General features: G+C 41.4%; 1 protein-coding gene across 2 annotated transcripts; it reads right to left on the bottom strand.

Annotated features, from left to right (window-relative positions):
* Nucleotides 1–11,210: 11,210 nt before the first annotated feature.
* Nucleotides 11,211–68,873, bottom strand: LOC124135298 (atrial natriuretic peptide receptor 2-like). 2 transcript variants are annotated; one of them, XM_046500567.2, is made up of 4 exons: nt 68,723–68,873; nt 18,398–19,209; nt 14,565–17,154; nt 11,211–13,264 (listed from the first exon to the last, which is right to left on the bottom strand). In XM_046500567.2, the coding sequence occupies exons 2-4, from the start codon at nt 18,718–18,720 to the stop codon at nt 12,947–12,949; spliced, it is 3,231 nt and encodes a 1,076-aa protein (XP_046356523.2). In that variant the 5' UTR covers nt 18,721–19,209; nt 68,723–68,873; the 3' UTR covers nt 11,211–12,946. The 2 variants fall into 2 exon arrangements, with proteins under 2 accessions (XP_046356523.2, XP_048254954.1); XM_048398997.1 differs by lacking the exon at nt 68,723–68,873 and adding an exon at nt 50,968–51,088.
* Nucleotides 68,874–133,291: the final 64,418 nt, after the last annotated feature.

Consider the following 133,291-nt stretch of genomic DNA (forward strand, 5'->3'; position numbering starts at 1 on the left):
GATTACTTACAGACCGATGTCATATAGCTGAATATTGCTGAGTGCGGCGTTAAACAACAAATAAACAAACAAATCAGTCGGGTCAGCTTCTGATTTGGAATCAACATTCTGGATTGTGACCTGCTAGCGCCTGGCTAGGCAGCTTGGGTTGTAAACTCCCCAGGGAGCTGAGAAAGACAATCGAGTGCACATTGATCCATTGACCGGGGTGGTAATGTTAGCGCTTTGTGTATGGAGCCTAGTGCAATGTGAGTACACACAATATTATCATTACAGTCAAACATATATTATTATTATTACAAGGAAAATTTCATATGGATCACAATTATTAGTAGTATTTTTAGTCGTATATGTGTTTTGTTTGTGTTTCTGAATCATGTTATTCTTCCTCTATGGTTCATTGATTTGTTCTGTCACAGCTGTGTCATGTGTGGTTTAATATTTTGACTTTGAAACAAAAATTTGGCCTCCGCTGGACAAGTAAACGAGATCTCGTAGTTTTGGCGTGATCTGCACATCAGTCCGATCTTAACGAGTATTGACGGAGATGATTCTGTGAGAAATTGGTCATGTACATCCCGTACACCACACATGACACAGCTGTGACAGAACAAATCAATGAACCATAGAGGAAGAATAACATGATTCAGAGGTGGCCCAGTCGTCTAAGGCGCCGCGATTGATTCGATGTGCAGAGTTGCGTCCCTTGGGCACGCCAGAAACCTATTATTGTGGGTTCGAATCCCGGTTCGCCCCGATTATGTTTCTAGGTTTGTCAGCACCATACCCGTGCTCGTGGGTTTCACCGAAGTGGTAAACGTCTGAGACCTGTATCACTTCGGGCTTTCCTCCCACATTAAGCTGACACGCCGCAATATAACTGGAATAATGTTAAAAGCGGCGTTAAACACAACTCACTCACTTGGAATACCCCTTTTTAACATTTTCGAGGTTGAATGATTTATTACCATATTCCGACTGTCACGTTCCCAAAGTATGTGACGTTTTTATTGGAAGGATGAAAGATCGTTTTGACGCGACCTGAAATGGGATGTCCTCAGATCTTTGTTTAACGGTAGTTACATTTAAGATCTGATTTGAATGAGATTAGACCCGTGAAGATCCGGGTTAGAATAGGTCTTCAGCAACCCGTGCTTGCTGCATAAGGCGACTATGCAAGCAGAGTCGTCTTCACAGGTCGTTGAGCACGATGACGACATCAGGAGTTTATATGATTGTAACATTTACGACATCAGGTGTTAACGTGTTTGTTACATTGACGACATCAGGTGTTTATGTGTTGGTTACATCGACCACATCGAGATTTTATATGTTGGTTACATTGACACCACCGACGCCATTAGGATTTTATATGTTGGTCACATTGACGACATCAGGGATTTATGTCTTGGTTACACTGACAACATCAGTTGTTTATGTGTTGGTTACACAGACGACATCCAGATTTTATATGTTGGTTACATTGACAAAATCAGGAGTTTATATGTTGGTTACATTGACGACATCAGGGATTTATGTCTTGGTTACACTGACGACATCAGATGTTTATGTGTTGGTAACACTAATGACATCCGGATTTTATATGTTGGTTACATTGACAACATCAGGAGTTTATATGTTGGTTACATTGACGACATCAGGGATTTATGTGTTGGTTACTCTGACGCCATCCGGATTTTATATGTTGATTACATTGACAACATCAGGAGTTTATATGTTGGTTACATTGACGGCATCAGGGATTTTTGTGTTGGTTACTCTGACGCCATCCGGATTTTATATGTTGATTACATTGACAACTTCAGGAGTTTATATGTTGGTTACATTGACGACATCAGGGATTTTTGTGTTGGTTACTCTGACGCCATCCGGATTTTATATGTTGGTTACATTGACAACATCAGGAGTTTATATGTTGGTTACATTGACGACATCAGGGATTTATGTGTTGGTTACTCTGACGCCATCCGGATTTTATATGTTGGTTTCATTGACAACATCAGGAGTTTATATGTTGGTTACATTGACGACATCAGGAATTTATGTGTTGGTTACATTGAAGACATCAGATGTTTATGTGTTGGTTACATTAAAGACATCAGGTGTTTATGTGTTGGTTACATTGACGACATCAGATGTTTATGTGTTGGTAACACTAATGACATCCGGATTTTATATGTTGGTTACATTGACGACATCAGGAGTTTATATGTTGGTTACATTGACGACATCAGGGATTTATGTGTTGGTTACTCTGACGCCATCCGGATTTTATATGTTGATTACATTGACAACATCAGGAGTTTATATGTTGGTTACATTGACGACATCAGGAATTTATGTGTTGGTTACATTGAAGACATCAGATGTTTATGTGTTGGTTACATTAAAGACATCAGGTGTTTATGTGTTGGTTACATTGACGACATCAGGGATTTATGTGTTGGTTACATTGACGACATCAGGTGTTTATGTATTGGTTACATTGACAAGATCAGGTGTTTATGTGTTGGTTACATTGAAGACATCAGGTGTGTAACGAAGACACTACTGTTTTTATGTTCTCGACCTGGCATCCTTATTCAAAGGTCATATTCGATTAGAATACGTTTGGTGGTAAGTTATGAAGAAGGAGAAAGGTATGTAGATTTAAAAAAGATGGTTGTGATTTGTATCCAATCTGACATGTAAGACAGACTTTTCCCAGCTTCTCCCGATCTGCAGCCTCCAATAGACACAAAAATAAATAAAACGATAAACAGATGAAAGGATGTGGTAACCGCAGCTAAAGGCCAATTTGCGGTGGTGTAGTCACGCTTGTCTTTTTGAAGTCAAGGAATGATTGGAGACCGTGTACAACTGACGGAAGTCACATGACCTTTACTCCGTGCATAGAGTTTGTGCGAACCCTACCCTTGCCTGACATTGATGCAATGTGCAGAGTAGATGACCGCACGTCCGTAGATTATATGACATAAGAAATATTGCCGATGTAATCTGAACGCTCATTGGCCAAAGCGACCACTGGTTTGCCTCTCGCCGGAAACAGGCCGTGGTTTGATTCGTTGGTTACAAATAGCAGTTACGGACAGACAGACAGAACAAATACAGAAGTGTTTATTTATGTCTCACTTGTAGACACATTTAAAATACAAAGTTTTAACAAAAACAGAGATATATACATGTATGATCACATTGTTTACGACCAATCGCACAGCGATTTATGAGGCAATGAAACAAGTTGATAAATACGTAAAATGATATAATTACATATGGAGACTCAAATAGCTAAATATACACAATATACTTAAAATCCTCTGATATGCTGGCACATACATTATCTACATAAAATCTGTCGGCGCTTACTTAAAATATCATGGCAGGTTTTGGCAACGCAAAAGATGAGATCTGGGTTACATGTGCACTGCACGGTGGTCGTATATAGTCACGGTTGATGGGGTAACATCGAGTACACATGAAGTATTCACGATGCTGGGCCGAGGGATATTCTCAATAGGAAGTTCGGAGGGTGCAGTGACGAGCAGACGCTCCTGGTGCGTGCTACGTCAATCACATTGTCCCTTTTGTCTTGTTGGGGGCAAAATGTCGCTTGACGTACAGCCTGACTCTTCAGTGATTGAAGTGGGTTTAACTTAATTTCATTAAATTTGTTGGTTTGTTGTTTAACGCCGCACTCAGCAATATTCCAGCTATATGACGTCGGTCAAATAATCGAGTCTGGACAAGACAGTCCACTGATTGACATCATGAGCATCGATCCACGCAATTGGGATACGATGACATGCATCAACGGGATTGGGTGGTCAGGCTCGCTGACTTGGTTGATGCATGTCATCATATCTCAGTTGCGTGGATCAATGCTCATGATGTCAATCACTGGATTGTCTGGTCCAGACTCGATTATTTACAGACTGTCGTCATACAGCTGGAATATTGCTGTGTGGGGCGTTAAATATCAAACACATTTAATTCGCTCACTACTGAAGGAAGTGTTTCAGCGACTGAGTGGCTGTGACGCCACTGACATCCCCCAGAGACACACGCTTCAACATACTCTTGTTATGATAAACTACCAGAACATAAAGGGAACCGAAGAACATTGTACAATGCTCAAAAGGAAAGCTGGCGTTGACTACTTTAATATTAAATTTATATGACATCCGTGAAAAAAAGAACAAGAGGAAAAAAAGAATGGGTAACTTTTGCATATTCATGCTACAAGTAAGCTAAGAATCTGAACAATAACAGCGTCGATTTCACATACATAATGTAAGGGTCAATCACCTGGGGTGCCGTTTGTATTACCATTACACTGAAAACCACTTGCTGACTTCTAATACCCCGTTCACATGCGTCTCTATCCATCTGTGTGTATATGTGCATACATGTGTAGAAATACATACGTGAGTATACTTGTCATGTGAACGCGTTTACTCGTGTGTATATTTACACCAGGAGCAAATTTGCATCATGTCTTGAGCAGGTGCAAATGTAAATGTAAATTTGCAATGTGTGTATATGTATATGTGAACGTTTATGTCAACGTAAGAGGATGATCTAATTAATATCTGTTCTTTTGCCAACACCAAATAAATTGTCAGCAGTTGCCATCTTTTATGCGTATATACAGAGTTGAGCGGTCGGTGTTTTCATTTGGTTTCAAGGAGTTAAAATTGTGTGTACAAATTAAATCAAACACATGTTGCTTCACGCTAATATTTTCGGTGAAGAAACTCTCTTCTCATTCAGCTTTGAATGGAAAACAACCTGTTTCGTGTTGAAAGTCGTGAACAGACTGACGAATATGTGTGCCTTACACAATCTACATACTTTATTTACACACGAAAAATGATTTTCACGTGAACGCATAGTAAATTCACGTATTCGCACGTATGTATAGTTACACATATGTAAAATTACTTACGTTAGTAAATGTTGTGCATGTGAACGGGGTATAATTAGAGTGGTTTGTTTCCTGTCGCTGGCTAATGTATAATTAATGGATATTATGAAGGAAAATTTTGTTGTTGTTCTAAACATTAGCAAATAGTGATTTTTCACATACCCACAATATTTATTAACGGGGGTAATTGTGGTCTATTCAGAATGCAAGCGCCTCGGACTCTAAACGTTTCAACGAATTAACACTAGGAAATTGTGTCCTTACCTCATACTTATACATAATGTGACTGACGTAGTAACGGAGGTGAGGTGAGGTGAAATGTGGTTTAACGTCGCGTCCAAGATTATTGCACTTATATAGCGACGTGCATGTACACTGAGATACCATGCCGCCGTTTAACATGAATACCCCACTCAGACACAGTATACTGACTCCGAGCCGACCAGTCCTTGTTTTAGCCCCTATAACGAACTACGGTTATAACGAACTAAAATTAGTAGTCCCCTTGAGTTCGTTATAACCGTACTTAACTGTATGTTAATGTGATTTCTTTACGAGTGGTGTTATTTCTGTAATAAACAATGATAAATATGTAAAGTAAACAGGTTATTTATATACATGTATAATGAAAGATTGTTTGTAATTACAGTAAACTACGGTTATAACAAACTGACGGATATAACGAACTTACTTTTGGGTCCCGACTATTTGCTGTTGTTATACTGTATATATGCTTATAACGAACTACGGTTATAACGAACTAAAATTAGTAGTCCCTTTGAGTTCGTTATAACCGTACTTTACTGTACTTAAAAGAACACATACATATTAACGTGATCTTTACGCATGGTTTCATTTCTGTAGTAAACAAAGCAAACACGTTATTGACATATGATGACGTTTTGTTTGTGATTACTTACAAGAACATATACATATACAAAACGATCAAACAAACAATGGGTACCTGCAATTCGATACCTGTTTTTTTTCAAAATCGAAACCTCACGCACAGTACGTTTTACTACACGTGTTTTGATGGTCCCTTGATCTTAAAGTGGTTTGATGAAGCTGCATACAGAAACTTTTAATGATATTAGAAAACCACCGCGACAGTAGGCCATGTGAACCAGAGAAAGCTTAAACAAATGTCAAATGTCCATCGATGGACAAGTTTCTCGTTGTCAATGGAGGAAACACATTTGATCATGCAAGTCTTTATTTAAACTCGCTTGGATGAAAGTTTAATTTTCTGTAAACATTAAACTTCTGTTAAGGTTTCTTTGTCATGGCGGTGATTGTACCGCACCTGCATCAACGTATTGTCACCAGTTGATATATGAGAGTTCCTGATCAAAGGGTTGCCACTGTAGTCATCCGATACTGTCATTACAATGATAATGGCGCTAACATCGCTATATGGAACAAGATCCAGGAATAATACAGTGTATCAAACAGGGACTTTGAGACCTCACGCAAAACACCCGATGGTTGTTGACAAATGAAATCAATGGGTTTCAACACGTTTGGTGTTAGTCTTGCTGTGTGTACAGACTGTCTGCAAATACACTGACTGTCGCAATTTAGCACAGACAGAACTAATATTATTACAAATAACAAACGGTCTGATATTCTTCTGACAGTATCCTGTAAGTAATTTATCCCAAACAAAGTCCATGTATTGCCTTTCCAATATTAAACTGCTCAACCACCTTTGAAACAAGACGTTTGATTGTTTTAATGTTTTAATATTGATTATCAAAGTATTCACGTGCTCAATATGTTTATCCCTACGGGTTTGGCATTTACGAGATGTTGGTAAAACCTGAAATTTATATATTGAAAGGTTACATAAGACATGTTTATGACGAGGAAAAACACCCGTTTGCACGTGCACACGTCATTCTAGTACTACGTGCTAGCGCACCGCCGTGACTTGTTTGAATGACAAGATATTTTCTCAGGGAGCTAATGCATATTTGGTATTAAATGTTATTGTAACACAATGTGTTGTTACGAACATATTGTGATAAGGCGAGTGTTTCATCGTTAATACTTCACAGGCGTTGTGTAAACTACGATCCTCCATCAACCGTGAATAGATACGGTCGCTTTGTTGTGAAGTCGCTATTTATAACCAACGAATCAGTCAAGGGCCTGGTCCTAGCGGGAGGGAAACCAAAGCGTGGCGTGACCAATGAGCGATCAGATTACATCGGGAATATTTCTCATGCACCAGGGGGCACAGGTGGCCCAGTCGTCTAAGGCGCCGCGATTCCCTGTGCAGAGTTGCGTCCCTTGGGTGCGCCAGAAACCTATGATTGTGGGTTCGAATCCCAGTTCGCCCCGATTATGTTTCTAGGTTTGTCAGCACCATACCCGTGCTCGTGGGTTTCACCGAAGTGGTAAACGTCTGAGACCTGCATCACTTCGGGCTTTCCTCCCACATTAAGCTGACACACCGCGATATAACTGGAATACTGTTAAAAGCGGCATTAAACCCAACTCACTCATTCACTCACTCTCATGCACCATGTGTCATAGCCTTGCGGTCGTCTATTACGACTGTGCTGTTTGACTTGGGTGTTTGCGCTTTATCATAACGAGGCGAGGGACGCTCATAATATTGATCACTGGTTTGTCTGGTCCCAACTCGTTTATATAGCTGTAATATACCTGGAATATTGCTGACAGCAGCGTGAAACAATAAACAAAACAATAAGATATTATGGAGACTGATAAAAGAAACGACTATATTATATATAACTTTCATATTGGATTGAACTGCACTCCCCCCAACCCCCCAACCCCCCAACCCCTACCCCCAGCCCCCACCCTCTATCACTGTGAGGTTCCTGACATACTGCAAAAATGGTCACAATTCAATTTTTGTACATACATACGCGCGCGCACGCACGCACACGCACACACACACATCCGTTTAAATTTCATTCGTAAAATAGGTATTGTAATATTTCTTCAACGACGAGAAACAACGTTCTCTCACTCAAACCATTTTAGAATAAATACATATGACTAAACCAAGGTTGAGCGCATGAAATATCAAAAGAAAAACTGGTCTAACACCGCATATTTAACAAATTCACATCTAGGATCAATGAAAGACAAGGGCTCGAAGATGGTAGTGTCATTTTCTGTTGCATTCGTGACCAACTCGTGTTATTCCGGGACAAGCCGAATAGCGACTCGTGCCCCTCTCGTGGCCATTTTTGCGACCGGGATCCGTCTTAGCGCAAACGGGCATACCTAAAACAATTGTCAACTCGTTGTGTAAGGGTTTACATATATTTCCCCATATATAATATATATTTAAGATGCAATTTAAAGCACATCGGGACGTGCGGAATTATACAGTATGATTGAACACATTTAAATGTGTCTTGGGTATAATTTTAGATGCAAGACACATGTCAAATCAAAAATTATTTCTGAGGGATTATTTGACAAAGAACTCGAAATCATACGCGCATTCTGACTGGTTTGTCGTATTTTCGCACACAACATTCATCGATAGGGGGACGAGTCTTCTTGCAGGTTACGGAAAGGGGCGAGTGGTGACGAATGTTTCTGTTGCTATTGGGAAGCCAGCACTCGTGTCTTTCCGTGAAAAGACGAATGGTTACGGAAAGGGGCGAGTGGTGACGATTAAAATGACGTCGATTATTTCTCCCTTCTTTCCGAATCACCCAAGAAGCTTTCGCGAATGTGGCACAACGATTAATTATTTTCTTCTCTTTGGCCGCTTACAGCTGATAATTTGCAACGAACAAGGCACACGCCGGCTTTTCCCGGAATGACACGAATGGCCACGAATGTTACAAACGATATAAAAAAATATCTACTCTATCTACTCTATCAGGTGCATCAAACTTTTAATAAATTTACAAAATCAGATTTCCTGGTGAATAATTACCAATCCAAAGGCTGGTGTTTGTATACCGTCCACGAAATTGTTTGTTTGTTTATTGGTTAGCGCCGCACACAGCAATATTACAGATATATGACGGCGGTCTGTAAATAATCGAGTCTGGACCAGCCAATCAAGTGATTAACATCATGAGCATCGATCCACGCAATTGGTATACGATGACATGCATCAACCAAGTCAGCAAGCCTGACTACCCGATCCCGTTAGTCGCCTCTTACGACAAGCTTAGTCGCCTTTTACGACAAGCGTGGGTTGCTGAAGACCTACTCCATCCCGGATCTTCAAGGGTCAGTCTAATGGTATTCACAAACGCTAATGTACAATCACCTTAACATTGTCTATGCCACCTGGGGGCACGTTAAACAAACAAACAATTAGAGTGATGAAGTTCCGGTCCATCAGTTGTCTTGTTTGTTTACAGGCCGCCGTCGCATGGCAGGAGTACCTGTGTGCGGCGTAATCAACAAACAACACTTACTTTGTTATGCAAATTGTGTGAGTGGCGGGTGCTACCGGTAGGGCAGGACGGCAACGTGCTTACCCTTTTCGGTTTTGACCACTGGCCCATTCATGTAATTTTTACCGCCATTTTGCCTTTTCCGCTGAGACCCGTGAAGATTCCGGGGTAGAATATAGCCTAATAGGTCTTCAGCAACCCATGCTTGCCGTAAAAGGTGACTATGCTTGTCGTAAGAGGCGACTAACGGGATCGGGTGGTCAGGCTCGCTGACTTGGTTGATACATGTCATCGACCCCAATTGCGTGGATCGATGCTCATGATATCAATCACTGGATTGTCTGGTCCAGACTCGATTATTTACAGACCGCCGTCATATATCTGGAATATTGCTGAGTGCGGCGTTAAACAACAAACAAACAAACCTTTTCCGCTGAAAGGACTCTGTTTCGGTTGATAGTCAAGAGGGGCGGTGGGGTAGCCTGGCGGGTAAAGCGTTCGCCCGCCACACCATAGACCCGGGTTCGATTCCCCACATGGTATAATGTGTGAAGCTCATTTTCCGGTGTCCCCCGCCGTGATACTGCTGGAATATTGCTAAAAGCGGCGTAAAACCATACTCACTCACTGATAGTCAAGACGGTTCTTCTCCGACGCATTCGTGACCAACTCGTGTTATTCCGGGACAAGCCGAATAGCTTTACGGAAAGGGGCGAGTGGTGACGAATGTCTCCGACGTTGACGCGTTACAGTTACATGGTACTGACTGTAAAAGTTTCATTAATGTAATGAAAAAGGAATAATGCATTATTGGAAAAAAGATTTATGAACAAAATTTACCCATGTGAATGAATTTTGAGTCATCGCATATATAAATGCCGCAACGACCGTATAAAGCACATCACCTTCAGGAGGAGGTTGGCTGTGAGTGAGTGAGTGAGTTTGGTTTTACGCCGCTTTTAGCAATATTCCAGCAATATCACGGCAGGGGACTCCAGAAATGGGCTTCACACATAGTACCCATGTCGGGAATCGAACCCGGGTCTTCGGCGTGACGAGCGAACGCTTTAACCACTAGGCTACCCGACCGCCCAGGTTGGCTGTGAAGTACGAAGTTCAATGTCATGTTATCGAACAATTTGTTTATACATACTTAAATATACAGATGTCGGAACATCATGACATTCCCGTGGCTGCGTGAATATATGTAATCGACCTTACAGCTGTTGTCTTATCTTGTACTTGAAATGACCACCCCTGATGATCCGGGTTACAATTGGTCTTCAGCAACCCATGCTAAGAGGCGACAACGGGATCGGGTGGTCAGGCCGACTTGGTTGATGCTTGTCATCGTATCCCAATTGCGTAGATCGATGCTACGATATCAAACACTGGATTGTCTTGTCCAGACTCGATTATTTACAGACCGTCGTCATATAGCTGGAATATTGCTGAGTGCGGCGTAAAACAACAAACAAACAAACACGATACGATTTCTGTTTGTTCTCACTGTTGGTTAAGCAATAATGTGTTCTAAGACATACAGGATACCTAAACATATCTTTACATTCTGCCAAATACCCTTCCACATCTGAGGTGAGGTGAGGTGAAATGGGGTTTAACGTCGCGTCCAAGATTATTGCACTTATATAGCGACGTGCATGCACGTGTGTGTGTGTGTGGCTGCTTGTACTAGTCCGGACTGATGCCGATTTATAGTGCTAGCTCACTGAGATACCATGCCGCAGTTTAACATGAATACCCCACTCAGACACAGTATACTGACTCCGAGCCGACCAGTCCTTGTTTCAGCCCCTTAATGCCGAGCGCCAGACAGGGTAACAACAAGTACCATCTTTTAACGTCTTTTGGTATGACGCGGTCGGGGATCGAACCCCGGACCTTCCGCTCTCCGGGCGGACGCTCTACCACTAGACCACGGAGGCGGTCCCACATCTGAGCGTAGATACAACCATGAATGTTAACTACTGTGGTCACATTAGGCACGCAATCGAATCCAAAACTACCCCTCTGATTTCTCACGTTTACCGATAATTTGTACTTACGTTATATCAAGACAAAAGTTTAAGACACGATTTTCAGCATCTGTTTATTGTATTGTTTAACAAAGCAAATGTGTAACCATGACTTTCAAGAGGCGTTTGGTGAGCCTAGTGTTTAAAACGTTCGGTTGTCGCACCGAAGGCCCAAGTTTGATTACCCTCATGGGCGTTCTCTGTTAAGCCAATGTCCAGTGTTTACTGCCGCGATATTGCTGAAATATTGGTAAAAATCGGCTTAAAAACCCAACTCACTCACTCACTCACAATCATGACTTACAAAGCCATGGGATGACCATTTAAGTTTCTTCAAGTAACTGAACAATACCTGCAGGTATGTATACTACTCAAAAGAAGTAAAGGGCCACTCGATTCTTTCATATTACTATAGTTATACTGTCGTGCCCTACCAACCAATTCTTTCAGATTACTATAGTTAAACTGAGATCACAGATTAACTATAGTAATATGAAAGAATCGGGTGGTTCTTAAATTATTTTGAGTAGTATATGAAAAACACATAACTCTCAAAGGTCACGAACAAGCATTTCAGTCATACATGTATAAGAAGAATCAAAATTGAAAAAAATATCTTGGTATGATATTGGTATACTGATCATATGTGAAGACACATAAGCTCCATGGAAGCTATATATAATAAGAGGTGCAGAATTGTGATTGACTAGACTTGGACATTCTTAGTGAGCGATAAGTGTGTTATTTCAAATATTCCAAAACACCGGGATAAATGAGACTGGATGAGCACCGGCCATGATACATCAGAGTTGATTAAGTCTGGCCACGATACATCAAACTGGATGAGGACCGGCCATGATACATCAAACTGGATGAGGACCGGCCATGATACATCAAACTGGATGAGGACTGGCCATGATACATCAGAGTTGATTAAGTCTGGCCACGATACATCAGAGTTGATTAAGTCTGGCCACGATACATCAAACTGGATGAGGACCGGCCATGATACATCAAACTGGATGAGGACCGGCCATGATACATCAAACTGGATGAGGACCGGCCATGATACATCAAACTGGACGAGGACCGGCCATGATACATCAGAGTTGATTAAGTCTGGCCACAATACATCAAACTGGATGAGGACCGGCCATGATACATCAAACTGGATGAGGATCGGCCATGATACATCAGAGTTGATTAAGTCTGGCCATGATACATCAGAGTTGATTAAGTCTGGCCACGATACATCAAACTTGATGAAGACCAGGATAAATCGACCTGGATGAGGTATGGCCAGGATGCATCAGATTGGATGAAGTCTGGCCACGATGCAACAGATTGGATGACGCCTGGCTGGGATACATGGTAGGGGGAGGGGGGTGGTACAGTGAGAAGGATTAACTATCTTACAATAACATAAAGATTATGTGAACACAATCCATTTGTTATATGTTGCTTGTCCATTTTCTTGGAATGTCCTCTTTGCTGCTTGCGAGATGCCAGATCCGAATCTCTTGGACAAATCAAGGTAGTACCTTCCTTCAAACAACAAGGTACTATACTTGTTCTATAGGATGGATTTTGTTTTTGGATTGTTTACCTTTAGGAGGTTTCACAGTCACCAGTGGGTTCAACCCCCAAGATGAAATGCTTTCAGAAGGAATGATGTGTATATTTGCCCCCTTGTCATCTTCAGTGCCACTGGCCGAACCGTTATTTGACTTAATAGAACCACGTGACTTGTCCGATGATTTCGAGGCACGTGACTCACACCGAGATTTCTCGGTATCTACACCAGAATCCACTGATATATCAGATGGAATGTCTACGAGGCAGTCTCGTCCCTTCAACCAGTAGGAGTCCATCTTGATTCCCTGTAACAATAGATGGCAATATAGACACATTTCATCATCATACTCATCGTCTTGATAATAATTAAAGAAAAGGATTAATTATGCTGATGAAGATGATGCTCGCAATGTAACACGTTCAAAAATATGTGTGAGTTATATTAAGAATGGCCCAAGACTTTGATTTCGCGTCAGTAATCGCGTAACAAGAAAATAGTAAATGTTACCATGTAATTACTTGGTATGTGCAAAGTTTCACTAATACATTCTGATACAGCATGAACTTCTTTGAGAGGCATTTAGAAGTTTCACTTGCACTTGCTTGATAGCTTGATAACGGTGTTAAAACCTACACCGAAACGTCGCTCCTAATTCTAATAAAGAAGTTGTTCATCCATATATCTTATCCTTGCTTACATCATGCAAAGGTAATTCTGATTTCAGTGTTTCTGGAGTAGGCATTGACTATTTCATGAATAAAAGTTATTTTGGAGTGACAAATGTAAAATACCAGTCATCAAAACGACAGTATTTGCTATAATTGGATTTCTATATTGTTAAAGTTAATTCAAACATATTGAACAAATCGTGGTATCATTACTTCTAAAACTCTCTGCTGCGAAGAGTTTCGTCCCATAACCATACTAGGATCAACTGGTCAAATCAAAAGGACGATGTATGATAATTATTCTTTTGAGCCCACTGGAAATGTGGAAAACTTTAAATATTGGTATGAAAAGAATCAGACATGTACAAATAGACCTAGCCATGTTTCTTCCTTACACTTTTCAAGTTTTGGATTACTGGCGTGACCAAATACATAAATATGGCTAAACTTCAAATGAAAATTGAAATATGGTTGATTTATGCATGTAGTTTTTATGTACATCTTCTTGGGTCAAAGACTTGTTCATATTCAAATATCAGAAAACGCTTCATGAATACCTCTAAGTTCACACCTTTTGACACTTTGTATCCTTATCTTACATTTTGTGTCATCATTCCCGAACGTGCAACTGTTCAAATAAACAGTCTTGTTCTTTTTCGTATGAAAACACCTCAAAACTTTTTTACCAATTTCTAGTTTTGCTCAATTCTTAAATTATGCAGACACTGTTGGTCAAAATGAGACCTTTTTGTACCTGGTCCTTTCAAACTGATTATTATCCTTGGTTATGTTAGCACCACAACTGTGCGTCGAGCTATGTACTTTGAACTTTTCTCCCACATTAAGCTAACATGCTGTGATATATCCAAAATACTTCTGAAGGCGGCTGAAAACCTATCTCACTCATTCATTCTGAAAATATGTCACATGTCTTACCTTGTGTTCAATTGGCTCCGCTGGCTCCACAAAGAAGTACGTTTTTTTACAGATATGCTTGTACATGATTGTGGAGATTCGAACATTGGAGGAAGTCGACTGTGAAAGAAGACTCTTCGTGACGTCAATGGGTTCTCCCATGATGACAAACTTGGGCGCAGCTTGACCGACAATGCCAGTAGCAACACTGCCAATGTGTGCCCCAAGGCGGAACTCAAATGGTTTAGATATGGAAGAAGGGCAGGTTGCTTTATTAGCATGGGAGATAATGTCCAGAGCAATGTTCGCTACAGTCTCAACACACTTCTCCGTAGTAGACTTAGCTTCCTGTAATCCGACAACAACCGCAAATGAATCGCCCTGAAGGTTCGTACGGTACGTGTCCTTCTTTTGCAAAGCTGTTTCAATTTCAGAATGTATGTCATTCAAGTATTGAACAATATCTTTAGCAGATGCATTCTCAGTGACATATTTAATGTTAATAATATCTGCCATGATTATCCCTAAGGACAAATACACTTTCGTCTCAACCGATTGCCCATTAGTGATCCTCTTTACCAAATGATTTGGGATGATATCATTCATCATTGTTTCCATGTTCCGTTTGGCAACGGTAAGCTCAGAAGTCCTCTCCTCAACCCGTTCCTCCAGATGGGCCGTATACTCCTCCATAGCTTCCATCATGGAATCGAGGACGGACTTTCGGCTGGATCGTGACTGTCTCAGCATCTTCAATATCTGTTCAAATGTTGGCCTAGTGGCAGCATTATCCGACCAAGCAATCTCCATAATCTGCCTCACGTTCAAAGGTGTGTCATCATTGGGTTGAGGGCGGAGATTATTGTTAACCACCGCCTTCAGGACTTCATCAGGACTCAGAGCATCAGCATGTTCTGAATAAGGATCCTCACGCGTAAAAATCTCTTGTATAATTATCGAGAAACTGTACACATCCGTCTGTGTAGATGGAGACAGCTCAAAGTCGGTTCTAAGAATCTCCGGAGCAACCCAGAAGTCTCGGAACGCAGCAGCATATTTACTAAGGTAGTGTGGATCCTTGCGAATATAGTGAAGAGGGTTCTTTTTCTTGTATAACTGCTTAAACAATTTACAATACTCCCAGTCCCCAACTTTAACCGTCCACCTCGAGTCAATGAGACAGCATGAAGAGTTGAGGCTGCCGTGTATTATGCCATGATTGTGGAGGAAATTCATACCACTAGCGATGTCCGAAGATAAGGAAAACTTAAAGTCATTCGTGAGGTTGTACTTTTCATCCTGGAGAATATCAGTCATTGGTCCTTTTCCACAATATTCACCAATGACATATTTTTCATCATCTAAGTTGGTGAGACCAAAGAACCTCACCACATTTGAATGGACTATTGAATCTCTAATCCACAACAGAAGTCTCTTCATCTCTCTATTGATGTTTGCCATTTCTTTTATCTCCAAGAGTCGGATGCCGATAACATGTCCTTTCCATTTTCCCGGCCACTGTAGGATTTGGTCAAGAAGCTCGGATCCTTCAGGAATATCCTCAATGTTTTGTAAGGACTTTATCGACTTCATAGTTCCCAATTTGGACCTGCCTCCGGACAGAACCTTATCATCCAGATAGAAGATTATGTCCTCAATTGGGATATCCCACTCATCATTTTCTATCATTTTGTTCAGTTTCCATCTCTGGAATGCTATGTAGCCCAGGAGTACTGAGACCAGCAAGAGCACAAGAGGCACTGATACAGCAACAGGTACAATCCAGGTTTGTTCAACACGATTCTCCTCCGCTATGTCTGCTTGAACCATATCCCACACCGACTGTCCTTTGCATGTTATTATCTTCAAGATTCTGGCCACATTCTTTTCAACGAGAACTTGCGACAAAGGCACAAGGTGCACTGATGTACATGCATCCTTAGCTTTCTGATCGTGCATAAACCAGTTTACATAACGCACCAACTCTTTGGCCGAATCACAATCACTCATTTCCGTTGCAAACACAATCATATACGTGAAACCTGCTATAGGATAGGCATCCTCGTGGTCCTGGTCAGATAGTGTTCCGGTTAGATCATCCCCAGCATTCTGTGACCATCTATCCATGGCCCCCTGTATTGCTGTGGTGGTTGATCTCACATAATGGCCTTTCTTATTCTGTAACGTAGCATACGTAATGCCATGCTCACTAGCTCCAGCGACAGAGACGTAGCCTATGGTGTGCTTTATCGACAGGAGCAGCCCGGATACTCCAACGCTTTTCTCCCCAAAGGTCGTGATGACGCTGTTGTTCCATTTGTCGGGTTGGTTTGTCTCTTTATTGAATCCTAGGTCAAAGACCCCAAAGGTGTTATTCCATTCCTTGCTGAATCCGCTTAAAGCTGCGGTGAACATACTTGTTGTTCCTGATTTATCTGCCCTCACCACCACTCGGATCTTTTCACTGGGCAAATTACAAAAAGGATTCTTTTCAGCAATACTCGAGTCATTCCAAGAGCTGAATGTCCCGTTGAAGATGCCAACTAAGTGTTCGCGAGTGAGGTTTAGAGTTGACGTACACTCGGGTAGATTGTAGCCCACTACTGTTCCCCTGAGAAGAGATGGTGATAGTCATTGTTACTACTAATCATCACAAAAGACATTTCGGAGTACATTATATCAGAATAGGTCTTCAGCAGCCAATGCTTGTCGTACAAGGTGACTATGCTTGTCGTAAGAGGCAACCAACGGGATCGGGTGGTCAGGTTCGCTGACTTGGTTTTTGCATGTCATCGTATGCCATTTGCGTCAATCACTGGATTGACCAGACTCGATTACTTACAGACCGACGTTATATAGCTGAAATATTGTTTAGTGTGGCGTCAAAATACAAACAAGCAAAAGATTTCATTGTCAGCTGTATCGTTTTTTTCTTGATGTCATGCTCGACATGGGTACAGTGTGCGAAAACCATACTCACTAACTCTTGCTGTTATGTTATACATTGAAAAATACTAATTTTGTAACCGTGTATATAGGCCAAGGACCTTTCGTGCAACAACCATTATTTTATCCCAGTTGTGTCATCTATCTTAGGCTTAACAATTGGTTGATGGCATGAACAACAATTCACGAAGTTGGGGCACGATGGCCCAATCAGCCAGCTCGCACATCATAGTCAGCCTATGTATAGCATCTTTGACAAGGTCGAGTTCTGGGGACCTGCTCCACCCGGAATGTCTATGAGAATCTTGTTCACAACTTTAGCGGAATGCCGGCACTTGCTTTGTCTCGAACTAAGTCAGTGAGAGAATGAATATGGTTTTACACCGCTTTAAGCAATATTCCAGAGGAATCGAACCCGGGTCTTCGGTGTGGCGGGCGAACGCTTTACCCACCAGGCAACCCCACCGCCCCTCTTGACTATCATCACACATCATACCAACCCGGGTCCTCGCCGTGACAAGCTAACACTTTAGCCACTAGGCTACCGAACCTTTTCAACTTTTATCAAACTGACCCTTTCGTGAACTCCAAGAGCACGGGTATGGTGCTGACAAATCTAGACACATAATTAGGGTCAATCGGGGATTCGAACCCACAATCTTAGATTTCTTGCACGCTTCTGGTACGCAACTCAGCACAGTGAGTCGCATGTGCACCTGTTAGTCAACGACATTACCGCAGTTGACACATTAGGCAGCTTTGGCCAGTGTAAACTGTTCGTTGGTAAACGTCTGAGACATGCATCACTTTGGGCTTCCCACATGAAGCTGACACGCTGTGATTAAACTGAAATACTGTTCAAAACGGCATTAAACCCAACTCACTCACTCACTCACTCTTAGACTCACCCTGCGAGCGTCGGGAACATCACCAGATCGGGAGCCTGTTTCCTTTCTGTTTCCGACATAATTGAGTCCGACCCGGCGAATTCTAAAGTCCCATCGTTTTTTATGATACGTCTACGCCCGCTTCCACTTCCGATCGACAGGTAGGTGGCGTTGATGTCTCTGGATTGCTGCTGCCGGAAGACTTTGTACGATTGTGTCCAGCTCTTGTACACCTGTTCAGGAAAACTAGCGCCCGCCCCACGAAGTTGAACCACCCCTTCACAGAACGGGGACAATGTGAGAATGAAGAGATGCAAAATGGCGCCGTTGAGTCGTCTGCTCATTGTCGTCGATTGGACTGGAACCGGATGTCACATTCAGATGTTGTTTTGTTACAGACCGTACATCCACACACAACACAGAACAATCCCACTTATGTTTTCATCGTTTTTTTCATCTCGTTTCCATAGTTTCATTGTCGTAAGAGTTTTAACATACTGAATTTCCCCTTTGACATTCACATTTGAATCCAAATTCAGCATGTCACCATGGTGACAGGCACGTCTCTCAAGACATTTACTTCTCGCCTTAGGAAGTATCCCACATGATGCAGACGTCCAACTATTGCATAAAATATCAATTTGTTCGTTATGGCGTCATTTGCACACACATCTTCAATTACGCCTGGTGTTATTATAATTCAGAGCCATACAACCATATCGTTCTTGATGGCTTTCATGGTTTCCGTGATCTTTCTTTACCTCGGGGCGACACAATTGAAGATCAGTCCTAGCTCTCAACTTTCGTCTAGACATGCGTTTGTCGTCTGAAAACTGCAAAAGAAATTGACATTTTCAGAAATCGAAGACAATCATCACCAAGCAAAAGTTACCCGCACGCAGAAAGTACACATTATGGTGTCATAAAACAAGCCTTGATAGACTTGTGTTTCGATTTTATACCTGCGCCTTTGCTCGGAGTAAGAACTGGTTGGGTAGACTGTTATTCGATTTGCTTGGTGTCAAACGACGCATTTAGCAATGTCACAATGTCACATGTAAATGACGGTGGCCTTAAACATAGTAGTGATTGCAGTTGTGATCCATACCATTGGGGTTAGATGAGCTAGCGAGATTAATGTTTCAGCTTTCCAAACTGATTTTGATTGTTTTTGATGAGAAGTCATTGGTAGATACGTTCATGCCATAATATTAACATGATGATTGCAACAGAATTTGGAAATATTGTTTAAAATTTATTCAGGTTTGGATAGGTCCCAAAAAGTTAAAACAGAATTCAACCCACAATCATAGGTGCCTGCCGTACCTAAGGTGCGCAACTCTGCACATCAAATTGCAGCGCCTTAGACTATTTGGCCACCCGTGCCCTCGGTAAGGTACATATTTCTCTGCATCTGCGTACGGGCCAAGTCAATTATGATGGCTGGTCAAAAAGTTCTAAGCCTAACTAACAAAACCATCAGTTGTGAAAGTTATATTTTTCAGCATAGTCTCCCTGTTTTTCAATACCATCCTTATATCGATAGTGAAGTTTTTGCATTCCAGTCAGGAAGAAGGTTTCTGAAGCCACACTGAAAAACCCATTCACGGCAGCTTTGAGGCCATCGTTGTTGTCATTGCGCTTTCCACGATGGTGGTTTTCTTTTCAGTTTAGGAAACAGGTGAAAATCACTTGATGCCAGGTCTTGCGAGGAGTATGGAGGTTGAGGTCTTCGAACCCACATTGTCACACAGCAGCCTTCGCAAGTCGAGGTGTGTGAGAAGAGGCATTGCCATGAAGTAGTAGAACTAAAGCAGTGAGCATTCCTCGTCGCTTTTCTTTGATAGAATCTCTAAGGCGATGAAGCAAATCAGCATAGAAGGCACCGGTAACCGACTTTGGGCTTTAGTTATCAACAAGGATCACACCCTTTGCATTCCAGAATACAGTAGCCGTAACTTTCTTCACTGATCTTAAAAACTGGAATTTCTTTTGTACCGGAGAAGTGCCATTCCATGGAATAACGTTTTGACTCGGGATCCTAGTGTTAGACCCTTGTTTCATCACCCATTACTAATCTCATTTTGAATTTGTCGAAATCCTCCAAAATTAGCTCTGGATTTTCTCTGGCAATGTCAGTTATTTTTTCCTTAAGATCAGAATTTAGACACTTTGGCAGATGTTGTATTCACCTGTAAATGTTCATGAATAACAGTTTCAGTGGATCCTTGGCTTAGACCCGAGTCGTCCTCAAGTTCAGCAATAGTAATACGTCCATCTGACAGTATAGGTCTTTCAATCTCCTTGATTGAATCTTCATTGATGGAAGTTGAAGGACGTCAAGACCTAATATAAGGTCATCACCAAGGCTATGCCTTAAACATAGCTTGCCAACGTTAAACAGTGGAATAGCTTGGGCACTTAACCCCATAAACTTGTGACATGCGTTCACGAATTTCTTAGGGAGTAATTTTCTCTGAAGTAAAAAAGCATGACTGCTCGGTACTTGTTCTTTTTAATTTCTGTGTCCATTTGGACCACTATCATGTTTAACTGTCTGTCGCTAATATACAAACGGCCTAAACAAACCAAATACACTTGCAATGAACTACTCAAACAATGTACTACATTGAATAGTTCACTTTGTTATGGCCCATAGTTGAAAGTTAGTCAGGATGAGAACTGTTCGACCAACCCTCGTACACAAGAATGTATTATGCACTTGAGATTGCCCTTTGACAAGTGAATCATGTCCAATAGGCCACGCACTCACGATCACAAGAACACGATATTAAGTGCAGAACCCTTGTAAAGAGGTGAGGTGAAATGGGGTTTAACGTCGCGTCCAACATCATTGCACTTATATAGCGACGTGCATGCACGTGTGTGTGTGTGGCTGTTTGTACTAGTCCGGACTGATGCCGATTTATAGTGCTAGCTCACTGAGATACCATGCCGCAGTTTAACATGAATACCCCACTCAGACACAGTGTACTGACTCCGAGCCGACCAGTCCTTGTGTTAGCCCCTTAATGCCGAGCGCCAGACAGTGTAACAACAAGTACCATCTTTTAACGTCTTTTGGTATGACGCGGCCGGGGATCGAACCCCGGACCTTCCGCTCTCCGGGCGGACCTGGTAAAGAAGAAAGACGTTAATATCAATGTAACACTGTAAAACCGTGTAAATAAACTGCTGTTAAAAAAAGGAATACATCCATGTATGATGGTGGATGAAATGAAATAAGCAAAAAATGTTTTTTTAAGGGTGCTAGTAGCTTTTTGATGACGTTTATAATCTTTTGGGCAAATCCAATATTCAATATGGTTTTTTTCTTTTTCTCGGCAGTTTATATACGTAACAAACAGTGTGTGTGGCGGATATAAATCTCCTAAAACGCAAAAAGCACATTGAGGTCAATTCTTATCAATAGATAAGTCAACAATAATAACTGCCTATTCCTTATTTATTCCTCAAGAGAAATACTGTAGACAACAACATGAAATGAGTGACGTCGTACAGCGCAATAATACACACCATGCCCCGCCCAGCCAATCAGGAAATAGTAGTCCGTTATAGGGCAAGGTTAAATTGCTTGGTTAGACAATCAAATGTCATGAACACTTGAAATTTATCTATTTTAACTCACAACGGAATCGATGACTTAAGTAAGATTTCTTCTACGATTTCACACGAAGGCCATACAGGACTGGTTAACTCTCCGTGTGTGTGTGTGTGTGTGTGTGTGTGTGTGTGCGTGCGTGCGTGCGTGCGTGCGTGCGTGCGTGCGTGCGTGCGTGCGTGTGTGTGTATGTGTGTGTGCGTGTGTGTGTTTGTGGTGTGATTGTCATTGTATATGTGCGTGTGTTCAGACAATAATAATAAAACTTTATATAAATCAACGTTCTAAGAAGCTAGCTTGTAAACCGAAGCTATCCCGCCTCCACCGTCTATAAACATTATGCACGGCTGTAACACTACAATAACAGCCCAGTCACACATGTTACTCACATTCTCAAACCCTCATCAATGCCGTTCAAATTCTTTCCATATTCTGAGACAATAATCCTAAACGTGCATAATTTTCTACATAATAATTGATGCTGTTTATAATCTCGTCACTCAAGAAACAGCACGGACAACACCAATTAATCGATGAATGTTTATCCCTTAAATCCTGTTATAATGCGTTCTGAAACAAAAGTCTGCATGGTCCCCGCATAAAAATGAAGTTAAATGTCAATTTCAGAAGTGCATAATTTTTACTCAATATGACAAAGATCGTAGATGTAGGCATGTTTATTTATGATCGCTTGTCAGAAGGTTGATAAGTATTTGTGTAAAACAAAACAAAAAATGACGAACGATGAATTCGTACTTCGGTGACACCAGAACATTGATTAAGTAAAAAAAGAACTCATTCCTGACAGACAAAGTCGTGTTAATGACATGCAAAAAACGTACGTGCCCTTGATATGAAACACATGTCACCAGGCTTACTGGAAAACTTAACATCGACACGTCACGTTTAGATGTGGGGTTGTACTAATAAACTAGAAACTGGGGGTATGGAGACTTACCACTTAAAAAAACGCACATGTTCTTTATGTTTTAACCATTGCATTGAGGATGAAATCGGTGTTTTAAGGAAATGTCTAAAGTACGATGATCAACGTTTAAATTCAGAATACAGTGCCTGTTATTTTAATGTTGGTTTTGGGGATCTGTCTTGTATTTAGAAGTTCTGTTTTTGCATGTTGACTAAAGTGACTTCTGTGTAACTGAGGCTATGTCCGGTTTATACAGAGATCCGGATTAGTGAGGTTATAGCGGGATCTAAAGAAATGGGAAACAATTACGTTGACAGAATTTTTATTGTTTATGATAAAATATACGGGACCGTAAACGTGGTCCGCTATATACAAAAATCCGGATTTTTCTGAGTTCGGTATTGATAGATTCCATCGTATATAATTTAAGTAACAGCGACAAAACAATTTCCATAATCGTAAGAAATCGATGCTAAAGTTGAGTCCGTTGTGCGACTCCGACTATATTATAAGCATTCGTATATGATTCACTATAAAATAGTGATGACTCGTACTAGGTGTTCGCGAAAAGATGAGTGTATCCTACCCCACCGTTGGGACCCGTCACAAACACATGCAAAGGCAAGTCAACTGGTCACATGAAAAAACACGGGAACATGTGGTACACCTCCTTCTAGAGAACTGCATCGGACATCGTTGTTGTCCTGTCACGTTAAATTTGAAAATGTCTTCCGTGATATATCTACCACAAAGCTTTACCAATTTCATAACCTTGACCAAACAACGTTTGAGCAAGAGTCATATGACGTTCGTTGTCGCAAACATTCAAAGTTTTAATTATCCAGATCTTTTACCAATATAGAATGTACACAACGCGACAATTATTACCTACATATGTTATGAGTTTAGTGTAATGTCTTTATCATAATTATCAAAGTCATAAATAAAAAATTAAGAATGTAAATATCAACTGATAAGACCGAAGGAAGATGAGGTGATGTGAAAAGGGGTTTAACGTCGTTCAAGATTATCAACACATATAGCGACTTGCATGCACGCGCGCGCGCGTGCGTGCGTGCGTGCGTGCGTGCGTGCGTGCGTGCGTGCGTGCGTGTGTGTGTGTGTGCTTGTACTAGTCTGGACTAATGACGATTTTATAGTGCCATCCACTGAGATACCATGCTGCATTTTAACATGAATATCCATTCAGACACCGTATACTCACTCGATCCGACCAGTCCTTGTTTAGGCCCTTACTACAGAGCGCCAGACAGGGTAACAACAAATACCGCTTTCCGAGCGGCGCTCAACCACAAAACCACGGAGGCGGCCCATCCCGGAATAGATTTCAAATCTTCTATCATGAAGCTGAAAAAAAGAGGACTTCACCAGTCTTGTCCTTTACTGATCTTACTGTGTTGGTACACTTCTGAGGACAGACACACATTGTGTGAACACACCAGGCTATTTACGACATCGCGTTTCATCTTAAAAAGTCAATATATTAACCAATAAAGTATGGAAGGCTGAAAGGCAAAAAAAGGCACCATTGTCCAGTTTATGACTCTTCCGCAACTGTTGTTGACTGTACACAACATCCTTACAGGCCACTCGTTTACGTCAATACAACCATGAGTGTGAGCATAAACAACTCCAGATGGCGAGGATCTTCAAGTCTCATTACAAGGCACTGGGGAGTATGTCATGTTACCTTAATGGTAGTTGTTGTTGATTGTGCTGACGAGTCAAGAGGCACATCCCGGTTCCAGCAAACTGTTCGTGAGATGGTTGGCGTCAGTATAAATATTAATAAAATAAATAGATAAATTATTTGATAAAAAATAATAATTAAAAAATAAAAAATAAAATAAATAAATTCACGTGTACGTTTATATTCAAAATTGAATGAATGAGGCACGAGTAGATATTGAAATTAGCACCTAAGTGTACATGACGATGAATGCAAACCCGAGGTTTCAGCAATAAAACCAATTCTATACGCATTCACCAACTCCGTGTAGATTCCGGGTTAGACTTGATCTTCATTACCCAATGCTTGTTATTAGAGGGTCGGACCCGTGAAGATCCGGGGTAGAATAGGTCTTCAGCAACCCATGCTTGCCGTAAAAGGCGACTATACTTGTCGTAAAAGGCGACTAACGGGATCGGGTGGTCAGGCTCGCTGACTTGGTTGATGCATGTCATCGATCCCAATAGCGTGGATCGATGCTCATGATATTAATCACTAGATTGTCTGGTCCAGACTCGATTATTTACAGACCGCCGTCATATAGCTGGAATATCGCTGAGTGCGGCGTTAAACAACAAACCAACCAACCATTAGAGGGTCGGATGGTCAGCCCGATGACCTGCTTGATTGGGGGTAATCAAACTCCTGTGGATGTTGCTCATACTATCAATCATCGGTTTGTCTGGCCTAGATTCGTAATTGACAATGTTTAACAAAATGAACACCAAAGATCCTAAAATATATTCTAAAATATACTGAGCGAAGACTTTGTTTAGGGGTGGTTCAAAGTTTTCAATCAACTCGCCCAAGTACTTTTTTTTATATATTTGAGGGCAAACTTCATTATTATTCTTAACGGGAACGACTGAACGCTTAGCATAGTGACGGAGATGCAGTGCTATTTTTAGACGACCACTGCTGAGCGTTTCATGTTACTGCGATGTGCAGCGTTACTCGATACTATGTAGGCCGGCATGCCTTTATTATAGAAAGAGCGAAATGCGTCATTAATCGTGATCGACCCAGGTCGTCTGATGTCGCAGTCATCATTATGAAGCCATTCGAAATAAGAACAACAATCTGATTGGATATCGTGTTTTCACCACGAGAGACACAACTCGCCTTTTATTATAGAATTCGGGACGGTCGGGGTAGCCTAGTGGTTAAAGCGTTCGCGCGTCACGCCTAAGACCCGGGTTCGATTCCCGACATGGGTACAATGTGTGAAGCCCATTTCTGGTGTCCCCCGCCGTGATATTGCTGGAATATTGCTAAAATACCATACTCACTCACTCACTCACTATTATAGAATTCAGTGTGAAAGACTGAGTTTTCGGAAGTTGAGAAAACTGATATTTTCATTGCAGTGATGAACATAACATTTTGACGGAACTATTGTCATACAAGAGTTACCTCCCTTTAAATTGCCTCCCTTTATCGTGTCCAGCCCGTACACAAACTGATCACGTCCTGTTTACGTTGCACATTGACAAGGCAAAATAATGACAGATGGTCATTTATTGAGTTTCATGGAGCCTAGGGTCTTATTGATTTAATAAATCAGTGTAAGACAGACAGTTTGTTTGTTTATTTGTTGTTTAACGCCGCACTCAGCAATATTACAGCCATATGACGGCGGTCTGTAAATAATCACGTCTGGACCAGACAATCTCGTGATTGACATCATGAGCATCGATCCACGCAATTGGGATATGATGACATGCATCAACCAAGTCAGCGAGCCTGACCACCCGATCCCGTTAGTCGTCTTTTACGACAAGCTTGGGTTGCTGAAGACCTCCACTATTCTACCTATTCTACACTGGACCCTCACGGGCCATCCATAGACAGACAGACAGATTGTTTATGTCTACATGTATTTGTCGCATTATCTCCATATCGAGTCCAACTGATCCAGTTAACTTCCATTTGTCAATTGCTAATTACCCATCAGTTCTGATACTCCCCCGCCTGACATTTGACCACTGAGTTTTATCAATCACCAAGCGCTGATTAAATGTTTTCTTGCATTTGTTAAGTTTCCACCTTTGTTATCTTATTACTTTTATTGTGTTTACATGTACATATATGCTCTCTGCCTCTTAGCATTCATCCACCCGGTGAAGGAGTAAGCATATAAATTTATGTAATCTGAAACGTTGTGTTCTTTATAATAGAGCTGACATCAATAAATTCCATCTTTTATTTTAATGTAGCTTTGCGGCAGTGGTGCATCTGAGATCGCTGGGTAGAACAGGGCACGGTTCCACAAAGCCATCTTAGCGCTACGGTCAGCTTAAATCTGTATGGGAGTTATGATCGCCTTATGGCTATGCTCGCTTTGTTGAACGAGGCCCTGGTGACAGAACGCGTAGCCTTGCCGCAGCGGTGCAACTAAAATGGCTGGGTAGAACAGAGCACAGTTCTACAAAGCCATCTTAGCGCTACGGTCAGCTTAAATCTGTATGGGAGTTGTGATCGTCTTACCGCTATGCTCGCTTTGTTGAACGAAGCCCTGGTGACAGAACGCGTAGCCTTGCCGCAGTGGTGCAACTAAAATGGCTGGGTAGAACAGAGCACAGTTCTCCAAAGCCATCTTAGCGCTACGGTCAGCTTAAATCTGTATGGGAGTTATGGTCGCCTTATGGCTATGATCGCTTTGTTGAACGAAGCCCTGGTGACAGAACACGTAGCCTTGCCGCACGGATCGATGCAACTGAGATCGTAGATCTGGCGACATTCTGGTAGCGTAACTATGACATTGATAACATAACATGCGTAATCTGCAGTGAACAAACAAGGCTTGTCTCCCTCTCTCTATAACATCAGTGTGTTTATCACAGCCGTTCTGAGGGACAAATATTTACACCCCAACCCTGCCGTGAGTGTCCGACTTCTCACAGGGATAGAAGATCGATGTCTGTGACTTAAAAGCAAAACTGTTGAAGGCGCGGAATGAGCACCATGACAAACATAGCGATTTTCTTACAGAAAAGACCGTTGCCTGAGACAACACGGTTACAAACAGCAGATATCAATTTAGACAGTATTGACCAGCTGGTGTCGTCAAAACAAAACAGAACTTGAGTCGCTATCCTGATCAAAATTAATAATTCATCTGCTTCATAACTTTTCCAATTATCTAAAGAATACTCATGACAAGTTTCTTGAAATACAAGAACTACTGAGGATCGAAGCCTATGGTAGCCATTTAAGAATTTGTGCAATATTCGTACGCGAATTTACTTTAACTGTGAACGCAGAGTTATCCGTTTATAACTCCATAAAGACACAAACATATTGAAGTAAATTCTTATATATGAGTAAATATGCCGACAATAATGTTGAGTGAGTGAGTTGGGTTTAACGCCGCTTTTAAAAGTATTCCAGTTGTGTCAAGGCGTCTCAGCTTAGTGTGGGAGAAAAGCACGAAGTGATGCAGGTCTCAGACGTTTATCATTTCAGTGAAACCCACGAGCACGAGTATGGTGCTGCCAAACCTAGGAACATAATCGGGGCGAACCGGGATTCGCACTCTCAATCATAGGTTTCTGGCGTGCCCAAGGGACGCAACTCTGCACAGCGGCGCCTTAGACGACTGGGCTATCCGTTCCCCCTCGACAATATCTTCACAGACAGCTTATTTAATCACAAAACGTAAAGATGTAAAAAAGACTATGAATTAGCGACATTGTTCATATCTTCCATACTATTATCAGCCAATTGGGGCAGTGGGGTAGCCTAGTGGTTAAATCGTTCGCTCGATACGCCGAAGACCCGGGTTCGATTACCGACATGGGTACAATGTGAGAAGCCCATTTGAGTCCTCCGCCGTCATATTGCTGGAATATTGCTAAAAGCGGCGTAAAACCACACTCAGTCAGTCAGCATCAGCCGATTAGGAAACGGTTGTCCGTTATGGTCGTCGCCTAATTCTCTTTCTGTTTATGGAAATATAAAACTCAAAATTGCTTGGTTCGCCAATCAAATGCCATGGAATCACTTGCAATGTAATTTTGGACACTGAACATAACAACAGAATCGATGTCCAAGTATACGGATTCGATTATCCAATGTTTCTACGCTTTCAGACACATGCCTTATAGGACTTGATTACGACACCATGTCACCTTAAGGTACACAATGTCACCTTTAGGTACACAATGTCACCTTTAGGTACATTCAAATCAAAGTAGTGAGACGGGTGGCCCAGTCTCCTCTCCTAAGGCGCTGCGATTCTCTGTGCAGAGTTGCGTCCCTTCGGCACGCCAGAAATCTATGATTGTGGGTTCGAATCCCGGTTCGCCCCGATTATGTTTCTAGGTTTGTCAGCACCATACCCGTGCTCGTGGGTTTCACCGAAGTGGTAAACGTCTGAGAACTGCATCACTTCGGGCTTTCCTCCCACATTAAGCTGACACGCCTTGATAATAACTGGAAAACTGTTAAAAACGGCGTTAAACCCAAAATACTGCGTAAATGAATGTAGGTCTCACGCCTCTTTGATCAGTATTTCAGTTATGTCACGGAGTGTCAACTTGAGGCGAGGAGGAAAGCCCGAAGTCATGCAGGGTTTAGAGGTTTACTACACAGCGCGAAAAGCGGTGGTTTTCCGTCCGCCGGATACCATAGGATACTTACTCAAAATGCATCGGGTATCCACGAACGGATACCCTATCCGTGGTATCCATCACTTAGCATATATGCGGATACCAAGCATTTTAGCATCCAGATACCCGGATAGATTCCGGGTAAGTGTCCGGTGGTATCCTGTAGACAGGAATCACCCCTTTTCGTGCTGTGTCACTTGTTGGTCGATGGATTTAGTGTCGCTTTCAAAAGTATTTCAATTATATCATGGCGAGTCAGCTTCATGTGGAAGGAAAGTCCAAAGTGATGCAAGTCCTAGCCGTTTCCACTTTGGCGAAACCCTCTGTCAATAATATCACCTTTGCAAACCGAGAAACTAGGGCACATCTAGGATTATAGTGTCCAAACTAGATAATGATGCGGATCGATATATCTCGAGGCACACTGTCCTAACTACCGGGTACAGTCTTTGTGTGCAGCGCCCCCTATATCCGCTAAACTGTAGTTACAGAACGAAGTAACCTTTAACACAGTTTCAGAAGAAGAGTGAGTGAGTGAGTGAGTATGGTTTTACGCCGCTTTTAGCAATATTCCAGCAATATCACGGCGGGGGACACCAGAAATGGGCTTCACACATTGTACCCATGTCGGGAATCGAACCCGGGTCTTCGGCGTGACGAGCGAACGCTTTAACCACTAGGCTACCCGACCGCCCCTCAGAAGAAGAGTGATAGCACAAGCAGTGAGTGAATATTATAACAGCGTACTAAAAAGACACTCATGATATTGACAACTTCAAAAGCTGACCTCGAGATTAAGAAATACGAGAGAAAAATCCATATTCATAATAATAAGAACCTCTAGTGATTGCCATTTGTCTCTGTGTAGTTAAATATAGATTTTAGTAGGAACTATATTGACTATTCACCCATCCGACTGACCATTCACAGTATCACGTGACGTACTATATTAATGCGCACATTCCAGGAAAACTTGCAATGTTTAGGTAATGTTTGTGCTCATTTGTTAGACATAAGAGAATTAAAAAATGTCCATAGGCTCGCTAAATACAATGGCCTTATACAGGATATTTCCCATCCATAAACAAACGCTATGAAGACCTCTATTTATTAAAGTATATTCCGGATCGTAAAAGTGGTCCGCTATTGACAGAAATCCGGATTATTCACATTTCGGTTTCAACAGATTCCCCTGTTTACCATATATATACGATACAAAACAATTTCCATAATCGTTAGAAAGGTCGGCTGTGTTTATGAACTTCTATCAAATAGTGAGGATACTAGGTGTTCGCGAAAAGGTGGCACCCGTCACAAACTGTGAGTGAGTGAGTGAGTATGGTTTTACGCCGCTTTTAGCAATATTCCAGCAATATCACGACGGGGGACACCAGAAATGGGCTTCACACATTGTACCCATGTCGGGAATCGAACCCGGGTCTTCGGCGTGACGAGCGAACGCTTTAACCACTAGGCTACCCGGCCGCCCCGTCACAAACTGTGAGTGAGTGTGTATAGTTTTACGCCTCTTTTAGCAATATTCCAGGAATATCACGGCGGGGCTTCACACATCATACCAGGGGGCACGGGTGGCCCAGTCGTCTAAGGCGCCGCGATTCGCTGTGCAGAGTTGCGTCCCTTGGGCACGCCAGAAACCTATGAATGTGGGTTCAAATCCCGGTTCGCCCCGATTATGTTTCTAGGTTTGTCAGCACCATACCTGTGCTCGTGGGTTTCACCGAAGTGGTAAACGTCTGAGACCTGCATCACTTCGGGCTTTCCTCCCAAATTAAGCTGACACGCCGTGATAGAACTGGAATAATGTTAAAAGCGGCGTTAAACCGAACTCACTCACTCACTCACTCACTCACTCACACATCATACCATGTTGGCGATCCAACCCGGGTCTTCAGCGTGACAAGCTAAGCTATGGCGGGAAAAAAACAGAAAACGGCTTCACGCATTGTGCCCATGTGGGGAACCGAACCCGGTTCTTTGGCGTGGCGAGTGAACGTTTAAACCACTTGGCTACCCCACTGCCCCCTCATAAAAGGCAAGCCAATTTTTTACCTGAAAAATACATTTGTACAAGTCAAAATAGGTACTTATATCAGACATCATCAGATTTGGAAATATCCTACATACGTATGGCCTAAAACTTTTTGAAATTCTTTACAAAGGCCATGACAGTACAAATCCAGTGACCCAACAACCAGAGGAGCACGTCTCTGGGAGGAGGTTGGTAAATTTATCTGTGAATTAAACATACCCTGCGACAAACCCTATTCTCTGGAGGGTCCTGTTTCGCGACAATTGAAGTAAAGCTATTTAATGAGGCGGGCGTTCTTGGCAACAATCATTGATTGTTTTTGGGAATCAGAGTGAGTCAATGAGCTTGGTAGCCGCGTTGAACAGTATTTCAGTCACGTGACGGCTTGTTGAAGGGGGGCCCGAAGTGATGCAGCTCTTAGACATTACGACTTTGCTGAACCCATGATCACGGGCATAGTACTACTGAAAAGCCTAGGAACACACTCAGGGTGAATAGCGACTATACTTCTGTTCACCCAGCAGTGAATGGGTACCCGGTAGGATGAGGATGGTAAACGTTTTAGCGCCTAACAGGAAGCTTGGGTTGTATACTCCCCAGGAAGCTGAAAATGATTGTTGAGTGCACACTGTTCCAGTCACCGGGGTAATAATAACGCTTTGAGCATGCCCGTGTGGTATGGTAATATCCGCAATGTAAATGGCCTATGCTTATTATGATCATTATGATTATTATGATTATTGTGATTATTATAATTATTGTGATGATGATGATGATGATGATGATGATGATGATTGTTGTTGTTGTTGATGTTTTTGTTGTTGTTAACCATAACTCGCATCTAAGGATATTTTCATAATGCTTCAATAATGATGATAAATAACGTGGATCACTTTGTTGACGCTGTCGGTAAAATATGTTTTTTTAATAATAAATCTGAACAAATACCCTTTAGAAGTAAACGTTGCATTGACTAAATAGCATCCACAATGATTACAGTATTGTCAGTTGAAAGGGTCAGTCCTGATGCATTGTTACTGTATCAATAATATCTGAAACAGCTGGCCTATAAATATCATCAAACTAATGGAGAAACATCAATAGCCGTCATCAAGCATCCCTTTAAACGAGTCCACACATCACACGTCTACCCCAGGGCACATCAATAGTTGATAATATTTTTAGAATCTATTATTACGTATATGAAAATGCATAAACTAACGAACGATTATGATTGTTTCAGAATTTAGTATATTAACTGAGAGTGAAAATATACACATTTCACGATAATCATACTATGGAATGTGAATGAGTGAGTGGAAAGGCTTTGAACCGTATTTTAGTTACATCACAACGGATCCCTTCGGCACGCCAGAAACCTATGATTGTGGGTTCGAATCCCGGTTCGCCCCGATTATGTTTCTAGGTTTGTCAGCACCATACCCGTGCTCGTGGGTTTCACCGAAGTGGTAATCGTCTGAGACCTGCATCACTTCGGGCTTTCCTCCCACATTAAGCTGACACGTCTTGATATAACTGGAATACTGTTAAAAGCGGCGTAAAACCAAACTCACTCACTCACTCGCTTTATTTGATGGTGGCTAGAACGAAACAAACAAGAAATGGCCTTTCGGAGGTGATGTACATGTAATTGACACGGGTATCATAGTTATATTTCGAACCTTAAGTTGGCAGTGTTTTGGCGAGTCCTGGGTCGCACTGTTCTCAGCTTAGTAACGCTTTGATAACGTTTGTAATATTTTGGTCGAATCCAATTTTCAAGTGTTTTGTTTGGTACCGCGCCATCATGTTGAGCTTCAGTGTGATTTCGTCAATCATACCTATCACTTCATAATCATAGATTCCACAAGCAATTGAAAGGTGGTGGGAAAGCTTACTGGTTAAAGTGTTCGTTCGTAGTCACGCCAAGTTTCGGGTTCGATTCCCATCATGGCCAACAAGTTCATTTCATTTGTCCCCAGTAGTGATATTGCTAAAAGTGGAAAACACGCCCTTTCTCATTGACTACATGCCGTTGAATATTCTTTACCAACCAGTTCCCTGAATATCGCAAAGGAATACTGTTTCTATGAATGTTTTAGCAACATTATCAATTAGAAATAAATCTGAACAATCGTCCATTAACCAATTTTGCAGTTGGTTTCAAAATGGGAAATAAAGAAATAGGGCGTACAATAACGGATGCATTACATTATTATTTACATTACGAACTGACACCATGCGGATCGATTCTGATTTGTTGTGAAACTCTAGAAACGTCTAATCATATTGATTTTCATTATGGTTCAACTCCCGTGAATCATTTCAACCGAGATTTGATAGAAATAACAGTACGGTGATGACAATTGTGGAAACTCTATCAAAGAAAACAAATCATTGTGTCATGATGCAGCGACTGGATAGTGAAGACTCTGGAGAAGACAATGCTATGACAGCCTATCAGTGCTTAACAATGTGGAGCTAGATGGGTGCTAGGTCGGGACCAATTGAACGCACTGAATAACCTACCGGAATTGCGGATTATCTGTGCTGAGTGAACTATGTTTATAAGCCCCGCCATTGATCAATGCTAGTCTCCCGGTATTAAAAAAGACAGGTAGGATGTCCCAAAAAAATGTTTGGCTCCTTCTTTAAGGAAGAAAGGGTATCAGTGATCTTAACATTCTGCCGCTAGCAAATACTACAGGTGTCAAGCTGTTTTTGTTTATTGATATGATGTGATGTTTATTGTTTTTTATATGGTGTTTATTTATATGTTGTTTATTGAAAAGCTGTTATTGGTATGCAATGTAGTATTAATTGATATTCTGTGTTTGTTTGTTTGTTGTTTAACGCAGCTCTCAGCAATATTCAAGCTTTATGACGGCGGTCTGTAAATAATCGAGTCTGGACCAGATAATTCAGTGGATGACATCATGAGCATCAATCCACGCCCTGATACGATGACATGCATCAACCAAGTCAGCGAGCCTGACCACCCGATCCCGTTAGTCGCCTCTTACAAGCATCGTCGCCTTTTACTGAAAGCAAGGGTTGCTGAAGACCTATTCTAACCTGGATATTCACGGGTCCCGTGTTTGTTAATGTGACATGTCTATTGAAAAGGCTCACTAAATACAATGTTTAGTTCCAATACAGGATATTTACCATCTCAGAACACATCCGCGTGATGACCTCTATTTATTGTTTGTTGATATTGCTGTTTATTGATATTGTCGTTTATTGTTATTGCTGTTACTTACTGATTGATATGCTCTATGTTTGTTTATGTTGCTTATTGCTCAGCTGGTATTGCTGTTTATTGTTCATTTATATTGTGTAATGAATATTGTTTATTCATATGCTCTTTATTCTTTATTAATATTGCTGTTTATTATTTATTGATATTGCTGTTTATTGTTTATTGATATTGCTGTTATTTTTTTATTGATATCCTTTTTATTGTTTATTTATGTTGTTTATTTTATTGCTTTGCTATTTTTGTTTATTAATATGGTGTCATGCATATTGTTTATTCATATTCTCCTTATTATTTATTGCTATGGCTGTTTATTATTCATTGTGATGCTTTGTATTTATTGTTCATTGACATAACTGTCTATCGTTTATTGACATAAAAGTTATTGTTTTTTAATATTGCTGTTTATTGTTTCTTGAAATAAAGTAGATTGTTTATTGATTATTTATTTGATATTGTGTTTATTGTTGATTGATATTGCTGTATATTAACAATGAAATTCTTCCTGTAAACAGATCAGCCTATGGCAGTAGCACGTTGAGGATAGAGAAATGTTAATAAACGTCAATAAAATACAAAGGTGAACCTTCATGTCAAAAGCGCCCATTTCTAGTGTCCCCCGCCGTGATATTGCTGGAATATTGCTAAAAGCGGCGTAAAACCAAACTCACTCACTCACTCACTTTATTTGATGGTGGCTAGAACGAAACAAACAAGAAATGGCCTTTCGGAGGTGATGTACATGTAATTGAGACGGGTATCATAGTTATATTTCGAACCTTAAGTTGGCAGTGTTTTGGCGAGTCCTGGGTCGCACTGTTCTCAGCTTAGTAACGCTTTGATAACGTTTGTAATATTTTGGTCGAATCCAATTTTCAAGTGTTTTGTTTGGTACCGCGCCATCATGTTGAGCTTCAGTGTGATTTCGTCAATCATACCTATCACTTCATAATCATAGATTCCACAAGCAATTGAAAGGTGGTGGGAAAGCTTACTGGTTAAAGTGTTCGTTCGTAGTCACGCCAAGTTTCGGGTTCGATTCCCATCATGGCCAACAAGTTCATTTCATTTGTCCCCAGTAGTGATATTGCTAAAAGTGGAAAACACGCCCTTTCTCATTGACTACATGCCGTTGAATATTCTTTACCAACCAGTTCCCTGAATATCGCAAAGGAATACTGTTTCTATGAATGTTTTAGCAACATTATCAATTAGAAATAAATCTGAACAATCGTCCATTAACCAATTTTGCAGTTGGTTTCAAAATGGGAAATAAAGAAATAGGGCGTACAATAACGGATGCATTACATTATTATTTACATTACGAACTGACACCATGCGGATCGATTCTGATTTGTTGTGAAACTCTAGAAACGTCCAATCATATTGATTTTCATTATGGTTCAACTCCCGTGAATCATTTCAACCGAGATTTGATAGAAATAACAGTACGGTGATGACAATTGTGGAAACTCTATCAAAGAAAACAAATCATTGTGTCATGATGCAGCGACTGGATAGTGAAGACTCTGGAGAAGACAATGCTATGACAGCCTATCAGTGCTTAACAATGTGGAGCTAGATGGGTGCTAGGTCGGGACCAATTGAACGCACTAAATAACCTACCGGAATTGCGGATTATCTGTGCTGAGTGAACTATGTTTATAAGCCCCGCCATTGATCAATGCTAGTCTCCCGGTATTAAAAAAAGACAGGTAGGATGTCCCAAAAAAATGTTTGGCTCCTTCTTTAAGAAAGAAAGGGTATCAGTGATCTTAACATTCTGCCGCTAGCAAATACTACAGGTGTCAAGCTGTTTTTTGTTTATTGATATGATGTGATGTTTATTGTTTATTATATGGTGTTTATTTATATGTTGTTTATTGAAAAGCTGTTATTGGTATGCAATGTAGTATTAATTGATATTCTGTGTTTGTTTGTTTGTTGTTAAACGCAGCTCTCAGCAATATTCAAGCTTTATGACGGCGGTCTGTAAATAATCGAGTCTGGACCAGATAATTCAGTGGATGACATCATGAGCATCGATCCACGCCCTGATACGATGACATGCATCAACCAAGTCAGCGAGCCTGACCACCCGATCCCGTTAGTCGCCTCTTACGACAAGCAACGTCGCCTTTTACTGCAAGCAAGGGTTGCTGAAGACCTATTCTAACCTGGATATTCACGGGTCCCGTGTTTGTTAATGTGACATGTCTATTGAAAAGGCTCACTAAATACAATGTTTAGTTCCAATACAGGATATTTACCATCTAAGAACACAAACGCGTGATGACCTCTATTTATTGTTTGTTGATATTGCTGTTTATTGATATTGTCGTTTATTGTTATTGCTGTTACTTACTGATTGATATGCTTTATGTTTGTTTATGTTGTTTAGTTGCTCAGCTGATATTGCTGTTTATTGTTCATTGATATGGTGTAATGAATATTGTTTATTCATATGCTCTTTATTCTTTATTAATATTGCTGTTTATTGTTTATTGATATTATTTTTTTATTGATATCCTTTTTATTGTTTATTTATGTTGTTTATTTTATTGCTTTGCTATTTTTGTTTATTAATATGGTGTCATGCATATTGTTTATTCATATTCTCCTTATTATTTATTGCTATGGCTGTTTATTATTCATTGTGATGCTTTGTATTTATTGTTCATTGACATAACTGTCTATCGTTTATTGACATAAAAGTTATTGTTTTTTAATATTGCTGTTTATTGTTTCTTGAAATAAAGTAGATTGTTTATTGATTATTTATTTGATATGGTGTTATTGTTGATTGATATTGCTGTATATTAACAATGAAATTCTTCCTGTAAACAGATCAGCCTATGGCAGTAGCACGTTGAGGATAGAGAAATGTTAATAAACGTCAATAAAATACAAAGGTGAGCCTTCATGTCAAAAGCGCCCCTTTCTAGTGTCCCCCGCCGTGATATTGCTGGAATATTGCTAAAAGCGGCGTAAAACCAAACTCACTCACTCACTCACTCACTCACTCACTCACTCATGTCAAATGCCCTATCGGTCGCCCATGGCCCTAAGTGGTGCGTTGTCTACAGTACATGGTCACGTATTTAAATAATAATAGATACGGTGGTTAAGTCTAGAGGTTAAAGTGTTTGCTCAAGACCCTGGTTTGATTCCCTACATGTGTACAATATGCAATCTCATTAAAATCATATCTTAGTTCTTGCAACCGCTAAACAAAGATCTGAGGACATCCCATTAGGGGTCACGTCAGAACGACCTTTCATCCAACCAATCAGAGCGTCCGACGTTTACCAGATCATGGAATCGACATTCGGAATGTGATTCCTAATCATGCAACCTCGGAAATGTTAACACGGGGTATTTCGAACGATAGTTACGGGATTTACGACTGAATCCATACAATTTATACCATCTATAAGCCATTCCAGAATGTTCTTTTGTTCAGGTTTCAAATTTTTAATCGAGAATTTGTCAAAATATCTTTCGAAGCGTTGTCGCCAATTTGACATTAGTGCCGTGAAGCACGAGAAAGCTGCCTTCTAATTGGCTAATGTCGACTTCTTGTCAGTCATTCCATTGGTCGGTCAAAGTTCGCGAAAGGTCGGTCTGACGTGACCTGTATTAGGGTATCCTCAGATCTTTGTTTAGCAGCAGCGAGAACTACGATCTGATTTTAATGAGATTGGTACAATATGTGAAGTCCATGTCTTGCGTCCTGTTCTGAAATATTGCTAAAAGCGTCGTAAAAGCTAACTCACTCACTCACTTTCATATAATATAATATAATATAATATAATATAATATAATATAATATAATATAATATAATATAATATAATATAATATAATATAATATAATAAATGATAATAAATGATATGATATGATATGATATGATATGATATGATATGATATGATATGATATCATGCCAGCCTTTCAAATATCAGATAGGTCCAGGATGGTCCAATGATATGTACCGTGTCTAGGCTGACAGTGACCGTCGCCAGCAATCTATGAATTTACCTTAGTGTCTGTTTCACACATCTTTCATCACCTTTCAATAATTGGCCAGTTGATCAATGATGACTAACACATGTAACCGCCACAGGTTCATTAACAACTTCGGAAATCTCTCCCGTCACGTTTATCGTGTCGGCCATTTTGACGTCTTGTACTTGATGTAAATGTATTACGACGCGCTGCCATTGTGACTGACTTACTGAGGTAGTTCTTTACAGACGTTTCTCATCTAATGGTAATATTTTTTGAACACATGTGTTGTGTAAGATGTTTCTGAAGAGCAAGTTATGCATCCATACGCTCATGTCAACTCTCTTTTTGAGGAACTATTTTATTCGAAGATATAGCTGGTTGTTGTATGGCTGTCAGTGTAAACATGAAGTCACACGTACTAAATAAAATTGTGTTTAGATCTTGGCCTTCATCCTTTGAGGTAAGAAATTGTGAAAATTTATTTTTATAAGAATTGACTTTCACTTTGTGTGAGTTCATTGGAGTATGAACCTTCATAGAGTGAGGGCCAAACATTGTATGAACGTCGTCGCAAGCTTGAACGTTCATACAGTTTGGCCCTCACTCTATGAAGGTTCACACTTCAATGAACTCACACAAAGTGAAGGTCAGTTTTTAAATAATAGCACCCCTTAGGCAGAACTTGAGATTTCAACATCATATACAGCAGAAGTCTCGCTAAATCATGTTTTTCTTTCACAGGATCGGAAGTTCAGTCCCATTAAAACATATCAATTTTTTTTTATTAACACACGTGCAGATACTGGAGCGACTCCACGTCGACCATGACACCACGAGCACCTAGCTCATGTCGACTATCACACCACAAGCACCGAGTCCACGTGTACTATCACACCACAAGCACCGAGTCCATGTGGACTATCACACCACAAGCACCGAGTCCATGTGTACTATCACACCACAAGCACCGAGTCCATGTGGACTATCACACCACAAGCACCGAGTCCATGTGTACTATCACACCACAAGCACCGAGTCCATGTGTACTATCACACCACAAGCACCGAGTCCATGTGTACTATCACACCACAAGCACCGAGTCCATGTGTACTATCACACCACAAGCACCGAGTCCATGTGGACTATCACACCACAAGCACCGAGTCCATGTGTACTATCACACCACAAGCACCGAGTCCATGTGGACTATCACACCACAAGCACCGAGTCCATGTGTACTATCACACCACAAGCACCGAGTCCATGTCAACTATCACACCACAAGCACCGAGTCCATGTGTACTATCACACCACAAGCACCGAGTCCATGTGGACTATCACACCACAAGCACCGAGTTCATGTCAACTATCACACCACAAGCGCGAGTCCATGTGGACTATCACACCACAAGCGCGAGACCATGTGGACTATCACACCACAAGCACCGAGTCCATGTGTACTATCACACCACAAGCACCGAGTTCATGTCAACTATCACACCACAAGCGCGAGTCCATGTGGACTATCACACCACAAGCGCGAGGCCATGTGGACTATCAAACCACAAGCACCGAGTCCATGTGGACTATCACACCACAAGCACCGAGTTCATGTCAACTATCACACCACAAGCACCGAGTTCATGTCAACTATCACACCACAAGCGCGAGTCCATGTGGACTATCACACCACAAGCGCGAGACCATGTGGACTATCACACCACAAGCACCGAGTCCATGTGTACTATCACACCACAAGCACCGAGTTCATGTCAACTATCACACCACAAGCGCGAGTCCATGTGGACTATCACACCACAAGCGCGAGACCATGTGGACTATCACACAACGAACACTAGAACCATGCACGATGTGACAATGACATGATTAAGTTTGAAGAGATATCCTCTAAGAAAATAGAATTTGACATTTGGCGTATCGTTTTACCAATCATCGTGTTTTTCACAGCTTCAGTCCCGACTTAATTAGAAACGTCTGCATCTTAGCGACCCACAGCCTCATGACACAACAGTTGCCATGGTTACAACATATTGCATTGCTTCTGAATGAAAAAGAAGCACAAGCAGAGCTTCCATAATCTCCTGCAGAAAAATAGCATTTAATCTCACAAACAATTAGAACAATCAAGGGAACGGCTATGGAACAGGAATAAATTTTATTTGTATAGGTAGAATGCATGCGTTTACAATGCGAGTTATACGAGCTAACGATAGAATACAATGTATATCCAGGTATAATAGCTATACACGGGTCTTATGCTATTGTTTTGTATAAAGCGGTATATCCAGGTATAATAGATATACCGCTCTATACAAAACAATAACATAAGACCCGTATCCCAATTGCTTAAAGGGGCGGCCGGGTAGCCTAGTGGTTAAAGCGTTCGCTCGTCATGCCGAAGACCCGGGTTCGATTCCCGACATGGGTACGATGTGTGAAGCTCATGTCTGGTGTCCCCCGCCGTGATATTGCTGGAATATTGCTAAAAGCGGCTCAAAACCATACTCACTCACTCACTCACTCACCCATTGCTTAAAAAAGCAACGCCCTGCTTCTCACTCGGTCGCTGGTCAACTCGCCGTGCATCCCTTCAGGTCGCTGATCAACTCACCGTAAACCTCACTAGGTCGCTGATCAACTTGGCGTGCATCCCACTTGCTTACTGATCAACTAGCTGTACATCTCATTGGATCGCTGATCAGCTCGCCCTACATCTCACTAGGTCGCTGATCAGCTCGCCCTGCATCTCACTAGGTCGCTGATCAACTCGCCCTACATCTCACTAGGTCGCTGATCAACTCGCCCTACATCTCACTAGGTCGCTGATCAGCTCGCCCTACATCTCACTAGGTCGCTAATCCACTCGCCCTACATCTCACTAGGTCGCTGATCAGCTCGCCCTACATCTCACTAGGTCGCTAATCCACTCGCCCTATATCTCACTAGGTCGCTGATCAGCTCGCCCTACATCTCTCTAGGACGCTGATCAACTCGCCCTGCATCTCACTAGGTCGCTAATCCACTCGCCGTGAATCTCACTATCAATTGTATTTGTATAGGTTGAATGCCAGCGTTTCGCATGCGAGTTATACGGGCTTACGAAAGAAATACAAGGTATATACAGGTATAATAGATATACCGTTCTGTACATAAAAATAACATAAGACCCGTGTCCCCATTGCTTAAAACAGCAACGCCCTGCATCTCACTAGATCTCTGATCAACTCGCTGTGCATCTGACTAGGTCGCTGATCAACCATCTTCCCGAGGCAAGAGAGTTAACGGACTTTAAAAGTCCAGTTTCCACCCTTGCCGAACTAGCCTGGATTTCCTGCGATCGATCGTAGCGCCACCTATGGCTATTACGAGTTATGTCCCTTCCATGCCTCTCCTTCCACCTCTCGTATCACTTGCATTTGCTTCAAACAAAATGGCGGCGCCCAGTCAATACGATCTGTTCGATAATCAAGATCTATATTGTGATCAAAGGAGTCTTACATCGCGAAGTGCATCAAATCACGTGAGCGACTTGATTAAAAACATGAATAGATTTAGAAAATATCTGTTGACAACGACCGGGCGGTGCAGATGCTTTGCAAACCCTGGAATCGCCCGATATCTTCATGACAGTTTACGAACCGGATTTCGATTTCGTTGCGCGATTTTGAATGGACTATGCATAGGTGAGGTGAGGTGAAATGGGGTTTAACGTCGCGTCCAAGATTATTGCACTTATATAACGACGTGCATGTACGTGTGCGTGTTTGTGTGGCTGCTTGTACGGACTGATGCCGATTTATAGTGCTAGCTCACTGAGATACCATGCCGCAGTTTAACATGAATACTCCACTCAGACACAGTATACTCCGAGCCGACCAGTCCTTGTTTTAGCACCTTAATGCCGAGCGCCAGACAGGGTAACAACAAGTACCATCTTTTAACGTCTTTTGGTATGACGCGGCCGGGGATCGAACCCCGGACCTTCCGCTCTCCGGGCGGACGCTCTACCACTAGACCACGGAGGCGGTCGGACTATGCATAGACTCGTTAGTCCAGCCAAAATGTAACTCCATAGTACCAGCCTAGTTCGGCAAGGGTGGAAACTGGACTTATGGTCAGTTAACTCCCTTGCCTCATGAAGATGCTGATCAACTCGCCGTACATCTGACTAGGTCGATGATAAAAGAATGCCGATTTCATAGTGCTAACCCACTGATGAGATCCCATGCCGCAGTTTAATATGGATACCCCGATCATACACAGTATGCTCCGTGCCTATCAGTCCTCAGCCCTTTAATGCCGAACACCAGGCAGGGTAACACAAAGTGCAATATTTTAACTTCTTTTGGTATGGCGCGAGGGGGAATCGAACCATCGACCTTTCGCTCACCTGGCAGACGATCGCGATCTATCTACTACACCACTAGTCTCCCAATATGTGTGGGCCCCGGTTCATGGAGTGTTCCAAGCAAATGAGGTGAGGTGAGGTGAGGTGAGGTGAGGTGAGAAGATTATTGCACTTACATGTCGACATGCATGCACGTGTGTGTGTGTGTGTGTGTGTGTGTGTGTGTGTGTGTGTGTGTGTGTGTGTGTGTGTGTGTGTGTGTGTGTGTGTGTGTGTATGTGTGAGTTTAACATGAATACCCTACTCAGACACAGTATACTGACTCCTAGCTGACCAGTCCATTCTTAGCCCCTTGATGCCGAGCACCAGGCAGAGTTCCATCTCTAAACGTATTTTGCTCTACAACTAGACCGCGGAGGCGGTCTTCAAGCATTTACGACAATACTTGTCAAATGGGAAACACGAAAGAAATTACATTACACTTTGACGTAAAGAGGCACAACTTGGCACTTGGGATGCAAGCGTGACATTTCGAAAGCGAGGTCTGCATATTCGCCATGTTTTTCCTCAATCTTGTCAGTCACATTAGTGTCAAAAGGGACAGAAAATTCAATAATATAAATGATTTCATTGGATTATCTAAACGGAGAAGATCAGGTTTGTTCGCCTGGATAGGTCTGAGGCTGTATACGGGCTTATTCCTAAGAATTTTGTATTCATCATTTTCCATGACGCCCTCTGCATATTCTGGGTCGTACCATGGATGGACCTCTGTGTCAAAACCACAAGCATGGCGAAGACGTTAATAAAATGATTGAGCCACTCCACCAAGTCGCTTAAGATACTGTGTTTGGCATCCACTGACAATGTGTTGGACAGTCTCACTTAATTCATTACATTATCTACATTTCATATTTATATTTTGATGCAAAAACACACATTGACGATTTCGAGTGGGAAGTGACTAGTCCTGAGCAGCAAACAGAAAGCCTTCTGTTTCACTTTTCAGGCCAGCCGACCTCATCCAAACGAAGGAATCTGCAGGGTTGCTGACTTTCTCAACACACTGCACATAAGCTCGATGCAGTGGTCGTTCAGATAGCCTTTCCTTGAAAAACTGAGTCTGGGCTGATTTGATATGGCACTTTACTTGGTTGACACTCATTTCTGTACCGTCCAGCAGGACAGAACCATCAACAAAATCAACACTGACATTGAGATTATGTCCCACATCCTTGGCTCGTTTACGGAAACTGTGGAATACCTTGTTTTCATTATTATCATCATCATCATCATCATCATCATCATCATCATCATCATTATTATTATTATTATTATTATTATTATTATTATTATCATTATCATTATTATCTAGTACCATACTTATCCAGACACTGGTATCTGCTCAGTGGATCCGTAAAGTCGATCCTTCTCAACTTCCTTGGGAGTATACAACCCAAGCAGCCTATATTCTAGGTACATTCGTTTTTGGAATTATGTTTGCAAGGGTTGCTTCATTTTCTTCAGACATGTCCACGTAAATGTTTTTACAAGCTATACTCAGCTCTCTGATACACTCTTTCAGTGACTGTGATGTATTATTTTGAGTAAAAGCGATTTACAGAAATATATATTTGTTATAACGAATATTCCTTATTCAAATTAGCAGACCCGTGAAGATCCGGGGTAGAACAAATCTTCAGCAACCCATACTTGCTCTGAAAGGCGACTTTGCTTGTCGTAAAAGGCGACTAACGGGATCGGGTGGTCAGGCTCGCTGACCATGTCATCGACCCCAATTGCGTGGATCGATGCTCATGATATTAATCACCGGATGTCCAGACTCGATTTTTTACAGACCGCCGTCATATAGCTGGAATATTGCTGAGAGCGGCGTTAAACAAGAAACCAACCAACCAAATCAAGTTAGCACCTTACCCAAACCATTGGCTAGAACTCATGTGACAATAATGTTTACACGTAACATCAAAGAGTTTGCTGTTAGTTCGCCATGAGGGAATGGAGGCAAACACAATTTTCAAGGTAGAGCTGCAGGTTTCAAATCAGGCAACCGCCCTTATTCAACCCATTACTGGACCCGCGAAGATCCGGGGTAGAATAGGTCTTCAGCAAACCATGCTTGCCGTCACGCATAACTAATTACATCATCTCGAGAAAACATAACTCTTCCCGTAACTGTTACAAATATTGGGACCAAACAATAACGAAATATATTAGGGTGTGCTTAACTGTTTTCTTTGTGTGTATTATATGTCTATAAGATATCAGGCCCTGTGAAGAACAGGGTAGAGAATAGATCTTCAGCGTGCCATGCTTGTCGTAATAGGCGACTAACGGGATCGGGAGGTCAGGCTCGCTGACTTGGTTGATGTATGTCATCGTATCCCAATTGCGTGGATCGATGCATATGATGTCAATCACTGTATTGTTTGGTCCAGACTCGATTATTTATAGACCGCCGTCATAAAGCTGGAATAAACGGCGTTAAACAACAAACAAACAAACAAACAAACCATTACGGACGCAATAGACTGGACATGATGTGTAACAACTGTTAACAACGTTCTGTAAATAATTTGTAATGCGCCATTGTTTTTATCATTAATGGCGCTTTAAACTTGGAAATGGAAGAGTTTTTAGTTAAATATATTACCTACGTGTATAAATACATTGTATATTCTGAACGACTTATCGCCAATGAATTTATTGAAGCTGCACCCCACATATACCAGGAGCAAATCATATGTTGCGAAGAGTTATTGTTCTGGTAGACATGTGGGGGACATTTCTAAATGTGACGCATCAGTGACCTAAATTAAGCCTGTACATGCAAGTCTCTAGTTGTGTTTTTCAGGTGAACAATTGACTTGCCTTTGAATGCATTTGTGACGAGTGCTACCGGTGGGACAGGATACGCACACCTTTTTGGCAAACACATGCTATTTGACAGTAGAACATAAACACATGCTCATGATGTAATCGGAATAGAACAATGGACTCGGCTTTTAGAAGATATTTCTGACGATTCTGGAAATGGTCTTGTAACGTAATGTGCAATAACTGTCGACATTGCCTGTAAATAATTTATAATGTGTTATTGTTGTTATTCTTAATGGCGCTATAACATTGGAAGTGTAAGTGATTTTTGTAGTTAATTACACTTGCAGCATCTCACATCCTAATGTTTTGTTCTGTTTTTGAAAAAAGATAATTGAATTGATAAGTCTTGCACGGATTGAACAGACACGAACTTCTGGGGTTCAGACAGGTTAATTAGTAATAGTTTGTTTGTTTGTTTGTTGCTTAACGCCGCACTCAGCAATATTAATTGCTAATAAGTTGTTTTTCGTTATCTTCATTTTGGGAGTCATTAACGAGATGCATCGAGCAAGAATATCAATTTCTGTTACATCATATCCATGTCGCTTAACGTTAAGCATCACTTGGCGTCATTATGAACTAGACAATAGCCCACTGAACAGCATTGATTTTACCAAGTCTCTGTTGATGTTTGTGCGAGGGACAACTCATGCCCCTCGGCGTGTTTCATTTTAAAGTCCAATTCATCTTTTTAACAAACCTTGGTAGATAACGATTGAACAAGAACATGGTGTATTCTACGTGAAGTACATGTCAGTCGTACTGTATCTAATTAGATGTACTAAGTCACTCTGCTTCTTTATGTTCATTGAGTACAATATACACTATGTCACATATTTAACCACCCTCGGCCAAGTTCTAAATGGAATTAATACATCTGATTTTCACCATAGATGGGTTTTTTTGTCTTATAAGTTCAACAAAAACTTGGAATACTTTATGGAGGAACACAACGTTCCCGAGTGTATGCTTACTCCTTCATCGGGTGAATGCATGCCTCTTACTTACTTACTTACTTTGGAGATTTAACGTGCGCTTTCCGACTGATGCGTATTTCGCACACGGGCCCGGTCAGGCCATTTAATGTGTTTCGGAAAGGGGCGAAAGTGGTCTGTGCAACCCAAGAGGAGGCTTTAGGGGTTGCTTATATAGAATTTGGGAATTCTGAGATTTGGAATAGATGCCGATGGGGTTGGGGGGGAACTAAGGGAGCTGGGTGTGGTGGATGTTTGTTTGTTTATGTGATTTTGATTTGGTAGATTATTGTGTTTTTAGATGCGTTTTATTAGTTCCGTTCCGAATGAATGCCATGAGGCAGAGAGCATATATATGTACATGTAAGGACCACAAAATCAATAAGATAACAAAAGGTGGAAAATAACAAAGGGTAGACACTGACAAGGGAAGCCAACAGGTGATTGGCGCTGATAGGTGATTAGCAATAGGTAATGGAAGCCAACACTTTACAGTCATTAGCGCTGATAGGGTGAAAGCCGGTACTTTGGTCATGGACACTGGGCAAACGGGAGGCCGGATGTAATTAGCACTGATAGGTAAAGGAATGGACAAGCAAAGGGCAAATTGAAGCCAGTTTAAGTTATCATAGATAAGTAACAGGTAATGGACACAGTGCAAACACAGGCAAAGATGGACAATCCTTCATCAGCGACTCCTCTTTCGTCAACCAGCTGAAAGAAGCTAACCTCATCGACCTCTTCACCAACATCCCTCTACAAGAAGCGATTGCCATCCAGTGCTAATAACACCCGGCCTCCAGTTTGCCCAGTTTCCATTACCTATTACTTATTGCTGTGTTCCTCTTGATAAGAAGTTGACATCCATATTTTCTCTTCTTTATATGTATCACTTCTCTAGGACCTGACTTTGTTTAGATACAGTAAGTGATTTGGTACCATGGGTTCCCATGGGTAAACAGTGCACACAAATATATGTCAACATTTGATTCTGACACGCTATTTCAAATGTACTTACAGTAAAGCTAATCTACCTATATATTTAGACCGCCTCCGTGGTCTAGTGGTAGAGCGTCCGCCGGGAGCGCGGAAGGTCCGGGGTTTGATCCCCGCCGCGTCATACCAAAAGACGTTAAAAGATGGTACTTGTTGTTACCCTGTCTGGCGCTCGGCATTAAGGGGCTAAAACAAGGACTGGTCGGCTCGGAGTCAGTATACTGTGTCTGAGTTGGGTATTCATGTTAAATGCGGCATGGTATCTCAGTGGGCTAGCACTATAAATCGGCATCAGTCCGGACTAGTACAAGCAGCCACACAAACACACACACGTACATGCACGTCGCTTTATAAGTGCAATAATCTTGGACGCGACGTTAAACCCCACTTCACCTCACCTCACCTATATATTTAATTTTTTCCCTTTACGTTTTCATCAGTATACATACACCGTTTGCATATACTCATTGAGTTCCATCAACGGATTTTGCATGGGAAAATGACCGGTGATTATGCCGAGCATTTGTAAGTCTGTTGTTTAGAGCAGAAGTCTGAAATATTCCAGTTATATGGCGACAAGCTGTAAATAATGAGTCCAGACAATCCTGTGATTGATATCATGAGCAACGTTACATACCGTTGGGTACGATCAGACGCTTTCAACCAAGTCACCGAGCTGACCCCCTGATCCCCTCGGGCGCCTCTAACGACAAGCAAATACACCTTTTATGGCAAGCGTGGCTGGTTGGTTGGTTGTTAAACGCCGCACTCGGCAATATTCCAGCTATATGACGACGGTCTGTATAAATAATCGAGTCTGTACCAGACAACCCAGTTATTAATATCATGAGCATCGATCCACGCAATTGGGATAGATGACATGCATCAACCAAGTCAGCGAGCCTGACCACCCGATTCCGTTAGACAAACGTAGTCGCCTTTTAAAGCAAGCATGGGTTGCTGAAGACCTACTCTACCCCTGATCTTCACGGGTACGACAAGCATACATTGTTGTAGGTTGCTGAAGACCTATTCAATCCCTGATCTTCACGGGTACGACAAACATGGGTTGCTGAAGACCTATTCTGCCCATGATCTTCACGGGTACGACAAACATGGGTTGCTGAAGACCTATTCTGCTCATGATCTTCACGGGTACGACAAGCATGGGTTGCTGAAGACCTATTCTTCTCCTAATCTTCACAGGTACGACAAGCATAGGTTGCTGAAGACCTATTCTACCCCTGATCTTCACGGGTCCTATATCTCTTGCATGCTGGATATAGAGCATCAACGCCAGAGATAACCAGTTTCGATTATCCGCAGAAAAAGGTTCATAGGGCGTAAAAGGCAAAATAGCCGTCGAAATTATATGAATGGATCACTGAAATTAAATCAGTGATGACACCAGGTGTTCGCCTCACACAATTAGCTTGAAAACGTAAGGGTTTTTATGTTGCCTGACGCCCTGCACCTGCTTGGCAACCAATCCTGGTCGCAAGAAGCAACTCATTGGAGTGGGTGGTCAGGCTCGCTGGCTTGGCTGATGCATCTCACGTATCCCTGTTACGTGGATCGATGCTCATGGTGCTCATCACTGGATTGTCTGGTCCAGATTCGATTATTTACAGACCGCCGTCATATAACTAGATTATTGAGTGCGGCGTTAAACTACAAACAAACATGAGATGTAGGCTTTCACATAGAATTGTGTTTGGAGGGTTAAAACCATAAACGCTTAGGCATTGCATGATAATAATATAAGTATAATAAGAAAAAGACACGATAAAGATGTTATTCAATATATTAATACATATTTGAGGTCATCTTCCCGAGGCAAGGATGGAAACTGGACTTTTATAGATGATTTGAGGTATATTGTTTGGAAGGAATCACATTCGGGACTGATGGTAGTGTTGGTTAAATCTCCTTATAATTGTCAACCGCGTTCTATAGTTTAGTACCTGTGAAATAATATGAAAACTAGAAATCCTGCGGTTCATGTATTTTTTTACCGTCGCAATACAATTAATGTTTGTTTGTTACTTATTAGTTATCAATACTATTTCGACAAATTTATCTAAATATTTATCCTTTACCAAATTAATGAAACTTAATAAAAAATACCTTTATAGAATAACTTGAACCCTGCTAACTTACAAAGAGATAATAAACACCAACAATTAGAATTACATATGAATAATTATCATTTACATATTATAAATTCACATTGCATAATTAACTAAAAATGCATGGTTATTATAAATACACATCATATTTGACAGAAGGATATTCTTACGGCCTCTTTTGCTGAGAGCACATTTGGGAGGTATACAACACGCAGTGTTCGTGAGTGAGTATAATTTTACGACGCTTGTACCAATATTCAAGCAACTCCTTTATCCTTAGCAAATAGTAGCATAACGCATCCATGTTGAAATCGAACCCATGCAAGATGGGGGAACATTTAAAGATTTAAGGGAGCATCCATGTGATTTTCAGAGGGGTGGGCCGGCATATTTTCCAAAACAATAACCAATCACCTGTTATATTAAAATAAATGACATATGAGCTCGCGTTGTAGAAACAAATAAGTCCTTTCCTTGCAGACCAAGTTAAAGTACCCATGAATACACTTCTATATATTTATTTATTAAAAAGATGAAGAACCTGTTTACGTTGGTAATAATAATTGAGCCCTAAACATTAAAATAAAAGAATAATGCGGAAATCTCATATCCAAATATCTCCTTCAAACATAAATCTTCATGAATCTCGAATCACTGTGAATTAGCCGGTGGATTGGGTCTCCAGCAAGCAATCTTATCCTGATAGCAACGTTGCTTCGCCAAAAGAGTTACACACGCCTCTCCCCTTTCCTGTTAAAGGGGAAGAGACACGTTTGTGAATACTTAAGAGCAAATGAAGGACAATACGCCTTTCATGACATATATAACCTTGACAGTGAGAAGGTATCAAAGACTAACTAGACACAAACAATATGAACAGGTATGCGTCAATTCTGATACATCCCCACATCAAAGATACAACTGCAGCGAGCAGGTAATTCGTTGTCGCCTATTGCTCTTAAGGAATATCTAGCGCAGTAAATAATTCTACTCACGATGTGCGAACAGGTATCCATGAAACATCATTCGTATATAATTCGTTCCAGAACGCCATCCTAAATTTGGTTATAAAATTGCACATATGGCGTCATGCGTGGAGGAACGTCAGCATAGGTTGGAAGAATTTATTGATTATTCTGCAAACATCTGTTGACTGACTGTCTGCTGCATAGAATAATACCACTAGGATAGAGGCCACCTTCAAACAATCCAGGTACATTGGCCCCAGGGGTGGGCTTGTTTGTTTTGTTTGTTTGTTGTTTTACGCCGCACTTAGCAATATGTCATCTTTATGACGGCGGTCTGTAAATCATCGGGTCTGGACCAGACAATCCAGTGATTGACACCATGAACATCGATCCACGCATCAACCAAGTCAAGTCTGACCACCCGATCCCTTAAATCGCCTTTTACGTGAGTGAGTATTGTTTTACGCCGCTTTTAGCAATATTCCAACAATATCATGGCGGGGGACACCAGAAATGGGCTTCACACATTGTACCCATGTCGGGAATCGAACCCGGGTCTTCGTCGTGACTAGGGAACGCTTTAACCACTAGACTACCCGACCAACCCTCGCCTTTAACGACAAGCACGGGTTGCTGGAGACCTATTCTACCCCGGATCTTCACCAGCACCAGGGATGGTGTGGTAGTCTTGTGGTTAAAGCGCTCGCTCGTCACGCTGAATGCCCGGGTTCGACTCCGCTTATGGGTACTATGTGTGAAGCACTTTTCTGGTGTCCCATGCCGTAGTATTACTGGAATATTGCTAACAGCGGCATAAAATTTCACTCACTCGTGAAGCACACGTCATTGAGTAAAAAGAACCATTCCTCAGTGTAATAACCCCAAAAGGTAAGATATCGCATTTTCGATTAAACAATTAAAAAAAATGTACTTGAATCAGAATCAACCCAACGATTCCATAAAATCAACCGAACAATTCAAAAGAATCAACTCAACGATTCAATAAAATCTACCCAACAATTCAACAGAACCACCTGTACAATTCCATAAAATCAATTAAAAAATTCAATAGAATCAACACATCAATTCACTGGAATCAACTTAACAATTTAACAGAATCAACCCAAACATTGCAATAGAATTAACTTAACAATTCAATAGCCTGTAAATAATCAAAAAATGTTAACGTGCATTGATAATGAAGGTTATCAATGCGTCATACAAAGCAACCCGTTACACAAACTTCTACTCTTAAATCCCCGTCTAGACAAATATATACACTCGTCCAATCAGCTATAGTTATTTAATCACGTGGACTAAATTATGTCCTGACAAAGGTACGAGAGACAGCGTGGGGCACATGCGATCCATGCAAAACGAGACATTTGCTTGTGCAATTTCAGCATTTCAACTTGCTTTGCTATTGTCAGTGACATAACATCCCGATTGTGTCCCCTCTGTTGTCAAGTAAATATTACTGGGTTGTTTCTTGTTAATTTTCGCTGTCATCAATGTTCCATCTATATGGCTGTGGCCTGTATATATATACATGAGCATGGACCAGACAATCAAGTAATTTATACATTAGCATAATGGGGACCTATTCTAACCCGGAAACCCAACGGGGTGTACGTATTACTGAGGCGCTGTATTTGTTTTGTTTGATTCGTCTGTCAGCAACATTCTGACAATATCACGGCGTCGGGTAAGCGCATCTTGACCAGACAAACAATGATCCAGCTATATGACGGCGGTCTGTAAGTAATCGACTCTGGACCAGACAATCCAGTGATGAGCACCATGAGCATCGATCCACATAACAGTCATACGATGACATGCATTCCGGGTAGAATAGGTCTTCAGCAACATGCTTGCCGTAAAAGGCGACTATGCTTGTCGTCAAAGGCGACCAACGGGATCGAGTAGTCAGGCTCGCTGTCTTGGTTGATGCATGTCATCGATCCCAATTGGGTGGATCGATGCTCGTGATGTCAATCACTGGATTGTCTGGTCCAGCCTCGATTATTTACGGACCGCCGTCATATAGCTGGAATATTGCTGAGTGCGGCGTTAAACAACAAACAAACAAACATGCATTAGCCAAGTCAGCGAGCCTGACCACCCACTCCTATGAGGTGAGTTGCTTCTTTCGACCAGGATTGGTTGCCAAGCAGGTGCAGGGCGTCAGGCAACATAAAACCCCTTACCTTTTCAAGCTAATTGTGTGAGGCCCATGCTACCAACAGTGCAGGACATGTTTACCCTATTCGCGAACACCTGGTGTCATCACTGATTCTATATCAGTGATCCATTCAAATGATCTTTTCCTTTGACGCCCAAATATTATGAGCCACGCCTCACGTCGTCAGGGTACATTGACACGCTATCAGGCACGTCATCGAGCCTATCAGTGTGGGGTGATCTGCATGACTATGTGGATGCACGGGTAGCCCAACTGTACGGAGTAGCGTCCCCTGGCAACGCCAGGATCTTATGGTCGTTGGTTCGAATCGATTACGTTTCTAGCTTTGTCAGCACACCGGCTCGTGGGTTTCACCAAAGTGGTAAACGTCTGAGACGGACTTCGGGATTCTCACATTAGGCTGACACGCTGTGATATAACTGGAATACTGTTAAAAGCAGCGTTAAACCCAACTCACTCACTCACTCGCTCATGCAGCTGTAAAATATGTGTCTTAGTTTGGGGATTCCCCATCGATAACAAACAGAACAAACGACGTGGTGTATGTAAATATACACAAAGAAAAAAGTTAAGCACACCCCTATTTCTGAACCATGACAAATGGCAAAAATCATTGCATGGGGTGACTGACCACAGGAGATGGGCGATACCACTGTTATCGGATAGAACAAACATTTGACAACAAATAAAGAAGATATTGGTGAGTTGTGATTGAGGTACTGTTTTTGACCTCAGACAATACCTCAAAAAAGAATGGAGCGGCAGGCTTAAGTAAACGAGTTACAATGTACGTTTGATGTTTCATGTGAAAATTTTCCTTAAAGTCTCTACTTGACATGACACGCGAAACAGATAAGTAGCGGGTATAACCTCCACATGCCCGGATGACGCATTGGCGTAAACCTTGTACATGAGGATCTCGTGCCTGAATGCGTTGGCCCGGAATATCCCAAACATGTTCAAGGGGGTTCAAATCTGGGCTCATTGCTGGCCAAGGCAGTGTCGTTATTCTTCCCAGCCCTTAAGGCGGGGAAGTATACGGGAAACGTTAAATTTGTGGCATGTATATCGACATGTTGGTTTATTTGAAATTTCAAGCCACGCATTTACGGAAACAAAACATACAAATCATGTGCGTCGAATGTTGATGCTATTCTTTTCCAGCAATAAGAGATACTTCAAAATCGTCTTTATGTAGTTAATTGATGCATCTGACCGTTTCTGGTCATTAGCTGACATTATTAAACCATTCATGTGTAATCCGATGTCCTTTTTTCCTCAAGGACTAATTTTCTGATTTTCACGGTGCATACAAAAGAAGAACTGTGCACCGGAGATCGTAAATAACAGCATAATAAAAATTATGTTCTGAATATGCTTATTCATGAACAACGACGACATCTCAATTTAAATGTAATATGTCTGAATTCCATAATCTACATACCACACTTTTGATTGTTTGGATGCTCATGTTCACTGGAAATATTTGGAATAGTTATATTCCGTATTTTGAATTAACCCAGTGCCCCTTGTGTTTTGTTTAATCAGTGCACCGCACATAACCACATGTGAAACGTTTGGTAGCAAAGTCAAAGCAAAATCGGGGGAGTGTGTCAGCGAATTTGCATCAAGGCTGTAGTATTTTTCAACCGTTTAATGGAATTCAATGTACAGCCGTAGCTCTGGTCACTCATATATTTTGTGTCCCATAGCTCAAATCTATTTGCATCTGTACCGTGTTCCACTGACCTCGATAATCTGTTGGATGAAGGCACAGCTCTCTACAGCCACAAAGTTAACACCGAAGGCTATGAGGAGTATTTAGGTCATAATCAGTTCCCAGCAGCCACTGCCTCAAGCGATATTGTCTACATAACAGATCAGTTTTATGGCTTCGTCACAGGTGCTCCAAATATTGAAGCAGGGGAAACAAATTTCAAAGAATCATTTCAAAAAGCAATATTGATATCCCCGTCACTTTTGGTAACTTTTAATGATGTCTCCATTGCAGTTTTTACGGATTTCGATTCGTATGCATTATTTGACTGTCATCAGCGGAATGGTCTTGGTCAGATTGATCCGAATGGACAATCGCTTTTACTTCTGTTTAGTAGTATGGATGAATTGTCATGTTACATCTTAACAGTATATATATCAGGCGACTATGCTTGTCTTAAGAGGCGTCGATCCCAATTGCGTGGATCGATGCTCATGATATTACAGGCACTGGATTGTCTGGTCCAGACTCGATTATTTACAGAACGCCGTCATATAGCTGGGATATTACTGAGTGCGGCGTTAAACGACAAACCAATCAATCATCATCATATGAACTCAAACCAGTCATTGTTACAAGTAAACCACATTCCACAACAGTTACTGACACTGGATAAAAAACAGTATATAGAAAAAAAACAAGTAACTCAACTCATCATGATCACAATTACTATTCTTTGAAAGAAAGAAATACACACAAAAACTGACCAAAAAACGTAAAACAAGAGACGAGGAATCTCCGTTATTGATTAGTCCCGGTATTGAAATGTTCTCCAACTACGTGATAATATTTTGAGTATGTGCATCTGTGGTTGTGACAAAAAGACCTTATCTAGTATGACTTTTTTTGCCATATGGAGCCCTTAGTATTTTCATTTACATTATTATAACCAAATGCTAAGTGTAAAGAGAATGTGATCTATTTTTTGAGTATGTGCATCTGCCAATGTTGTTGGCAGTTTTGATACTATTTCCACATGTTTACATTTGTGCCAGAAATTGCTTCGATTTCCTTCGATCTACTTTTTAAATAAAGACCCAGGTAAGAATAGGTCTTCAGCAACCTATGCTTGCCGTAAGAGGCGACGAACAGGATTGGGTAGTCAGGCTCGCCGATTTGGTCGATGCATAACATCATATTCCAATTGCGTATTTCGATGCTCTTGGTGTCAATCACTGGATGATCTGGTCCAGACTGGATTATTTACAGACCTCCGTCATATGGCTGGAATAATGCTGAGTGCGGCTTTAAACAAGAAACTATTTTTAAATAGACCTACCCTATGCAAATGTATCAACTGTATTGCCCAATACTCAAAATAAATAATATTTTTTTCCACAACAGCGTTGTGTTATTTGTGGTTAATATAATTATGCTCCATCATGCCTTTCAGTAACATCATAATTATGCGTTTGTGAGGCATCACATATGGCGGGAAACTTTGATGCTCTGCATCAATGTTTTCTTGTTGCATTTGGCCCTCGTGTAATCCACGACTGCATGCGAAGGATGAGGCCTGGCATTGTCATCCATGTACTGAGGTCGAGTAGCAAGAGGGTGGTTGTCAAAATGAGGAACGACGGCTGGCCTCAAAACGTCCCGGATGTACTGAGCCCCTGTTAAGTTGCCCCTTATGGTGACCACATTCAACTTGCAATCATGACAGATACACCCCAAACCAATACCGAGCCCCCGCCGTATGCAACAGTCGGTTTAATGTTCCTGGGGGTGAAGGCCGTGTCCCGGTGCCCCCAAACTCTCGTTCTTCCATCAGTGACGTGGAGCAGAAAGCGACTTTCGTCTGACCAATGGATCCGTCTCCAAGTTCTCAGATTCAAATTCTGTCGCGCAATTCACCCGTTAAACAAGCAGCTTTGTGGTGATCTCTCAACAAGGGACGCTTTATGACTCGTCTAGCACTCAGTTCTGCTGCTTTCAGCCGCCCTGACGGTTCTGGTGCTGAAACGACGATTGGGCAACCACAGCTGTTTCAGACGAGTACTTGTTAAAAAGAGTTCTCGGCGCATGAGACGAAGAAGGTCCCTGTCTTCGTGATGTGTCGGCACAGGAGGTCTTCCGGATCTGGGACGGTCCTGTGCGTCAGCGGTCTGAGCATGTTTCCCGACTAAACGGCTGACGATAGTGTGCTGTTACCCCAAATTCCGACCAGTTATCCTGCGTTATGCATGCCGATTATTTGCCATCTTGTGGCGTTTGATAATCGCCTTCGTGCCATGGTCACACAATGTCATGGAATAACTGTTTAAAACCGTGATTAAGAAAGCAATTTTAACGTTTGGATATACTGCTTTTAGAGATACTCGAGGGTAACATGCTGCACGGGCATACCATGCATGGCACGCGAGCTTTTGTCACGCATGACTAATTACATCATCTCGAGAAAACATAACTCTTCCCGTAACTGTTTCAAATATTGGGACCAAACAATAATGAAATATATGAGGGTGTGCTTAACTTTTTTCTTTGTGTATATTATATGTCCACAAGATATTAGGCCCCGTGAAGAACAGGGTAGAGATGCTTGTCGTAAGAGGGGACTAACGGGTCGGGTGGTCAGGCTCGCTGACTTGGTTGATGCGTGTCATCGTATCATTGCGTGGATCGATACTTATGATGTAAATCACTGGATTATCCGGTCCAGGCTCGATTATTTACAGACCGCCGTAATATAGCTGGACTATTGCTGAGCGCGGCCTTAAACAACAAACAAACGAAACAAATTATCAGGGACATACTGTGTAGTGAGTGAGTGAGTATGGTTTTACGCCGCTTTTAGCAATATTCCAGCAATATCACAGCGGGGGACACCAGAAATGGGCTTCACACATTGTACCCATGTCGGGAATCGAACCCGGGTCTTCGGCGTGACGAGCGAACGCTTCAACCACTAGGCTACCCGACCGCCCCCATACTGTATGGGTACTACATTACAATAAAACACTTGAATAAAGCACCGGGGAAGACTACGGGACAGAACAGATCCTCACTGCCTTATGTCGATTAAAATCGACTAAATAGGGTTGTCAGACTCTGTGACTGATTGAGTGTCACCATGCCCCCAAAGGCGTGGACCTCGATTTTTACAGGACCCCGTGACAAAGCTGAAATGTTCCTGCCAACTCTCACCCTTCCGTAACTGTGTTTTCATGTCGTCAGTTAAAGGTTTAATTACAATTTATGATAATGAAGTGTTGTCAAGTTAACCATATGATACACCGTGTACGGCGCCATATGTCGCTAACCTCCCTTAAGCAACGATAATGCATAGTTCTATATGCACAAGATAGTGACAGCCGAGTACCGGTGTAATATTGTATAGGTATATTGAGGATATATTGCGTCCAGGATGTTCGTGTTTCGTGTTGTCAAATTTACTGTTCATATAAAATTGTTCATATATATCACAATAATGCCGTATTGATAAAGCCCACCTGTACATATCTACTGCATTATTCATATTGTTACAATCGAAAGTGGCTTTGTTGTGAATTTGTCCTTTCCCGACAAGACGTAAAAAGATGGTACTTGTTGTTACCCTGTCTGGCGCACGGCATTAAGGGGCTAAAACAAGGACTGGTCGGCTCGGAGTCAGTATACTGTGTCTGAGTGGGGTATTCATGTTAAACTGCGGCATGGTATCTCAGTGGGCTAGCACTATAAATCGGCATCAGTCCGGACTAGTACAAGCAGCCACACACACGTACATGCACGTCGCTATATAAGTGCAACAATCGTGGACGCGACGTTAAACCCAATTTCACCTCACCTCACCTTTCCCGACAATATTGCTACCTTGTACAAAACGTCATGTCACGTTAATCCGAATGATTTCACCTGGTAGGGTTCGGATTTCCTCTTGTGGGTTTCATGGAACAGTTTTATTTGTTTATTTGTTTGTCTGTTTGTTTGTTGTTTGTTGATTGACAACATGAGCATCGATATACGCAAATGGGATACGATGACATGCATCAACCAAATCAGCAAGCCAACTGACCGCCTCTTACGACAAGCATAGTCGCCTTTTAGGCAAGCATGGGTTGCTGAAGACCTATTCTAACCCGGATGTTCACGGAATAGTGGATCATTCTTGCCGTACGAGGCTAAACGTGTGTGTCATCGTTTCCCTGGGATGTTGATGATGCTATCAACCACTGGTTTGTCTGGATCCGACCAGATTATTAACAGTCCACCGTGATGTGGTGCCCGGAGAGCGGAAGATCGCGGGTTCGATCCCCGGTCGCGTCATACCAAAAGACGTTTAAAGATGGTATTTGTTGTTACCCTGCCTGGCGCTCGGCTTGAAGGCGTCCAAACAAGAACTGGTCGGTTGACAGTATACTGTGACGGAGTGGGGTATTCAGGTTAAACTGTGGCAAGGTATCTCAGGGGACCAGCACTATTCAGGACATAATTAATGTTTCCCGGACTACATTAATTATTGCCCTTGACGAGATAGGATTTCGATGCACTGCACGATGCGATGACCGAGTGGGTTTCAAGGGAAAATATTTCATCCTGTCTATGAGGTCACATTATCGCCATACCATTCGTAACTATCGCAGTCAAGGCTTCCTGGTAATTTACCTCGATGAAACCGGGGTGAATAAGAATCATTCCATTGACAACATGAGGCTACCGTCAGACGGACAGAAATGCACCATGGTACCATCAGGTGAAGGTAATCATGAAACCGTCTCCGGGGCATTTTGATTGATGTGAGCTGGTTTTCGAGGCAAAAACGAACACTGGTGATAAGGAAACGAATGGTGATATTTACATGCACTGGTTGGAACTACAGCTACTGTTGTTGTGAAACAGTTACCGAAAAAGTTCCGTTTTGAACAACCCCACCCTCAAGATATTAAATTCTTATTTGTCTGTAGTTCGATCCCCTGGTTTCGTCATACTAAAGAGGCTAAAGGGGCATTCACACGGTATACCTAGTTGTATACAACTTGTTGTACCGTGTGAATGCCCCTTTAAAGATGCCTTGCACTCGGCATAAAGGGGCTAAAACAAGGACTGGTCGGCTCGGAGTCAGTATACTGTGTCTGCGTGGGGTATTCATGTTAAACTGCGGCGTGGTATCTCAGTGAGCTAGCACTATAAATCTGCATCAGTCCGGACTGGTACAAGCACACACACACACACACACACACACACACACACACACACACACACACACACACACACACACACACACACACACACACACACCACACCTAATTTCTCTGAAGATTGTCAGAACACACAGAGACTGGACCGGAATACCGAGGTTCCGTTTTATGCAGTTATTTCATTACGCAGGTGTGCTGCCACATAACTAGAAGCGTGAATATGTATGCAGTAACAGCTGGTACCTGTACTGTCATTATTCCTGGCTTAGTCTCCCGGAAAACTCTACCGGGACGTTCCTGCACAGCCATGTAAAGTGCCGGGCAAAAGAAAGTTCACGCCCATGTTTGATGGTGGGTAAAAATTAAACAAACAAGAAACCGTTATTTGATGCTGATGTATTTTATACGAGATCATTGTTGTGTTTTGGACCTTAAGTTTGCAATGTTTTCAGACTATATACGTTTTGTTATGTTATAATTATCAAAGCCAATTTCAGGTGTACGCTTTCTTTTGCCCGGCAGTGCATTTTGAAGATAGGCTGCAGTCACCACCAGAAACTAAACTAGGATATCAAAATACAGTTACTGTACTGTTTTAACCCAGGCTATGTGGTTAAGCTCAACATCAGCCCCGGGCCCGTCCCCAGACAGCGAATGGGACTTCTCCCAATGTCAGCCAACAGATTGATTACCATACCTAAGACACCGAGAACGATGGGTAGTCTAACAACTTTGTACTTGGGATGCAAGCTTGGCATTTCGTAAGTGAGGTCTGCATATTTGCCATGTTTTTCCTGAATCTTTTCGATCACATTAGTGTCAAAAGGAACAGAGAATTCGATGACATAAATTATTTCATTGGATTCATAAAAAATGGAGGTCAACTTTGTTGGCCTCGGTACGTCTGATATTGTACATGTATACGGGCCTATTCCAAAGATTTTTTTAATTATACCCATGACGCCCTCTACATATGCTTGGTCGTATCATGAATGAGCAAAAAACCACAAGCATGGCGTAGACGGTAAAAAGGATAAAGTTTGTGACAGAGGTGGACATCCACTGACAATGTGTTGGACTAGTCTCATTAAATTCATTGCATAATCTACATTTCCCTTATACATTTTGTTTGTGACATTTACGGGGTATTATTATGATGATGATGATGATGATGATGATGATGATGATGATTATTATTATTATTATTATTATTATCAATAATACATTCATCATACGTATATGTAGGTTATGCCGATAGCACTGCATCAAACTACACTTGGAAAAAGAACGGACGCGATATGCAAAGTTAGTTTTTTATAACTACTAAAAATTGTCAGCAATATCCTCGGTAACAGCTGCGCTTCTTTTTTAAACGCATCACTAAAGAATAATGAATTTCAGTAACATATTCTCCTGTTAATGTGAAACACGCTGGTACGAAACACATTTTATGTACATGTAGTCATCTTGCAAAAATGGGTCAACATAAATATTGTTTTTTTCTCAAACAATTAAACGTTTAAAATATTGACATAGTTTGTATAAATGGAAAACTAATTGTTCTAACGAATGATAATCCTCTTGGAAACAGGTATACTGGATATTAAATGTCCTGAAAAGGCCGTTACGATAGTGTGCTCATGACATCAACCACTGGTTTGTCAGATGAAGAAAGGATAACTTGGACAGACGTGTAATATCGGTGCATTTGCTCCGTGTGAGATAAATACAGAATACTAAACGAGCTCCGTGTAATACCAATTTTATGAAGTGAGTGTGTGAGTGAGTATGGTTTTACGCCGCTTTTAGCAATATTCCAGCAATATCACTGCGGGGGACACCAGAAATGGGCATCACACATTGTACCCATGTCGGGAGTCGAACCCGGGTCTTCGGCGTGACGAGCGAACGCTTCAACCACTAGGCTACCCGACCGCCCACTTAACTGTATGGGTACTACATTACAATATAACACTTAAATAAAGCACCACGGAAGAATATGGGACAGAACAGATCCTCACTGCCTTATGTCGATTAAAATCGACTAAATAGGGTTGTCAGACTCTGTGACTGATTGAGTGTCACCATGCCCCAATGGCGTGAACCTTGATTTTTACAGGACCTCGTGACAAAGCTGAAATGTTCCTGCAAACGCCCACCCTTCCATAACTAACTGTGTTTTCATGTCGTCAGTTAAAGGTTTAATTACAATTTATGATAATGAAGTGTTGTCAAGTTAACCATATGATACACTGTGTACGGCGCCATATGTCGCTAACCTCCCTTAAGCAACGATAATGCATAGTTCCATATGCACAAGATAGTGACAGCCGAGTACCGGTGTAATATTGTATAGGTATATTGAGGATATATTGCGTCCAGGATGTTCGTGTTTCGTGTTGTCAAATTTACTGTTCATATAAAATTGTTCATATATATCACAATAATGCCGTATTGATAAAGCCCACCTGTACATATCTACTGCATTATTCATATTGTTACAATCGAAAGTGGCTTTGTTGTGAAAGTTTAAATGAATAATATGTTCGTACAAGACATTCGTTATCAGTGACAACCCAGCTCTTCTTGAATATGTCCTTTCCCGACAAGACGTTAAAAGATGGTACTTGTTGTTACCCTGTCTGGCGCTCGGCATTAAGGGGCTAAAACAAGGACTGGTCGGCTCGGAGTCAGTATACTGTGTCTGAGTGGGGTATTCATGTTAAACTGCGGCATGGTATCTCAATGTGCTAGCACTATAAATCGGCATCAGTCCGGACTAGTACAAGCAGCCACACACACGTGCATGCACGTCGCTATATAAGTGCAATTATCTTGGACGCGACGTTAAACCCAATTTCACCTCACCTTTCCCGACAATATTGCTACCTTGTACAAAACGTCATGTCACGTTCCGGATGATTTCACATGGTAGGGTTCGGATTTCCTCTTGTGGGTTTCATGGGTTTTTATTTATTTGTTTATTTGTTTGTTTGTTTGTTGTTTAACGCCGCAGTCAACATCATTCAAGCTTTATGACGGCGGTCTGAAAATAATCAAGTCTGGACCAGACAATCCTTGATTGACATCATGAGCATCGATGTACGCAAATGGGATACGATGACATGCATCAACCAAATCAGCAAGCCAACTGACCGCCTCTTACGACAAGCATAGTCGCCTTTTAGGCAAGCATGGGTTTCTGAAGACCTATTCTAACCCGGATCTTCACGGAATAGTGGATCATTCTTGCCGTACCAGGCTAAACGTTAGTGTCATTGTTTCCCTGGGATGTTGATGATGCTATCAACCACTGGTTTGTCTGGATCGGACCAGATTATTAACAGTCCACCGCGATATGGTGCCCGGAGAGCGGAAGATCGCGGGTTCGATCCCCTGTCGCGTCATACCAAAAGACGTTTAAAGATGGTATTTGTTGTTACCCTGCCTGGCGCTCGGCTTGAAGGCGTCCAAACAAGAACTGGTCGGTTGTCAGTATACTGTGACGGAGTGGGGTATTCAGGTTAAACTGCGGCATGGTATCTCAGGGGACCAGCACTATTAAAGAAATAATTAATGTTTCCCGGACTATATTAATTATTGCCCTTCACGAGATAGGATTTCGATGCACTGCACGATGCGAAGACCGAGTGGGTTTCAAGGGAAAATATTTCATCCTGTCTATGAGGTCACATTATCGCCATACCAATCGTAACTATCGCAGTCCAGGCTTCCTGGTAATTTACCTCGATGAAACCGGGGTGAATAAGAATCATTCCACTGACAACATGAGGCTACCGTCAGACGGGCAGAAATGCACCATGGTACCATCAGGTAAAGGTATTCATGAAACCGTGCTCTGGGGCATTTTGATGGATGTGAGCTGGTTTTCGAGGCAAAAACGAACACTGGTGATAAGGAAACGAATGGTGATGTTTACATGCACTGGTTGGAACTACAGCTACTGTTGTTGTGAAACAGTTACCGACAAAATTCCGTTTTGAACAACCCCACCCTCAAGATATTAAACTCTTATTTGTCTGTAGTTCGATCCCCTGGTTTCGTCATACTAAAGAGGCTAAAGGGGCATTCACACGGTATACCTAGTTGTATACAACTTGTTGTACCGTGTGAGTGCCCCTTTAAAGATGCCTTGCACTCGGCATTAAGGGGCTAAAACAAGGACTGGTCGGCTCGGAGTCAGTATACTGTGTCTGCGTGGGGTATTCATGTTAAACTGCGGCGTGGTATCTCAGTGAGCTAGCACTATAAATCTGCATCAGTCCGGACTAGTACAAGCACACACACACAAACACATACACACAAACACACCACACCTAATTCCTCTGAAGATTGTCAGAACACACAGAGACTGGACCGGAATACCGAGGTTCCGTTTTATACAGTTATTTCATTACGCAGGTGTGCTGCCACATAACTAGAAGCGTGAATATGTATGCAGTAACAGCTGTACCTGTACTGTCATTATTCCTGGCTTAGTCTCCCGGAAAACACTACCGGGACGTTCCCGCACAGCCATGTAAAGTGCCGGGCAAAAGAAAGTTCACGCCCATGTTTGATGGTGGGTAAAAATTAAACAAACAAGAAACGGTTATTTGATGCTGATGCATTTGATAAGAGATCATTGTTGTGTTTTGGACCTTAAGTTTGCAATGTTTTCAGACTATATACGTTTTGTTATGTTATAATTATCAAATCCAATTTCAGGTGTACGCTTTCTTTTGCCCGGCAGTGTATTTTGAAGATAGGCTGCAGTCACCACCAGAAACTAAACTAGGATATCAAAATACAGTACTGTTTTAACCCAGGCTATGTGGTTAAGCTCAACATCAGCCCCGGGCCCGTTCCCAGACAGCGAATGGGACTTCTCCCAATGTCAGCCAACAGATTGATTACCATACCTAAGACACCGAGAACGATGGGTAGTCTAACAACTTTGTACTTGGGATGCAAGCTTGGCATTTCGTAAGTGAGGTCTGCATATCTGCCATGTTTTTCCTGAATCTTTTCAATCACATTAGTGTCAAAGGGGACAGAGAATTCGATGATATAAATTATTTCATTGGATTCATAAAAATGGAGGTCAAATTTGTTGGCCTCAGTACGTCTGCATACGAGCCTATTCCAAAGATGTTTTTAAATTATACCCATGACGCCCTCTACATATTCTTGGTCGTATCATGAATGAGCAAAAAACCACAAGCATGGCGAAGACGGTAAAAAGGATAAAGTTTGTGACAGAGGTGGACATCCACTGACAATGTGTTGGCCAGTCTCATTAAATTCATTGCATAATCTACATTTCCCTTATACATTTTGTTTGTGACATTTACGGGGTATTATTATTATGATGATGATGATGATGATGATGATTATTATTATTATTATTATTATTATTATTATTATCAATAATACATTCATCATACGTATATGTAGGATATGCCGATTAGCACCACATGAAACTACACTTGGAAAAAGAACGGACGCGATATGTAAAGTTAGTTTTTATAACTACTAAAAATTGTCAGCAATATCCTCGGTAACAGCTGCGCTTTGTTTTTAAACGCATCACTAAAGAATAATGAATTTCAGTAACATATTCTCCTGTTAATGTGAAACACGCTGGTACGAAACACATTTTATGTACATGTAGTCATCTTGCAAAAATGGGTCAACATAAATATTGTTTTTTCTCAAACAATTAAACGTTTAAAATATTGACATAGTTTGTATAAATGGAAAATTAATTATTCTAACGAATGCTAATCCTCTTGGAAACAGGTATACTGGATATTAAATGTCCTGAAAAGGCCGTTACGATAGTGTGCTCATGCCATCAACCACTGGTTTGTCCGATCAAGAAGGAATTACTTGGACAGACGTGTGATATCGGTGCATTTGCTCCGTGTGAGATAAATACAGAATACTAAACGAGCTCCGTGTAATACCAATTTTATGAAACGATTGATTAGTTCGGGTATCTGTCGAGCGAAAGCGTGGATTTGCGTGGATCGATGCTCATGATGTCAATCACTGTTTTGTTTTTGTCCAGACTCGATTATTTACAGACTGCCGTCATATAGCTGGAACTTTGCTATATATTTTGCAATAAATAAACAAACAAACAAAGGATTTCATTTATTACTTTACGCTTATAGCCTTTTAACAAAATTCACTGTCGTTTGTGAGTAGCAGACATCTACGCGATCCGCAGCATGATATTATTGAGTTTAACGGAATCATACTTCTAACACGGCAAAAGTTTACACGTATTAATTTGATACCATTCAACGCCCTACCTTTAGACTTCAGGGATCCGTTCCACAAATCTATCGCAGCACTAAGGTTATCGTCACTCATAGACTTTAATAGGACTGTCGTTGTGCTACGACCGGGGATCTCCACCACAAAGTTTACAATCACGTCAAAATACCAAAATACTATATGACGTAATTTGTGGTATTTTGTTGCAAGATCCGTCGGCCACGTGAAGTTGGTGCAGCAACAGGGTTGCTAGGGTCATCAAGTGAGCATAAGCTCCTCTCAGTGATCTATCATCTCTACACGCAATGCCGTTGAATAAGCCGAGAGATGTTGGGAGTTTTCAATATTTGTTAGAGAAACTTCTTACTGCAATACATAAGCAGGCGCGTTGACCAAGGGATCTTAGCGCAACGACTGTCGTAAGTCTACGTTAGGAGTCTCAGTGGTAAGATCGGTTTGTGGAGCGGGGCCTTCGCCTCTTTCCTATTTATCTGTATGTTTTACGCTTACTTAAAGTCTTTAGTGTCTCATTGGTCACATCCCCAACCCATCCATTGTACATACCCAACCAAATTATTTTGTAATACTTATGCTGTTTAACGCGTGACACTAAAATAAAAACATTCTTCTAATCTTCTACCCACGGGAGGGGCAAGCGGTTAAAGCGTTCCGTTGTCACGCCAAAGACCCGGATTCGATTTCCCTCGTGGGTACAATGTGTGAAGCCCATTGCTGGTGTCTCCGCCATAGTATTGCTGGAATAGAGGTAAAAGCGGCGTAAACCCGTACTAATTCACCCACTCACGCTTTTAATGTGACCATTTTGTAGATTAGCCATGTGGGGATGTATTTCAACACGGTTGATTAACGTAATCCAGGAGATCAGGGATGGTATAGTCCGAGTTAAAGGTTGTAAAGGTGATTGTATAATGTATTGTTTAATTTCCTCTGTCAGGTCAATGGCGACGCAGTGACGTCATTGGTAAAATATTAATCAACACCAATGTAAAGTTGTAGACCTTTTGTTCAGAATCGGTCAGGCGTCCAACAATGCCGACCGCGCCGAAGAGGAGCCGTTGTAAGACCTATGAATTACATTATCACGCGAGGACACTTCTCCTTCCCTCAATGAACAGGATCAAACGAATGCGAATACATATGTAAAACTAAAAAAGGACAAGACAGAGATTTCACTTCATTTGAGAAGATATTTCAGAGCACCAAATATAGTGGCGTTAGTACAGCCGTACTTCAGGGAACGCGGCAGTCCCCAAACGAGACAAACCAGTGGTTGATATTATGATGAGCTCTCATTGCATTCGTGTGTCTGGACACATACTATGCTATGTAGTCGACTCAAAATACAGTAAACTACGGTTATAACGAACACGCATATACCGAACTGACTGATATAACGAACTCATTTTTCAGTCCCGACCATTTGTTGTATGAATGTCGTATATATGCTTATAATGAACTACGGTTATTACGAACTAAAATTAGTGGTCCCTTCGAGTTCGTTAAAACCGCGGTTTACTGTACAAGGTTCGAGAGATTGTAATAATTTATGTAACAACATGCAAACCGTATTTATATTAAACCTTTGTTCACTTGTTTGTTGTTTAACGCCGCACACAGCAATATTCTTGCTATATGACGGCGGTCGGTAAATAATCGAGTCTGGACCAGACAATCCAGTGACTGGGAACGGTTGCATGAAGTAAGGCTTGTCCGTCATTCGCAATAGCGTCATAATAATTATTAACACCCAAAACCTTGTAAATAAAAGCGACAAAACACTAAGTTTCCATAATCATAAGAAACTCTACTAAAGGACATTCCGACTATAATTTCACTTGTCAATTCAAAGTCGTTGTTCACCTGAAAAAGAAACCACGGGTTCATATGGTCCAAATCAAAATAGGGAATTGCATCGGGCATATTTCTTGTCACTGCTGCGTCAAATTTGAAATGTTTACCAAAGTAATCTTTGAAAGCTCAACGAGGTCTCTAATGTTGTAACCCTGATCAAAAAGATTTCGAACAAGAGTCGTATGACGCTCTTTAAAATCTTCGCCGAAAGAGCATGCTCTATTGAACCTGACAATGTGTAAAATATAGCGAAAGGAGCTGCTGTTTGAAATACCCAGTCCACCTCCCACCAAAATAACCTCTGTATATTGACAAAACAAAGAAAACGATGTGAAATAATCCCCGGATTGTTTTCAAAAATGTTCACATCAATATAAATTGAATTCTGAAAACACATAAAAGTCTGATCAGATTGAGTCCAATGATCAGTCCAATGCTTGCCTCCGTCAATGTTACCTTATGACGAGAGGACAGATTAACGGTAACGTGAAAAGCTGGCGAACTTACCAGTGCCGTCGGTTAAGCGCTGCACGTATTATCCAGTGTTGGCGTGGGCTTCCCGTTATGATAACTGTTCAGTTCTATCTAACAGTAACCTGCTAACTGTCAACGGCTGGTGGAGATCGATATCCCTACCTGAAGTGTTTGTCCTTTTCTGTCCAATCACCAATCAGGTATGTTGTGATATAGAATATTCTTTAGCGTGTCTCTTATGAACGTGACCCGCATATTACAACTCATTCACAGTGCTTTATTAATTCCCTGTGCGCCAGAACGGTCGTTTGTAATGTCTCGATTTGTTAGTTCTACAAACCATGTATTAATAATGTGCTTTCTATCTCATCACGTGTTATTGCAAATTTGCCTCAGTCAAGGAATCAAGTTAATGTGGGCGTGCGTGCGTGCGTGCGTGCGTGCGTATGTGCGTGCGCGCGCGTGTGTGTATGTGTATGTCTGCTTGTACTTAATGCCGGTTTTTATTGTGCTAGCTCACTGAGATACCATGCCACAGTTTAACATGAATACCCTACTGAGACACAGTATACTGACTCCGAACCGACCTGTCCGTGTTCTATCTTGTTAACGAGCTCGAGGGGCGGTCGGGTAGCCTAATGGTTAAAGCGTTCGCTCGTCACGCCGAAGACCCGGGTTCAATTCCCGAAATGGGTACAATGTGTGAAGCCCATTTCTGGTGTCCCCCGCCGCGATATTGCTGGAATATTGCTAAAAGCGGCGCAAAACCACACTCACTCACTCACTCACTATCTTTTAAACGAAGACCCTTAGGCCAGCTGTTCAGAAACCTCATGAGGAAATTAAGATTTATAATATATAAATGAAGAGAGTTCCATTGTGTTTCTTTTGCTTTAATAGCCACATAAATAACTTAACAAGGTTTAATGTATCACGACATCAAGGTACATTAAGTACTTCGGAACCTATTACTAGAGTCAAGCCAATGGCTGTTATGTCCTAATGACGCATCTCCAGTCAACACATGATCTCATTATCGGGAAAAATATGATATTCTCTTGTTTTGTATGAAAACAATTTTCACATCTGTGTTTCAACATTATCAGTTGTGATATATTAAATCATAAGAACACATAAAACATATCAACTAAACCCTCGCTTTGCAATCATTTGTGATGCATGCTTCCATTGGGGTTGACTTGTATCCAAGCCTAATGGTGCCACTTTGGAAGCATAATTTTGATTCGAAATTTCTCGTTACTGGTATTTCAATTATTTTCTCGAAATTTCAAGTTCGTTCTGGCAACTTTGAGTTTTGTTTTCGTTACATCGATTATTTTCTCGTATTTTCGATTATGCTTTCGTTTTTCAAGTGCATTTCAAAAACTCGAAATTTCGAGTAAATAATGATTCGAGAACAAATTTCGAAATTTCGATCTTTTTAAATAAAGTTGAAATAACAAGACAATTACGAGAGTAAAAATAGACGTAACGAGAAAATAATTAAACTTACGACAATATGATCGAAGTAACAAGAAAAAAACTCGAAATTTCGAGAAAATAAACAAATAATTGAAATAACAAGAAATTTCGAATTAAATTTTTTTATTTTACCAAAGTGGCACCATTAGGTTTTCGTAAACATTACCTCTTCCTCAGAAAAAGCATGTTTCGCAGATCGTTTCGTCACCAAATAGTGAATTAATTTGTGAATTAAATGTCCTTCGTCACAGAAAGAGGAGTATATTTTACTCCTTTAACCCAACTCATACCAAGGAAAGTACATGTACAGTGCACAAACGATCATTGTTTAATTGTGGATAGGAGAATGTCCTAGGGTTAGAAAGGGTTAAGCAAAGGCTCGCTTGCTGGGGTGCACACAGAGGGTCGGGCTTGTGAGATCAAGCATGTAATTTAGGAGGCCATTTCCTTCAACAAGACTATATATATGGAGCCTACGGTGGCCCATAAGGGACATGGAGTCTGTTTTTCAATATTTTGATATTTCACTTACATTTATCGTAACCTTTTGCAAATCAACACGATTTGTCATACAAATATGTGATAAATCATGTGTAAAGAAGATATTGAATTACTGAAAAACGAAACGAAAATGTCAAAAACTTAAATGAAAATGTAAAAAACACAAAACGAAAACGCGGTGGAAGTAGTTTTCTGTGTAATCATTTTAGTTTTTGACATTTTCGTTTTGTGTTTTTGTCATTTTCATTTTAGTTTTTGACATTTTCGTTTTGTGTTTTTGTCATTTTCATTTTAGTTTTTGACATTTTCACTTCACATTTCAGCGACTCAAAAGCTACTTAAAAGTACATTTTCTATGTTTTCGGATGTTGTTATACATGATTTATCACATATTTGTATGGCAGATTGTGTTAATTTGCATAAGGTTAAGATTAAAGTAAGTTAAACATCAAAATATTGAAAAACAGACTCCATGTCCCTTATGGGCCACCGTAGGAGCCTCGGTTTTTATGGCACCGCTTCCACTGTATTTTCTTTTCAGCCTTTGAAATTGATAGACAGGACTAAGGTGCAAATAAGTCATATTTACATGCCCTTTCAATGATTGGAATACGATATTTGCACTAACGTGTCACGATCTATCCATGTATACTCATGAGACTTGTAATTTCAATATTAGGCAAGGTGCAATTTGTATTCCTGATATATAATATTAACGATACGGGATAGAGTCAGCTAATATTCTTAAAAAATCATTAAAACAACTGATGACGACAGTAGGAAGTCGGTGACATCATTCAAGCACATTCAAAAAACATTCAAATCAAGCCCCGTCCATTCTATTATCAGCCATTCAGGAAACTGTAATTCGTTCGTGGGCATGGCCTATTTCGGTTTATGGAAACATTAACGCAACAATACTTCATCCTTCCTACCACACAGGGAGACACTGGTTGGGCCTGTCGTCTATTGCTCTCAAACATGCTATACAGAGTTGCGTCCCTTCGGAATGCCAAATATCGATGATCGTGGGTTCGAATCCCAGATCAGCCCTGGTAATGGTTCTTGCTTGAAGCACCCTTCCCGTGTTCTTGGGTTTTATTAAAGTGGTAAAAACCTGCATTATGTTTTGCTTTTCATTTGCAGGACATTATCACGACGCACTGAGGTTAAACGCAGTGACTTTAACGAACATTGAACGGAGAAAACTGCACATCAAATGACATTAATTAAATCAAAGTCAGAGACCTCTGCATACTTGAACATGGAATTGGGCCAAGAAGAATTGCAAACGTCAGTCTAAGTGGGAGTTGTGGGCCATGTATGCTTGAATTGGATATCACACCATCGATTTTCACGATTGACAACTCATTTCCTGACCAATATACGCATCTCCATGTCTTTAGCTCCGAGATGTAACACCATCCTAACGATCCTTCTACCCTGTCATAACGATCCCTAGCACCACTTAAATCGAACGTTGATACGCGCAATTATATAGATTGTCTCTGATGCCAAGAAAGCTGTGTTCTGTCTCCCTCTGAGCACAATAATATTAATTTACCTCTTGATTGCCTAATCTCGGCTTTTGATTCTATGGTGCTACATGACTTGGAACATGGATCAGAAATACGGGGATACAAAAATCTACAATTTATTGACCGTGCTTCTGTAAAATTTCAAAAAATTGCCACAGGATTAAAAACATTGACTCCAAATTATATGGTTTATGAGGAGTGGGCAAGGAACTTCTCCACCTACATATCTCAAAACTTGTAACTTAATTCTGGCGTAATATCGCTACAACTACGGTGTGATCAGAAACTTTCCCAAATGGTGTATCGCCATATAAGATACCTACGGGATAAATCGCAAAGAACAATGAAGAAAGAAGCGTGGTGTATATAACGATAAAACATTGTTCTAACATGACGTCATTTCTGGAGTTTCGAAAATGCGCTCGCACCTTGAACGACGTTAGTTTTGAGAGGGAAGTGTCTAGTAAGTTGTTCCCCCTAGATGTAGCTCAGCAACGCAGGCGAACGCAATGGCCGAACAATGTCTTTCAAAAGTTGGAGAGAAAAGGTACAGACAAACGACGTGAAAACTGTGAGAATATCCAGGAAATACCAAACGTCCCCCTTCCCCTGATCATATAATGGACTTGCCCAACATTGGCAATGTCGGATTGTATTCAAACACCCAACTCTCTCCCGCTCCAAACTCCACTCTCCCACAATCGAGGGCCAAACTCTCCCCCGCTCCACAAGCCACTCTCAAACCATCGAGGACCCAACTCTCTCCCTCTCCAAACTCCACTCTCCCACCATCGAGAACCCAACTCTCCCCCGCTCCAAACTCCACTCTCCCACCACTGAGGACTCAATTATCGCCACAATAACAGCCATGACAATGCATTCATTTAACAGCCCTATGTTCAAACGAAATTTTTCGTGTTCTTTTTAATATTTTAACAGTTAAACAAACCACATTGCATTCATGAAACACGCGTATTTCTAATTAAACAAATGTGATTGATTCCCTCATGCAGAATATCAATTATTATCTTTAAAAAGAGCTCGGTGAAAATAGAATTTTCGACCGGAATATAGACAAACAAAGTGATAATCCATATTATCACTACCATCACCATTTTGTTCACTTATGGGTCTAAATAAGGGGGTTAGTTGTATAATCAGAAACGTAATATCAAAGACCTTAACGGACAGGACACCCTCGTCGAACTCGAAGTCGTACAACAGAACCAAGAGCAGCATATAATGACAGATGATATAGATCTGTAATCGCTAAGATCACTCATGCTGGCCTGTTGATAGCACTCTATTGCAATTCACGTGATCACGATGCAATTAACAAGCAATAGATTACAAACTTCAGCTGTCGCGCTCGCACATCCAAACAGCAAAGGACTCGTTTCAGGTAATAGATATCCCTAAGAAAACAGTATGCTTATATGTTTTCAATCTCGCCTATCTAAACAAACTCCCGTTTCTCTCTGGCACAGCGGTTGGACATCAGTAAGAGATAATCTAAGATTTATCTCGTATTACGCATCGTATCGATTTTAAACGGACAATATATATTTATACATGTATTATATCTATCGGGAATTGATTACCATTATGTGAACGTTTGTTGGGAAGGTGTGTTTTTTGGTAAACACATCGTTCACCATTTTCTGCTTCTAAGGATCCATGGGTCAATATTTGCCGGAATTTGACACGACGTCTTGGACATCAGTGTGGTCGTTGCTGTGCTACATGAGAGTTTCGCCGACATTGGTAGAAAGTGCATGACAACATTCGCTGTTTTTTTATTCCTTCACCCTTGTCTCTTTAAATGGAAAGGTTATAGGCGCAGAGTAAACGCCAAATACCATTACAACGTTTTTGAAATATGTACGTTAAAAATGGGAAACCTTGTGAATGCGATATTTGTCCGAATCAATCGGAGAATAAGCAGGTGAGATATATATATGTCGGAGAACGCTCCTTTAAGATAGTGTTATGTCCGAGAGCGACCCAGTATTTAGGTCTATCTGTCGAAGAACGACCAAGTGTTAGGATGGAGAACGACCTGTATGAGATTTATGTGTCGGAGAAACGACCCTATAAGAGATCTATCTGTGAGAGATCGACTAGGTAAGAGATCTGTATGTCGGATATAGATCAGGTGATAGATCTATCTGTCGGAGATTGAGCAGGTAATAGATCTATCTGTCGGAGATTGAGCAGGTAATAGATCTATCTGTCGGAGATTGTGCATTTAATAGATATATCTGTCGGAGATTGAGTATGTAATAGATCTATCTGTCGGTGATTGAGCATGTAATAGATCTATCTGTCGGTGATTGAGCAGGTAATAGATCTATCTGTCGGAGATTGAGTATGTAATAGATCTATCTGTCGGTGATTGAGCAGGTAATAGTTCTATCTGTCGGAGATTGAGTATGTAATAGATCTATCTGTTGGAGATTGAGCAGGTAAGAGATCTATCTGTCGGAGATTTAGCAGGTAATAGATCTAACTGTCGGAGATTGAGCAGGTAAGAGATCTCTCTGTCGGAGATCGAGCAGGTAAGAGATCTATCTGTCGGAGATCGAGCAGGGAATAGATCTGTCTGTCGGAGATCGAGCAGGTAATAGTTCTATCTGTCGGAGATTTAGCCGGTAATAGATCTATCTGTCGGAGGGCGACCCGGAGGGCATTCCTAGGCGGGGAGATCAGCCGTAATATAAGACTGGGGTTCGTCTAAGTAAGATTGGCACGGGTGGCCCAGTCGTCTAATGCGCTGCAATTCGCTGTCCCTTGGACACACCAGAAACCTATGATTGTGGGATCGAATCCCGGTTCGCCTCGATTATGTTTCTTGGTTTGTCTGCACCATACCCGTGCTCGTTGGTTTCACCGAATTGGTAAACGTCTAAGACCTGTATCACTTCGGGCTTTCCTCCCACATTAAGCAGTCACGCCGTGATATAACTGGAATAATTTTAAAAGCGGCGTTACATGTTACATGTGGGGGGCATGTTCTAAATATACTTGACAAGATAAGCGATGGACTAAAGTCATTTTCGTCCACAAATCACGCTTTCTGACGTTTTATCTTGCTCTTGGACCAAAATTAATTTTTACTTCATAAACTATGAACTACCATACAGAGAATGAGCAGTCATGGGTCAGATGGCAATCCTGGCAAATCTGGTTCAAATAATTCCCACACCACCCCTAATCAGATTGCTCAAATTCTGGTATGTATACGCCTCGTCAAAAGTTACGCACCACCAAATTTGAAGTGCAATTGCAAGTTCATTTTCAATGTACAGATTATCAAATGGCACACTGTGTGTTGACACATCATCTGCCTGTAGAATGGTAGCCGCCCTAGCTGCCCAACCTTGTGGTGCATTTATGCGAGCCGTATGCACACCAATGTTGTTTCCTTTGAGAATTTCATGTTTGATGACAGAAGGTTCATGCGTCTCTACTCCTTTTAATTTTGAATGAAAGTTCTACCAATTTGAACATCTTTCTTTGGAACGGTTGTAACTGAAGTGTCTGAGCGCACTATCCCAGAAAATCAAAGATGGAAAATCACAGGCATGCAGCAAACTGGCAGGTCATGTCGGGCTATTGCCACCGTGTTGAACATTAACCTTACGGTACTGATTAGTAAACAGACACATTGACTGGACATGTGAGGGACTTGCTGTGTTAAGGACGTCCACAGAAGGCCATTGCCAGAGAGGACCACTGCCTTGGACGCCAGGCAAAACGGCTGCCAACTTTAACTTGCACTGTTCTTCGTCACAACAGATTGTCCCTTAGCACCGTTAGGCGTCGAATGAATGCAGCAGGATTAAGGGCCAGAAGACCAAAAGGACGTCCACTCCTCACCCCATCACATGCGGGGCCGTTTAACCTGGTGTCAGACTCGAGCACACTGGAACTTGAAGTCATGGAAGTGGATCCATTGGTCTGACGAGAGTCGGTTTTTATTGCACAAAACTGATGGTGGGACTCGTGTCTGGAGGCAAAGAGGAACATCCTATCATCAGCGCAACATCAGGACAGAGTGGCATGTGGTGGCGGCTCAGTGATGGTATAGGGATGCTGCTTCTATTATTGCTCTATTGGACAAAGGAACCATTTTTGACGGTGCCTTATTTTCCTAACCGGGTACTTGAACTCGTCTTCATGGACAACAATGCCCGATCCCACCGAGCACGAGCTGTAAATGACCATCTCCAGACCAACGCCATTGAAACTCTGTCTTGGCATTCTCGAAGCCCAGACCTGAATCCAATCGAGCATCTGCGGGATCAGTTGGGACGCAGGGTTACAGCAAGGGACCATCCAGTACAGAATCTCCAAGAATTCACCCAGGCATTGCATCAGGTATGGCAACACGTCCCTCAGTTGAGGATCAGGCATCTGACCGCGAACATGAGGGCGAGGTGGCTACACCAGGTACTGACTCGCACTGTTGATCATTTAACTGTGACATGGGTACAACGTTACTAAGACGCGTACGTATTCATTTGTCTATCTCATTCCGGACAGGACCCGTGAAGATTCCGGGATAGCATAGGTCTTCAGCAACCCATGCGTGCCGTAAAAGGCGACTATGCCTGTCGTAAAAGGCGACTAACGGGATCGGGTGGTCAGGCTCGCTGACTTGGTTGATGCATGTCATCGATCCCAATTGCGTGGATCGATGTTCATGATATTAATCGATGGATTGTCTGGTCCAGACTCGATTATTTACAGACCGCCGTCATATAGCTGGAATATTGCTGAGTGCGGCGTTAAACAACAAACCAACCAACCAACCATTCCTGACAGTTACCATACTTATACTGCCTCTATTCATCCCAAATTACAGTCCCTGTAGTCGCTGGCGAATAAAACTGTTTCCCTATTATTCATGAAATAATAAAATTTAACATGAACACTTTTGATTGCTTTTGTTTCACTTTCCAACTTCTCCTTACCTATCTCTTTTCTGGTGGCGCGAAGAGTCCTTGGATGGGTGATCGCGTTTCGGCAGCTTGGTTTCTGAGAGTTTCTAGGGATTCGGTTCTGCTCCACACTGAAGCACATGTAAGACATGTGGTGTCTCCTTGGGCAAGTGACTTTTTCGAAATGTACCTCTGTTCACCAAGCAGTGAATGGGTACCCAGTAGGATGAGATGGCAATGTGGTTGTTAACCTTGTAGCGCCTAACAGGCAGCTTGGGTTATATACACCCCAGGCAGCTGAGAATGATTTTTGGGTGTACACTGATAAAGTGACCGGGGTAATAATAGCGCTTTGAGCATGACCCTGAGTGTTACGGAAATATGCGCAATATAAATAGCCTATTATTATTATTATTATTATTATTATTATTATTATTATTATTATTATTTTTATTTTTATTATTATTATTGTTTTTATTATTATTATTATTATTATTATTATTATTACAGATTAAAATAAAAAAATGCAGTAAAGAGGGTTTGGGTGATCCTGGCACACTCAGGCTGGTTAGGCTCATCATCAGCTCAGGGCCCTTGACCCCTCTACACGCAGTCCAGACAGCGAATGGGACTTCTCCCAGGAAGCGCTGACTAGTCAAACCCAACCAGAACTTTTCGAAGAATGTGAAGACTTCCCAACACTGCAGCCTTCTTCATTATGATTATGATTATGATTATGATTATTATCCGATCATCAAAAAAACTTGGTGGTGCGATACCTTTGACGAGGTGTATATATCAACCTGGCACTTATAATGACCATTCTAATTTGTTTCACATATGGCGCCAGCAACAACGTGTAGACCTGATTAAACATTGACACAAGGGCATTGAGACATTTAATCTCTCTTTAATTGAGCTGACTATTCAAACGACTAATACAGTTTATATGATTATTGTTGTGAAATGACCTAAAAAAACACAAAGTCATAGCGGTCATTCTTAAGTGTTAAAGTTCGTTTCACAGTATGGTTTTACGTGAAATATGATAGTTACATATATAGTGAGTGAGTGAGTGAGTGAGTATGGTTTTACGCCGCTTTTAGCAATATTCCAGCAATATCACGGCGGGGGACACCAGAAATGGGCTTCACACATTGTACCCATGTCGGGAATCGAACCCGGGTCTTCGGCGTGACGAGCGAACGCTTTAACCACTAGGCTACCCGACCGCCCCTACATATATAGACACATTTGAAGTGTCGACCAGAATCCAATCGTGTGAAGGATCCTTGTCAAAATAAGTCTGTGCTTGTCGTAAGAGGCGACTAACAGGATCTGGTGGTCAGGCTCGCTGACTTGGTTGAGGCATGTCATCGTATCCCAAATTGCATAGATCGATGCTCATGATGTCAATCACTGGATTTCTGGTCCAGATTCGATTATTCACAGACCGCCGTCATATAAGTATTCACTGACTTAAAACGGTGATCGGGTGGTAAGCAGTCAGTCAAATCAAATCATCTTCTCCGATACTCTGCATTAAGATACACCTCCGTTAAAGGCCGCGTCAGGTGAACAATGAACACACTTTGACAGCCCACTCTGAATGAACTGCATGGATTTTTGTCAGCTTTCTAAAACGATTCGGCTTCATTTTGTCACCACCTTGATTCGGAAATTTCGATTTGAAAAGGTAATAAAAACCCACTGAGAACACATTTATTTCTTCGATGGTACTAACTATTTGGTGTACCTACCACGGGAAAAATCTACATAACAATAAAATGACGCCCCTTTTCTTTCTCCATTCGGAACTTGTCGTTTTAGTTCGTTTTCGAGATACAAAACTATGCTGGTTTTGAATACTTTTATTACTCGTACTGAGAATTAAGAAGCTCGACACTGATTGGTTGATTAGAAAGCTCACCTGGCGTGCCCTATGTTGGTGTCACCAGATCTTCAAACAGAGAGGTATCGTCTCGGAGTAAAAGATCTGATTTAATGAAGGAGGTCAGGCTCCGTGCCTTGACTTGTATGTCATTGAACCTCGACGGCGTAGACCGGTCATCAGGCATTCATCAACCGTTTTACTTGGCCCAGGCTCAACTACCTATATGCCGCCGTCATGTAGATGGAATAATACTGCTCGAACTATGAATCCATGTGCATTGTTGCGCAACTGCGTTTTTGATAAAGTGGTGGGTAGTCTTTCATCTTTGTTTTCGCAGTCACACTACATAGAAACCAAAATTGATCGCTCAGAAATAAACCCTGCGTCAGTCATCCAATATAAATTGTCGGTCAAAGTATACACTTGAAACTGGGATTGGACCAAAAAATTGGCATCAACACGTTGCTAGGCTGCACCTTGTTTCAAAACAAAGTAAACTGCGCTAAAGTTCAAATGGAAAAAAAATTAATATAGACTTTTTGTATATATTTGTAACAGAATTGTGTCCAGCAGTGTTTAAAAACCATTAAATGTTTGTGAGTAAAACCTCAATTTCATTTGATTTTCTTAGTCTACTGACTCCATATTATGTCAGTAAGAAATATATCAGCCTCTGCATCAAAAGTCGAATGTGAATCACAATTCAAAGTGGACGTGTTTAGCAACATTCGTTTAATGAATAGGATATCGGTTTCGTTGGAGGGTGCGAACAAGAAACGCACTTAATACAGTTGTAATAGATGCCAACAAAGATGATGCAGTAAACAAGTAGCTACATCATCAACAGCATCATCAATTACACGCGCCTGCCATCAGCCACCATCAGTCTTAATCTATATAGTTCCTGTTACAAATCTAGGCGATCTAACGCAACGGCCAAAAGCCTTCATGAATAATTAAAGGATTTAAAATATTTATCAGAACTGCACGATAATCCCAGTGAACAATACATACATGACGACCAAAGTCTCTATACACCGGGCAGTAGAAAAACGTATAAACAGTATTGAACATGTTTGTGTGTTGCGTATTGACTTCTGGTCCGCATCTCTTTTGATGAACTGTTTACTGTAGTACTGAGAATATCCCCGACGTTTAGAACCAGGACAGCTATGACAGTGACATGTTCTTTTATTAAGCAGAATAATTCGCGCCATGACGTCTCGTGTTTTTAAATACACAATTGGTCTGATGACACGTTATTTTCCGGTATTTTTTAAAGAATTATTTTTGCAGAAAATAGTTATGTTAAGAAACTATAATTGTTCGCCGTACATGCCAGAGGGGAAGTGAAATGGGGTTTAGCGTCGCGTTCAAGATTGGACTTGATGTGTGCCTGCTTGTATCGCACTGAGATACAATACCACAGTTTAACACGAATACTCCTCTCAGACACATCATACTGACTCCGTCCAATCCCTGTTTTATCCCATTAATGCAGAGTAACACCAAGTACCATGGCCTTGGATCGAACCACCGGCCTTCCGTTCTCCCTGCAGACACTCTATCCACTAGAGAGAGTTCTTCTGGGTTTCCTGAACACAATACTGTTATTCCCCTTCCCACAAAAAGCGGCGTTAAACCCAACTCACTCACTCACGCACTCACTCACTCACTCACTCACTCACTCACCCACTCACTCACTCACTCACTCACACAACAACCCAGAATATTTAATGACGGGTCCCTTGCACTGATCCATGACCACACATCCCACTCACATTCCGTCAAGGCGACCGAGTGTTTCCATGAGCCTATACACTAGTCTTTGGACTTCTTGCCATGTTCTTCCCCGGGGCATCTAAGCGTGATGTCTAAGGTTTCAGACAAAGGCAATTGTAAAAGCTCGCTTCCTGACCGAACAGATAGATGGATAATTGCTACCAGATGAAAGCGTCGTGACATTTGAAAAGCTTCAAACAGATCGAACAAAACATGGATTATGATTGTTGTACATCGTCTGTGGTTGATGAAGAGGAGATGAACGTGTTCAGGTTCCAAGGGGTATAATTCTGCCGGGGTGAGAGATTTCACTCTTCTATGAGTACAGTCTTCTCGCTGGTAATCATTCAATACGGTGTTCATCTAGGTAATTGATTATAGTCAGGATACAGGTAAACCGCCAGACGGTACGCTTGACAGACGGAACATGTGTCTCCAGCAGCATCAACTTTGAGCGGGACAAAGATGGAGGATGGTGAAACAAAGACAAAATCGTAAATCAATCCCCTGGGAAATTTTCAAATGGACATTCATCGTAAACGCCTTAAATAGTATCGGTCATCACTTATTTATTGCCACACCTGAAAGTTTAGTTGTTCTCGGAGTGCCAATTATACATTGACAACCTTAATCAACGATGATCCCGCAATATCATCTTGGTACAACTTTTCCCATGGGAATTTCATTTAACTGTAAAAAAAAGTATTATTCTACACGTGTTTTAAAGTGATTGGATAAGGTCCTCGGACATCGAGTTTCCTGTATACGTAAGGATGGACACAAGTCGGTGACGACTATGAGATTATGGGACTGATTAGTTGTACATTTTGCAGTAGGACACTTGGTAGGAATATGTATCTCTAGACAGCCTGTAGTAATATGTATCTCTAGACAGTCTGTAGCAATATGTATTTATGGACCGTCTGTAGCAATATGTATCTCTAGACAGTCTGTAGCAACATGTATCTCCAGACAGTCTGTAGGAATATGTATTTCTGGACAGTCTTTAGGAATATGTATCTCGAGACAGACCGTAGAAATATGTATCTCTAGACAGTCTGTAGCCATATGTTTCTCTATACAGTCTGTAGCAATATGTATCTAGACAGTCTGTAGCAATATCTATTTATGGACAATCTGTAGCAATATGTATCTCTCGACAGTCTGTAGCAATATGTATCTCTAGATATGTATCTCTAGACAGTCTGTAGCAATATGTATCTAGTCAGTCTGTAACAATATCTATTTATGGACAATCTGTAGCAATATGTATCTCTAGACAGTCTGTAGCAATATGTATCTCTAGATATGTATCTCTAGACAGTCTGTAGCAATATGTATCTCTAGATATGTATCTCTAGACAGTCTGTAGCAATATGTATCTCTAGATATGTATCTCTAGACAGTCTGTAGCAACATGTATCTCGAGACAGTCTGTAGGAAGCTGTACACCCAAGACAGTCTGTTGGAATATGTCGATCGATACAGTCTCGAGGAATATATACATCAAGACAGTCTGTAGGAATAGGTTCGACTAGGTAGTCTGTGTGAATAGCCAGACGTTTGTTCAGACACAAGGTATACTCGAACGCATAAGTTTTGAGTACTTCAAAAACGTGACATGCCCCGTTAGACAAGATCAATGGCTTCACTTAAACACATTTTTTCCAAAAAGGATTTGTCCAAAGAGCAAAACAGTATTTATTCTTTACACACGTATCAAATCCATGGCGTGCTTAAGCATTTCTTTGGATATCGGCTTCGGGTTTTCAAGTAGACTAAGGTGCGAAAAGCAGAATCAATGAATTCAATACATGTCATCCAACATTCTCTTTTTTCACAATTTGCCAGTTGCCTTTTTATAATAGCAGCAAAATGTCTGTCTGTTGTATCGATCACTTGCCTAAACCGATTTAACGAGATTGATTTTATCAACTCAATATTTACAGAGTTCACTGTTAAACGGAACTAGACGTTTGGGAGTTCCAACAAAGATGGATCATTATAGCGTCACGAGTAAATATCATTGGGTAGTATTTTGTATATTGTCAACATGAGAGTTTTGTATCATGAATTATCCGCAGTGGAACGTCCAGGGTTGATGAATAAGCAATAGATATTCACATGGAACATTGTGATCTAAAATAACGTTTATACAAGATTGGATTTATTATACACGTGGGGAACGATCCACAAAGCGTTTTCGATACGACGTCTCGTAAAATATCGTTTACGATCACCAACAGCATTCTACAAAACGTTCTTTATCCATTCGTAATTTCAGTGACTCCTGGTGGTGATTCCTGGTTAGAATACAAGGATTGATTCTGAGCCTCACAAAAAAGGAATAGCGAATTGCGTAATTGTGAAATCCTTTGCATGATGTAATCGAGGTACATGCACAAAAACCTCTGTCAATTGAGCAAATTGTTCTCCTGTGACAATCCAATAAAATATGCAAGGTGGAGAATGGAAAAACCTTAATGAACGTCTAGTGATCACGTACTTTCAGAAATAGGGCTGAACACCAAAAGCCATCCTCGTCCGGCAGAGAAATAAAATTTCCCCCAACCCAGAATTAAGGGATAAAGTTTTTTTATTGCTGGATTTGTTTAATGATGTTCTCTAGATTATGAACTGACTGATGACACTCTGTCATCTTTGGATATTTTTAAACATTCAAGATGGCCGACAAGATGGCCGACAAAACATGATAATATCGCTTCCTTGCTAACAGTATGGAATATGGTACTACTTTTGGAGCATATCACTAATATTTTGCCTTCAACTAATAAGAATATTGTATTCTAAATGAACTGGTATCATTTAAAACATAATTTGATTCTTAAATAAGCAAGATAACTGGCAAAATGCCTGTCGAAACATTATAAAAGTCAACAAGCACGGGATTCTTTTAAGGATAATTGAAGATATGAGTACAACACAATGGAATGGTAACTTTTCTCGTGTCACTGGAAGAGGTGGGCACCTTAGAAATGATCCAGGGAAGTCACGATTTGGTGATGACCGACCGGTAAACGACTGACCCTAATATTGCTAGTGGGCATTTCTCCGGACAGAGAACATCCCATTTTCACAGAAACTTTGGCAATGAAGACAGTATCAGCACAAGGCACCATGCACAACATGTCTTGTGATATTCAAGCTCTGTTGGAAGCTGATCCAGAAAGGTTCTTGCAACGATGTTTAGCTATGGATGAAACCTGGCTTTACCGATTCCAGTCTGATTATGTTAAAAAAATAATCTTAATGTTTTTAGGTCAAGTCTTTCATGGGAGGCCCAGAACTCATCAATCGCCTTCCTCGGTTCCTGATGGCGGTCCGTAAATCATCAAGTTTGGACCAGACAATCCAGTGAGCAACGCTCCACGCCTTTGGAGGACACGCTATTAACCAAGTTACTACGCTTGACCACGCGATTCATCAAGTCGCCAGACGACAAACAGAAGTTGTTGGGAATCAATTCTTACCCGGAAACCAAGTGAGGGGTCAAAAGGTGCGCCAACGATCGTCTTTCCCGACACTGTGAAATGTAGATCAGTGTATACATGTGTGTCGGGATCAATATACGTCTGATGGTATTGACAAGGACAAACACACTCGACTTTGATAGCCAGTTACCTGAGTATCATATTGTCCTCTGACAATGCAGACATTGGTCCGGTGGTCGAGATGTTCACAGAAAGTGATTCATATCTGTGGATGGGGATTCATTGCTGTAGAGAGTGGTTCATGTCTGTGGAAATTGATTCATTGCTGTAGAGAGTGCTTTTATTGCTGTGGAAAGTGATTCATTGCTATAGAGTGTGATTCATTGCTATAGAGTGTGATTCATTGCTGTGGAAAAGTGATTCATTGCTGTAGAAAGTGGTTTATTGATTTGCGCTCCGCTGCGACTGTACCTGAAACTATTATTGACATCTCTTGATTATATCACCACAACTAACAATTGGAATATAGTTAATACCAGGACGAAATCAGTGAATGCATATATCATTGTATCAGTGCCACAGTTCATTAGACCGCCTCCGTGGTCTAGTGGTAGAGCGTCCGCCCGGAGAGCGGAAGGTCCGGGGTTCGATCCCCGGCCGCGTCATACCAAATGACGTTAAAAGATGGTACTTGTTGTTACCCTGTCTGGCGCTCGGCATTAAGGGGCTAAAACAAGGACTGGTCGGCTCGGAGTCAGTATACTGTGTCTGAGTGGGGTATTCATGTTAAACTGCGGCATGGTATCTCAGTGGGCTAGCACTATAAATCGGCATCAGTCCGGACTAGTACAAGCAGCCACACAAACACACACACACGTACATGCACGTCGCTATATAAGTGCAATAATCTTGGACGCGACGTTAAACCCCATTCCACCACCACCACCACAGTTCATTAACTGTATCAATAGGCTTGGCTCTGTACAGCCCTCAGTGAATGGCCGTTAGGATTCCCGTGAAGCCCCGGAAACAGAACATAAAATTTATATACTCAAATCAGCGGCAAACTGAAATATGTCCTGACCAGCATGAGAAAACGGCTTGAGAACAACGATACAAGAACAAATCTTGAAATGAACCTGCAGTATCGTCAATACAATAATAGGTCAATCGCAATCAAAGGGCAATTTTCGGACTGGGTTACACGATATTGGATGCCTGAGTGATTGAACGGGCTTATTACGTCAACACAGTAAAGCAGCTTTTGGCTTTCTTACTTTCTTAATAGATCCGCCAAAGCATCTAAATCTGAAACTTGTCCTTCACGGAAACGTTTTAAATAGTTGATAGTAGTGTAGGAAGGGGCCACATCAATACGGGTCATTCATGGAAACACTCCTGACTTTGACCATGACAATGTGACAATGTGTATTAGGTGTGGGTGTGGGTGTGGGTGTGGGTGTGGGTGTGGGTGAGGGTGAGGGTGAGGGTGAGGATGAGGATGAGGATGAGGATGTGGATGTGGGTGTGGGTGTGGGTGTGGGTGTGGGATAGGATCAGGGTCTGTAGGTGTAGGTGTGGGTGAGGGTCTGTGGGTGTGGTTGAGGATGTGGGTGTGGGTGTGGATGTGGGTGAGGGTCTGTGGGTGTGGGTGTTTGTGTGGGATAGAATCAGGGTCTGTGGGTGTAGGTGTGGGTGTAGATGAGGATGTGGGTGTGGGTGTGAGATAGGATCAGGGTATGTAGGTGTAGGTGTGGGTGAGGGTGAGGGCCTGTGGGTGTTGATGAGGATGTGGGTGAGGGTGTGGGATAGGATCAGGGTCTGTGGGTGTGGGTGTGGGTGTGGAATAGGATCAGGGTCTGTGGGTGTGGATGTGGGATAGGATCAGTGTCTGTGGGTGTGGGTGAGGGTATGGGTGAGGGGAGGGTCTGTGGGTGTAGATGTGGGTGTGGATGAGGATGTGGGTGTGGGTGTGGGATAGGATCACGGTATATAGGTGTTGATGAGGATGTGGGTGAGGGTGTTGGATAGGATCAGGGTCTGTGGGTGTGGGTGTGGGATAGGATCAGGGTCTGTGGGTGTGGGTGTGGGTGTGGGATAGGAACAGGGTCTGATGGTGTAGGTGTGGGTGTGGATCAGGGTGTGGGTGTGGGTGTGGGATTGTGAGTTTAGATGAGGATGTAGGTGTGGGATAGGATCAGGGTCTGTGGATGTGGGTGTGGGTGTGGGTGTTTGAGTGGGTGTGGGTGTGGGCGTGGGCGTGGGCGTGGGCGTGGGCGTGGGCGTGGGTTAGATAGTTGTCATTATGATTGTGATTGATATTGTCACCGTGGTCGTAGTCGTGGTTGTGGTGTGGGCGTGGTTGTGGAGAAGATGTGAGTATGAGTGTGAGTGTAAATGTAAGAGCGAGTAAATTTGGTTTGGATTTTCACCAGCATGTCAGTTGCATCACAAAGTATCCGCTTCATGTTGGAGAAAGGGACTCGAGCCAAGGTGATTCACAAAAAAGAGAGGGTAGGTCAGGATTTTTGTAACAAATTCAAAAAAATAAAAAAGGCATCCCTTAACTTGGGTCAAATGAGGGCGGTTCATACACAAGAACACCTCTTTGATCGCATTACATATCAAGTCTAAAAAACATCTGTCGCCATTCTCAAACACATCGTGTTCGAGAAAATAAACATGAGAACACGTCCCCAGCCCAGAACTATTTTGTTACATATTTATTGTGACAGTACAATGCATGTAACATTTGCAACTTATTTTTTATGATGTATAAAACACAATGCAATGTACAAGTATAATCATGACAGATTAACAGCTGTCACATTGCTGATGGAACGAAATATTGGTTACATATAATTAATTCACAGCAGATGCATGCTCGTCAATTATCTCGCGGGAGGCGATGCAGTACATGTATTGCTGAATAATATTTAGAAATGATATGACTGGTTTTCAACAACAGCATATATTGTGAAAAAAATATTATTTGTAACAAAAGCGAAATTCAAATTATGTAACTATATTATACACGCGGTGGAAAAATGTTAACGATCGGTTGGTATGAGTGTGAAAGTGGGCGTGTGTCTCTGCCTCTGTCTAATGTTAAATTAGACTCATGCGTCCCTCATTATGAGTATACATAACTGTCGTGTCCACCTTCAATGTCATTACGACCGCCTCCGTGGTCTAGTGGTTGAGCGTCCGCCTGGAGAGCGGAAGGTCCGGGGTTCGATCCCCGGCCGCGTCATACCATCTGGTTCATCTGGTTATGTGTCGTCAACAGTTAAAAATGTTAACAACGACGGCGGCTTAATAAAAGGTCCTGTCAGCATTCATTCTGAAGTATCATCTGCTAAACCCCGAGGACTTTATAACAAACACACATACCTTTTAATTTCAACAAAAAATGTTATCATAATAAGGAACACACAAGCTAAATTTCAGATCCCTGTCAATTAATTTCACAAATACCAAAAGTAATTACATTTTGTACAAAAATGGCTGAGTAATCCTCATAAAATATGTATTTTTTCAACTGAGTGAGTGAGTGAGTATGATTTTACGCCGCTTTTAGCAATATTCCAGCAATATCACGGCGGGGGATCACACATTGTACCCTTGTCGGGAATCGAACCCGGGTCTTCGGCGTGGCGAGCGAAAGCTTTAACCACTAGGCTACCCGACCGCCCTTTCAACTTAGAGTTTACAAGTACTGGTTTAAAAAGACAGTTCACAAATCATTACCTTCCACCATACATTTCCACTATAACATTATTTTCAGTTCGGTGAATTGGTGAATACTACCGCCTCACGTCGGATTCAAACCTCAAGAACAAAGTGGGTGTGAGCATTGATGGGGACAAGCATCTGAAGTTTCGGATTCATTGGCCAAGGGAAGCAGATGTTAACAAATGCCGCATGATGGTTGAAGACTTTTGTAACTTTTTTAATGGCCATATTTCAGATATAGATACTTCAAAGAGACTTGCAGCTCCTAGTCTCGGACGCTGGTCCTTTATGTTTCGGAGAAGAATATTTGAAAAAAAAATCAAGGGTGCCTACCATTCGTGACCAACTCGTGTTATTCCGGGACGAGCAGGTTACGGAAAGGGGCGAGTGGTGACGAATGGGGTGCCTACCTCATTCGCCATCACTCGCCCCTTTCCGTAACCTGCAAGAAGACTCGTCCCCCTATCGATGAATGTTATGTGCGAAAATACGACAAACCAATAAGAATGCGCGTATGATTTCAGGTTCTTCATCAAAGAATCCTTCACAATTAATTTTTGATTTTATATATGTCTTGCATCTAAAAATATTACCAAAACTACAGTTAAATTATTCAATCATACTGTATAATTCCGCATGTCCCGATGTGCTTTACATTGCATCTGAAATATATATAATATATGGGGAAGTATATGTGGACCATTACGCAACGAGTTGACAATTGTTTTAGGTATGCCTGTTTGCGCCTTAGACGGAACCCGGTCGCAAAAATGGCCATGAGAGGGGCACGAGTTGCTATTCGGCTTGTCCCGGAATAACACGAGTTGGTCACGAATGGTGCCTACCTGGGACCAAGCTGAAGTAATAATGTTGACACCTTGTCCAAACGTGAAACCCCTAAAGGTAACATACGTCCAGAACAAGTTTCAGTTGAATCCATTACGCTATTCCGGAGAGGTCGAAAATGTAAACAATGTAAAAAACAATATGGGCAACAAGGAAAACAATTATTTGTGATCATCAGGCATCACATGTGACTGCATCCCTGTTATCCCAGGATGATACATACCGCATTCATTGACGTCACCTTGTCCATCTCTCTTATCACACAGTTGGCATACACAGTGTCTCCTTTATAAGTGTCATCTGATTGTATCATGGTATTGGATTGTATCACGAAGCTGTGATGCTATTTATCAGAACAGATTGGAGATATATTTCACTGGATATTGAAGAATGGGCGATGTAAAGTTTAGGAATCAACCATTAGATATTTTTGGAGGGGGTGGCATTTGCCTCAGGAAATCTTGAAGATATAGAATCATGCTTCACACTGTTGGAAAAAAAGGACACACATATTACATTGTTGCAATGGATTTCTCTTTAAAATATATTCAGGCTCATCGTTTTAATTAAACAAATATCTAGTTTTGCAGCTGTAGTCTATCTTATCTCCAAAGAAAATCCGAGCACCCCCCCCCCCCCCCTCCCCGCACACTCACACACACACACTCACACACACACCCTCAATACCCACCCCCCACCCCCAGAATTTCATATGGTCGGTTCCTAAGTAAAGACATTTGTAGCGAAGACCCTGCGTTCAGACGAGGAGTCTTCATCAGAACTTCATCGGGTGGGACTGCATGACAGTTGAGCTTTATAGAATGTGAAATACGACCACCAAGTGATATTTGTTTTATTGTGTTACTGGTTGACATTTATGACAAACATTACCATCCATTGTGTGTCACGTAACATGAGGAGCACGTGCTGCTGCGGGTTGCTCTCTGCAAGTATGATCACCGTAATATGATCCCGTTTAATACAGAGCAAATATTGACATACGGACGTCAACTGCACAGAAATATGAAAGGGCAAAACAATGCATGTTTGCTAGCAGCGGAACATCCTAAGGTTATATCACAAAGACAAGAACAGATCCGATCGACTTTCCTGCTGGCATGTCACGGCGAACACAACTGGTGAACCAGCTGAAGTTTCTGTTCTGTCATGGAGTGAGTGAGTTGTGTTTAACGCCGCTTTTAACAGTATTCCAGTTATATCGCGGCGTGTCAGCTAAATGTGGGAGGAAAGCCCGAAGTGATGCAGGTCTCAGACATTTACCACTTCGGTGAAACCCACGAGCACGGGTATGGTGCTGACAAACCTAGAAACATAATCGGGGCGAACCGGGATTCGAACCCAAAATCATAGGTTTCTGGCTCGCCCAAGGGACGCAAAACTGCTCTGTCATGGACAATTCCATATGACCACAGTTTGGTCATGAACGATGGAACCACGAAGTCAAGGACCCACTTGCCCGAAGCGATTTCAGTACTTAGATGATCGTAACTCCCATACTTTAACATAGACATACGATAATCTTAGCGCTAAGATCGCTTTGTGCAAGTGGGCCCAGAGCTCTAAGGTATGATAGGAACAACGTGCACAGGGGATTGTGTTGATACTCATGGACAAAATAAACGCGAATATCATGCATGTTGGTTACTAAATAAAGACTTACTCATATTCAAGATATATTAGATGCACCGACGAACATACTGGTATGCTGTGGGAACCGACACTCATGAACGCATCACATGTGACGTCATAGATCTATGACTTGAGATGCATCATTTGTCTTGCACACGATTAGCGTGTAAAGTTTGGAAATTACTTGCAGCATATCGTGACACGAATATAGACATTCTGGTAACACTTGGCTGATTGTTAGTTTTGTCATTTAGTGGTACACATCGGAAACATCTGTTTCTGTGGTTCGCGTTTCTTTTGGCGTCGTATATGTTGTTTTCTTGTTTCCACCGCCGACACCAGGCTACCTGTCAATAATCAAGGTATTTACCGACAGTAACACTTCCATATCGTTCGATTTGTAAACGCTCCTATTTTAACATTGTCTCAACTTAATCATTGATTTTTCCCCTTCTTGATTCATCTCAGCAGGTACAGCATATACATACATGTCATGTCAATAAAACTGTGGTACATGGTATTCAAGAAGTGTTCATCTTTTCATAATATAAATTCTTGCCTATACAATCAACGTACTGTATCAGTGTGTATTACAGATTGGTTTTTAAACAAAGTTTGGAAGGAAGACCAGAAACTAAAAAGGTTTGCATAGTTACAATTTGTAAATGACATTTCCTTTGTAGCATTGTAATAACTAATTATCTCATGTTGTATGTGTTCAAAATGTGGCATTAATATTCTCCTGCATTGTCTGTATATTACTTGTTTTGTTTTTATACAATATTCAATGGGTTGTTGTGTTTGCCTTGAATTCCATACAAAACATTTTCACTGTTCAAATCAATGGTTCCTTCCACAACGGATTTTATCCAAATGTACAGTTTCTCCCAAATCTTTCTTAAATGTTCACACTCATATAACACAATGGAGAATCAACATATCCTATTATATATAAATATTTGTTAGTTGTAAGAATATAATGAATAATCATAAACTGAAACTATCTAATATCTTCACTTCGAGTGCATCTTTTTGACATCAATATATGTTCTTGCCAATTTGATTCACAGAATGTCTTATTTAGTATTCTTTCCCATTTTCCAATGCCATGAAATTTACCAAACTCCAATGCTGATAAAGTCTTGTAAAATTCTTTACTACCTAGACTTTGGTTTAGCAGATGTGATCTATTGAGTGTCATGGTTGGTCGAGGAGATATAGAATTGAAAACATAGTGTTCCTTTACCTTACAAAATTGTTTGACTTAAACATTAATGGAATGATGTCTTGACGTTAGCTACGTGCAAATATGTTGTAAAAATTCAACTCCTATACATGGCTGTAAGACGGTTAAGACAAATGTTGTGAATTTATAACACAGATGCTTGCATCTCAAAGTATGTTGTTCCCGTTTGGGCACAATGTGTGAAGCTAATTTCTGGTGTCCCCCGTGGTGATATTGCTGGAATACTGCAAGAAGTATTACCATACATAAATTATATTGAGTCGGAATGAATGATTAATTTACAAGTTAATTGTGTTTAACCTCACACCGCAGCAGTGGTATTCCCATGGCAGTGCGTTCGTTCATCAACTGAAGTTAAGTGTTAACATATTTCGTCGTCAGGTGTTTGTTAAAAGCAAGTATTCTTCGTGGTCCGTTAGGTGAGTTGGGTGTGTGTCCTCAGTATCTGGTGACGACATTGATGTAACGTACAGACAGGGAGACTGGCGTTGCCAACAAGCATTGTTTTTTTTAAACTTCTCTCATCTCCTCGTGCATTGTAACGGCCATTGGGGGGCTTCAGGCAACATGTGAATCATTTTAAGCGTCCAAATTGATTGTTTGTTTTGTGAAGCATGTGTTCCCCTTCTGTGATCAGGAATATACACAGCGTGTGTGTGTGTGTGTGTGTGTGTGTGTGTGTGTGCCGGTGTGTGTGTGTGTGTGCCGGTGTGTGCCGGTGTGTGTGTGTGTGTGTGTGTGTGTGTGTGTGTGTGTGTGTGTGTGTGTGTGTGTGTGTGTGTGTGTGTGTGTGTGTGTGTGTAGGTCTTTGTGTGTGTTTGTGGGTGTATGTGTGTGTTTGTGTGATGTATGTGTGTGTTTGTGTGATGTATGTGTGTGTTGTGTGTATGTGTGTAGGTCTCTGTGTGTGTTTGTGTGTGTGTATGTGTGATATGTGTGTGTCTGTATGTGCGTGTATGCATGTATGTGGTATGTGTGTGGTGTGATGTACGTGTGTGTGTGTGTGATGTGATGTGTGTGTGGTGCATGAGAGTGTGTGGTGTGGTGTGTGTGAATGTGTGTGTGGTGCGTATGTGTATGCGAGTGGTGTGAATGTGTCTATGTGTAGTTCGTGTGAGTGTATGTCTGTATGTCTGTGTTTGTGTGTGTCTGTGTCTCTGGGTTTTTTTATGGTAAGATACTTCAACACCCTCATCCGCAGCCACACGTACACTCATCATTCCCTTTCAAAGCCCCTACCACAACCCCATCCCACCCACACACATGAACAATTGTCGTCCGTTCCCTCCTGTCTCGTCCGCCATCGCCTTATACTAAATCGGTCATGATAGTGTAAGAAAACATATTTCACGCTTGTTCAACATCAGCACCAATAAAAATACTTACTTCGCAATTCAGGAATTTCAACAGTGAATTATAATGAATAATGCCGTTATTGACGGACAAGCAGTTTTTGTGTTTTCAATTAATTTACCATCAACGAATTCAATACACATGGATTTTCTCATCAATATGCATGTAACGTGTGTTTACCATGTCAATTTCAGTGTGTCGACGTGCCCCGTGATGAGTCATAGGCTGGTAGATTTTTGCATATTCATGGCCATTGTGTTGTGTTGTGTTGTGTTGTGTTGTGTTGTGTTGTGTTGTGTTGTGTTGTGTTATGGTCCTGTTTATTTGTTCATGCAATTACTCTACTTTTTAAGATTCAAACGCAATGTGAGCAAATAAACCGATACAGTCAACCTCGATAATCATGTTTATTCTTTTCCATTCTGTTAAGGGGCGGTCGGGGAGCCTAGCTAGTAGTTAAAGCGTTCGCTCGTCACCCAGAAGACCCGGGTTCGATTCCCGACATGGGTACATCGTGTGAACCCATTTTTGGTGCCCCCCGCAGTGATATTCATGGAATATAGCTAAAAGCGGCGTAAAGCCATACTCGCTCACTCACTCCATTCTTTTGGAATAATTGTTTTGGGTCCATTCCTACCACGAGTGAGTGAGTTGGGTTTAACGCCGCTTAAACAGTATTCCAGTTATATCGCGGCCTGTCTGCTTAATGTGGCAGGAAAGCCCGAAGTGATGCAGATCGTAGACGTTTACCACTTCGGTGAAACCCTAGAGCTCTGGTATGGTGCTGTCACATGGAAACATTAACGGAGGCGAACCGGGATTCGAACCCAGTATCATAGGTTTCTTGCGTGCCCTAGGACTCATCTTTGAACAGCGTATTGCGGCGCTTTAGGCGACTGGGCCACCCGTGCCCCCGTTTAGATACAGTAAAACGTATAGGAGATCAATACGCACAATATGAGTAATGAGTCATTGTTCTCAGATTCACAGACAAATAAATTATTTAGGTTACAGCTGCCAGCGCCGAGTAACACATAACATGACACAGTGATTGCTGAATCCATTTATTGACAACCGTTGTGCCAGCAGCCATGTAAACGTAGCCCTGTAAACAAATATAAATATACCAATTGCGAGGTATCTAGTACAGTGTCAGAAAACAGGGGATCAGGTGAGCTTCAGAAGTGTAGGGTAGGCTAGTGGCTAAGGCGTTGGCACGTCAGACCAAAGAACCTGGTTCGAATCCCCACAAGGGTACACTATTGAAAGTCCTGGTGTCTCCCGCCATGATATCGCTGGACTCATGCACTCAAAAGCTACATTTATGACAGAAATATTTATTTTAGTCAGTTAAAGTTCATCTTCCCGAGGCAAGGGAACTTAATGACAATAAAAGTCCAGTTTCCACCCTTGCCGAACTCGGCTGTAATTTTCTGGGCTCGGCCGTAGCGCCACCAGTGGCTATTACGAGTTTCGTCCCTTATATGTCCCTCCTATTGGCCAATCAGAGTCCACCTCTCATATCACTTCAAACAAAATGAAGGACAATACACTGGATGATCGAGATTTTGTTAACTCAAATACAACCATATATTCGACATGGTGTGAAAAATACAGTCATTAGTAAGTCAATGTTTCAAGGAAGAAAGGCTGTGTGATGTTCGTGATGCATGTTTAATAGCATCATTTACTGACTTTAATGACTTTAATCGTGATCGCTATAGCGTATTTCTGAATGTTACGCAATAACATTCAAAAGACTCCATTTTTGGTTTTGTCCTCTCCGAGGTCCGCGCCCATCAATTGATTCTATTATGGCGCCAAACTGACTCCGGGAGGTATTATAACAAAACATGTTCTGGTGTGCTCCGATTGTCCCCTACACGTGCTGTTTATCAACCGTGTATCCCTAGGAAAACAACCCTTTAACTATTGTAGGTATGGACAGAACACGCGTCGATAATATTTAATCCGTTTAGGTGCTGTTGGCACGGTAGTGTGTTTAACATATGTGATACGACTACTGAACTAGCGATTTTCCTTTGGGTTCGTTTTAATGATTTTTACGGTTTATATTTATAGTGTTTATAATTATTGTTAATTAACTCTTTTGACTTCTCTCCAAACACGTCCTTCTATAATTATTATCATAAAATGTACTTTTTAATGTAATATAATATTGGATGTAATGGGTTGAATATTATCAGTGTTTGTAGAGATGTTTGGAATATGCATTCTTCATTCAGCTTACATGAACACAGAATTTGTTCTTATGACTAATTTGCATCTAAAAGTGCCCCAGCATATAACTGGGGCATGTTATAATGTGTTGTATGGGACTCGTGTCATTCTAACGAAGGCTATGGACATGTAAGGCCAGTCAGTGTAACTTATCAACATTTAAAACTCAATATGCAATCATAATCGGTCGGCTTTGATTTTTATGCCTATGAATAAATATTTTGTCTCGTGCAAATATTGAATAGGTATTTGCTGATCAATTTCATAAAATCAACGTGATTTATCTCTAGTACTCAAAAGAAGTTAAAGAACATCAGATTCCTTCAAATGCCATGATGTATTAACGATGGTAATATGAAAGAATCGGGTCTTCTTTCATTACTTTTGAGTAGTATATACACGTGTCTGAAAAAACCACGGCTATAGAAATATCCCACCTGAAGGATAGTTGATTTGGCAACTGAAATAGAGAAACTATAGAATTAATTTTAAAATGGATGTATACATGTACGTGCAAAAACTACATCGCTACAATAGGTGTTTCAAATAGCATGCTGTTTACAGATATAGTTGTAGGCAGTTACATATATTATTATTTTGCTTGTTGAAATATATTACACTGTTGGGTTTCGTGACGGCAGATGTGAGGATTCCAACTCTGGTCCACTTGTAAAATGCATTGGCTGTCGGGTGAACACTTCATGTAACTTCTGTTTTGTTTGTTTATTTATTTATTCATTCATTCATTCATTCATTCATTCATTCATTCATTCATTCATTCATTCATTCATTCATTCATTCATTCATTCATTCATTCATTCATTCATTCATTCATTTATTTATTTATTTATTTATTTATTTGTAATAATTTATTTATTTATTTATTTATTCGTTTGTTTGTCTATTTGTTTATTTGTATATTTGTCACAAAGTGCGCCATCGACAGCCTTTTCCGACGGCCTTTTCCGAGACTGTGAAATGTAAATCAGTTTATAATTATGCGTGGATGTGTCAACACACTGACGAGACATCAATATTCGTCTGATGGTACTGAGAAGGACAAACACACTCGACCTTGATGGCTGTGCCATGAGTATCACACACCCTCTTACACTGCATTTCTTGGTCCGCAGCTCAAGGTGTTCAAAGAAAGTGATTCATTGGTGTTTGAAAGCCGATTCCAGCTGTGGCTATAGTGGAGAATCCGGGTCAAACTGGATCCGTAGTATTGCATGCTTGCAGTAGAAGCCGATTAGAATGGGTGACTGAGTATAGTCTTACGCAGCGTTTTGAAATATTCCAGCAATATCACGGCGGGGGACACCAGAAATGGGCTTCAAACATTGTACCCATGTCGGGAATCGAACCCGGGCCTTCGGTGTGACGAGAGACAAACGAACTGTGAGTGGTTAATGGTGAACTGAAGAACATGTACATGATTTGAAATCTGGCTTGGCCCTGAGATGGAGGTGCTGGTTCGAACATTGATCCATCTTTGAGTGTGGCGCCGACAGACCAAGGACCATGGTGAAATCGAATATGGGAATCGAAGCTACGGAAGCGGATCCAAGAAGCTAAGGGCCGCAACTCCGCACAACGAGCCCCATACACTACGCGGAAAGCACCCCCTCCCCATCTCTACCCCCCACAACCACCCCACCACCACTTCGGAACTACTTTGACCCGGAGTCTCCACTATAACCACGGCTGGAATCGGATTTAAACTTAAATGGTGTATTGGGGAATGACCTTAATAAACAAAGATAACATTCGCGCTCAACAAAATTTTATAAATAATAAACTCAATGTTGAAATAAACAATATTTTAATGCATTTCATGTCAAACTAAAATTCATGAAAACTCGCGATAACAGTGATAATCCGGAAAGTAAACCGCCTGTCAATGACAAGATCAACATGTAAACATACAAGAGTCCATTTTTAACATGACTCGTTATTTTCTTGCTTTTATGTTCGTGAAATGAGCAATTCAGTATTTCTACATTAACTGGGTGAATATATTCCAAACACTCTCTTTCATGTTTAAATCTGTTTATCGTATTGACCTGTAGTAAAAAAACAACCTTAAAACACACACTTTTAATTGATTTTACTCCAGCTGGCGAATGATTCATTTCTATTTCTTAGTTACATGCATTTACGAAACATAACGGTTAATACCAAGACACACACATTCTGTTATAGCCTAAGTACATATTCTCTCTATTCTAAACACTCCGTTATAGCATAAGAACAGTACGTTCTGTTACAGGTCAAGTACAATACATTCTGTCTGTTATAGCCTTAGTACAATACGTTCTGTTATAGCCTAAGTACAATACATTCTGTTATAGCATAAGTACAATACATTTTGTTATAACCTAAGTACAATAACTTCTGTTATAGTTCTGTTATAGAAATGCCGTTATTGCCTAAGAACAATATATTGCGTTCTGTTATAGACACTCCGTTACAGCCTAACTACAATAAGGTATGTTATAGCCTAATTACAATAAGTTCGGTTATAGTCTAAGTACACTGCGTTCTGTTATAGACACTCCGTTATAACCTACGTACAGTCCGTTGTGTTATAAACATTCCGTTATAGCCTAAGAACAGTACGTTCTGTTATAACCTAAGTACTATACATTCTGTTATAGCCTAAGTACAATATATTATGTTATAACCTAAGTACAATACATTCTGTTATAGCCTAAGAACAATTATACGTTCTGTATTAACCTAAGTACAAAACGTTCTGTTATAACCTAAGTACAATACGTTCTGTTATAACCTAAGTACAAGACGTTATGTTATAGCCTAAGTACAATACGTTCTGTTATAACCTAAGTACAATACGTTCTGTTATAACCTAAGTACAATATCTTCTGTTATAACCTACGTACAATACGTTCTGTTATAACCTAAGTACAAGACGTTCTGTTGTAGCCTAAGTACAATACGTTCTGTTATAACCTAAGTACAATACGTTCTGTTATAGCCTAAGTACAAGACGTTCTATTATAGCCTAAGTACAATACGTTCTGTTATAGCCTAAGTACAAGACGTTCTCTTATAACCTAAGTACAATACGTTCTGTTATAGCCTAAGTACAAGGCGTTCTGTTATAACCCAAGTACAATACGTTCTGTTATAGCCTAAGTACAATACATTCTGTTATAGCATAAGTACAATACGTTCTGTTATAGCCTAAGTACAAGACGTTCTGTTATAACCTAAGTACGATACGTTCTGTTATAGTCTAAGTACAAGGCGTTCTGTTATAACCTATGTACAATACGTTCTGTTATAGCCTAAGTACAAGGCGTTCTGTTATAACCGTAGTACAATACGTTCTGTTATAGCCTAAGTACAATACGTTCTGTTATAACCTAAGTACAATACGTTCTGTTATAGCCTTAGAAGTACAAGACGTTCTATTATAGCCTAAGTACAATACGTTCTGTTATAGCCTAAGTACAAGACGTTCTCTTATAACCTAAGTACAATACGTTCTGTTATAGCCTAAGTACAAGGCGTTCTGTTATAACCCAAGTACAATACGTTCTGTTATAGCCTAAGTACAATACATTCTGCTATAGCATAAGTACAATACGTTCTGTTATAGCCTAAGTACAAGACGTTCTGTTATAACCTAAGTACGATACGTTCTGTTATAGTCTAAGTACAAGGCGTTCTGTTATAACCTATGTACAATACGTTCTGTTATAGCCTAAGTACAAGGCGTTCTGTTATAACCGTAGTACAATACGTTCTGTTATAGCCTAAGTACAATACGTTCTGTTATAACCTAAGTACAATACGTTCTGTTATAGCCTAAGTACAAGACGTTCTGTTATAGCCTAAGTACAGTACGTTCTGTTATAGCCTGAGTACAATACGTACTGTTATAACCTAAGTTAGAGATACGTATGTGATACCATTGCGTAACACACACGTCTGAGATCATCTGTGTCCCTTCGGGCTTTCCTCTAACATCAAGCTGGAACTGGAATACTATTCAAAGCGGCGTTAACTATCACACACGCACGCACGCACGCACGCACGCACGCACGCACGCACACGCACCTCACACACACATACACCACACACACCACGCATACACACACTAAACACACACACGCACACATACACAATCACACACACGCACATACACACACATACACTATCAAAACACGATTAGTAACCCAGTGCGCCTTTTTAATCCACCGCTGTCGTTCTTCTCTCCGAGGTCCGCGCCTTTTCAATATGGCATCTGGAGTTTTTCTCTTCTGACACTGATAAAACAATTTTTAATGTGTTCCAATTGTTTCCTGAACGTGATGGAAATATAGAGTAGACTCATTATTTCCACAAATGTAGAAGCAGTAATTAAATCTGACAACGTTGCCAGGAAAACAATCCTTCCCGTCTACAGTTAAGCGCACGACAAGGGTGAAGCAGATTTGTAATAACTGATCCTTTAGAGCGATGTGTTTTTAACTGCTGTGGCATTAATTCCACACGATGGATTCAAAGTGTGAACCTTTGATTGCGTTGTGGTTGGTATTTGAATAGTTTACTCACGTTTAGTGTAAATATCCGATGGTGAAGATGTGCGTGTTGATGAGTATTCGATCAGACTCGTGATAAATACGGAAAAACTGAACGTAACAGAATACTAATGGCGCTGGCTATTAAAGGGTTTCGAAAAGGAAGGATGTTTGTTAAAGACATAAGGATTGTTTGTCTTGATTGAAATTGTACGCAGGTAAAAGTTGTCGAGAGTCTAACGTTGACGATAAATATCGACATATATTTATTCTATTTCTGTTAACGTTCTCAGTCAATTTCACCATGGAACCTGAAACACACAGCCATTTAGTAGATCATTTATTCATCAAAAACATGTCTTTTTTAAGGAAATGTGTATTATTGCCAGGAATATAAGTGAGTGAGTGAGTGAGTATGGTTTTACGCCGCTTTTAGCAATGTTCCAGCAATATCACGGCGGGGGACACCAGAAATGGGCTTCACACATTGTACCCATGTCGGGAATGCCAGGAATATGAAATTTCGACTATGGGGAAGCAGTTGTATGAATACCGCTTGGCCTTTGATCGTACACGTGTGACGTGTTCATCGAGTTCTGTCAACTGAGATAAACTGAATGCTTCTTTGAAAGTCAATTGAGTCAATTACAAGAACACATATTGCTTATTTGTTTGGGTTTTTAAAAGAAGCCTAAAGATTGCATGAGTTCTGTAGACTGGGCTAAACAAAATTCTTCAAACATAAGGCCACATGTCGATTATTTATTTTGTTGTAAAAGAAGCCTAAAGTTAAAGTGTATTGTGTCACGACTTGGTCTTTGGCAATGTGGGACAATGTTGGTATTAAAGGCGGATTAGACCTATGTCAGGGTGCAGTCCTCGTAGGTTTGATTCGAGTCACTCAAATCAAACTTTTTGTCAGCATTTTTTATTATTGACATTAATCAAGCACGTTATCCAGATTATGATTTAGTAATTATAAATTACAGATTGTCACAGCTTGTATACACCGAGACGCAATATGAACACTTCTTAAAGAGACGCTATGTCCCCGTTATGGTCCTAGTTTAGATATTGCAAATAGTGTCCTGTGTGAAACGGAGACACTGTACATAGCGCCTTGTGTGAAACGGAGACACTTTACATTGTGCCCTTTGTGAAACTGAGTCATTTTAGATAGTGTCCCGTGTGACCAGATACAGGTAAATAGTGCCCTGGCTGAAAATGAGAGACTACAAAAATCAACATGTTTGAAACGGCGACACTGTAGATAGTACCCTGTGTGAAACTGAGACACGGTACATATTGTCGAACTGCGAAACTGTAGACAGTGCCTTGTGTGAACTGAGACACTGTAGACAGTGCCCTGTGTGAAACTGAAACACTGTAGATAGTGCTCTGTGTGAAACTGATACACTGTAGATAGTGCTCTGTGTGAAACTGAGACACTGTAGACAGCTTCCTGTGTGAACTGAGACACTGTAGACAGCGTCCTGTGTGAACTGAGACACTGTAGACAGTGCACTGTGTGGAACTGAGACACTGTAGACAGTGCCCTGTGTGGAGATAGACACTGTAGATAGTGCTCTGTGTGAAACTGAGACACATTACATAGTGCCCTGTGTGAAACCGAGACACTGTACATAGCGCCTTGTGTGAAACTGAGACACAGTACATAGTGCCCTGTGTGAAACTGAGACACAGTACATATTGTCGAACTGCGAAACTGTAGACAGTGCCCTGTATGAAACTGAAGTCAGGTGAGGTGAAATTGGGTTTAACGTCGCGTCCAAGATTATTGCACTTATATAGCGATGTGTGTGTGTGTATGTGCGTGTGCGTGCGCGTGCGCGTGCGCGTGCGTGTGCTAGTCCGGACTGATGCCAATTTATAGTGCTAGCTCACTGAGATACAACGCCGCAATTTAACATGAATACCTTACTCAGACACAGTATACTGACTCCGAGCCGACCAGTCCTTGTTTTAGCCCCTTTATGCCGAGCGCCAGACAGGGTAACAACAAGTACCATCTTTTAACGTCTTTTGGTATGACGCTGCCGGGGATCGAACCCCGGACATTCCGCTCTCCGGGCGGACGCTATACCACTAGACCACGGAGGCGGTCCTGTGAAACAGAGACACAGTACATAGTGCCCTGTGTGAAACTGAGAAACTCTAGACAGAGCTCTGCTAAACCAAGATAATAATAAGTGGTTAAAATGTATAAATAATATATGTGTGGTTAATGCAACGTGAAGGACCCGAGCTCTCCTTTGAAAAATACCTCTAACTAAACAAAGCTAAATCTATTCCCTTGTAATGATGTAGAACGTGTTATCATAGATTTCCTTTAGAAATCGGTGTATGGTTAAACATCGCTGGAGCAGATCGAACACAAAACCCATGTGCTTTACCTGTAGTAGGCTAGTAGCTGATGAATACTATTATTTATTTAAATGTGAATATTTTGCTCTCCATAGATTGCTATAGATCTCTGTACATCTCTGAATGCTATACATCCCAACACGCATACAATGGCAGCACTAGTTTCCCACAATAGCAATAAACGCTTGCGAAAAATTGATACAATTTGCCACTAAACTAATGAATGAGTTCTAAAACCCTTCGTCCTGATACCAATCCGATATGTGTGTATTATGTCTTATATTGGTCTTCGTATATTTATCTAATGTCAATTATACTTTTGCACCGCCTCGGGTGGTTTTGAGTAAATAAATTAAGCTGAATCTGAATCTGACACTGTAGACAGTGCTCTATGTGAAACTAAGACACTGTAGACAGTGCCCTGTGTGAAACTGAAAAACTGTCCATAGTGCCCTGAGTGAAGCTGAAAAACTGTACATAGTGCCCTGAGTGAAGCTGAAAAACTGTACATAGTGCCCTGAGTGAAACTGTAAAACTGTACATAGTGCCCTGTGTGAAGCTGAAAAACTGTACATAGTGCCCTGAGTGAAGCTGAAAAACTGTACATAGCGCCCTGAGTGAAGCTGAAAAACTGTACATAGTGCCCTGAGTTAAACTGAAAAACTGTACATAGTGCCCTGTGTGAAGCTGAAAAACTGTACATAGTGCCCTGAGTGAAGCTGAAAAACTGTACATAGTGCCCTGAGTGAAACTGAAAAACTGTACATAGTGCCCTGTGTGAAGCTGATAAACTGTACATAGTGCCCTGAGTGAAGCTAAAAAACTGTACATAGTGCCCTGAGTGAAGCTGAAAAACTGTACATAGTGCCCTGAGTGAAGCTAAAAAACTGTACATAGTGCCCTGAGTGAAGCTGAAAAACTGTACATAGCGCCCTGAGTGAAGCTGAAAAACTGTACATAGTGCCCTGTGTGAAGCTGAAAAACTGTACATAGTGCCCTGAGTGAAACCGAAAAACTGTACATAGTGCCCTGTGTGAAACTGAAAAACTGTACATAGTGCCCTGAGTGAAGCTGAAAAACTGTACATAGTGCCCTGTGTGAAACTGAAAAACTGTACATGGCGGCCTGTTTGAAACTGAGACATTGTACATAGAGTCCTGTGTGAACCTGAGACATTGTACATAGTGCCCTGTGTGAAACTGACACACTATGCATAGTTTCCTGTGTGAAACTGAAAAACTGTACATAGTGCCCTGTGTGAAACTGAGACACTATACATAGTGCCCTGTGTGAAACTAAGACACTATACATAGTGCCCTGTGTGAAACTAAGACACTATACATAGTGCCCTGTGTGAAACTGAGACACTCTTCAAAGTGCCCTGTGTGAAACTAAGACACTATACATAGTGCCCTGTGTGAACCTGAGACACTATTCATAGTGCCCTGTGTGAAACTAAGACACTGTACATAGCGCCCTGTGTGAAACGGAGATACTACACATAATGCCCTGTGTGACACTGAGACACTATACATTGTGCCCTGTATGAAACTGAGACACTATACATAGTGCCCTGTGTGAAACTGAGACACGGTACATAGTGCCCTGTGTGAAACTGAGACATTGTACATAGTGCCCTGTGTGAAACTGAGACATTGTACATAGTGCCCTGTGTGAAACTGAGACACGGTACATAGTGCCCTGTGTGAACCTGAGACACTATTCATAGTGCCCTGTGTGAAACTAAGACACTTTACATAGCGCCCTGTGTGAAACTGAGACACGGTACATAGTGCCTGTGTGAAACTGAGACACGGTACATAGTGCCCTGTGTGAAACTGAGACATTATACATAGTGCCCTGTGTGAACCTGAGACACTAATCATATTGCCCTGTGTGAAACTAAGACACTGTACATAGCGCCCTGTGTGAAACTGAGACACGGTACATAGTGCCCTGTGTGAAACTGAGACATTGTACATAGTGCCCTGTGTGAAACTGAGACACTATACATAGTGCCCTGTGTGAAACTGAGACACGGTACATAGTGCCCTGTGTGAAACTGAGACATTGTACATAGTGCCCTGTGTGAAACTGAGACACTATACATAGTGCCCTGAGTGAAACTGAGACACGGTACATAGTGCCCTGTGTGAACCTGAGACACTATTCATAGTGCCCTGTGTGAAACTGAGACATTGTACACAGTGCCCTGTGTGAAACTGAGACACTATACATAGTGCCCTGTGTGAAACTGAGACACGGTACATAGTGCCCTGTGTGAAACTGAGACATTGTACATGTGCCCTGTGTGAAACTAAGAAATTGTACATAGCGCTCGTGTAAAACTGAGACACTGCAGCAATGCCAACACTATTTTCAGGTAACCGACTCCCTGTGATGTACTATTTGAGCGATCCGAGGTGCCCTACATGTGCAGCAAGGTTATAACAACAACACTATTGAAAGAGAAAGAGAGGAGATACCGAATAGCAATAATTGATATGTTGTGGTACAATCAAATAAATATAGTTTTTAGGATAAAGAAAGTAATTAACTTACGAACCATAATATCGATTTTCGAAGCTGTAAATCATCCATCCACGAGATAAGGAGTTAATGAGATTTTTTATGTGTATTAAAGCAACAACAGCTTCTGGAGTGGGACAATGACACCGCGCCCACTTGCAAAATAAAACCGGTTATAGAAAAACAAACGTCGATAAAAAAAACACACGAATTTCTGTTCGGATTTTTTAAATTAAAACCAGGAACGTAAGCCAAGAATTTTAACTTAATGTACGTTTGAGGTAAAGATGAGCCTTATAATCTAAAATCGTTCAATAATGGTCAAATATCAATTCCTTCCTACTGATTTACCCACATGAACAAGAAATAGAAGAAAAGCGAAACCGCCTCATCTGTTTTATATCTGTGCGTAAATATTCAGGGAGTGACTGAGTATTGTTACACTCCGCATTTAACAATATTCTAATGACATCACGGCGGAGGACACCAGAAATGGGGTTTTCACATTGTACCTAGCATAAATATTCAGAGTGAAAAAAAATGTCCACAAGGCTATATGACAAGAGGGATGACTTCAAATAGTCAACTTCCCCTTCATGTCAAGCAAATATTCCACCAGCTCCAGCTAGAGTGACTAATTGACTTGGTTTTGCATGTGTTTATGACATATTGTATAAGCTACCAGGCAAAGGAAAGTAGGTACCCATGTTTGATGCTGGCTAAGAATGAAACAAATTGTCATTCTTATGATGGTGATGTATTTGATACGTGTTTCATAATTGTGTGTTGGATCTGAAGTCTGCAGTGTTTCGGGGACTCTTTTTAACCTAGTAACGTTTTGATAACGTTTGTGGTACTTTATTTTGCCCGGCAGTTTATCTGGAATCGTACTCCATTATCCTACTTCTCTGAGATATTTTTGCATATCTTACATTTTCTTACATTGCTTACATATATGTCAGCTGACATGTCCCACATTTCATATTATATTCTACATGCACTTCACCCAGCAGCCCATGCTGGTGGTACGAGGCGAATGTTCAGGTTGTGGACTTGGTTCACTGCACGTCTTCGTTACCCGCAGGTGTGAAGCCTTGTCCATGGACGCGTGAAGATTCCGGGGTAGAATAGGTCTTCAGCAACCCATACTTGCCGTAAAAGGTGACTATGCTTGTCGTAAAAGGCGACTAACGGGATCGGGTGGTCAGGCTCGCTGACTTGGTTGATGTATGTCATCGTATCCCAAATGCGTGGATTGATGCTCATGATTTCAATCACTGGATTGCGTGGTCCAGATTCGATTATTTACAGACCGCCGTCATATAGGTGGAATATTGCTGAGTGTGGCGTTAAAAAACAAACCAACCAACAACCAAAATTGCCCATGAATCACTGGATTGTCTGGTCCGACTAGATTACGTAAATTATGGAATATGGTTGGTTGCGGAGTTAAAATACAAACAATCTTACATATTTTACCTAATCTAACATATATGACATGTTACATTTCTTACATTATGTATATATTATATTATCCTACATATTTATTTATTTATTTATTTGTATTCATTTTTATTTATTTATTTATTTTTTTTTTTTTTTTTTTTTTTTTTTTATTTATTTATTTATTTATTTATTTATTTGTATCTTAAAATAATGTACATTAACCTGACACACGTATGCATTTCTTTCATCACGATGCGACGTTAAATTTTAACTCACTCACTCTTACATCATCTTAAATCTTATATATCCTACGGCATACATCTTACATCATCTTAAATCTTACATATCTTACGTCATACATTTTAAATATTTTACTTTATGTTACATATATTACATTATCTTACGTATCTTACATCTCACAAATCTGACATTATCTTATATCTTACATTATTGTGCACATCTTACATGTTCTTACATGATAACTTAAATTACCTCACATAGTTTGCATGTTTCATCTTACCCCACATCTTACATTTCTTACACTATCTTACATGTCTTATTTTCACATATCTCACATTTTCAGACATTCCTTTTGAAGATTAATACCTTAAGCTATCTTTCATATTATGTTTCTTATATATTTTACGCATCTTACATATTACATATGTTACCTGTTTATATATCTTACATATCTTACATTATGTTTCACATATTTCTTCTTACAAATCTTACATTATCTTAAGTCTACCATGCCTTGAATCTTACATATTTTACATACCCACTGCCTATGCTGGTCGTAAGAGGCGCACCCGTGAAGATTCGTGGTAGAATAGATCTTCAGCAACCCAAGCTTGCCGTGAAAGGCGACTATGCTGGTCGTAAGAGGCGACTAACGGGATCGGGAGGTCAGGTGGTGACTTGGTTGATGCATGTCATCGATCCCAATTGCGTAGATCGATGTTCATGATGTCAATCACTGGATTGTCTGGTCCAGACTCGATTATTTACAGACCGCCGTCATATAGCTGGAATATTGCTGAGTGCGGCGTAAAACAACACACCAACCAACCAACCAATCTTTATTTTAGTGCATCTGAAATAACAATTTGACACGCAAACTTGAACTCTTGAAGCGCTGGTAAAATATGGAGGGCTGTCGTGGACATTTTGCAGCGACTGACATCGGCTCAAATACACCTAACGGAGACACTTGATGGTAATGCCAAGAAACATGAATTAATCATTTAGAAAATATTTACAAATGTTATTGCACTAGTCTCTGCGTTTTCTCGTCGATCGTGTTTACTCAATTGATGAGGTGGGCTTCTTTCAATTTGAGGATGTGTTGTCTGGCCTGAGGGATTAAAAATTAGAGTACGAATATAAAAGAATTCAACACTTATTATATATATATATGTGTGTGTAATGATCTTAAATAAAACGTTTGACTATACCCTGAGGCGCACTGAAAATACATTTCGCTTACCACAGCTCGTTAAAAACAATTTCTTTGACAGACCTTGTTCGTGTACACATACATCGCAAATATTGTATTTCTAACAACGAAATTGCAGATTCCTATGTATTTGCTCTTAATCGAGTTATGTGTACGGACGCTAAACTCTAAATCCTTATCTATTGACAAGACGACCAACAACGACGTTAGGAGTGTTACAAAACACCCACATGCAAATGTATATATTGTTTGTATAATACAAAAAATGAGTACGTTATAAAATTATGGCAAAATGTGATATTTTTTTTCTTAAGGTAGATTCTCTGCATATAAAGTTATGGTGAGTAAAACAACAAATGATAAGAGAATTAGAAATTTAGGCAAAGCTTGGAGATGAGAAGGGTGCGAGTAGACTCATGCCACCCCTATTTAAACGTACAGCATACTACGTTAAAACGAACACGCTTAAAACGAACTGACGGATGTACCTAACTGACGGGTATAACTTACTGTTTTTTTGGTCCCGACCATTTGATGTATATATGCTGTATAAATGCTTATAACGAACTACGGTTATAACGAACTAGAATTAGTGCTCCCTTTGAGTTCGTTATAACCGGGGTATTATACATATAAATTATACTTTATATTCATTTGTGATCGTCGTTAATTTATTGTTTTTTACTTGTGTTTCATCCACCATGTTTCTTCAGCTGACCGAAGGAAACTTAGTTTGTATTTTATCCCCAAACTGCAATCCACTACATAAGCGTCATAAAATAGCTAGAACAGCATATTAAAAAGAATGGAGAGTTTTGATACTTGAAATTTAACATCGGTTCCCACGTCTAGCTGGACAAACCAACATTTGTAAAAAGAACTCCAGTGTAAAATAATGTTTAAAAATATTTGACTAACTGTGTAATCCATGTATAAACTCTTTGACCTACATGTGACCTTAAAATGGAAAACAAACCGCCGCTTGATAAATTAAACACATGTTTATGCATGACAACATTTAAGAAAGAAACAATGAACAATGAATATATTGGTTGTTATAACATTAACGTTGGCTAGATGCAGGAAGTCAATGAGCTTCACAAACAGTTCTTAGTGTCCGTATACAGGGCAGAGTTATCTCCCTTATTTAATCATTTCGTTATTTAATTTCGGGGAAGCCCCTTACTTTATCAACAGGAAATGTTTCATTCATCAGGAAAGAGACGCCGATTATAAATCACCTAATAAATACAATTTCTGCAAACTATATCAGAACTTTAAATACAATTTAATTTCCTTGATCGTCTATAGCACTCTAGTATTTAGATGAAGAGAGAAAATGTCGAGCGTGTTGAGATACAGTCATGGGACTTGTATATATATGTAGCTACACCATGCCACACGTGTTCGATCCGGTACAGACACACCATGTATGTTAATACCAACAAGCATTGGCATCCACGAGGGTGTTCCATTCATTACAGGGACGGTGGGGTAGCCAAGTGGTTAAAGCGTTCACTCGTCACGCCGTAGGTCTGAGTTCGATTGCCAACATGGGAACAATGTGTGAAGACATTTCTGGTGTCACCCGCCGTGATAGTGTTGGAGTAGTGCTAAAAATCACTATCCACTCACACTATTCCTTTCGATATGGCTGAAATGTTGCCGATGTGACATTAAATTGAAACTAATTCACTCACTCACACTTTCAAGGTGCGAGGTTTAAATCTTACAGTTACGATAGGTGGTAACTTTGAGTGGGTCGAGTATCCTGTGTTAACTTTCCGACATCTTCCCGAGGCAAGGGAGTTAACTGACTGTAAAAGTCCAGTTTCCACCCTTGCCGAACTAGGCTTGAATTAGCGAGGATGTTTTGCCTGGATTCACGAGTCTATGTATGGTTCAATCAAAATCGCGTAACGAGTGATTGAGTATGGTTTTACGCCGCTTTCAGCATTATTCTAGCAATTTCACGGCGGGGGACACCAGAAATGGGCTTTGTTAATTGTAAATATTGTAAATTAGATTAAAGTATATTTGCCTGGAGCACAGTGACGTGTGGACAGCTGGCCATAGCAGTAATGATAATTTTGTTCGCCACTTTCATTCCGTACACATGAATGTCGGATTCTGACTGGCAGAAACAAATTCTATTATCTTCAATATATCCCGCTAATACGTCAGGTACACTTCTGTTCCCCGCTCGAATTGCTGAACAGTTAGCATGACATTTGCAACATTCCAATGGTAACTTTATATCTCGAATGAATTATATAAGACACCATTGTCCGGATATTTACGATATTTTCCGAATGAAATAGATCCAGGGAGGATAACTCTAAGTTTATTGCAATAATAGCGGATGAATGAGAAAAATGAACGAAGTGGATAAATTGTCCAGCAGTTCCCCCGAGTGACATAAGATTACGTACCGTCTATGTTTGTTTGTCCAAGGGCGGATCCAGCATTTTTAAAAGCTATTTTTTTAAAAAAGGGAGGGTTTCAAAATATCAAAATCCTATCTCAGATAATTTTACTGCCTACAACATACTACATGTGGTTTTCAAAAGTGGGCGGGGGTCCGGCTAGACTACCCCATCCCCCGTACAAGTGACGTTCTGGGGGATCGACCTTGGGGATATGATGATGATGATGATGATGATGATGATGATGATGATGATTATTATTATACCGCCGGGAAAAAGAAAGTATACCATTCATGTCACTCTGCTCAGTACTGTGCACTGTAAAAAGGCGACCCCAAAGTTCCTCGAGTCGTCATGTGCACGTCATCTATTGTGAGACTACAATTGATATGGTGCATGTAATGTTGACTACGATTCCTGTATTCTTAGTTTAGCCACCAACAAACATGGGTGAATACTTTGTGTAATGCGCATATCTCTTCACTATAATGGACTTTAAGAAAAGACACCCGTGCTGGTAATCCTAGTCGATGCTTTATCTAATCGTGATTTTTTTTAAAGTCTAAATGTATTCATGAGTCGGTCGTGTCGGTATTCCGTTCCAGGGGGTTGTCAGTCTGAATCACGGACCTAAGTTAACTAAAGATCGTGGGTGCGGGTTAATCTGAACGAGGAAGCAATGATGTGGAGACAACGCCCAACAGAGACACGCAGGTTATCTTGAGAGGATAGGTGTACTAATCCGCACGTGAGTATAACATGTAAAGTCCATTTCTCCTGAACTCCCGCCCTCATGTGGCTGTAATATTGCATAAATCTCTGAATCGGTTATTCCTCGACCACCGTGATATACAGGACCACAAGTGTGGTGTAAAACAACAGGCTTCAGATCTTTGCAATCGGACAAAAATAAAACTTCATTTTTTAGCTTTGAGCATGTCTCTCAGTGACGTGGGATTTAGCACTGTAGAGTGAGTATGGTTTTACGCCGCGTTTAGCAATATTCCAGCAATATCACGGCGGGGGACACGAGAAATGGGCTTCACACATTGTACCCATGTCGGGAATCGAAACCAGGTCTTCGTCGTGGCGTGCGAACGCTTTAACCACCAGGCTATCCGACAGCCCCTTTGCACTATAAAAACAGCCTTGATATCATTCGAAGTATTTCCGCAACATGGCAAACAGTACGAGGCGTGTGAACCTATCTTGTTCTCGGTTTCATTTGCAGACAGACAGAGAGCAACATATGTACCCGCGAAGATCCGAGGTAGAATAGGGGCGGTCGGGTAGCCTAGTGGTTAAAGCGTTCGATTAAAGCGAATGGGTTGTATTAGAATTTAGAATATCGAAATATTTACTTCCACATCAATGTCAATGTACTGTCAGTCATTCAAGCCAGAGTCAGAATGTAACCTGCTGCATCCAGGAATGACATTGGGGTCTTCACTCCCTGACGCAGTCGTTCCTTCAAGTGAAGGAAGCGCCGCTCTCTTTCAGTGCTGGTTCTCTTCATATTTGGAGGCGCTGTACCGAAGTCATAATAAGCTTGCCTGTCTGCTTACTTCAATGTTCTCCATGACTCCAATGAGACGATAGATGTTGGGGTGTCGATGAGGAAGAGACTTGTTCAGCCGATTGTGGAACCCTTCCAGATTGTTGTTGTTCCTGGAGACTTGAATATCATGATGGTTCCACACTGTGTCCGGAATCTGGCATCGTCGTCGACCCAGTTGACTACCATGTAGTCGTTGAGGACCATCTCACAAACTTTAGTGAAAACAAACATATTTACAGTCTAACCAAGCCGTTTAAAACTTCAAAGAGACTGCCAGTGTTTGGGTCATACCATTATGAGTAAAGGGGTGTGTGGCAGTTAAAACATATTCCACTGTCTGACAACTGGGTGTCTGACAAATGGTAGGACCCCGTTTTAGATCAGGGCAGTTGTATGGTAGTACTGACTACCTCACTAGCAAAGCCCAAGCCGGGTTCATGTAAATCTATTCAACTACTGATGATTTATATATTTTAAAAGCACTCATCGATGTATATTTAAACAATAGTATGAGACGGCATTGTGTATTTGTTGATTTTAGTGAGGCTTTTGATACAGTTTTGCTTTATGGCCTGTGGTACAAAAGGTTTCAAATGTATCACTGGTAAATGCTAGATACTACATAAAACCATGTGTTTCTTGTAATTGCAGTGTCACTGAATTCTTTCCTTGTAACATTGGAGTCAGGCAAGGCGACAACTTGCGTCATTTCTCATTGCACTTTATCTCAATGACTTACAATGAGTATTTTTTTCCGATGACATTATCGGCTCTTCTGATTTGAAACTATGTTAAAAAGCATTTGAAAATTATTGGCGTCATTGGAAACTCAAGGTGAATATTGAAAAAGCTCAGAAAATTGTTGCTTTTGTTAAACGAACTTGCCTGTACATTTAGACTTCAAAATACCATTCTTCTTATTTAAAAGCGATATGTCTTTCTGGGTACCAAATGACTGCCAACTAAAAACTCTTTGACGATCTTGTTCAGCCAATATTGTTGTACGGATCTGAAGTATGGGCTTTGAAAATACTGCTACAATGGACGTATTCATTTAATGTATTGTAAATGTATTTTGAAGGTTAAGCAAACTACCCCTGACGTCATGGTGCACGGGGAATTAAAACTAAAGTAAGATATCCATTAAACATTCTTGTAAAGTTAAGAATAGTATCATCTTGGAGTAAATTAGTTCTATCAGAAACCAAATTATCACGTATAATGTACACACTTATGTTGAAATTCCAAACTGCCCACTCAGAGTTTAAGTTCCCACTAGTAAATGAAATCCGACGTATTTTACCAAGTACAGGTCTGAATCACATTTGGCTGTCTCAGGAATTTCCCAGTGTATAATGGAAAAAGGCTAACGTCAAAACTTTCCTTATTGATCAATTTTTATACAACCGGAACAGAAGTAAAGATAATTCATCAAAAGGACACTAATATAATTTGTATAAAGATATCTCCACAATATAAGACTATTTATTGATTGAAATTGGTAGATGATATAACATCAACAAGGAAGATAGGCTTTGCTCACTTTGTGAAATTAAAGTTGGTGATGAATTAAATTTTATATCAGAATGCCGTGAATTTGGCCTTTTAAGAAATATATATATATGTCTCCGATTGTATTATTGGAAATATCCAAATAGTAAAAATTATTTTTCAATTTCGACAAGCTCTTAAAACCCTTTCTCTTACGATTAGCTCAGTATGTTAAATGTGGATGGTGTGTGCTCTAGTAACTTTTCTCATTACTGTGTATAATACTGAAATCCATTAGAAACGCATCATCCTATTATCATTGATCATGGAAAACACAACACGAATTTTGAACCGAAACTGTGCGTGTGTGTGTGCGCGTGTGTGCGTGTGTGACCTGTGATGTTTATCCTATCTGTTACGCCTTTGATGGATTTCGGTATATGTGCTTTACTTGTCAACTTCTCTGTGTCGCCACCGTGATTCAAGAGATAAACATCTTCTTCGACTAGTTTACTATCAGTTTTGCAAACTTGTAAATTATCAATACGAATACACAATGCCATTCATTACACAATGCCATTTAGAAAGTGGTCAAATGTAACACATGTTATATTTGGGATAACACTTTCTTGAAAATTATCGCCTGTTAGACGTAATGACGCTGTGTGAGTTGAACTTGTAAGTGCTCACTTAAAGTCTTAATGCTTTAAGCGTGGTTTAATTTGCCTTGGGTTTATAAATCCTCAAACTTCAGCTTGGTTTATGTTTGTCAATGCGCCTCAATGCAATCAGTCTGGCTATTTATTTTTTAACGTCACGAGTGCGAACACTGTCAATTTTGTTCTTGGGAATTATGAGTCGGTTTCTCTGTGGGTGAGTGAGTGTGAGTGAGTGTGTATGGTTTTACGCCGCCCTTTTAGCAATATTCCAGCAATATCACGGCGGGGGACACCAGAAATGGGCTTCACACATTGTACCCATGTCGGGAATCTAACCCGGTTCTTCGGCGTGACGAGCGAACGCTTTAACCACTAGGCTACCCGACCGCCCCCTCTGTGGGTGAAGCGTTACTGTCCTTGTATGCATGACCTTATTGAGGCAGCCAGCGGTGACAAATCAGGTGGAGTGGGACACAAGAAGTCACCAGAGCTGCAGTTATAAGCCTTGCAGAAGTCCTGAGGTGCACCCTTTTGATTTGTCTGGGGGGAAGATTTCTTTTCAGAACAATCTATCACTATATATTGCCGATACGATGTAAAATGAAACTCACTCACTCATTTTCAGAACAATTTAATTCTACCGAGGTACCTCCAACCATTCATATTTATTGAGTGAGTGAGTGAGTGAGATTTTACGCCGCTTTTAGCAATATTCCAGCAATATCACGGCGGGGGACACCAGAAATGGGCTTCACACATTGTACCTATGTCGGGAATCGAACCCGGGTCTTCGGCGTGACGAGCGAACGCTTTAACCACTAGGCTACCCGACCGCCCCTTCATATTTATTGAGCGCAACCAAACAATCTATTCATTTTCACTATCAACACAAATATATCCCGAGTTCAAATCCCAAATCCATCCCCCACCCCCACCCCCACCCCCACCCCCACCCCCCGCCCTACCCCCTAACTATTCTTGGTTGGTGGCTTTAAAATAATTTTCAAAGGGAAACTGAACCCAATTCACTCATTGAAATCACTGAAATACTGTTGGAAGAGTCGAAAGGGTATGGTGACGTGAACACATGTGCTCTTGGGTGAAACTGGATGCATGTGGCACGTGACAGCGCATTGTTCCTTAACTTTGCCTCATGACACGGGAGATATATAAATACAATGTTGCGTGTGACAGTAGATATCGTTGTTCTTTATCTTCGCTTTGTCATACAGAATTCCACAAATATCCCGTAACAAAGGCAGTCGCTACACAAGCATATCGATATATACAATCCGGAAGAAGATTGAATATGACCTCAGCTGAAAATAGCATCCTTGTGCTCATAAATGGAAATTACACAAAGACTTTTTTTAAAAGCGATAGACCGGGAAGTTAAATGCATTCAAGGGAATCTTATGTACAAATACTATGCTATAAATAACAAGCTTAAAGATGACTCAGTGTTTTGATGATATTCATTTAGTTACAATCGGTCAACTGTGTCTATGTAATGTGTAATGACTTGTATAAAAATTACTTCGTCTGTTTGTTGAGTACAAGTCGAAGGCGTAACAGATGGTCATACACGCACGCACTCGCACGCACGCACGCACGCACGCACGCACACACACACACACACACACACATTCAACACCTACCCTAGTGGTCACCAAAACACTAGTGGTCGTCTATTCAAAACACACACACGCACACAGTAGTGGTCACCAATACACCCACATTAGTGGTCACCAATACACACACAGCAGTGGTCACCAATACACCCACAGTAGTGGTCACCAATACACCCACAGTAGTGGTCACCAATACACACACAGTAGTGGTCAACAATACACACACAGTAGTGGTCACCAATACACCCACAGCACTGGTCAACAATACACACACAGTAGTGGTCACCAATACAACCACAGCAGTGGTCAACAATACACCCACAGCAGTGGTCACCAATACACACACAGTAGTGGTCACCAATACACACACAGCAGTAGTCAACAATACACACACAGTAGTGGTCACCAATACACCCACAGTAGTGGTCACCAATACACACACAGTAGTGGTCAACAATACACACACAGTAGTGGTCACCAATACACCCACAGCACTGGTCAACAATACACACACAGTAGTGGTCACCAGTACAACCACAGTAGTGGTCACCAATACACACACAGTAGTGGTCACCAGTACAACCACAGCAGTGGTCAACAATACACACACAGTAGTGGTCACCAATACACCCACAGTAGTGGTCACCAATACACACACAGTAGTGGTCAACAATACACACACAGTAGTGGTCACCAATACACACACAGCAGTGGTCAACAATACACACACAGTAGTGGTCACCAATACAACCACAGCATAGTCAACAATACACCCACAGCAGTGGTCAACAATACACACATAGTAGTGGTCACCAATACACACACAGCAGTGGTCAACAATACACACACAGTAGTGGTCACCAATACACCCACAGTAGTGGTCACCATTACACCCACAGCAGTGGTCAACAATACACACACAGCAGTGGTCACCAATACACCCACAGCACTGGTCAACAATACACACACAGTAGTGGTCACCAGTACAACCACAGCAGTGGTCAACAATACACCCACAGCAGTGGTCAACAATACACACACAGTAGTGGTCACCAATACACACACAGCACTGGTCAACAATACACACACAGTAGTGGTCACCAATACACACACAGTAGTGGTCACCATTACACCCAAAACAGTGGTCAACAATACACACACAGCAGTGGTCACCAATACACCCACAGCACTGGTCAACAATACACACACAGTAGTGGTCACCAATACAACCACAGCAGTGGTCAACAATACACCCACAGCAGTGGTCAACAATACACACACAGCAGTGGTCACCAATACACACACAGCAGTGGTCAACAATACACACACAGTAGTGGTCACCAATACAACCACAGCAGTGGTCAACAATACACACACAGCAGTGGTCAACAATACACACATAGTAGTGGTCACCAATACACACACAGCAGTGGTCAACAATACACACACAGTAGTGGTCAACAATACACCCACAGTAGTGGTCACCATTACACCAACAGCAGTGGTCAACAATACACACACAGCAGTGGTCACCAATACACCCACAGCACTGGTCAACAATACACACACAGTAGTGGTCACCAATACAACCACAGCAGTGGTCAACAATACACCCACAGTAGTGGTCACCAATACAACCACAGCAGTGGTCAACAATACACACACAGTAGTGGTCACCAATACAACCACAGCAGTGGTCAACAATACACCCACAGGAATGGTCAACAATACACACACAGTAGTGGTCACCAATACACACATAGCAATGGTCAACAATACACACACAGTAGTGGTCACCAATACAACCACAGCAGTGGTCAACAATACATCCACAGCAGTGGTCAACAATACACCCACAGCAGTGGTCAACAATACACCCACAGTAGTGGTCACCAATACACCCACAGTAGTGGTCACCATTACACCAACAGCACTGGTCAACAATACACACACAGCAGTGTTCACCAATACACCCACAGCAGTGGTCAACAATACACACACAGTAGTGGTCACCAATACAACCACAGCAGTGGTCAACAATACACCCACAGCAGTGGTCACCAATGCACACACAGTAGTGGTCACCAATACACACACAGCAGTGGTCAACAATACACACACAGTAGTGGTCACCAATACACACACAGTAGTGGTCACCATTACACCCAAAACAGTGGTCAACAATACACACACAGTAGTGGTCACCAATACACCCACAGCACTGGTCAACAATACACACACAGTAGTGGTCACCAATACAACCACAGCAGTGGTCAACAATACACACACAGCAGTGGTCAACAATACACACACAGTAGTGGTCACCAATACACACACAGCAGTGGTCAACAATACACACACAGCAGTGGTCACCAATACAACCACAGCAGTGGTCAACAATACACACACAGTAGTGGTCACCAATACACACACAGTAGTGGTCACCATTACACACGCAGTAGTGGTCACCAATACACCCACAGCAGTGGTCAACAATACACACGCAGTAGTGGTCACCATTACACCCACAGCAGTGGTCAACAATACACACACACCAGTGGTCACCAATACACACACAGCAGTGGTCAACAATACACACACAGCAGTGGTCAACAATACACCCACAGCAGTGGTCAACAATACACACACAGCAGTGGTCACCAATACACATTCAGTAGTGGTCAACAATACACCAACAGTAGTGGTCACCATTACACACGCAGTAATGGTCAACAATACACGCACAGTAGTGGTCACCAATACACCCACAGCAGTGGTCAACAATACACCAACAGTAGTGGTCACCACTACACACGCAGTAGTGGTCACCAATACACCCACAGTAGTGGTCAACAATACACATTCAGTAGTGGTCAACAATACACCAACAGTAGTGGTCAACAATACACCCACAGCAGTGGTCAGCAATACACATTCAGTAGTGGTCACCAATACACACGGTAGTGGTCAACAATACATACACAGTAGTGTGGTCACCAATACACCAACAGTAGTGGTCACCAATACACTCACAGTAGTGGTCACCGATACACATTCAGTAGTGGTCACCAATACACACACAGTAGTGGTCTCCAATACACACACAGTAGTGGTCACCAATACACATACAGTAGTGGTCACCATTACACCCACAGCAGTGGTCAACAATACACACACAGTAGTGGTCTCCAATACATCCACAGTAGTGGTCACCAATACACACTCAGTAGTGGTCACCAATACACATTCAGTAGTGGTCTCCAATACATCCACAGTAGTGGTCTCCAATACACTCACACTCACACACAGTAGTGGTCGTCTACTCAACGCCTACCATAGTTGTCACCAATACACAAACAGTAGTGGCCGTCTATTCAACACCTACCCTAGTGGTCATCAATACACACACAGTAGTGGTCACCAAAACACACACAGTAGTGGTCGTCTATTCAACACCTACCCTAGTGGTCACCAATACACACAAAGTTGTGGTCGTCTATTAAACCCCCACCCTAGTGGTCACCAATACACCCACAGTAGTGGTCGTCTATTCAACACCTACCCTAGTGGTCACCAATACACCCACAGTAGTGGTCGTCTATTCAACACCTACCCTGGTGGTCACAAATACATCCACAGTTGTAGTCACCACTACACCCACAGTAGTGGTCGTCTATTCAACACCTACCCTAGTGGTCACCAATACACTCACACTAGTGGTCGTCTATTCAACACCTACCCTAGTGGTCACCAATACACCCACAGTAGTGGTCGTCTTTTCAACACCTACTCTAGTGGTCACCATACACCCACAGTAGTGGTCGTCTATTCAACACCTACCCTAGTGGTCACCAATACACTCACACTAGTGGTCGTCTATTCAACACCTACCCTAGTGGTCACCAATACACCCACAGTAGTGGTCGTCTTTTCAACACCTACCCTAGTGGTCACCAATACACCCACAGTAGTGGCCGTCTATTCAACACCTACCCTAGTCGTCACCAATAAATCCACAGTAGTGGTCACCAATACACCCACAGTAGTAGTCGTCTATTCAACACCTACCCTAGTGGTCACCAATACACACACACTAGTGGTCGTCTATTCAACACCTACCCTAGTGGTCACCAATACACCCACAGTGGTGGTCTCAGTATCAGACCACTGTTTATTCAGTATTTAGGCCTTGTGGCCAACAAGAGCGCGTGAAGTGACATATTAAACATATCAATCAACAGGACACAAGTCACCAATGGTGTTTGCCAAATAGTACTTTGCTTTAACACGTTTATGATTTTGAATACATCCTTGATATAATAAAAATGATACAAACACAGACACGTGATACCTTTCTTTGGTCCGTCAACCATCATTTTGGCACCTGTTTTTTTCAAAATAAATCCAGTATACACAGAATCACGCGACGAAAGTTGGTTATTATCGAGTAAGAATCATTAAACTAACTAAAAATACCAGTTTTGTAATAGTTCAGGTCGAAATAAAACTATTGTTATCATGTATCTTTGTGACTGTTGACCATGGTCTTGTAGCTTGGGGTAAGAGCAGATGATTTTGTTTTACAACATGTAAGTGGCGTTCAAAAGCTAAGGGCGTCGATAACGGTTCTTAGGATTTCCCGGTCCCCATTTTAGCCTTCTCTGTGTCAAGCATGCACCTTCTCTGTTTCAAGCATGAACCTTCTGTGTCAAGAATGAACATTGTCTGTGTCAGGAATGAACCTTCTCTGTGTCGAACATGAACCTTCTCTGTGCCAAGCATGCACCTTCTCTGTTTCAAGCATGAACCTTCTGTGTCAGGAATGAACCTTCTCTGTGTCAAGCATGAACCTTCTCTGTGTCAAGAATGAACGTGTCAAGAATGAACCTTGTTTGTGTCAAACATGAACCTTCTCAGTGTCAAGCATGAACCTTGTTTGTGTCAAGCATGAACCTTCTCTGTGTCAAGAATGAACCTTCTCTGTGTCAAGAATGAACCTTCTTTGTGTCAAGACTGAGCCTTGTTTGTGTCAAGCATGAACCTTCTCTGTGTCAAGAATGAACCTTCTCTGTGTCAAGAATGAACCTTCTCTGTGTCAAGAATGAACCTTGTTTGTGTCAAGCATGAACGTGTCAAGAATGAACCTTCTCTGTGTCAAGCATGAACCTTCTCTGTGTCAAGAATGAACGTGTCAAGAATGAACCTTGTTTGTGTCAAACATGAACCTTCTCAGTGTCAAGAATGAACCTTGTTTGTGTCAGACATGAACCTTCTCTGTGTCAAGAATGAACCTTGTTTGTGTCAATGAACCTTGTTTGTGTCAAGAATGAACCTTCTCAGTGTCAAACATGAACCTTGTTTGTGTCAAGCATGAATCTTCTCAGTGTCAAACATGAACCTTGTTTCTGTCAAGCATGGACCTTCTCTGTGTCAAGCATGAACCCTGTCTGTGTCAAGCATGGACCTTCTCAGTGTCAAGCATGAACCCTGTCTGTGTCAAGCATGGACCTTCTCAGTGTCAAGAATGAACCTTGTTTGTGTCAAGCATGAATCTTCTCAGTGTCAAGAATGAACCTTGTTTGTGTCAAACATGGACCTTCTCTGTGTCGAGCATGAACCTTCTCTAAGTCACGCATGAACCTTCTCTGTGTCACACATGAAACTTCTCTGTGACGAGCGTGAACCTACCCTGTGTCAATGCTTACTGGAGACCTATTCTACCCCGGATCTTCAGGGGTCGACGTACAATGACACATATGTACCGTAAATAGTCACTGGAGAAGAAAGGCCAGAACAGTCTCCGGAGGGTATGACGTGGTTCCACCTTATATTTATTGACATGCATCGTGACTGCCTGAAGACCAGTTTAGTTTATAAGGGGAACATAGTTCCGTCAACGAGTGCATCGTGATGTCAGACATAAACACCACTTTGTCTCAAGGGGAGGTCTGACACAGCAGCAGTATTGCCTCACAATCACCACTGTTGTCTGCACCGTGCTGGTTTTCCCCTAGTCTCCGTTTGAGTCACACACTAAACAAACAGCCACTTGTTGACGTTGGGTTATCTGGCACGTGAGATGACACTGCAGCATTGTTCAGATAAAATAGACTGAGACATCTATATTTGTATCTTTGACAAATAACGAGGTATTGAGTTACAAGACAAAAACTTCGTTTTTATTAATCATTAAAATATTTAAATATTATTTTTAACTTCAATTTAACAAACGAAATTTGTTCTTGGCACTTTTCGACATACTGTTGATGTTTCTCCATTTGAGTTTAACGCAGCTTTCAGTTATATCTGGGGCGGTTGGGCAGCCTAGTGGTTTAAGCGTTCGCACGTCACGCTGAAGACCCGGTTCGATTCCCCAAATGAAGCCAAATGTGTGAAGCCTATTTCTCGTGTCCCCCGACGTGATATTGCTGGAATATTGCTAAAAGAGGCGTAAAACCATACTCACTCTACAGTGCTAAATCCCACGTCACTGAGAGACATGCTGAAAGCTCAAAAATGAAGTTTTATTTTTGTCAAATTGCAAAGATCTGAAGCCTGTTTTACACCACACTCGTGGTCCTGTATATCACGGTGGACGAGGAATAACCGATTCAGAGATTAATGCAATATTACAGCCAAATGAGGGCGGGAGCTCATGAGAAATGGACTTTACATGTTATACTCACGTGCTCACTCACGTACTATATCTCGATGGCTCGAGATATAGTACTCACTCACTCACTATATCTCGATGGCTCGCATTTCGGTAATTCTACAGTTGTGTGCTGGTTTGCCGAAATGCGAACCTTGAGGAATTCAAATAGAAGATTGAAGGGATGAAGGTCTTAAACGTTTACCACTTTGATGGAACCAACAAGGACGGGTATGGTGCAGACAAACCAATAACCTTCATCAGGGCGAACGGGTATTCGAACCCACTATCACTAGTTTCAGGTTCACCTTATGGCGCAAATCTGCACAGTGAATTTCGTCGCTTTAAGAAGCCTTGGATAACCGTGCTTCATAATCCATTTCAACATTTTATATATACTGAACAAAATTAAAAACTTCACAATCCTAAAATTTTAACATTTTGACCAGTTATCATTGTGGGCCCTTATTGTGTATTTAAACAGTTATGGCCATGTATTGTCTTCAGATAACACCCGTTTTTGTGCAGGTGAATCCTTCAAAATCATGTGCACAGCACTATAGTGACAAAAGTGTTTTTTCACGTGCAACTGGTCACGTGGCCATAATACCGCACGCGTTTTCAGTCATACTTGTAGCAGTCATTAACAAAAAAAGAAAAACACAAGAAAACAAAAGTCTTGACGGCCATTTGTCATGCCACGCCTTTCAAATGTGCAACGTGAACGTGCCATCGGTATGTTGCAGGCGGGAACGTCCGTAGCTGAAGTCGCAAGGACGATGGGTTGTAGTCGACGGACTGTTTATGATTTACAGACGCGTCTACAGCAAACGGGTACCACCGCTGATCGCCCTCGGCCAGGTCGACCACGTGCGACGTCACATGCAGGGGATCGTCAGATTGTCTTACGTCACCTCCGTAACCGATTTTTGACGGCTACATCAACCAGAAGTGGACTGTTTAGGGGTAGACTGAGTGCGCAAACTGTTCGAAACCGTCTGAGAACTGCTCACCTTCAAGCACGACAGCCATACTGCGGGCCGATTTTGACTCAATTACACAGACGTCAACGTCAATTGTGGGCTCAGCGACACTTACGAGGAATTGGAATCAAGTCGTCTTCAGTGATGAATCCCGATATAATCTTCGATTTGCTTAAGGTAGGGCGAGGGTGTGGAGGCGCCGTCATGAACGTTACGCCCAGTGTTGTGTACAGGAAGTTGACAGATTTCAAGGCGGAAGTGTCATGGTGTGGGGTGCTTTCTGTGGAAATGCACGTTCCAGGCTTCTTGTCATCCGTGGCAACCTCAACGCTGCCGCTTACCGCGACCAGGTACTGGCACCAGAACTTCTGCCTTTTATGGCAGCACATGGACCCGGTTTGATCTTTCAACGCGACAATGCCAGACCCCACACAGCAATTTTGACAAGGAATTTCCTTCAGAATGCGGGAGTCAACGTCATGGACTGGCCGTCAAGGTCTCCCGACCTCAATCCCATCGAACACGTCTGGGATGCTCTTGGCAGAAGTCTGCGCACTCTCCAGAACCAACCACAGAATTTGCAAGATCTCGGCACCATTTTGCAGCAACAATGGCGTCGTCTTCCCAATCATGTGTTCACAAGCATCACAAGGTCCAACGCACATGGTGGCCATACACGCTACTGAACTTGTGTGCCATCAGATTGTCGTGGTTGGGACTTATTATTTAAACTGTTGATGTTATTACCGAATAAAGTAGGTGTTTGGAACAAATTATGGTTACAGCCGTTAATTAAAATCCTTCTTTGGACATTAATGATTAAAAATTACCTTCTCTGATACATTCGTCCGTTGTATATCATATATTGGATTACTTTTAAAAATGTGAAGTTTTTAATTTGATATTCTATATTTTATATTTTATATTTTATATTCTTAAACATATCAGTCAATTGATATATTTTTATTGTCAAATTGTAATCCCGTCTGCTCCATGTAAGTGCGTGAGTGAGTTGGGTTTTATGCAGTTTTGAAAAGTCTGCTTTGGTGAAGAGCAGGAAATAATGAAGGCAAATCCTAATAACTGATGGTCATCTGATCCTGCCACGGTCAAGGCACGCAACACCTCAGAACGAATGTGGGCACCTTATTTGGCTGAGCCATCTTGTTCCTACAATATAGATGAAGACTGAAATGTAAAGATGAGACTGACAATAACACATGCAAGAGAACAGTAGGTACAGAAGCTCACCTTTATTTCGTTATATACCAGTACAAGAGGCAAATATAGAAAGCAACGTCGAAAAGTTGCAAAATAAAGAAACTTATCTTTTGAACATCCTCTCAATATTTGAAAACGATATGTCCAATTGTGTCTTGGAAGAGATTGGCGCGAAAGTTTGCTTGGCTATATCTGGGGACAATAAGAACATGTTGCATGAAAATAATATAAGAACGCGTCCAAGATTATTGCACTTACATAGCGACGTACATGCACGTGTGTGTCTGTGCGTGTGCGTGGTTGCTTGTACTAGTACGGACTGATGCGGTTTATAGTGCTAGCTCACTGAAATACCATGCTGCAGTTTAACATGAATACCCCACTCAGACACAGTATACTGACTCCGACCCGATCAGTCAATCAATCAATCTTTAGATGTCAATCCTTGTGTCAGCCCATTAATGTCGAGCGCGAGACAGGGTAACAACAAGTACCATCTTTTAACGTCTTTTGGTATGACGCGGGCGTATGTCCCGGACCTTCTGCTCCCCGGGCGGACGCGCTACCACTAGACCACGGAGGCGGTCTATGAACAGAAGAACATTAGCCATTTCTTGTTTAATTCGTTTTAGCCACCATCAAACATAAGTGTATACTTTCTTTTGCCCGACAATTTTGTTGGTTTCTTTCTTTGTTTGTTGTTTAACGGCGCACTCAGCAATATTCCAGCTATATGACGGCGGTCTGTAAAAAATCGAGTATGGACCAGACAATCCAGTGTTTGACATCATGAGCATCAAGCCCGACAATTTTGAAAGACATCGTTGTTGTTATTTATATCATTATGAATATTGATATCCATGATTAGCATTTAGAAGTTATCCCTGAAATGTGCTTGGAAACAATTAAAAGGTTTTATTCTTATTCTTATTTTCTTATGTTCATTGTGTTTGGCGATCCAGTGAGCATCTGAAGGCACATAGACTGAAACATCAATATATAACTTACAGCATGTGTTCATCGTGTTTGACGTCCCAGTGGGCATCTGAAGGCACATAGACTGAAACATCAATATATAACTTACAGCATGTGTTCATCGTGTTTGACGTTCGAGTGAGCATCAAAAGGCACATAGATTGAAACATCAAGGCATAGAACTTACAGCATGTGTTCATCGTGTTTGACGATCCAGTGGGCAACTGAAGGCACATAGACTGAAACATCACTTTACAACTTACAGCATGTGTTCATCGTGTTTGACGTTCCAGTGAGCATCCGAAGGCACACAGACTGAAACATCAACATATAACTTACAGCATGTGTTCATCGACGTCATTACAAATTTCCAGAATAAGTTTTGATAATAGCAGACATTAATACATGTTTGTTTGTTTGTTTTTCAGCGCCAGATACATAAAAAAAATCGGCTGTATGATGGCGGCCTGTAAATAGTGGTCCATAGTGCTATTAGACCTAATTAACATTAATAAAACGCCGTTTTGAACAGTATTTCAGTCATACCACGGTGTGTCAGCTTGATGTTGGTCGAAAACTCGAACTGATACAGTTCTTAAATGATGACAGCTTTCGTTAAACCCTCAAGCACGGGCATGGAGCTGACAAACCTAGAAACATAATCAGGGAGAATTGGGATTCGAACCAATAATCATAGGTTGCTGTTACGCCAAAGGGAAGCAACTCTGCACCCGTGTCCCTCTTTCTAATGAAATAGTAGGCGAATATGGTGTGTGTACTATAGCAATATGGGGAACGTTCGAGCAGCACGTACCATGATAGGAATTGCCCTGGACAATGAGCTACGAGTGTGAGTGTGTTGGGTTTAACGCCGCTTTTAACAGTATTACAGTTATATCGTGGCGTGTCAGCTTAATGTGGGAGGAAAGCCTGAAGTGATGCAGGTCTAAGACGTTACCACTTCGGTGAAACCCACGAGTACGGGTATGGTGCTGACAAACCTAGAAACATAATTGGGGCGAACCGGGATTCGAACCCTCAATCATAGGTTTCTGGCGTGCCAAAGGGACGCAACTCTGCACAGCGAATCGCGGCGCCTTAGACGACTGGGCCACCCGTGCGTCTCGGCTAAGAATTCTGGTATCAATTTATCATGCTGACCTCTCAATAGTCTTATGAGCAACACGTGAATCCACGGGATCGTGGCCATCTTCATCGTCATGACCTGCACGTGCATAACATGCGAACACCCTCTCTACCTGTTGCAAAGCAAATATGTTCGCACTTATTGTCTCAAACGCAATTTGTGTGTTGGTTCAAAACAAACGGAAGCTGGCGAGGATAAGTATCAAATGTTTCCTGCTCGGTCGTCAAGAGGTATTCATCAATTAGATCACAAATTTACAATCATAAGGGAAGAATTCCGTCCCCCAAATCAAATTATTTATAACCACTTCTTTTATCACCAGGACGAGGTGAAAAGGCGACGTGGGAGTACCAGTTCCGGTGCAAATAAATAGAAGAAGAGATTTAACCTGAAGCAACAGATTATGGAGGAAGAATTCCCGTGTTTTCACAGGAAAATAATCCTCCAATATAACAAGCATTAATAATAAATAATTAATAGACAGGGAGGACACAGGACAGGACAGGCCTAGAACCGGACGACCCCGAGTGACAACACCACTGGAAGACGGTCAGATACGGCTCATTCACCTGCGAAACATATTCGTAACGGCGACGGCGACGGCGACGGCAGCAAGAGCGTTGGGACATCCCATTAGCCAACGTACAGTACTACGACGACTTCGTGCTGCTGGAATCCGAGCGTATCGTCCTTTCCGAGCAATGGTACTGACTGCTTAACATCGACGCCTGGGAATGCGATAGGCGAGGCAGGTTCGACGCTGGCAAGTGAGAAATTGGCGTCGAGTGCTGTTTACTGATGAAAGTCGGTTTAACTTGTTTCGAAATGACGGCAGAGAACGAGTTTATCGAAACAGAGGGGAACGTTTGGCTCCGGCATGTATTCGAGAGGTCCATGCATCCATTCGGCGGGGGAGGTGTCATGGTGTGGGGCGGTATTTGTGGACATCAGTAGACTGATTTGGTGATTATACAGGGAAACCTGAACGCTGTGCAGTACAGAGACCAAGTGTTGCAGCTAGTTGTGCTTCCGTTCTTCCGGGACAATGTTTCAACACGACAATGCCAGGCCCCATACTGCAAGACTGACTCGTAACTTTCTAAACCAGCAGAACGTTGACGTTTTGCCCTGCCCTGCCACTGAATCCTATTGAACATCTGTGGGACCATCTTGACAGACAGATGAGAGCACGCCATCAGCATCCCGACAACAGACAAGAATTGCAGCAGGCCCTGAGAGACAAGTGGCAACGGATTCCAGTTCACGTCATCAGAAGACTGACTTCATCGATGAGGCGGCGTATCACAGCATGCATTGAGGCAGCTGGAGGTCATACACGTTATTGAATCAACTGTGTCGACAATGAACTTGTAGTGTGTCTGACAATATTTTGGTGACATTTCAGACAACTTTTGAAAATGAAATTTCTTACCCCACCATTTACCTTGAGCTTACATTACCTGTGATTGCACAATTTTATTCAAACTGTGGTTGATCAATCATTTGTTACCCCTTCCTAGATTATATTATAATGCACAACAAAACCTCTTCTTGTTATTTTTTTATCGATCATGGAACTCGACCTTTACTTTCTTTACCCGCCCAGTTTAGTTTATTTTGCTTGTTTGTTGCACTCAACAATATTCCAGCTATATGACGGAGGTCTGAAAATAATCGACTCTGGACCAGACAATCCAGTGATTGACATCATGAGCATCGATCCACGCAATTGGGATCGATGACATGCATCTACCAAGTCAGCGAGCCTGACCACCCGATCCCGTTAGTCACCTTTGACGACAAGCATGGGTTGCTGAAGACCTATTCTACCCCGGATCTTCACGGGCTAGAACCCAAGTAGTCAATATCCAACAGAATTGGCCACTTGCAGAAGTAATGATAAGGGACTATAATAACGACGAAAAATTTTATAGCTTCAGAAATCTGCCATTGAAGATTTTCTGACCATTTTAAAACTTTCATATTTGACAACTGAATAACAGTATTCTAGCTCCCCGGAGAGAAAATTAAGCTCGCCACTCGTACTTCCTAGGTTTTATTTTCACCTGCCAGAAAGAAAAGATAGTCGCCTCTTACGACAAGCATAATCGCCTTTTACGACAAGGGGCGGTCGGGTAGCCCAGTGGTTAAAGCGTTCGCTCGTCACGCCGAAGACCCGGGTTCGATTCCCGACATGGGTACAATGTGTGAAGCCCATTTCTGGTGTCCCCCGCCGTGATATTGCTGGAATATTGCTAAAAGCGGCGTAAAACCATATTCACTCACTCACTTTTACGACAAGCATGGGTTGCTGAAGACCTACTCTACCCCGTATCTTCACAGGTCTTTTTTAATTAGTATCCGATCTGCTTGTTGCATCTTTTTAACTTATTCTTACTGTACATCTGGCTTCATTACCGGTGTTATTTGTTTTCTATTACCTATTTTTGTTTATTTTAATCCTCTGATTATCACACGATATCATTTATATAACCTGACATAAACATATTTGTATTTCATGAACGAGATCTGGATTGGTAAACAAGCAATTATTCTTACATAAATACCGCTCCAGGAAAAACAGATTACAGTAGGTAACTTAATATAAACATTTTCATGTTGAATATTATTAAATAATACATCAAATTAAGCTCTAACCGTTAGCTAGGGCTAGTATAGTCCGAGCTAAAGGGATGCAGTATGTCAATTTCAATATTCTATCCAAAATGTATTTAGATTATTATAACTACTAATCGAATCTCTTACTTTTTACAATGACTGAAAAAGAGTGTCCATGTTGATTGCGTCACTGCCATCTTCCCGAGGCAAGAGAGTTAACTGACTATAAAAGTCCAGTTTCCACCCTTGCCGAACTGGGCTGGTATTATGGAGTTACATTTCGGCTGGACCAACGAGTCTATGCATAGTCCAATCATAATCGCGCACCGAAATCGAAATCCGGTTCCTGAACTGTCATGCAGATTTCGGTCGATTGCAGGATTTGCAAAGCATGTGCACCGCCAACTCGTTGTCAGCAGATATTTTCCAAATCTGTTCATGTTTTTTATCAAGTTGCTCACGTGATTTGATGCATTTCGCGATGTAAGACTCGTTTTATCACAATATAGATCTTGATTATTGATCAGATCGTCCTGACTGGGCGCCACCATTTTGTGTGAAGCAAACGCAAGTGATACGAGGGGTGGAATTTGATTGGTCCATAGGAGAGGCTCAGAGGGGACATAACTGGTAATAGCCACTGATGGCGCTACGATCGAGCCCAATTATTTTAGCCTAGTTCGGCAAGGGTATGCTTGTCGTAAGCGGCGACTAACGGGATCGGGTGGTCGGGCTCGCTGACTTGGTTGATGCATGGCACCGTTTCCCACACTTTATATCACAAATGTTTTCTAGGTGTTGGTAAGTTTTCCTCAAAGAAGGCAATTCTTGCTGAAACAGGCCGTAGTAATATTTTTGTAGCCAGACAATTAAGGGTAATTAAGTATTGGATTAAGTTACTTAGAATGATGCCTGATCCCCATATCCGTGTTACCAAATGTTAAAGGTACCTGATGATAATGGTAAAAAATGGGTTTCAGGTGTGAGAAATCTATTATTTGTTAGTGGCATTTCATATGTATTTGATTGCCCAAGATGTGGGAGATCCTCAGTTATTGATATATTCATATCAGATAATACTAAAGGATATATGGATCAACAGTGGCACCAAGGTATATCTTAATCACTTTATCTTAGCAGGTACAGCAAAGTAAAGTCATTGTTACTAACTGAAAGATATTTAACTTGTTTAAATGATGAAAGTTTAATCAGAACTTATTGTAAACTTAGAATTTCATTGCACAATTTTAACGTAAATGTATGTCGCAGGTCCAAAGACGCTGATATTGTTAACTCTATTTGTACAAACTGTTCATTCGGAGAAGTAGAAGATGAATACCATGTCTTACTTATATGTGAAATGTATTCCCATTTAAGGTATAAATTTCTCCCCATGTTGCAAGGTATTTTTAAAGACCGTCAGTTAATTATGAATCTGCTAAATTCTGAAAATCCTGATATGATCCATGCTGTTTTTGTATTCTTAAAACATGTCTTTAAAATGAGGAATGTGTTACTTGATTTAAAATCTAATCATGTGCATCACGTGACAAATGTTAATATCCAATCTGCATTGTACTATGGGCCTTGATGCCAAAATTAATGAATAAACTGTCTGTTTCCAAATTGCGTAGACCCATGCTCATCATGTCAATCACTAGACTGTCTGGTCCAGATCATTTAAAGACCCCTGTCATAAAGCTGGAATGCTCAGTGAGTCGTTATACAACAAACAAAAACCTTTCATTATTGATTTGTTTGTCTGTTTGTTGTTTAACGCCGCACTCAGCAATATTCAAGCTATATGACGGAGGTCTGTAAATAATCGAGACTGGACCACGCAATCCAGTGATTGAAATCATGACCATCGATCCACGCAATTGGGATACGATGACATGCATCAACCAAGTCAGCGAGCCTGACAACCCGATCCCGTTAGTCGCCACTTACGACAAGCATAGTCGCCTGTTACGGCAAGCTTGGGTTGCTCAAGACCTATTCTACCCCGGATCTTCACGGGTCTAAGAAGTGCGATGTCCAGCCTAATATGTCCGTGTCAGCCCAAGTATAAATGTGTTGTTGTGTTGGTGATATAGTCCCGTTGTCAATTATGTAACTTTCAGATTGCTTTAACCGGTCATATGACGGCGGTCTGTAAATAATCGAGTCTGAATCCAGTGATTGAAATCATAGGCATCGATCCACGTAATTGGGATACAATGGCATGCATCAACGCATCAGCTACAATATAGGTGGAGCCTTATATGTGTCAATACTTATTCCGCTGGTTTCCTTTCCCGAGGAACTGAAGTGTTTACTGATGTAGCGCTCTTGAGCCGAGGGCAGTCACGTGCGCGGATGTATTTCCCGGGAATACACCGGCTTTCCCAAACCAATGTCCGGCTTACCCCGGAAATCGAAGTTGAGACCTTTCATACATTTATCCGGATGAATTCCTGCGCGATGCACATACAACTCTGCTGTACTGTCGTGACAGTGTTATATTTGCGCATTAATTTGTATAATTTAGCTTGATTCGAAAATATATATCATGTTTTAATAAGAGAGGCAGATTGGCGGTGCCGTTTTGGAAGTAAACCGGTTCAGGAATAAACGTTTGCCATAGGAAATGTTGGGCATGCGCAGATGCAGAGATCATTTTCCAATATGGCGCACTAGAACTCGTCCAGTATGTTTACATGTGCAAGAGAATATTGATGGCATACGCAAGCATTACCCTGTTACAGGGGTCGGGCCAATTTTCAGTCCTACCAAGCTTGATTTAACTTTTAACTCTCCGGGTGGACGCACTACCACAAGACAACGGTGGCGGTCTACTGGTTTTATAGAGATGATGTAATTCAATCGGATTTTCCACTCAGAAACATCCTTGTGTTGGTTCACATAGCATCTCGCCACCATCGTGGTGACCTCTTCCTCGTTGTCAGAGTATCATGTCGTAGATCCATGTCCTACTGCAAAAACTGTTTGTTTCTTTTATTGTTGCTTAACGCCGCACCCAGCAATATTCCAGCTATATGACGGCGGCCTGTTAATAATCGAGTCTGGATCAGACAATCCAGCGACTGACATCATCAGCATCGATGAAAAAGTGAATGAGAATGTGAACGCCGCTTTTAGCAATATTCCAGTAATATCAAGCCGGGGGACACCGCAAATGGGCTTTACAGCTTCACATGCATATGTCCTAAGTTAATGAGAGAGAATCGGTCTTAACATGAGAGTGAGCGAGTTGGATCAAAGGGACCGACCTTTGATATTCTGGTGGGGAATGGGATCTTGTATTGAGACTTGATATTTTTCAGCCTATGAGCCTAAATCAAAAAATAAAAACAACTTGCAATGGTGTCTCTTTGGGCGCAGACTCTTCCTTTTTCAACAGTCTGAAGCCTAACTATTATTTTCAAGCATTTTCTGACAATTTGTTTATCCCTGTCCATAGGTAAGATTAAATACAAACTGGCTGAAGCGGTCACTATCTGCGTTTTAGTCATTTCTTCAGTTTGCTCAATTGCCAAACAGTCAGGATTGCACGGTCTACAGGTCTTCCAGCCACCAGTCTATGATGCACGCGTTTTTTACGATTAGGTAAAACTGGCAACACTTAGAGCGTGACTTCGAAGACACGTTTCACTGAATAATTTATGTGCAAAATTGTTCATTGAAGCCAGAGCATCGGGAATTCGCAAGCAATGTTACGCCCCGAATTGTTTGCTAGGTATTCCCTAAAAGTTGACAACTTTCTGAAGAAGTTTTATCCATAAATTGTCTGCAATCTTAAATCAGGAGTTCACAGGAATTCTCTCAATAGTAAGTATATGTAAAGATATGAGTGAGTGAGTGAGTTGGGTTTAACGCCGCTTTTAACAGTATTCGAGTTACATCACGGCGTGTCAGCTTAATGTGGGAGAATAGGTCGAAGTGATGCAGGTCTCAGACGTTTACCACTTCGGTGAAGCCCACGAGCACGGGTATGGTGCTGACAAATCTAGAAACATAACCGGGGCGAACCGGGATTCGAACCCACAATCATAGGTTTCTGGCGTGCCCAAGGGACGCAACTCTGCACAGCGAATCGCGGCGCCTCAGACGACTGGGCCACCCATGCCCCCTGTAATGATATGAGAGTCCAATAGCAGTGACGTGGACTACGCACGGAATTACTTCTCGTTAACACGGAAAATATG

Source organism: Haliotis rufescens, unplaced genomic scaffold, assembly GCF_023055435.1.
Source record: "Haliotis rufescens isolate VD_foot unplaced genomic scaffold, xgHalRufe1.0.p SCAF_19, whole genome shotgun sequence".
NCBI lineage: Eukaryota > Metazoa > Mollusca > Gastropoda > Lepetellida > Haliotidae > Haliotis > Haliotis rufescens.

What these genes read in the sequence shown, in the direction of transcription:
- LOC124135298 (XM_046500567.2), bottom strand. Translation starts at nt 18,720, where the DNA reads ATGAGCAGACGACTCAACGGCGCCATTTTGCATCTCTTCATTCTCACA. An exon ending in ATGTTCCCGACGCTCGCAGG is followed by an intron (nt 17,155 to 18,397) that starts GTGAGTCTAAGA and finishes ATCTCTTCTCAG; the next exon opens with GGGAACAGTAGTGGGCTACA. An exon ending in CGGAGCCAATTGAACACAAG is followed by an intron (nt 13,265 to 14,564) that starts GTAAGACATGTG and finishes CTATTGTTACAG; the next exon opens with GGAATCAAGATGGACTCCTA.